Source organism: Myxocyprinus asiaticus, chromosome 36 (genome assembly GCF_019703515.2).
Source record: "Myxocyprinus asiaticus isolate MX2 ecotype Aquarium Trade chromosome 36, UBuf_Myxa_2, whole genome shotgun sequence".
Lineage (NCBI taxonomy): Eukaryota > Metazoa > Chordata > Actinopteri > Cypriniformes > Catostomidae > Myxocyprinus > Myxocyprinus asiaticus.
This window is the reverse complement of record NC_059379.1, coordinates 5174478-5318656: the sequence shown is the minus strand read 5'-3', so window position 1 is coordinate 5318656 and position 144179 is coordinate 5174478. Positions and strand designations below refer to the sequence as shown.

General features: G+C 38.3%; 1 protein-coding gene across 2 annotated transcripts; it reads left to right on the top strand.

Annotated features, from left to right (window-relative positions):
* Positions 1–33377: 33377 nt before the first annotated feature.
* On the top strand, positions 33378–141322 carry LOC127427324 (transcription elongation regulator 1-like protein). Of its 2 annotated transcripts, none has more exons than XM_051674872.1 (14): positions 33378–33640; positions 34327–34653; positions 41674–41820; positions 42605–42785; positions 64211–64390; positions 114162–114287; positions 122462–122544; positions 124067–124155; positions 126122–126273; positions 128497–128569; positions 129353–129464; positions 131312–131401; positions 131598–131716; positions 140118–141322. In XM_051674872.1, the coding sequence occupies exons 2-14, from the start codon at positions 34387–34389 to the stop codon at positions 140272–140274; spliced, it is 1776 nt and encodes a 591-aa protein (XP_051530832.1). In that variant the 5' UTR covers positions 33378–33640; positions 34327–34386; the 3' UTR covers positions 140275–141322. The 2 variants fall into 2 exon arrangements, with proteins under 2 accessions (XP_051530832.1, XP_051530833.1); XM_051674873.1 differs by having other exon boundaries at positions 34262–34653.
* Positions 141323–144179: the final 2857 nt, after the last annotated feature.

Genomic DNA, 144179 nt, shown 5'->3' with positions numbered 1-144179 from the left:
CGCTACTGCAAATGAGCCATCCAATTATAAACAATGTTCATTTCAGTTCTACAAATGCCCCTCTGTGAATTTCATTCAAAACCTAAAATAACCTGATTTCATTACTTCACAAAATGTACATTTATTTGAGTGAGTGGTTTTAGAATTTTAATGAATAATGGACATTTGAGGGACTCATTTAGAGGCAAGCTGAGGCTTTTTAACTTTTAAACATGTTCACAAATATCTATCTGATTTAGATTTTTGGGTCAGTGATGGGACACTTATTTGTTTTTGCCCAGATCTGTTAAGTTATTGAAAAATACATTAAGAAAAAAAAAATAATAATAATCACAAAAAAATAAAAATAAAAAATAAAAAATAAAAAAGTACTTTTTTTCTACTATAAATCTCCACTTTCACTTTCAAAATCTTCTTGGCAATTCACATTACTCTTGCATATCACCAGCTACTGGGCAGGGAGGAGAATTTAAAGTAAAAAGAAGACCTTATATTCATCTGTTTTTCACCCACACCTATAATATTGCTTCTGAAGACATAGTTTTAACCACTGGAGTTACTTTTTTACTTTATGGATTACTTTTATGCTTCCTTCATGTCCTTTTTTGAGCTTCAAAGTTCTGGACACCATTCACTTGCATTGAATGGACCAACAGAGCTGAACAAATCTTCTAAAAAATCTTTGTTTGTGTTCAGCAGAAGAAAGAAATTCATACACATCTGGGATGGCATTAGGGTGAGTAAATGATGAGAAAACTTTCCCTTTAATTAATAAAATGGATAATAAAAAACACTTTACAATAAGGTTCCATTTGTTAACATTAGTTAACATTAGTTAACATGAACTAACAATGAACAATACTTTTACAGCATTTATTTATCTTGGTTAATGTTAATTTCAACATACTAATTTTAAAACCACAATTTATTTGATTTATTTATTTTTTAATTTGTAAATGCACTATGAACTAACATGAACTAAAGGCCTCGATATACTTCCATAGAAGTTCTTCTTCATTCTTCTTAAGGGGTAAAAAAATTTATAAACAGCTGAGCAATGGTATACTGTTTCCGAACATTCACACTCCCGCCAGAACAATGTGGGAGGCATTTAGATATACATTTAAATATGAGGTCACTACATGTAAAACCTTAAAAATGTGTTACCAATGACTTAAATGCCTCATTCTGAGTAGAATTAAGTCATTTTGAGCAAGAAGCTGTTTTAACCACTCGATGATGATTTAAAGTAATATACTGTATATGCAGTAGAAAATGTTTAATTTGTCTTGTTTACATTATGAATTCATGATGCTAATGCGCTAACATAATATGTGCCAGTTACTCTCTGTTATTGCAATTTATTATGACACTGATGCCATTGCAAAGATTAATGTTAATGTGCAGAACAAAGATGATAGAGGCATATCTTACATTAGACAGATGTGTGAATGGCTTTTGCTGCAGATGGCACATGAGAGAATAGGCACTTGAAAGTATTTGAGAAGATTTGATTCCTTTAGAAGACTAAAAAAAAAAAAAAAAAAAAAATCACATGACTTGGTCTAGGAAAATGTCTCTAAGCGAACGTTCGTACAGATGTAGGTACATTTGCACCAGCTTACTAATAACTCTGCACATCAATGTGCTCATGTTGGCTGATTTTGACCCACTGAACAACATAAACAAAATTAGTCATCTGCCTCAATGTAGGTGAAGCTCCAGGTCACACCTACCGATGACGTGACCAATGGCAGTAAGGAGTTTAGCAGCCAATAAGAATTTTTCCTAAATTTTTGCCCCAGTGAGCTGTTACGAACCACCGAAGCAAACACAAAAACACCTTCTTTTTGACCAGATTTTGCTCTAAATGATGCGATTTTGTAGGAAGTATATCAAGACCTTAACAATGGACATTTGTATTTTTATTGTTCAACATTAACAAAGATTAATTAAAAAAATAAAAATATATATTGTTCATTGTTTGTTCATGATACCTAATGCATTAACTAATGTCAACAAATGGAATGTTATTGTAAAGTGTTGACATAAAATTTAATAAACCAATATGTACAAGAAGATTGCATTTCTACAAACTTAAACAAGTGTTTTAAAACTGAAGTGTGCAACTAGAAATCAACCTACAAAAGGCTTACTTATAGTTGTCTCTACTTATTTATAGCTGTCCCAGCTCTAAAAATCTGGGACAGCAGAAAGTATTTTAACAATGAATTGTTACACACTTCAGCTTTAAACTAGCATGTTGTTATTGTTACCAAACTGTTTAGAAAATGTATGCTTTCAAATAAGTGTATTGAAAACATTTTATGGAGTGCATTTCAAATTGTTCACATTAAAGCTCTGCAGGCTTTTGTTTTAGTACTGCATACAAAATGTTCCTACTAACTGACAGAATTACTGAAATAAGATCTCACTATGAATTTAGAAACTGTAATTTAAAAGCTCTTTAATTGAAATCCGTTTGTGCTTACCGAAATTCAAAACACTGCCCCTGTGGCCGAAGCTAGGAGTGTGGGGAAGTCTCAGATTCCGGGTGAAATTTCCAAAAAGTGGCACTAAAAGAGAGTTGTTTTTAGTTGTAAATGATGTAATAAAGTCAGCAGGAAGGCATATTTTAACCATACGCTTTAACCCCAACCCTAAACCCAACCATCAGTGGAGTACAAATGTAATGGGTTAAAGGGCAAATGCAAGCTCAAAATCACACTCTCCATTGTTTATGTGAATACGATTACTTTCTGGTTTCCACAGGACCAGAACCTGCATCTCTGATCTGTGTATCAGTTGGACCACAGGAAAAGGTAAACATATTTGAATTGATGTAAAATGTCTACCACTTGTCAGTAACTCTGCAAAATAGGAGTAATTTCAGGGTATTGGAACATTCAGTAGATACATGTTGATTTCCCGTGTGATCATGTTGGGTTGAAAATAGCAATGAGGCAGAAATGAACAAAGCTCCTGATGTTGCTTATATAGCACCTTTAATTTAAAATAGTGTCAACATTGAAAAATATCCTATAACATCATACAGTATATGCTAAGTCTATGATCTGAAGCTACTATAAAATACTAATCGCCTTTAAGGGGGAAGGGAACATCAACCACAAATAGCAAGCCAGCAGATCCAAGAGGAGCCATAGATTAAAAAAATTGAAGCATCCATTATTTTAGCACAGAAGTGTGAAAGCCATGAATATTCTGTCTTTCCAAGGTTACTTGCCAACAAAGCAGAGATACTTGTACGTAAACAAGTATTTGGATGATAATGTCAGTTGCCAAGCTTTATAAATGATTGAAGTTAAAGCTGTTTTTAAAATTAGCCTTTAGGACAATTAAATACAGTGTTGTTTGTCATCTGGAACATTTTTAAAGGGAGCAGTCTTGTGAAATAGTAAACATTAAGCAAGGTATCCTTTAAGACTCATGTTAGAAGACCTAGGGAGCTGTGAAGAAAATAAAGTGTGCAATTATATCTTTTCTGAACAAAAAGAATCCATTGACAGCTTCAACAAAAACAACAATAGTAGCAAATTCTCACTTTAGCTCTGTTGAGTCTTATTTGATCTGAGTGAAGTTATGAAAGGTTCTCTGCTGTTCTGATGAACATAGTGTAGGAATGTTGAAGAATCTGTCTGTGACATGACTTGCTTTTTCTTTCAAAAGCACTCAAGGTGTTTACTGTCATGACAGCTCAAGGCTGCTATCGAAAGTAAATAAAGACCCTTTATTTGCTTAGAGATTAACTGAGATAAAAAATCTCCTCTAATATAAAACAGCTAGAACTTTGTTTTTGGTAACTGCTTAACTGAATCCTACCAGAGTTTGACTTCAATTTGGCATGTAAATATATGCAGAAGATCATACATTGTCCGGTCGGTTCAGATGCATTTATATTTAATGAAGATGTGTAGCTGATGTGCAAATCTTTAATGCTTTGTATTGCAATATCTGTATCTCTCTGCAGACTCAGATTAGACAAAGATGACCACATTAATTGAAATTAGCCTCCACCACAATAACTCTCAGGTATTAGAATATTTGGTTTAGAATATATGGGTTTTAAAAATGTTTAGACACAATTCCTGATTTTGATGCAATTGTGCAAGAAAAATTTGCTTGGATGGGTAGACAAAAATGTAGACTGATTTGCAATGATTTGAATGGATTAAAAAAAAAAAAAAATATGTATAAAATTAAGAAATTCCTGAGTTTGATGGAATTGTGAGGAAAAACATGGGTTGGCCAAGACTAAATTTGGACTGGTTTGTGATGATTTTGGTGAGTAAAATATATAAAAGTGAAAATGTTCAGTGATCACTTGTATAACTACAATTACTGATAAGTCTTAGCAATTCAGTGCCAAAAATATAATGCACATGAGATTATGTCCATAAAATGTGGGGAAAGTTGATATTTATAATTATTGCAGATCTGCATTGAGTTCAGTGTTTTCATTTTTAGTGATGTGGTGCTGTTTGAGAAATAAAGAATCAGTTTTTTGCAAGTGAGAACAGCACTTTAGCACAAATCTATCTCCGTCTGCATCTTGATATCGACTGTTTGTTCATAGTCTCTCACAAGTTTCATCCACACAAACTTCTGAACCCAACACCAACATGCCATTTTGTTTTGGAAAGGAACAGAATGCTTTAACAAGTTTGCTAAAAAATAGGGCTGGGCATTGATACAGATTTCCCGATTTGATACGATTCCGATTCACAATTCGATATTGATTTATATGGGTATATTTCAGTTATAATGTCCCTTTTGATTGCAAATGAAAGAAATGATCTCCCAGCTAATGCTTTTAATTATACAGGGTATCTTTTAACTAGGTACATTACGAAAATATTAATTTTGCTAATTATATTTTAGTAGTTTTTCATAATTTTGGTCACATTTTGGCTTTTTAAAAATGAACAAATCCATGTATTCAATCAGAAAATAAGATATTATATTTACTTATTTTTTGTTACGTTTATTGTTTAATTGCTGATTCATTTAAACCGATGCTTTTCCTTGATACTTTGCTTATGTGATATTATACTTGTAATCAATTATAATCAGTTATGTAGTCATATTCATATATCCACCTCCATGTACTCACGTATCAATGCACTCAATAATGCTCAAAATGTATGCTGGAATATTAAGTATTTCTCTTTGTATGATATTATATGGGTGTTCGTGTGAACTTGGTGATCTCTAGAGACGTCTGAGTTTGGGTGAGAGACCATCGTGTCTGGATTTATGCTTTATTGTCTAAAGAATGTGGAGCTGGGGCAAGGAGACAAGATGCCTTGACCACTTATGCTTTTCTTGCTGTTTCAGGGATTTACAATACCTAGCTTGCACAAATAATTTAAGTGGTTTTTTTTTTTTTTTTTGGCCTCCAGACTTAACCACGACATTTGCACCTTCATAGGTCAGAATGACATGACCTGACACTTTGACATATTTCTTACTTTTAGCTCAAAATTGTAATCATCATAGAGGACTCTTATTCTTTGTGGAAGCACTTTTGGCACATACTCAGATGGTATATAGACTAATCTCTGCTCTTCTTACTTTCTACATTGACTGAGGCCTCAGTTCAACATCTGCTTTAACTTTTCATTTACTTAGTTCGTTAGACGGGACAATGTACTATCAGTTTTAGGACTTAGTCCACTGGTATATTTTTAGAGTTACTTACTCAATAGATATGAATATTCAAACGTTTCATTTAATTTTTATATAACTGCATTTATTCAATATTCATGTTAACTGATTTCTTTTAATTTATTAATTTTTTTAAAATTAAAGTTGTTATTCCTTCAACAAACCATTGAGTGGAATCATTCCATCTGCTGGATCATCCTGCATCAATTGCATAATTTGTACTTTTGACAATTATTTACTTTGATTTGTTAAACACGTGCTAAAAGCTGGTGTAACAAGTTCTTAGTTCGGGGCAATGGAGGAGTCAGGAGACAATGAAGCAGATTCAAGGTCAGTCCTTTTATTTGGAACCACACAATCAATGGTAACCGTCAATAATAGAGAAAACGTAAATAAATGAAAACACTCTAAACATAAACACAATCTGTCTCTCTCTGGGTACGGACTGTCGTGCTTGACGAACACCCTCTCTGATGCTTCGGCGTCCTTTTAAGCCCTCCTCCACTATCACTACAGATCACTACAGATCTGAACAGAGGGCAAAGGCCCGCCCCAGCAGGTAGTAGCGAAAGGTCAGAACAGCCCACTTAATCGCAAGACACTCCTTCTCGATGGTACTATATTTGGTCTCCCTGATGGAGAGCTTGCGACTAATAAACAGCACTGGCCGTTCCTCCCCCCACCCCCTGAGAAAGCACCGCGCCCAGCCCCCTGTCAGATGCATCAGTCTGCAAAATAAAGGGGAGAGAGAAGTCAGGTGCATGTAAAAGCGGCCCCCCACACAGTGCGGATTTTACCTTAAGGAAGGCCTGTTGGCACGACTCTGTCCACTGGACCAGATCGGGAGCCCCCTTTTTAGTAACGTCAGTCAGCGGGCTGGTGACATCAGAATAACTAGGCACAAACCATCGGTAGTAGCCAGCCACCCCAAAAACTGCCTTACACCCTTTTTGGTCTTGGGTGCCGGACAGGCTGCGATCGCTGCGGTTTTATCAACCTGTGGACACACCTGCCCGTGACCCAAGTGGAACCCCAGATACCTAACTTCCACCCACCCAATTGCACACTTCTTCAGGTTGGCCGTGAGTCCCGCCTGTCTCAGCGTTCTCAGGACAGCCCTCAGATGTTGCATATGATGATGTCGTCCAGATATGCGGCGGCATATGCCGTGTGCGATCTGAGGATCTTGTCCATAAGGCGCTGAAACGTGGCCAGGGCTCCGAACAAACTGAACGGAAGAATCACAGATGTCACAGGTGTTCATCGGTGCATCTGTGCTCGATAAGGTGCTCTATGAGGTTCGTGCGACAGGGTAGGGGTGAAAACACATCCGCGAATTCTGCTTGCAACCTGGCAATCTCTGTAAGCTGCGACAGTGAGAGGTGGTCTCCACAAGGGACGGGGGTGAATAAACTTGATTTGGGAAATACCTCCGGCCCGAGCTCCACCCTCTCCGGAACTACCATCTCCAAGGCTACAAGTACCACCTCCCTCCATGGTTTGAGGAGGTTGAGGTGGTAGATTTGACGTGCCCCTCCCCTATCCGTTCGCCTAACCTCATAATCGAGATCTATGACTCGTCATGTGACCTCAAAGGGTTCTTTCCACTTGGCGAGTAATTTGGAGCTCGAGGTGGGCAGCAATACAAACCCTGTGCAAATTCCCATTGTCAAGTGCCCCTGTCGTACAGCTGACATTGACGGCCCAGGCACCGCCTCACCAGTCATTGTATTGCACGTCACACCCCGCCCCACCATTTTTTAGGACCCATCCACACACATTACCCTCAATAGATTTTTAAAGCTGGGCCAATTGGTTCCCAGAATTAGTGGATGGGTGAGGTGGGGATTAACCGCAGCCTCAACTCTATGCATGTTTCCCCTGAATCGTATCTCAATGGTAGCCACCGGATACTAGTGAATGTCACCATGCACACACCTCACCCTCACCAGTTTATTTTTATTCAATGCCCCGCCTTGCACCAAGTGTTGGTGGATCGAGGTTTGAGAACAACCTGTATCCACCAAAGCATGATGTGTATCCCCTTTTACTCTTACCGGTATCCAATACGCCCCTGCCCGATCGGGGGCAGCCTGTGGAGCATCGGGGATCCAGACCAGTGTCCCCACCTCCATTACCGGGTACTGCTCCTGGCTGTGTCCAGTTACCCTGCAGCTCCAGCAAACCAGCCCAGGTCTTCCTTCCGCACTTGTGGGGGCAGTCTCGCCAACCTGGAGGGGATAGCGAAGGAAGACAGGCGGAGTAGGAGAGACAGACAAGGGGAAGGGTCCTCTGGACCGGGGGCGGGGTCTGGGTGGGCCTACCCACCTCCGCAGAGCCGGAACTGGGAGAGAGTGTGGAGAACGGGGGGGAGGGAACATGAGGCACAGGGGGTGGAGAGAGAGAAGAGAGAGAAGAGAGAGAAGAGCCTGCTTCGCCGCCTCCTGGGAACGCTGCCATGTTGTCCTCTGCCAACTGCACGGCTCCCTCCAATGATGCCGGGCGGTGGCACTGGACCCACTCGGACATGCCTCGGGGAAGTTGGGAGATGAACTGCTCCAGTGTCACCAGATCGACCACTTCTCCGACACCGCGGATTCCCCCCACCAGCAGCCATTTCTAGCAGGCGTCACGGAGCTGCTGCGCAAAAGCGAACGAGTGGCCATCCTTCCCAAAGCTCAACGAGCGGAAGAGTTGCTGACTCTGTTCTGGGGTCTGACCGACCTGTTGCTGGATGGCCTTTTTCAGGTGACTGTAGTCTAGGAGGCTGGCGGCGGGGAGTTGTTGTGCTGCCAGCTGCGCCTCCCCGGAGAGCAGGGGCAACAGCCGGGCCACCCACTGATCGGGAGGCCACCTCCAAACCTCCGCGGTTTTTTCAAAGAGGTCGAGGAAGGCCTCCGGATCATCGTTTGGCCCCATTTTTGTGAGGGCCACCAGTGGGACGGGCTCCGAGGAGGTTGCAGCACCAGCCCCCTCCCTGGTGATCAAGCTCCGAAGCACCTGCCGGTCCTCCGCTTGTGCCTGGAGCAGGACTTGAAAACGTTGTTCCTGCTCCCGGCGTACCTCCATGAGGGCATGGTGTTGTGACTGCTGGATGCTGGTGAGGGTCTTGAAGACTTTGTCCAGCGGTGAGGACTCCAGAACAGCACTCTCCTCCAAAGCCGGGTTCTCGGCACCACTGTAACAAGTTCTAGTTCAGGGCAATGGAGGAGTCAGGAGACAACGAAGCAGGTTCAAGGTCAGTCCTTTTATTTGGAACCACACAATCGACGATAACTGTCAATAATAGAGAAAACGTAAATAAATGAAAACACTCTAAACATAAACACAATCTCTCTCTCTCTGGGTATGGGCTGTCGTGCTTGACGAACACCCTCTCTGATGCTTCAGCGTCCTTTCAAGCCTTCCTCCGCTATCACTATAATGAGAGACAGGTGTTAGAAAGAATTATGAGCCAGGTGACGAGCCTTACCGCTCTCCCTCTCCCGCAGACCGACACATGACCACGCCCCCATACCACAGCCAGTACTGTCTCTTTAACAAAACCAGCATTTCTGTAAAGAGCGTTTGTAAATGAATGCACGTTAAAGAGAGAGACTCTTTATTTAGACTTTATCTCATCTGTGCTATGCATGGGTCACGTGGATCTCGTCTTTGGACACGCATTACATAGAACAACTTTTAACTCTCAACACGCAGTGAAAGGTTCTCGCTACTGAATATGGCACCACAATTTTACAAGTGAAACCTAAACATTTACCAGCTAGTTGCCAAATATATACATTCTAGTTGCATAGTGTGAAATTTGATGGCAAATGTGAGTGATTTCCTCTCATTGTAGTGGAGGGTTGTGCATAGAGTAAAAGATCGATCTTTGGATGCATTGAAAAATCAATATTTTTACCCACCACTATTCAAAAATTTTATTAATCATTACTGACTGTGTTTCTCCTGCTCTACCAATTCAGTTGCGTCTGCGCTTTCATTTTCCATTAGTTGGCAGGGATGCTTACCTCACTGTCATGGTTATAGTTTGCAATAAAGTCAGATTACAATAGAGTTTGTTGGAAAATCATACCAGACTGCTAAAACATCCCAAGACTTGACAAACGCAGATTGAACATGTTCAATCGGTGAAAGCAGACGTCGATGAATGCCAACAAATGCCAAAGGGTGATCACACTGATCTGATAAAACCCAACAACAGTTGGATGTTGGTGTTTGTTGGTATTTGCTGGGGCAGTGAAAATTGGCCTTTAAAACCTACATTTTTGCTCAATTATTTTTACATGGCTCATCGAATGTGTCCTGGCAGTTTCCTGTTGAAATGACCACTAGAGGCACTAAAACAACAATGACTTTTATTCCCTTTCACACAAATGTAGTAAAATTGCAGAATTGTAGATTATCAGTTCAAAAAAGCTTTTCTCCCTGTTCCTCACACAATGCTACTTTGTGAAATATATATATATACTACCGGTCAAAAGTTTTGAAACACTTATTTTTTATTATAATTTATTTATTTATTTATTTATTTTTCCCACATTTTAGAATAATAGTAAAGTCATCAAAACTATGGAATAACATAAATGGAACTATGGGAATTATGTTGTGACTAAACAAAATCTAAAATAAATCAAAACTGTGTTATATTTTAGCATCTTCAAAGTAGTCACCCTTTGCCTAGAATTTGCAGACATGAACTCTTGACATTTTTTCAACTTCTTGAGGTATCACCCTGGGATGCTTTTTAAACAGTATTGAAGGAGTTCCCATCTATGTTGGGCACTTATTGGCTGCTTTTCTTTATTATTTGGTCCAAGTCATCAATTTAAAAAAAAAAACATTTTTTTTTTTTTTAAATTAGCTTTATTTTTATAATGAAATAAATTAATATGTTGGCACAATTATTTTTTGTCTACAAAACTAATTTCAAACATTTAAGCATATGCCTTCAGATCAAAAGATTTTTAAGATCACGAGAAACATTTCAGTCAAGTGTTTCAAAACTTTAGACCGGTAGTGTATATATTACTATGGTGCATGACTTGTAAGGTAATTACATTTGTTTATGTTTGCATTACATTACATACATTGTGCGGTTGCACATTGCATTTTTAAATTCACATTTGCTTTTTTATGTCAGGTTAGGTTTAGGTTTAAAGTTAAGGGTAAGGAGGTCAGTTATGATCATTTAAAACTCAATAAATCATTAACCTTAAAAACACTGAATCTGGCACAAAACATTACATGTTTTTACTGACACTCAGTGGATATTTCACCTCAGAACTGCCAAAATATGTTTAAGGAACCACATAATACAATTTAGCAAAAACGATGCCACAAGCACATTATTTTCCTTTGTGTTGAACAATCATAGGGCTGGTAGACAAACAAAATTGTGCAACCCTGTCCTACTGTTATTGTTACATTGTTCCAGTCGAGTTGTATTGTTTTTGCATCAGATATGCATTAAAAACTCTTTCAGCGGAAACTGAATCTGAAAATATGACTTACCTAACAAATCATGCACACAATGTACTCTTACAACACTCTTATTACTCTTATTACAAAGTTACCAAGGCTCCCAAAATAACTACGTCTGTGTATAAGTTTATAGTTCTCCAGTATCCGGATCCAGTGCTGTATAATTAGTCATCACAGACATGAATTGCACAAGCTCTAAAAATACCTCCATATATGTGTTCCATGAATATGCATCACTATAGAATAAAACCAACATATTATTCCCTTCAGAATCTTGCATTTGAAAGAAAAAAAAAGTAGATATTTTCTAGATTTTCAATGCTGTCTCAGACTTTTGGATCCTCCTGTGTGTTCATCTACCCTTTTCGTCATAATTTCTTTGCTCTTGTCAGTTTGAACATACCGCACTTTGAGTTGCTTCTGAGCTATGTGAAGAATGTCTTGTAAATTGAAAGTAATGTGTGTCATTTGTTGGAAGGCCATTCGTCGATGGTAAGATTAATAATACTGAATACTAATATATGAGGCAAGCTAAACACATTATCATTTTCAGAGAAAATTAAAGCAGTGTCTGTTTAAAAAGTGGGCCACAGGCTCACCAGAAGAACTTTATCGATCTCCAGAGCTGGTTCCCTTCATTCAGCCGAGGAGAGTCATCACAGGCTCATTCTAACCAGGTCTTCTATTGCCTTGATTCTTGGTGCACAGGGATAGAGGGGCACTAAAAACCCAAGCATTTAGTATTCAGCATCAGCAACGTTTGCCTGAAAGAGCAGGCAGTGAAGAATTGAGCTGGAATGGGATTGGATTATTTCAGAAGCATTTTTATAGAAGAGAAATTGAATTTGCCTTGCCCAAGAGCTCATGAGACAGGAAATACAGGCAGTCATCAGCTGAATATATTGCCGTTATTATGCGCTTAGAACAGAGACGGCTAATGGGGTGTTAGTGGCTCCCACGCTGCCAAAGGATGAGAGAAAAATGCACATAGCCAATTATCTCGTTAAACTAGCTTGCTTATTAAAGCAGTACACAGGCAAAACCATGTGTTTGGGGTGCCTGTACAAAACCTGATAATCTGTGATTTCAGTGCATATTTAGATATGGGACTCTCTCCAAAACTTCTTGTTTGTTCTGGTAAATATGTAAGGCAGGACATCATGTTCCAGGTGTATTTTCTCAACTATAACACGCCCTGATTTCATTAAATAAAACAGACAAAAACCTGGTTTGTTACAACTGTTGGCGAGAACATGTCTGAGCTAATAAGTATCAAGGAGTTCTAATATACTTGGAGAGAACAACCTGTCAGAATTCTCATTCATCTTAAGGGCATTTGCTTGGCTGGCACATGCAGTATGCAACCTGGATGCTGCCATATTTGCTTTATAGGCACTCCAGAATCATTGCTTTTGCACAAATCACCAGGTAGCTCAGATTTACAATAAGTTGGTATGTAAAATTCAAACTAAGTGTTTGTACTATTTATAGTTTGTAACTATGTCAGTGCTTAATTTAGTTGCACTATTAGTTCTGAATGAAGACTTTGCTATTATTACAACACATACTTTGAACATACCATGTATTTACACTCAGGCATGCACCTGCACACACATAGCACAAACACACACACACACCTCTGAGCTATTGATGTAGTTTGCACATGCGGAGATCGCACATGCACTGGCTAAAATACTCTGAAATTAGATGTATCCATTCTGCATCTTTTGTGGCATCTCTGACAAAGATGGCCGTTAAAAATTTAGCTAAATTCTCTTCTCTATTGTCCATTTTCTCGAGCTAACTTACTATGGACATTGGATGACTTTCCTGAGGTAAATGTAGCCTACCATTGTATAATTGACATCTTTCTACAGTTAAAACATTGATTCGCTGATTACATTAAAGATGACCATTTCAGCCAACTGCATTGTAGGGTTGCACGGTATACCGGTGCTAAGGTAGTATCGTGATACTACAGCTTCAAAATACTGGCAGTGCCACTGTATTTTTTAAATGGTATACAGTTAATACAATAGCACGTAAGTTATGTTGTATGTGTGGTAGTAAATATTATTTTCGCTAAAACCTTCATTTGAATCAGACCTATATCTGCAATAACATTAAAAATGTAGTTTTTTCGAGTGGCATCCCCTTCACGCAGTGCCCTCTAAGATCGCAAAATGCTGTTTAAAATTTGCCCCTTATATGGTATTGTTTATTTTTCAATGTGTGGTTTTCCCATGCTTCACACACACACACATCTGAATCCCAGCTTCTTAATTTGGCAGTCATATCTCCTAATGGATAATATGGATTTAAATAAAACTTTGGACAGTGAGAAGCTTTTTATAAAAACACAATTCACATAACGAGATTTTGAAATTTTTGGGGTTTGCTTGATGAGACTGGAAAAACCCATCTTCCGTGAATCCTACAAAGATTTCAAGCCAAAGGGGGAAACACCAGCAACCTTATTAAACACCTTCGGACACATCCCACAGCTTCTGCAGAATACACACAGGTCAGTGCCACTTCATTTAACCTAAATGCTTTATCTTAACATTTACAGATTTACCGCTTCTCTGAAAAATGTAACGTTCCACTTGTTTATTTCTTTTTTTAATTACAAATGCATGGTGGCGGTAACTTCGCACTTATTATCAGGGGTGGGTTTCCCAAAAGCATCGCAAGCATTGGCGCCAATGGTCTCTACGATCAACTTAAAGGTGCACTCAGTGATTCCTGAGAAATACTAACACACCCTTCCCTTCAGTGGTCCTTTGGAGGCTCCACCCCCACCAGCTCCAGACACTCACAACTCTCCTGCTACTAAATCTAATGTCATGGTTACTTGTGTAACCTCCATTCCCTGATGGAGGGAACAAGATGTTGTGTTGATGTAGTGACACTAGGGGTCACTCTTGGGAGCCCGGGACACCTCTGGTCTTTGATAAAAGGCCAATGAAAATTGGCGAATGGTATTTGCATGCCACTCTCCCGGACATACGGGTATAAAAGGAGCTGGTATGCAACCACTCATTCAGGTTTTATGCTGAGGAGCCGATATAAGGTCCGGCCATTTCAGTGGGTGGTTCAGCATTGTGGCAGGAGGGACACAACGTTTTGTTCCCTCCATCAGGGAACGGAGGTTACACAAGTAACCATGACATTCCCTATCTGTAACTCACTCAACGTTGTGTCGATGTAGTGACACTAGGGGTCCCTATACGAAATGCCACAACTGGCTGAACTGTGTTACGTGAACTGGCGGTGTGTGGTGGGCAGACTACTGTGTGCCTCATAGTCAGCACACCAGGTCAACACGTAACATCCCCCAATATAGTTATGAGTGTCGAACGGCCCTTTGGGGACAAGTTGACTACCCAAAAGATAGAGACAGGCTAACCCAGTCGTGGCCTCTTTTCCCCTTCTCTTTTTCCACTCCCTAAAAAAGAAGGGGGACTATCCGACTGGGCCGCCAGGTCTACAGATTTGCAGCAAAACAGACAAAGAGCTGCTCAGAGATCCTAAAGCTCTGCATGCGATCCAAATAGATGCGTAAAGCGCACACCGGACACAGCAACAACAGGGCTGGGTCTACCTCCTCCAGCGCTTGCAGGCTCACCACCTGGTCCCTAAAAGGGGTTGTGGGAGCCTTGGGCACATAGCCTGGTCAGGGCCTCAGGATCACATGAGAGTAACCCGGACCGAACTCCAGGCACATTTTGCTGACAGAGAACACTTGCAGCTCTCCTACCCTCTTGATGGAAGTGAGCGCAGTCAGGAGGACAGTCTTCAAGGAGAGTGCCTTAAGCTCAGCTGACTGCAAAGGCTCAAAGGGGGCTCTCTGTAGACCCTGAAGAACTACAGAGAGGTCCCATGAGGGAACGAGGCGCGGTCTGGAGGGATTCAGCCTCCTGGTGCCTCTTAGGAACCTGATGATCAGGTCGTGCTTCCCTAAGGACTCCCTAAGGTGTGCTGCTATGGCGGCAATGTACACCTTCAAGGTGGAAGGGGAAAGCCTCCCTTCCAACCTCTCCTTCAGGAAGGAAAGCACTGATCTGACTGCGCATCTCTGAAGGTCTTCCCGTCGGGAAGAACACCACTTAGCGAACAGACGGCACTTAAAGGCATAGAGGCGCCTCGTAGAGGGGGCCCTAGCCTGAGTGATCGTGTCTACCACCGCAGGGGCCAGACATGGAGATTCCAGAGGTCTGGTCGTGGGTGCCAGATGGTGCCCCGTCCCTGAGAAAGAAGGTCCTTCCTCAGGGGAATTCACCAGGGGGGGCTGTCGCGAGGAGCGTGAGGTCCGAGAACCACGTCTGGGTGGGCCAGTAGGGTGCTACCAGGACGACCTGCTCCTCGTCCTCCCTGACCTTGCACGGGGTCTGTGCAAGTAGGCTCACAGGAGGAAACGCATATTTGCGCAGGCCAGGGGGCCGGCTGTGTGCCAGCGCATCTATGCTGATGGGAGCCTTGGTGAGGTGTACCAGAGCAGGCAGTGTGAGGATTCTTGGGAGGCGAACAGGTCCACCTGTGCCTGTCCGAATTGACTCCAAACCAGCTGGACCGCCTGAGGGTGGAGTCTCCACTCTCCCCTGAGGGTAACCTGCTGTGACAGTGCGTCCACTGTAGTGTTGAGGTTGCCCGGGATATGAGTGGCTCGCAGCGACTTGAAGTGCTGCTGACTCCAGAGGAGGAGACGGCGGGCGAGTTGTGACATACAACGAGAGTGCAGACCGCCTTGGCGGTTGACATATGCTACCGTTGCTGTGTTGTCTATCCGAACTAACAAGTGCTTGCCCTGGATCAATGGCCGAAACCTCCGCAGGGTGAGCAGAATTGCCAACAACTCGAGGCAGTTGATGTGTGAATGCCCACCTCCCTTAACAGGGCAAGGGCAGCCTCTGCAACATTCGTGAAGACACGAGGAGACAGGGACAGGCCAAAAGGGAGGACTTTGTACTGATACGCCTGACCCTCGAATGCAAACCGCAGGAAGGGTCTGTGTCGAGGAAGGATCGAGATGCGGAAGTACGCGTCCTTCAGGTCTACTGCCACGAAACAATCTTGATGCTGGACGCTCGCCAGAATGCGTTTTTGCGTCAGCATCTTGAATGGGAGTCTGTGTAAGGCCCGGTTCAGTACTCGCAGGTCCAAGATTGGCCGCAACCCACCGCCTTTTTTCGGTATGAAAAATGGCGGTGCTCCCTCCAGTGCAGAGGAGGGAGAAGCTGCTGAAATGTGCCGTCAGATCCAGCAGAGGTGAATGAACAGTAGAATTCAGCTCAGTGAGCATGACCATTCGGCTCCGAAGAGAAAATCTGAATGAGTGGTTGCCACACAACGTCGAGTGAGTGACAGATAGGGAACATCACAACAACAGCATATATGGGTTCTGTGAAACATAGCAAAATTTATGTTACCCACCTATCGAGAAGAAAAAGAGCAACTTCTGCATCCGTCTTCAAGCCTTTTACCTCTCGGAGGTCCCTCCACTGCTGAAAAGCCTCACCAAAGTGGACGTGGCCCCTAGCCCTTGACTTATCATAATCCTTCTTTTTTTAGTTTATATTCATCTGATCTTTATCTCTTGGTCTGTTTCTCAGCCATTTGTCCTCCTTGGAGTTTAGAAAGTTCGCATCAGCCAGATTTGCCGTCGCTCTTCTAATTAATTTCCCTGTCGCTCTGTCCCCACCCCCCATCCTGTGCACATGCAAGAACCACCCCCTGTTGCAGATTGGCTGTAGTAGTGTTGTGTGGGTTTTGTCCCATTTACAGAGCCAGGGCTGTGTACAAATACTAGATTTTTTTCAGCCCACCCACAGAACGGACAGCTAGCAGACTGTGAGGAGATATTTGCAGAATTTGACAAAAAGTGTATTGGATTAGAATTACTGAGCGCATCTTTAAGCTTGCGATGCTTTTGGGAAATGCAGACTAGATCGGTTTGGTCACGGTTTTATCACATCTCTGAGCCATGCGATCAAACCGGTGTGTGTGTGATCTGCATTCGTGCTGCTCTTTACCAGGAGAGAGGGGCTGAAGCGGTTGTAATGAGAGGGGCTGAAGCGGTTGTAATGAAAGGGGAAGAAGCGGTTGTAATGAAACAGCTGCTCAAAATAGTCTTTTCAATGTTACATTATCTTTATTGTTTTGTTACCAACATTCAAATAATCACAGAATAATGGAATAAAAGATTAAAGCCGTGTCGTTTGAACTTGCTGTTTTGATGCGGCAAAGTTTTTACATCAAACTAAGAATGTATTAGGTAACAAGTCAGTCCATTTGAGCCTTCTCCTAGTTCAGTTATTTTCACCACTTCCAGAGCAACAAGTGGAATGACTAATTTCTAAGAACGACTATGACAAACTGTGTTAAGAATTAACAAATTATCGTGTGGTATCGTGATCAGGGGCACACATTTAAAAGTGTGGGGGGTTCGCAAAGTCCCAACACTTAGGGTGTGTTCACACTTGGCAGGTTTGGTTAGATTAAAACAAACTCTCGTGCGATTGCTCTGTTAGTGCGGTTCATCCGAACCTTGGTGCGCACCAAACAAGCAGACCGAGACCGCCTGAATAGTGGGTCTCTGTCCGCTTCCAAATGAACTCTGATGCAGTTCGATTGATATATGAACGCAACATGGACCAAAGACGTCTAAACGGACCAAAAACAGGAAGTAATTTGCCTAATACTGACCTCAAGCATACCTGGTTCTTCTCATCAAAGGAGCAATGTTGCCCATTACAGCTCGGTACAGGCGTCGAACCGCCGTCAGCCATCCTTGCAGCATATCTTCTTTTGTGTGTGCAACGGAGGAATTCCTGGCGCTGTTTTGACTCCTTTACACATTTTATTAGCTCTTCGTTTGTTCTCAGCTGGTAAAAATACCACCATATATACATATATAAATCTAACGAGCGCATTTTGTCCAGCAGCCAGCATTGTTTTGGATGTTCGGCCACAAAATATACGTCAAAAAATCTGTCCAATCAGGTTGTGAATTTTTGTTTTGTAGCTTTTGTTTTGTAGCTTTAGGTTCGGTGTTAAAAATGTCAGTGTGAGCTAATACCCCACCGATATATCGGTCGGCCGATATTATCAAGCTGAGCTGACGGTGGCTCTGCAGACAGGGCGGAGTTGAGCGGTGTCTCAGTAAGTTAACTAGTTTGTGAAATACATACTGGAAACTTAATAAACAATGACCCCATCATTTTCCCTTTTCAATATAACTAATATAACATTAACATTGTCCCTGAAAACCATGTCACTCATGTCTGTTTGCTGTTAACCAGCTATAGTTTGTCAGTGCAGTAAGTAATGTAGCAGATTGAAAGGTAAACATCAGAACATCTTTTTGCAGTTCAACAGACAACGATGCGGTGGTGGATTGTGTATGTTGAGTGTTGATTTCATGCTATGTTGTTACCTAGTTGGTGAGACACAATGTTGGAAAGTAAAATAAACAAAGTCCGTCTTTTACTGTCTGTGACAACGAGCTTATAGCTAACTAGCTAAGCATGTAGCAACTTTCATTGTTGTCAGCTGAGTGGAAGCTAATGAGTAAACTTGTATTCACCAAACTGTTTTGTTCAGGATTCACAGTTTGGTACCCCCTTCAACCGAACAATTCCAGTCGTTGCATTTATAAAATGTAATATTTGGAAGTCTGGTTTTCCACCGTTGAAAGTTTCCCCTGAACTTGTATAGCAGAATACGGTGTAACACCGCTGCTTATCTGTTTATCTTGACTCGGCAGTATTAATATAGTCAGCATTTGACTGATACTAAACAGTACTGATGTTTATTTAGCTATTTATTTTATTTTTATTTATTATTTATTTTAATGGTCAGCAATTGACTGATACTAAACAGTACTGATGTTATTTAGCTATTTATTTTATTTTTATTTATTCTTTATTTTAATGGTCAGCATTTGACTGATACTAAACAGTAATACTGATGTTTATTTAGCTATTTGTTTTTATTTTTATTTAATCTTTATTTAAATGGTCAGCAATTCACTAATACTGAACATTCAGTACTGATGTTTATTGTTGTATTTTTATGTATTCTTTATTTTCTCAGTGTTCATTTCTAGAATTTGTTGACAATGTATAATAATAATGTCAAATATTCTTTAATAAAAAAATTTAAGAAAGCAGCCTTCTGAGTACCTTTGCGTAGTCATACTGGTGCAAAATCGGTGAAAAATCCACATAGAAAAGGTCTGTTTTCATTCCAGCTCAAAAATTTAATATATCGGCCACCATATTGATAATCTGTGAATTTTCCCTCTCTAAAATCGGTATCGGTATCAGTCTAAAAAATCCCATATCGGTCAGGCTCTAGTGTGAACCATGATCATTTTCTTTTTTGGTCCGGACCAAGAGGACCAAAAGTACCGTACTAAAAGTGTGAACACACCCTTACAGTGCAGTATTAATATATTACAGTATATATTAATAAGTATGATATAAGTATTATATTAATATATGCATATTATTTACTTAATATTTTTAGTATTTTAAAGATTCAAGTATTGCAAAATAATTGCAAAATTTTGCTAAATTAGCTGCAATAATAAAGAGCATCTTGTGGAGCACTTGCTTCTGTTTCACACGACAATAAAAGACTGATCACAAGCTGGTCCTGAATAAATTATTTAATCAATTACAGTAATGACAATTGTGCATGTGCACAATTATTTTTTTACTCTGTGCTTGTACATTGTGGGATTTAAATGTATCCAAGTGGCTGGAGTGTTTTGACTACATTCACCAAAATACGTTCAGATCCATTTAATGATTCAGAGACAATTTCTGGTGATGACAGAAGGTGGTGACAAATGAGTGTCTTGTGTGAAATGAGTTAGTCACTGAATCACAGATCAAAAGGAAATTATAATCCTTTAAAATTTGTATGTCTACAGACCTAAAAAAAGAGACTTTAGTAAAGGTTTTATGAATTATAAGAACAAAGCAAATAGAATTGTTTTCAGCTGACCATGGTGTAAAACAGTGAAGAGAAATGCTTATTTTATTTAATCTACCACCCAACCAAAACCCAAATCTAACCTTAACCATTAGTAGAGACAAAATGCAATGTTAGGGACAAAAATGCTCATGATTGTTTATACAAACGTGATTACTTCCTCATTTGATTGAGGATTGAACTGTGGTCTCCCATGCAATTGACGCAACGCGCTACCAGTCGAGCCTCGAGGGAAAGTAATTGTTGTTGAGCCGTTCCAAATATGTCAGAGGGGAGATAGGGCATGTTAGTGAGTTGGCGTACTGTTGCCGATCCTGGGGTAACAGAACTTTCGAAACAGCATGCCGATTTCCCGTGTGATCATATTATCTAAGAACACAGCAGATCTATCTTTTTTCCTACAGTTTGTCGACTGCACGCCAACATATATGTAAAAACAGGAGCTGATATTAAAAATAACTTTACATATTTAACAGATCTAGTAATCTGTTTAAATTGGCAAAAACAACCTATCAAACTATTACCTCACAAACATAATGTATAAAGCATAACATAATGAAGACTCATTCACTGATATAAACTCCACTTACAATGTGTGCTTAAAAGAAGTATGGTCCTTTGTTTTTATTTCTGCAGTGCATTTCATGTAATACTGCCAATCAAAAACGATATGCTGATAAATAACTCTCATTTGTGTGTTCCTCATCTCTAGATTATTAATTTAGACCAACATCAATGGCGATATAAAACATGGATAAATGAGCATTGTTGAAAGCAACTTTAGAAATGAATGGAGCCGCATTGATTAGACTGTCTGACTGACAGCCTATTATGTAAGGGTTGTTTTGGCTCATGAAACTCACCTGTGATTGGCTGGCTGGTCGTTCAGTCAGCCCAAAGTAACAAAACGCAAAGAATACTGTATACAAATCCACCATTTGGACTCGTTATGGGTTTAGCTTGGAAAAGTGCGGGGGACAAAAATCACCTTTTTAAAGAGGGCTGCTAAGCCCTTGATCGTAATACAACTTGGTATCGTGATACTTTAGCTGGTATAGTATTGTAAGATATGATTATGGTATGTGACAGCCCTACTACATTGTGTCTTTCAACATCACCACTGATGTATTTATTTATTTATATATATGTATTTTCTTTTCTTGCTATAATCTGTAGTATATAGGAGGTCTGATTGGAGAAGAGACAGATTCTATAGCAGCCTTCACATCTGAATGGACAGCAGCTAAATAGATTTTACACACCTTTTTACGTGCAAAAAAAAAAAAAGAAAACCCCAAATAATCAAAAATCTCGTTTTTTTTTTTTTTTTTTTACCAAATTTAATGTTTTTCCAAAAACAGCATGTTGCAGCTAACAGACTCATTTTGATGGAGCATGTCACATATAATGAATAGTATTTAAATATGTAAATACTTATATTTTTATATTCATATTTTGTAAGTCTACAGCAGATTTACAAACATACAATAATGTTATATAGGCCTTTACAATAGCAAAGTAAATAATAAATAACATAGCCTATGCTAAATGTAAAAAAATAAAAAAATACATCTAAATACAAGACAGCAGGTACAATTCTCGCCACTTATCTGAAGCTGTATGGTGTATGGTGTATTTTCCTCTAGTGTAATATTATCAAAATGCATCATATTTCAGGTGTTGGAGCAATTCACCAACGATGATCACTAACCTTAAATTCAGTATGACAGACATTTTTAGCCAATGTGTTAAACGCTGATACGTGATTAACAGCTATAAATGTTTCTATTAATAATATGAAACTGTATTCTACATTATTTATGAAAAATATCGGTTTGCCCTCATGACAATGGGATTACTTAACTGTTTTTAGCCTATATCTGTGATAAACTCACAGAACATGAGCAAATCTCCATTTCTATGTGAAACCGCACTTGTCACAAACACATGCAGGGGCGGACTGGCCATCGGGAGAACCGGGACTTTCCCCGATGGGCCGGCTGCGAAACGGGGCCGAATGGGCTGCGATAAGCTGAAATGGGCCGCCGCGTTATGCAGAACGGGCCACAAAACGGCACCGCAATATGCTGAAGGGCAGCAGCGATATGCAGAAAAGGTCAGCGACCTTTTGTTTCACATATTTTCGTAAATTCTGCGCCCAAGATAAACTTGTGCAGCTGTTTTCCACTAAGGTGACAGACGATGTCAGTCGCAACAGATGTTTAATTGACGTTTTTATTTGCTCACGTCACTTACATTGTCACTGAGCATCAGAATATCATTCTTACAATACGAATTTAACCATGTATTATGCTGTCAAATGGTGAGTTGATTACTCAAACTCCACTGTCGTTTCTTCCTTGATATAAGACGTCTGCAGAGGCAGAATACGAATGAACAGAGGCAGAGCTGTGTGGCTTTATAATAGATTTGCGAATGCATATGACACGTTTTGAGCGACCACACACCCTCCCTGAGCGAGAGCAGGGAGATTTCATAGAGCAGCGTAGTTTATTTGAGAGCGCGCATTTTGAGCGAGAGCCAAGGACGTCCGCTTGTGAGAGATTTGCGCTGGCACAACCAGTACATGGATGCGCTATCGCATGACATGCATGTTGTACTCTTGGCATTAACAGTATTACAATGCCATAGAGCTATGGTCTATTAAGCTTGACTATGGTCCATTATGCATAGGCGTAACTTGACATTTTAGGCACCCCCGGACTCCCTGCAAGCTCCGCACATGCCATTATGCCAGTAGTTTTAATTTATCTTCACAATACATTTTTTATTGTATTTATGTATCTTTTGATTTTACCTTGTGAAATAATCATCAATCTTAGCGCCTCCCCTGACATGCTTTGGTGCGCGTCTCCCAGTTTGAAAACTGTGGGTCTACAGCAACGAAATGTATACATTTTTAAGTGTGCATTCAGTTTCCAAATACATTTGGGGACACTGTATGCAGTCAGCATTATCAAAGAAGCATTAAGCAGGCTTTTGAGTATGGTTAAAAAAAATCTAGGTCATTTCTACAAAATTAAAACTTTGTTTTATCTTTTGCATGGCAGGTAAAGCGTGCCTGCTTCTTCATACAAAGTGTGACAGAACCTGAGCTAAATGGAAGCTGATTTGATCGGAGGTTTTATGAGACTCGTGGGGCCTGAATCAACTCTGCCAATTCCAGTAACAGACCTCCCTTATGACCACAATCACAGATGTGGCAGGGTCCATAGGGTATCACGGGTAATTGTCAGTGAAATAGACATTGCTGGCTTTAAGATAGAGTAGCCCATGACTTAACTGCGCAAGGTATAGTGAAGAGACAGAACAGAATCTGAAACAAATAATGTATTATTTTTATGACAATAACTAATAAGACTAGTCACTGAACAGGGACATCCATCCATCCATCAATCCATCCATCCATCCATCCATCCATCCATCCATCACTATTAAGACTGATAACTGAACATCCATCCATCCATCCATCACTATTAAGACTGATCACAGAACATCCATCCATCCATCACTATTAAGAGTGATCACTGAACATCCATCCATCCATCCATCCATCACTCTTTAGACTGATCACTGTACATCCTTTCTTCCATCATTCATCCATCACTATTAAGACTGACCACTGAACATCCATCCATCCATCCATCACTCATTCTAAAGGCTAATCACTGAATATCCATTCATCCATCCATCCATCCATCCATCCATCCCAGTATTCACTCAATACAATGTCTAAAGATCAGATGTGTCCACACCATTTTCTATAAACATAATTTCTTTAATCTCTTTTCTGTTTTCTTTACAAAATGTTGTGAATTAAAAAAAGAACATTGACTTGAATCTCACCAAATCATATTTAAATCAGTCACCCAACAGACTCACTAGAAAAACCATGCTGGTTTACCAGCATTTGTTGTGAGTAAAAAGCTTGGTTATGCTTGTCCACCTGATAGAACTAGTCAAAAATCTGCAAGGAAATTCAGCTAAGCAGGTCTTTCTAATCTATCCTGAATGTTTAGAATGGTCATCTGGTCACCCAGCATACACACACACACACACACACACACACACACACACACACACACACACACAGACAGACAGATATGTGTGTACTTGTTGCCCTCTGACTTAAATAATTACACTGAATCATAAGTGTCCCCTCTTTCATTAACGCATGGTCAAAAATCAGCCTTTTTCCCCACTCAAATTAGATGAATTTAACAAATCTGTCTTTTTACAAGGCAAAGGTCTCACCTTCCATTCAGAGTCAAGCACCACTCTGAGATGGACTGGCCTCATAAACAAAAAAGGTAATGTAGTAGTGGAGTTACAGACCAGTATACAAGCAAAAGCACCTGCTTTCCCCACAGTGAGTCCAACTGCAATTTGTTCAAAGTGGCAAGGGATATGGAAAACAGTGGAAGAAGTTATCTGCACAAAACACATTTCCCTAGAACTGTCCTCTTTTTATGTTTAATTGCCCAAAAATGATTCTTTTGCCCACATAAACAAACACTTACTGTTGCAGACATGCTTAGATAATAATCTGTCACGAACACCTGCAAAGCTCCAAGACGTGATAATGAAGCTAGAATTGAGAGTAACATTTGCAACATTTGCAAAGTCACTGTTTATACATGATAAACATTGAAATGGTGTCCTTAGACAAGGTTTAGCCAAAAAAAAGAAAAAAAAAAAAAGAAGAAGAAATTGAAATGAATGAAATATGACTGATATTTGGTGTGAAACTCACAAATACATTGGATAGGTGTTTGGTTACAGTGTGTTGTTTTAAGGTGCCAGATGAGTTGTCAAAAGCATGGAGGGTGAGACGTAGTGCTCCCTAAAGAAATCACTTCCTGTCTGCATGGCACACCAAGCTGCTGTTCAAACACCTGTACTACACTAAACACATTTACCCGCCCCCCACCCCCCCACCCCCAAAAAAAGAAAAAGGCAAATTTTTTATTTTTATTCTGCTTGATTGCAGTTGCTGTTTGACGGATCTGTGCAGGGGCATAGCTAGATTTCAGGGACATCCGGGGCATAGCCCACAGGCCATATTATAAAATAAATATAAGAATCCTTCCTTCCATGACTTAAAAAATGACCACCCTATCTGTCAAATAACAGTTATATTAAGTGCAACACTGACACCTGTTCAGAACTTTATATGAGCAAATGTCAGGCACACAATAAACAAATCTGTGACGAGGAGGAGGGCAGGACCGGGCCATAACTACGCACACCCGGCCCCCAATCGGGCTAATCAGCCGAGGAGAGGGATATGTGCAGCGGAACGTGGCAGTTCAAGAGAGAGAGAGAGCCACATGCAGTGTTCTTGTTAAAATATTATTTTGACTGTTTGGCCCGTTCCTGCCTCCTCCTTTCCCATTTGAACCCTGTTACATTGGTGCCAAAGCCTGGGAAGGAGGAGGGATGCGCTGTCGTGGAGTCCTCGCCACTGCCATCCACCAAAAGGAGCAGCCACGGCCATACACCGGGGGACAGAGGAGTTGCTGCCAGCCGCCTGGATGCGTAGGAACGGCCACCGTCCACGAGGGGAGATGGGGCTCGCTGCCGGCCGCCTGGAGTGGTGGAGCCGCTGCCAGGGGCAGAGTAGTTCCCTATCAGCCGCCAAAACATGAGGGGTGTTCCATCTGCCAGGGGTCGGAGGACTGGCTCCGGTCTGCCCGGGGAGGAGCGGCTGTCATCCGCCAGATGGTGGAGGAGTGATCGAGGACCAGGCAACGGCGTGTCTGGGAACCGGCAAGCAAATTTTTTTTCTCTCTCTCTCTCTCTCTCTCTCTCTCTCTCTCTCTCACCGTCACTCTGCCTTGCCCTTTCCCTCTCCTCTTTTTTTTCTTCCCCTCGTCCCCTTCCCCAGTCCTAGAGAGGCGGGGAAAAGGCTGCAGGCAGGAGGGGCCTGAAGGGCATTAACGTAAATGTAACATCCTGTCTGAAAATCACAGTTCCCTTAACAGAATAGGTGAACACTGCTGAACATGAAACATAATAACTTTGAAAGTGCAGGTGCACTAAGAACTCAATAGACCACTTCAAGTAAACACATGAACACTGTTATAACAGTCCTTGCATTTACTCATCACAAATTTAATCTGCAAGTTCAAGTCTGATAATCCTTCAACCAGTTGGGTGGCTTGTGGTTTCTATCGGGACACATCTGATTGTCCTGTGCTGCCACCGGTTCACTTTCAGCTGTTGTTGCGTCTGTCCCCTGATCTGGAGAATCCAACTTTTGTGGTGTGTCAGGCACTCGAGTGAGGTGAGAAGAGTGCCAGAGCTTTCCATCTGATAAAGCGTACGTGCAAGGGCTTAATTTTACTATTTACCGTGGGACTGGGGAATTTCGGATGTCCCTTAGGAACTTGTGCCTGCTTTCGCACTTTCACCTTGTCCCCAGTCTTGAAGGTAGGCATCCATGCTCACATTTTTGTATAAGAACATTCCTTCATCCTTGACTGTCGATTGGAAACGTGCTGTCGCACAGCAGAATCCCGTGTTGAGCTAGCAGGTGATGGAAAGTTTTGTTCTTATTTTTTGACCATGCATCAGTTCATATGGCGCAATCCTCATCTCAGCATGTGGGGTAGCATTTGTTTGAAGAAACTCCATCACCGTTTCCTTCCACGGTGTAGGATGGCAGTTTGCACACACCATTTAAATCGCTCCACAGCCCCATTCGAAGCAGGGTGGTACACAGAGGCTTTGATGTGAGCAATGCCCTGTTCTTTCAAGAATGCAGCGAGCTCACTGGCAGTTAGTTGCAGCCCGTTGTCCATAACGAGACACTCAGTGTTGCTATAGTGACTGAAGACGCTACTGAGAAAACCAATCACGGTATTCGTTGTAATCGAGGGCTTAAATGCTACTTCTGGCCACTTCAAATAATAGTCAGTAAGGGTAATTGCATACCTACAGTCCCATTTGGCTGTTTCAAACGGGCCCTCTATGTCCAAGGCTACCTTAGTCCAAGGAGCAGCAGGAAGAGGTACTGGCTGTAATGGCGCTGATGCAGTCTTTGCCATGCAATCAGAGTTTTGGAACAGCGTGCAGGCTGAGATGTGTGACTGGACTATGCATCCATTCCCGGAAACCAGTACAATTCATGCAATCTTTGTTTAGTCCTAACTATGCCTTGGTGATTTTGGTATGCCAACATAACTAATGTTTTGCGCAGGGCTATGGGCACCAACAGACAAGACCGCCGAGACACCAAGTTGTCTTGTACACACAGTTCGTTGCACATTTTGAAATATAGTAGCAAGAGAGGATTCAAGAATTATGGTGAAGCAGGCCATCAGTGCTGAATCTGTTTGTACAATGAAGACGATCAGTGCATGATGCAGAGGCACACTCAAACTCCTCCTGGGAATCTTCCATCTGTGCCATGGAAAGCAGTGCAACCAACTCGGGCTCTGAGTCAGGTTCGAGGGCAGCAGTAGTAGTCAATGGCAACTGAGACAGGCAGTCGGCAGTCTGATTTTGTGAGCCGGCTCAATACACTACGTCGTAATTGAAGCATAGCAGATGGGCAGACCATCGTGCGATACACATGCCGGTGAGGGTCTGATGATTTGTACACAATGTAAACCTATGTCCCCACAGAGAGCCTCTTTCTCAAGTGTTGCATATTTCCTCTCTGTGTCAGTTAAGGTTCTCGATGCGAACGTGACTGTGCATTACACCTCATTGGGATGGATCTGCATGAATTCGGTGCCGATGCCATAATCAGAGGCATCAGTAGAAATTATTCATGGCAAGGCAGGGTTGAATAGAGCTAATGCAGTGCTGTCCACTAGCATTTGCTTCACTTCAGCGAAACATTTGTCCACTTCCTTAGTCCACCCTTAGTCTTACAATCAGAGTGGAGGCAAGCATGGAGGGGCTTCACCACCTTTGCGTAATTGAGAATGAACTTATTGTACCATGACAACATCCCTGGGAAGGACTGAAGACTGGCTACATATTTTGGCAAAGGGGCTTGCACAATTGCTTGTACATATTCTGTATTGGGTTCGATGCCTTGCGCTGTGACCAGATGACCCAGGAAGCGCAAACTGGGTTGTCTGAATTGGCACTTTTATCTCATAATTTACATACTCACCCTCATGCCATCCCAGATGTGTATGACTTTCTTTCTTCAGTAGAACACAAACAAAGATTTTTAGGAGAATATGTCAGCTCTGTAGGTCCATACAATGCAAGTTAATGGTGATCAGACCTTTGTATCTCCAAACATCACATAAAGGAAGCATAAAAGTAATCCGTGTGACTTCAGTGTTTAAATCCATTTCTTCAGAAGTGATATAATAGGTGTGGGTGAGAAATGGAACAATACTTAAGTAATTTTTTACTCTAAATCTCAACTTTAAGTTTCACTTTCAGATGTGAAAGTGAAACTAAACAGGCACCACATGTGACTGTCAGCTGTAAAACTGAAAGGGAAAGTGGAGATTTAGAGTAAAAAAGGACATAAATTTTGATCTGTTTCTCACCCACATCTATTATATTGCTCGAGAAGACATGGATTAACCACTGGAGCCTTATGGATTACTTCTATGTTTCCTTTATGTGCTTTTTGGAGCTTCAAAGGTCTGATCACCATTCGCTTGCATTGTATGGACCTACAGAGCTTAGATATTCTTCTAAACATCTTTGTTTGTGTTCTGCTGAAGAAAGAAAGTCATTCACATCTGGGATGGCATGAGGGTGAGCAAAGGATGAGAGAATTTTTGGGTTTGTTATTTAAAGGAATATTACAAAAAGACAGAAGATGGGAAGTGATATTGAGATATCACTGATATTAGAAAAACCTTTGCCTCAAAAACTTAAGAAATGCTTGGAATATTTTTAATGAATTTACATTTTTTATTTTAAGTTAGTAGTGCACACGAGTACATGGCAAAAATAGCAACATCTGCTCAAACCGGAGAGTGAAATTATTTAAAATTCATCCACTCAATTATGATATTGTGATTAAGTATAACTAACTTATATGTGTATGTTAAACATATTAAGACATACAGTACATGACGGAGATGTGAAAATGTACTGCATAGTTTTGAGAACCCCTTGTGGGGTTCAACACATCCCACCCAACATCTTTTGTGTTTCTGTCCTAGAAATCAGAGGATCTTGTCAGCAGAATTAACACTGTCCTAAACAAGAGAAAATGTACAGGTATATACATTTTCAAGTGCCTGAGGCAGCTGTGAAATGAACAAGTTTATTTTTGTGATACAGCAGCACCAGTGGTGAGAATATTCCTGTCCCAGAATCTGGCATGACAACAAACAAGCAGAGCAAAGAGGGAACACCTCTTCCAACTTCCCAGCGAGGTCTAACAGAAGTTTGTGGTTAATCAGAAAGCAAATGTAAATTAGCGGGCTCAGGTACAGTGGTACCCCCGGGCAATGGCTCAGGCAATATGAACAACAAATTCATGACAGCAAATACCTCACCAACTCCACCATGTTCCTGGTCTTATTCTGCACATTCATTCAAACCATTAATTTCATGTTTGTCTTTGTAATCTTTTATCAAAATAACTGACATCACAAATCTCTCTAACTTTTCAACCCCTCCCCTCCAATAACATGGCTTTTTTTTCTAGTATGTTACGTCCACTTTTCACGATCCAACCATTGCTCAAAAAGAAGTCCCGCACTATATATTCTGCATTTTATGTATTTATTTATTTATTTTTCTAGTTAAATATCCTGTTTTACTTGGATATGTCAGATCCGATGTCAGATTATGGAAATGAAATAATTTGCAAATGGCATTTCAAGCTGAGTTTTAAATGGCTATGTGTTTTCAGGTGGACATTCTACTTAAACTATCCATAGTTATGTTCAGTATAAAGACTCCAATACACACACTGCCAGTACCGCTGCTCCCTATACACATATTATGCACTCTGCGTAGGGCACCAACTCCCTAGGGGGGCACCAGAAACTCCACTGACTTTCCTCGCACGATATGTGTTATTCAAGACCCGATAGCAGTCACGGAACACAGAACGCAGAACACAAGCCTTGCAGCTCGCACTACGTCAGATTATCGCCTCGCACCATTGCGCCCGCAACGGCACTGCACACTGCAACGTTCTTCACTCAGAGCTAAAAAGAAGGTTGAAACAGCTGAGCAACTTTATATATATCCGACCAATGGCGGAAAGGGGGAGGGAAACAATGATTTTACAAATTTTTGGATTATCACTTTTGGGTGTACTTTGTATTGTTTAATAAATGCAATAAACATGCAACCATTCTTGTGAATTACTTCTGCTGTGTAATAAAGAATCTTGAATCATAAAAGAGTATTTAAGTGAGTCCAAAAATATAGCAGCTTGACCCTGTAATTAACCTCACCGTGTGTTCTCTGTTAGAGTAATCACGAGCCCAGCTGTGAGGGGCATTTTACACTCCCAAAATCTTTCAATGTCAAGGCAGTATATTTCAGTGCTATTGTGGAAACTTACCAGCCCAGTTCCTCTGGGTGAGATGCCTCTTACAATGGATCATGTCTCTTTCTAATACTATTTAAATATAAATCAACGGCCATGCTGCCAAGCAGCAACAATTTGGATTATCATGCTTGCAGAATCTAAAAAGTAAGACTGGCCTCAGGCATTCGACTTGCTGTCTGAAGGTTTTAACTTATCAGAAATAGTTGGAAAATTCCATTTCTGCATCCAGATTTTCCCTTCAGAGAAATAGCGGTGGCGGATCCAGACAACTCCTACAGCAGACCCCAAAACTGGAATATCACAACCGAACAAACCCAGTTGAATAATCTCAGTTGCCACAGCGCTGGCAAGGCCATATTCTGTGCAATGGACAGCCTTGGGTTTTCAACTTCTTTCCTCAGCCAATCCAGAAGGATGAGTGAATGGGGCAGCACTCCCTAATTACAACCACAGATCCATTTTTAAAAGGACACAAAACTGAGCAGAGAAAAAGCCTTGGGTGTGAGACAAAGACCAATCGCTGTGAAAATCAAGAGTTTTGTTGGACAAAATTAAGAAGTTATGTTGGCCGATGGGTTCCCTCAATTTCCAGTCCAATTGTTGAGTTCTCTGACTTTCGAAGAGTTCTGAAAAAAACTTTTGTGAACCTACTCTGAATATAAATCTTTGTCTACTACATATGTTTTAATGGATTTCCAAATCACTACATGTGAAATGTACTTTGAAAATTGCAAAGAGGCTTAGCAACATTTAATTTGCTGGCAGCATATTTTTAGGCATTTTACTGGTCTCGATACTTAGAGTGTTTTCAATACAGTATTGGACACACTTGACTAAATTTATGTTTCTCATGATCTTCAAAACCTTTTGATTTGAAGGCTTATGCTAACAATTCTTGAAAATGTGTTTATTAGTCTCGATGTATGTATTTCTTTAAAAATAACATTTTTTTGTTGGCTTGTTAAGCCTACAGACTTGTTTTAGGGTTTTTCCACAATCCATAAAGACCAAAATTTCCAATTGTGACTCCTCCTAGAGCTTCCAAGCTACATCCACCAAACTAGGCAAAGACCTTTAGACTGCTCTGACTTAGTGTGCTAGACCTTTCTAACTGAATGTACTTAACGTTTCCCCACAACAGATGATCAAAAATCCCAAGATAGAGCTATCAAAAAATTCAAAGTTCTATGAAGACATGAACGTTTATTTAAAAAAAAAAAAAAAAAACATTGGTATCTCGTTATTATGGTTATTCTGCCATTATGTAAATGAACCATAAAGCTTCTACATTATCCACCCATCCATCCATCTATGGACTTTTCCTTGTGGGCTTTGAACTTGCAACCTTCCAGTCATCAGGCCTGAACCACTGGACTGATATTTAACTACACATGTAGCTTTGCTCATTCCAAGACTTCCCAACCACACTTCAAACCGTAAGTGTTCAGACAGGGTTCTCAAATCCACTTCCACTTCCACTTCCATTTCTTTTTGCACCCTTTTCCCTTTCATTTCAGGACATTCATAGGAGTCAGGGTTGATCCATTCAGAAGCAGATGGTCAGTCGTGGGCAAGAAACTTTGGATAACCTCAGTTTCCTTCTATGGCTGTTCAAACATACCGCCTGGAGGCATAAGAAAAAGTATGATGATTTAATCTTCAACATCACCAGAGGTTTGAGAAAAGAAAAGCAGAGCAAAGAAAAAGAAAGAAAATCCTTGACAAAAAGATGGACTAGTGTTTATTGACAACTGATTAACCCTCACTTTCTGTTGATTTTGTGTTTACTGATTTTATTTGGGGTTCCAGAGAACACAAATTATGTATATGTACAAACAATAATGTCAATTTGAAATGCAACCTCTTATTTACCCTTCAAATGCTTTAATCAAAACCCAATAATTATTATTGAAGCTTTGACACTCTTTTGTATTACAAAGTGGACATGCATATCTTCAGAAATGTAACTGTTATTCAATATACATTGGTAATGCTGTTTGGGCCAATTTGACCCCAGAATAATAATAATAATAATAATAATAATAATAATAATAATAATAATAATAATAATAATAATAATAAAATGAATGTTCATTTTCATGGAGGACGTTTGAAACGTGTTTTCAGGCTGACATTTAATTTATAATTAAATCTCAAGATTATGCCAAGTCATGTAGCGTCAATATGATGCTTCAATGTTAAACATTTATTGAAGCTATTAAAATTGCCTTTGGCTCTCTTAGACCCCAACAGAACGTGAGGGATAAAATAAACTCCTATACAGGTTTCAAACTTAATTTCCATAAAGGTTAAAAAATTAAAACAGATGACACACAAGAGGGCCATATTATCTCATTAGATCATATGAATGAGAGTTGTGCGTCTTTGCGCGCCCTAACGCACTGAGATGATTTGCTCACAGCGGCATCAGATCCCCTCAGAATAGCAAATGCACCCAGTCTGGACTGACAGGACTGAGCAAGAAAAATCGTATCTATTCATCTGCGAGGATTTTTCCACGCATAACAGGCAGAAGTTTCCAAAAACGAGCGGATTGTAATGCGATAAGTGGTGATTTTCGAGATTCTTTAGGATGGGCGTTACACTGCGGAGAAACTGAAGGATCATCAGCTTGACACGTAACATATTTCCCCAAGATTCTCATAGCTCTTGTGAGACAGATGAAGAACCCGCCGTGATATCGCGCACATGGGAAGTGTGATCCACGGTGCGTGAACGGAACACACTCACGGAAATCTGCGTATTCTCTGCGCTTTGGGGCACTTCGGATACATTTTTACAGGATATTCTCCAAAATCTTCATCTGCAACTGTACTTTTATTTTTAACCCATCTGTTTATATGTTGCACTATTTATTTACTTACAGCAAAACACCAAATGAACACCAAATTATGTTAAACTAACGGGATTTTGGAACACCTTATACTGTAGGTGAGTTTATAAGGGATTTTTGCTGTACCTGAAACAACTGCTAAAATAACTTTTTTATTTAAGTTGCACAGCTCTTTTGATGCCTTACTGTACATCCACCTGTTTAATTTCATGCAGCCCATGTAGGTGCTGCAGAATTTGGGAGGGGATTTATTTTTTATCAAAATCTGATTCTCATAAAACCTCAATTTTATGGGAGTGATCTGTTTAGTGCAATGTTATTAATCCTATTTGAAAACATACATGCTATTATAAGACTCCTTATGATGTTATGATGATATTTAAATTCTGTCCATGATGTTCATTTGCAATAACATTTAATGTGCTAAAAATACACAGTAAAAAGTGGTAATATGCAATTAAGGAGCTATTTGCTGCCTGATCTAACCCATAAAATAAGTTAAATGAGTTGTGTTGGTGAAACCTGGTGAATTCATGTTGATTCAGTGATGTTAAATAGTACTTTTGAATCAAGCCAGATTAGATGTTACCACGTTAACATTTTTAGGGTAACGTTTTATTTTCAGTGATACAACTTTAAGGAACTTTGTCATGGTCGGGTATGAGGAAATATTTTGTTGTTCGTATTTTTTATTTATTTATTTATTTATTTTTTGCTAGACCTATGGAATGAATCTGACAGCCTGGGCTGTGCATAAATGTGCAATATCTGTCTGCTTTTCAAGTGTCCAATCCACGGACAGTTTCCACAGTCTCTCCATCGATCCATATAAAATGCAGCAGCGATGATCCCGGTCCAGGGCGTTAAAGCTCAGCCTCAGCTGTGCCACATCAGCGCGGATGCTCCTCCGTGGCTCTGGATGATCCCGTCCACCTCGGGACTGTGTCGGGTTGCATGTGCGCCTCCGGTGCTCATCTCCTCTCGCCCACCACCGGTGATTCAGGCGGTCTCGGGATGGCAGATGTCCTGCGATCCTTTTCTGCCTGTGATGCGCGCGGCTGCTGCTGCGGAACCTGCGAGCATCAGTCAGTTCAGTCTGCCTAGTGTTCAGGTAACAGGACATAATTTATACGTTCCCATGTAAAAGCAATAGCAAAGCCATTGTTCCAAAATGGGACATTTTTAGAGTTTAAAACAGCCATTTTCTATGGGAACAAAATCCCGTCAAAAGTACTGCGGTCACGGATCCAAAAATAATCAGCGTGAATCAAAATAATAAGCATGAATCAAAAAATAATAAGTGCTGAAAAAAATAAAAATAAAAATAAAAAATAAGCACAAAAATTAGATTAAAATAATTAGCGCAGATCAAAAAATAACAAGCATGAATCAAAAATATATAAACACATTTAAAATATGCTGCAAAAAAATAAAAAATAAAATAAAATAAAGCAAAATCATCAGAACTGCAAAAAACAAATAAATAAAATAAAATAAAAGAATTTAAAAAAATCATGTTTTCCTTGGTTATATTACTGTTTTTTGTGCTTTCTGACAATTTTGCTAATATATATATATATATATATATATATATATATATATATATATATATATATATATATTATTATATATAAATATTTATTTTATTTTTATTTATTTATTTATTTATTTTTTTGTACACTTACACTGTATTTTTCTTTGCTTTTGTTTCCAAGTTCTGTGCTTGGTTTTCCAAAACTTGTGAGTAGAGTTTCATGTAAATCAGGGGGCATTTTGGGTCCTTATTGGTCCACTAGTTCTTGATCGACAGCTCCTCCTCTAGCCAGTCACTGGAAGAGGGGAGGAGAGGTCAATCCAACGCAACTCTGACTGCTGCTGCTTAATATTGTATTATTTGTGGTTGATAGATACACTGCTTGTGTCTGTTTTGAGTATTTTCTGCCAGCTTTAGGAAACAATGTGTTATCCGAGTAGGCCATTATCATAGTCTGTTAAAACATGTATTGAGTCAGCTGAATTTAGTTAGCAGAGTCTTTAGTTTAGGCATTATTTAAGACTTCCTTGTTTGTAGGTTATTGGCTGAATATCTAAAAAAAAAACAACAACAAAGAAAACACAAAAAAACAAAAAAAAAACATGGTGTGGTTGGTGTGGATGTTTGATGCATGTTTTTACTAACTGTACCAATGTAGTCGCGAGTTCAGAACCCAACTTGATCTGCTTTTCCATGAAATAAAATCCAGATCCCGACACCAAGGCCTATTACAATACTGATGAATATAGAAATGCTGACATATAATTGGAACATTTTTTATTATTATATCAAAAATCTAAAAGGTGTGCATTATTGCTGACACCTACATGCACACTTTGGAGTTGGTTGTATGCTTGTAAGTAATTTGCTTCATATGTTACTGAAGTTGTATAGTCTATGTTATGGCAATGTTTGTAAATGTTATGGATATGTATGCTCCAATGTTGCCTATATCTTTAGAGATGGTTCCTAAATTTGCAACTATATAAAAATATGCAACAAACATCCACACCAACCCAGCCTTGATTTTTTATTTATTTATTTATTTTTTTATTTTTTTAGATATACAGCAAATAACCTACAAACAAGGAAGTCTTAATGCATAAACTAAAGACTTTGCTAACTAAATTCAGCTGATTCGATACATGTGTTAACGGACTATGATAATGGCCTACTCAGACAACACGCTGTTTCCTAGAGCTGGCAGAAAATACTCAAAACAGACACAAGCAGCACATCTATCAACCACAAATAATATAATATTGAGCAACAGCCATCAGAGCTGCATTGGAGTGATGTCTCCTCCCTTCTACGAATGATTGGCTAGAAGAGGAGCTGTCGATCAAGAACTAGTGGAACAATAGGGACGCAAAATGCCCCCTGATTTACATGAAACTCTACTTGCAAGTTTTGGAAAACCAAGCGCAGAACTTGGAAACAAAAGCAAAGAAAAATACAGCGTAAGCATGCAAAAAAATGAAAATATGAGCAAAATTGTCAGAGCACAAAAACAAAAAACAAAACAAAAAAAACAACAGTAATATAACCAGGGAAAACATGATTTTGTTTGCAATTCTGATGACTTTTGCTTTAATTATTATTATTATTATTATTGTTAGCATATTTTAAATGTGTTTATATATTTTTGGTTCATGCTTGTTCTTTTTTGATCTGCATAAATTATTTTGATCTGCGCTTTTTATTTATTTTTTGCGCTTATTTTTTTTTTTAAATCTGTGCTTATTATTTTGATTCACGCTTATTATTTTTGGATTCGTGACTGCAATACTTTTGACGGGATTTTGATCCCACAATTTTCTGTGTTAATGAATGAATAAATGTATAATCCAGTGGTAAAAAGAAAGCATTTTACACAATTATGCACAAGCTCAGTAAAAATAGGTTTTTAACTAGGATGAGTCTTGTAGTTTTTCCTTGTACTGCTGCCTTTGGTTTGTTCACTAGGGGCATTAAGGCATTATTTTCTAAAAAGCTGCTTTGTCACAGTATTATATGTGAAAAGTGCTGTACAGATACATTGGAGTGAAAAATTGATAACCATATAAGCAACAAGAATAAATTATATTATAATACAAATTGTCAGTGTTGGGAAGATTATACTTCTGAAACGCAGTCTGGTACTGATAACAAATTACACAATGACAATTGAAATCAGCAACCTGTTAAGTATCTAATCTGATTACTTCTGGATTGTTTATTGCAAGTTTTCTTTTTGTTCTAAGTATTAAGTACCAATCACATTACTTTCATCCTTTCATAAAAGGTATAGTTCATTCAAAAATGAAAACTCTCTCATTAATCACTCTCATGCTGTCCTAAACTCATTTGACTTTCTTTCTTTGGTGGAACACAAAGACATTTTAAAGAATGGATGATGTGTTTTTGTCTTTACAATGTAAGTCAATGGGGTTCAAAACTTTCAAGCTCCAAAAAGCACATAAAGGAAGCACTAAAAGTAATCCATTCTGCTAGAGTGGTTTGATCCATGTCTACAGTCGCTTTGGGTGAGAAACAGATCAAAATTTAAGTCCTTATTCACTATAAATCCTGACATCTACCCAATTGGAACATGGTGCAGGTTCATTGGAGATTCTTTGATGCTGCATGTGGTTGCCAGGTAATCAATCCTGTTGTCATTATAGATCAGTAAACATTTTCATGTTAAATTTTCATTTTCTAGTGTTTATCATCAACCTTTTTTATGACAGTACAGTTTAAAAGTATCCCAGAAAAACAGAAAACCGCAAACCTGTCAACACTGTGTCTGGTTTGTGTACAGTTTGTGTCAAGCACATAGACAGTGTGTGAACACAATTTATAGTGAATACAGACTTAAATTTAGGTCTGTTTCTCACCTAAATCACATTTCTTCAGAAGGCATGGATTTAACCACTTGGGTCGTATGGATTACGTCTATGCTGCCTTTATGTGCTTTTTGGAGCTTGAAAGTTTTGGACTCATTTGACTAGCGTTGCATGGACAATAACACCTTATAAAGTATTTAAAGGGGTCATGACATGAGGAATCAAATTTTCCTTGATCTTTTGACATACAAGAAGTCATTGTACTATATATCAATAGACTAAATTTCAGAGCTCAAAACATATTCTTCACTACAAAAAGAGCATTTGTTGAAACCAAGCTGCTAAAACGACTCATTGTCTACTTCCTCCACATTGTGATGTCACACTGTGGAAGACATTTGCATCTGACTGCCTACACAACAACACATCAACACCTACTTTACCTTATCACTTCCATAGCCCCACCCAGCAGCAGTGAGCAGTGAAATGGCATGGAGAGAGCAGGTCAATCAAGAGCAGAGAGACAATCATAACAGTGAGCGTTTACTGTCAAGTCTTAAAGGAGAAACAGCACCAAATCGAGTATTTCTGACAGAGGGTCACAATGAAGGTGGAAAATGATCATATTTTACAAATATATGACTGTTTTTTTTTTGTTTTTTTTTGTGTGTGTGTGCAAAAAACTTTACTAATATTATAAGTGAACCCCAAGGAACATACTAAAATAATAAAAAGGCATGTCATGACCCCTTTAAAAATGCTTTGTTTGTGGCCTACAGAAGAAAGCCATCAAGTCTGATAAGTCATTAGGATATGTAAATGATGAGATTTTTTTTTATTTTATCCGTTACCATGTCCGTGTATTTGTATCTGATGTCAGTTAGTTGCTGAAGTACAAAGTGAGCCTTTTTTTGCAGTTTAGATCCAATAAATGGTCCTTTTGGACTGGGAAGTTTTAGGTTCTGAAAGTTATAGTATTTTTTCATAGTAAAAACTTTCAATTAGTGCATTCCTCATGATATGACCCCTTTTAAGATGTCACCAAACACACTGGATGAAATTAAACTCTCATTAAAGGTAATGATTTGAGACACATTTGCTTTTTGAAATATTGGGCCCTGGTCTTATGGTTAAGGGGATAGTTCACACCAAAATTAATGACTGTATGTCATCAATTACTTAACATCATGCAGTTCCAAACCCATATGACTTACTTTAAAGCTGAAGTGTGCAATTTTTTCTGTTAAAATAATTTCTCCTATCCCAGCTTTATTGCAGACAACTATTAGTAAGCCATTTATATGATAATTTTATCAAAAACTATGAGCACTGTCTTTCTGATCCTTTGAGAATTGCTCTGTTTGTTTTGAGCGACCCACTTAAACCCGTCCCAGCAACATTATTCGACCAATGCCGTGAGTTGGGGGTGGAACTATCTCTTTGTTTGACAAACGTCAAACAAGGGGCATATTTATAAAGCTGTTTTGAAATTTATTTATTTATTTATTTATTTTTATTTTTTTTGCAATTCAGTTTGGTGGCACTAGTTGCGCCAAAATGACATACTTCAGCTTTAAGCAGAATGTTAGCCTTAAATCACCATTCTCTTTCATTGTATGGAAAGAAAAAAAGTGAATGATGACTGAGGCTGTCAGACCCTAACATTCCGCCTCCTTTCGTGTTTCACGGAAGACAGAAAGTCAAGCCGGTTTGGAACAATGAGGGTGAGTAAATGATGATAGAATTTTCAGTTTTGGGTGAACTATTCCTTTAAGATAATTAAAATTTTGAGCATGCACCCCTTCAGACCCACCATTTCACCACTAGAGGCACTGCACTCAGAATGGCCTGCTGTTGCATCCCCCTCACTAACTGAAATTCAGCGTGACATTTAATCCGTGAGCCCAGCTGAGGCATGATCATGACTATTCCACATTCACAGCGACGTAGACCTTGTGCTCTTCACATCATTAAAGTGCCGTTCAGAGGAAGCAGCCTGCATGAACTTACAGTAGTAGTACTGTACTGGAACTAGAGAGAGAGAGAGAGAGAGAGAGAGAGAGAGAGAGAGAGAGAGAGAGAGAGAGAGAGAGCAAGAGGCAGTGGGAGGAAAGAGTTTATTATTTAATCAGAGACTTTGAGTTGCAGACAGCCTTCAGAAGCTTTTGATTGACTGCCACCGCAGAGCGGCATTGAGGCAGAGCTGAGCATGTTAGAATGGGATATTACATTGCACACAGTATCTACAGATAATTCACCCAGCTTTAAAGTCAACATAAAACTGCATTTGCAACCCCTTTCACTGACATAATGTATTTTAAGTGAAACCAAGGAGCTCTATAGAATAATACCTGGAACGAGCAATCCCCATTCAAAAAGAGCATTCCCATTAATCTCAATGGCACATTTGATTTTAATAATCAGGATAAGATTGAAAGTTGCTTCTCTGGAATATGTCAGGTGGTTGGACAGGAGCCAACAGTAAGACCAGGAATGGATATTTAGAAAGTAAAGATGGTGAATTTTGATTTCATGTTCACTGTTTCCAAATAATAATGGTCCAAGTCAGAGCCAAAAAATGGTTTTTAAGTTTTACAAATAATCTTTTACCATCTAGTTCTTTAGAAAGCCATCTATACACTGGTGATTCAAAGAACCCAGATACCCAAACGCAACAATATCCGCAGAATCATGCTCTTTAGTTCTAATCGTGGCTGGAGTAGTACCGAATTTAGAGCAGAAGACAGGCATGGAAGAAATAAAAAGTATATATTTTGTATGACGAATTGTTTATGTTCCTCATTTTGTAAGTTGCTTTGGATAAATGACTAAATGTTGAAGAACTTACAATGCAACATCAAGAACATCTTAAAGAGATAGTTCACCAAAAAAGAAAACTCATCATTTACTCACCTTCATGCCATCCCAGATGTGTATGACTTTCTTTATTCAGCAGAACACAAATGAAGATTTTTAGAAGAATATTTCAGCTCTGTAGGTACTCACAATGCAAGTGAATGGGTACCAAAATCTTGAAGCTCCTAAAAACACATACAGTACAAAGGCAGCATAAAAGTTATCCATACAACTCCAATGGTTATATCCAGTGGTTATATCCATTTCGGTTCGTTCTGAGCAAAAACTGTATTTTTTCACGCCGTTTCAGAAGTTCCACAGCCTCCTTTCCAAAAGATTATCAGTTAGAACAAAATAAAAGAACGGTTAATAATTATTATTTTTTTTTTTAGTCCCTGGTTATATCCATAACTTCAGAAGAGATATGATAGATGTGGGTGAGAAACAGATCAGTATTTAAGTCTAATAATTAATTAAAGTCTAATTTAATTTAATATAAATTGTCCTCCGTGCCCAGTAGGTGGCCGTATGCACGAAGAATGTGGATCACCAAAAACAAATAAAGAAGAATGTGAAAGTGTTGACTGATAGTAAAAGAGGACTTAAATATTGATCTGGTTCTCACCCTGTTTCTCATATCGCTTCTGAAGATATGGATTTAACCACTGGAGTCATATGGATTACTTTTATGCTGACTTTATGGGCATTTATAGCTTCACAATTTTGGTACCCATTCACTTGCATTGTATGGACCTACAGAGCTTCATTTGTGATCAGCAGAGGAAGAAAGTCTGGGATGACATGAGGTGAGTAAATTATAAGATAATTTTCATTTTTGGGTTAATTATTCATTTTAAGAGTCTGCTTATTATGTTAGAGGATGGTCAAATTTGTACCTCTTCTATTTCTGTGCCAGTGGGAGTTGCCATCCAGGCCTCATGTGATGGGTTTCCAGCCCTCTGCAAGTGTGGACCTGCTTCCAGTGTTCCCTCATGTATACCGGACAGTTCTGCCTCCACATTATGGCAAGGGCTGGGTGGAAAAACGTGTGCCTGATTACAAGGTAAAATCAATGCTAAATTGTTGACTTCAGATGAGCAGTATCTGACTATAGGGGAGACTGGGGCTAGTTGTCACACTTTTTTTAATATTTCTCATGGAAGGTTTATTTTTGAAAGTCACTTTCTGAATAGGCACATCCCTTATACCCAAAAAAGCAATGAAACTTTCCAGTAAAACAGTAAAAACTAAAAAACATTTAGAACTTTTGTGACAACTTTCCCCCAAAAGGGTACGTTGCCACAATGGAACCTGCCATTAAATCGCCTATTATAGGCCTTTCGGCAAAATGTTAACAGTAAAACGATTATAAAACACAAACATGTAAAAGGTAACATACATAAATTTCAAACAATTATTTTGGACAGGAAATATTGTAATTATTAAATGTCGTATATTGTAAATATAAAATAATGTAAAGTAACATTTAAAACACATGTGACAACTTTCCCCAATAAAATGTCACAACTTGCCCTGATCTAACTTTTATGGGAATATGTATAATTTATACAGTATATATATATATATATACTCTCTTCCTTACAGCATATGGCTTTGTTGGTGATGAGTTAAAGGCAATATACTGTATGTTTAACCAGTGAACAAATGTTTGTAAAAACCTAATATAATTCACCTCATATAAATTGCAAATGCAGTTCTGGTGTATATTTAATGTGATTTGGAGCACAGAACATCCCATTAGCTCAGGGGCATGTTAGTTTTGTGGGAATCTTTGAGCTTGTCGCTGTTCTCTAACTGCACAGGAATTTTTGTTTTCTCATTTGCAGCTTTATCTAAACAATACATTAGCCCTTGAGACCACCTGGATCAGTCCAGAGGAAATGGGAATTTTCCAACGTCAAGAAAAGCCTTTGCTGAGGACAAATCAAACAGCACTGAGCATATGTAGGCCAGCTGCAGCCTCCAGGAATATCCACACACTGCTTTTGACACCCAGGCGAATTTCAGGTAGGAAGAAGTACCCTTGTGAATTCCAGCTCGCTGTTTGGCTAACATTCATCCGAGTTTATTAAAGCTTATTGTTTTCTATTTTCTCCCTAGACTCTTTCAGAATTAGTTTTGTGTTTAAACAGCTTTTTCCTTTGTAACTTTAATCTTCTTATTTAAGTTGATGTAACAATTTTGGAGGTTTGTCAGCTGAGATGTTGCATTTTTCATAAATGCCGAAACAAGGCTGTCACGGTGTGTGGGAGCTGAGGTGGTCTGATTTGTGCGAATGAAATGAAACTGAAATGACTCAAATTTCAGCTCATTTTCATTCATGATTTGGTGTAATCAATTTGAGTGTGCAGTGAGGACTGCTTAAGAGAATGCAATGAAGAGTCATAATGAGTGTGCACTGAAAACATGCTGGCCGAAATGTTGTTGAGTGCGGGGGGGGGTCGCTGTACTTTTCTGCATATCGTGGCCCCCTTCGGCATATTGCTGTGCCATTTTGCAGCCCTCTTCAGACAGTTGCGGCCCGTTCGGCATAACGCAGTGGCCCGTTTCAGCTTATCACTGCAAGATCGGCCCCATTTTGTGGCCGGCCCACTGAGAAAAGTCCCGGTTCTTCCAATGGCCAGTCCGCCCCTGCCTAAATCTAACCATCAGTGGAGTAAAAAATTATTTCTATAGCAAAAATGCAAACTCTGAATCACAACCACCAGTGTTTATGTGAATGTGATTACTTCCTTGCTTGCTCGCACATCATGCTATTAGAAGCATTTGTGTGAAATGTGTTCACGCTGGAATTGCTGCAAAAATGTCTGATATGGGATGGCACTTGGTAATTTGGCTGAATGGGTTTGATTGCAGGGGACATGAACTTTCGGAAGATACATGTTGATTTTCCGTGTAATCCTTTTTATAAAATTAATAGGATTAATAGAATTGATACAATTCCAAACAAACCAGAAGCCAACATAATTAAATTAAGAGCTAAAGTTAAGGAACTGATTGAGAGTTAGCTGCATGAGGGCATCACCTTAAAGTTTAGAATTTTTTGAAATTATGATATAATCACACTGATTTCTGTAATTTTATCAAATGGGATGGAATGTTTATAGTAAGACAAACCAACCAATGCCACAAAGAAATCACAGGATCCATCAGAAATACATCACATCATAGGTTTCCTGTTGCTGTTTCTGCTAATGCTGGTCTGTGTTTGTAGCCTGCTTAGCATTGCTTATCTTTCTATTTTCAGCATTTAACATTTAATCTCTCCCATTGTTTAGCATGCATTGTTTTTTCCACTTTTAACACGATACAAATACATGCATTTTACCACGCACACCCACCTTTCTACTTTTATCACGGTTAAACTGTGTGCTTCACCGCACGCATTTTTTACATGGATCATTGCATCAAACTCAAACAACTGGTGATCAGGAACCAAAAAGCGGCGGTCTCCCCACCCCTGCATGCCCAGCTGTGGCACAAATCCGCCCCCGATGTGACGGTCTCCACGGGTCATGAGGACAAGCCTCTTCCTCCCCCGTCCCAGGCTGTTCCGGGGGTGGTCACAAGGAGCCAGGTAAGTGCTTTGATGTCCCTGAACTCAGCACGGCCATGGCACGACATGGCACCTCAGGCTCCGCCCCGCTGCGAGGCCCCACCCGCCGCTACGTCCGACGAGACTGTCCCCTTGGTCCCCCTCGCCCGGAGCTTGGACAAGTGGCTTGCGCTTTTCAACCCGTCGCGATGGCTGGTCCGGACCGTCCGACTCGGCTACGCGATTCAGTTCACCAGGTGTCCACCCAGGTTCAGCGGCGTCCACTTCACCTCGGTGAAGGGCGAGAACGGTGCTACCTTGCACGCGGAAATCACTACCCTCCTACGGAAGGATGCGATAGAGCCTGTCCCTCCGGCCGAGATGAAGAAGGGGTTTTACAGCCCCTACATCATTGTACCGAAGAAAGGCGGTGGGTTGCAGCCAATCTTGGACCTGCGAGTACTGAACCAGGCTTTACAGAGACTCCCGTTCAAGATGCTGATGCAAAAACGCATTCTAGCAAGCGTCCGGCATCAAGATTGGTTTGTGGCGGTAGACCTGAAGGATGCGTACTTCTACGTCTCGATTCTACCTCGACACAGACCCTTCCTGTGGTTTGCCTTGGAGGGTCGGGCGTATCAGTACAAGGTCCTCCCTTTCGGCCTGTCCTTGTCCATTGGTTTTGGCCATTGATCCAGGGCAAGCATGTGTTAGTTTGGACAGACAACACAGCAATGGTGGCATACATCAACCATCAAGGCAGTTTACGCTCCCGTTGTATGTCACAACTCGCCCGCCGTCTCCTCCTCTAGATTCAGCAGCACCTCAAGTCGCTGCGAGCCACTCACATCCTGGGCGACCTCAAAACTGCAGCAGATGCACTGTCATGACAAGTTACCCTCAGGGGAGAGTGAAGACTCCACCCTCAGGTGGTCCAGCTGATTTGGAGTCGATTCGGGCAGGCACAGGTAGACCTGTTCGCTTCCTGAGAATCCTCCCACTGCCTGCTCTGGTACGCCCTGACTGAGGCACCTCTCTGTATAGATGCACTGGCACACAGCTGGCCTCCTGGACTACGCAAATATGCGTTTCCCCCAGTGAGCCTACTTGCTCAGACCCTGTGCAGGGTCAGGGAGTATGAGGAGCAGGTCATCCTGGTAGCACCCTACTGGCCCACCCAGACATGGTTCTCGGACCTCACGCTCCTTGCGACAGCCCCCCCAACCCCCCCCAGCAAATTCCCCTGAGGAAGGACCTTCTTTCTCAGAGATGGGGCACCATCTGGCACCCACGACCAGACCTCTGGAATCTCCATGTCTGGCCCCTGGACGGGACATGGAAGACTTAAGTGGCCTACCACCCACGGTGGTAGACACGATCACTCAGGCTAGGGCCCCCTCTACGAGGTGCCTGTATGCCTTGAAGTGGTGTCTGTTCGCTAAGTGGTATTCTTCCTGACGCAAAGACCCCAGAGATGCGCAGTCGGGTCGGTGCTTTCCTTCCTGCAGGAGAGGTTGGAAGTGTGGCTGTCCCCCTCCACCTTGAAGGTGTATGTAGCTGCTATAGCGGCACACCATGACACAGTGGACGGTAAGTCCTTTGGGAAGCACGACCTGATCATCAGGTTCCTGAGAGATGCCAGGAGGTTGAATCCCTCCATACCGCACCTCATTCCCTCATGGGACCTCTCTTTAGTTCTTCAGGGTCTATGGGGAGCCCCCTTTGAGCCTTAGCAGTCAGCTGAGCTTAAGGCACTCTCTTTAAAGTCTGCCCTCCTGACTGCGCTCACTTCCATCATGAGGGTAGGAGACCTGCAAGCGTTTCCTGTCAGCAAAACATGCTTGGAATGTGGTCCAGCCTACTCTGACGTGATCCTGAGACCCCGACCCGGCTATGTGCCCAAGGTTCCCACGACCCCATTTAGGGATCAGGTGTTGAACCTGCAAGCAATGCCCCAGGAGGAGGCAGACCCAGCCCTGATGTTGCTGTGTCTGGTGCACACTTTACACATCTATTTGGATCGCACGCAGAGCTTTAGAGTCTCTGAGCAGCTCTTTCTCTGCTTTGGTGGACAGCAGAAAGGAAGCGCTGTCTCCAAGCAGAGGATCGCCCACTGGGTCATTGATGCCATAGCAATGGCCTATCACACTCAGGATGTGCCGCCCCCGGCAGGGCTATGAGCCCATTCTACCAGGAGTGTGGCGGCCTCCTGGGCCTTGACCAGTGGCGCCTCTCTAACAGACATTTGCAGAGCAGCAGGTTGGGCAATACCCAACACCTTTGTGAGGTTCTACAATCTCCGGGTGGAGCCAGTTTCGTCCCGTGTAGTGGCAGGCACAAGCAGGTAAGTCCGGGACAGCTGGCCGGGTGTATTGCTTGTGCATAGTGCCTTTCACCTCCCCTGAGCTGAAGACGTGCACTGTTGACTCCCAGTAGTGTTCACAAACTGTGTTCCCTGGATGACTTCCTCCGAGCCCTGTGGCAGACGAGTTTGTGAAGAAACTCGCTGCCAGCTCAGTACATGTGCTAACTAAGCCCTGTACTGGTGTAGGTGCTCCGCATGTGTTGGTTCCCCATAGGTAACCCCATGCGATGTATATCTTCCGCTAATTCGTTTCCCTGTTGGTAAACTGCGTCTTCCTTGAGCAGAGGCCCCTCTGCCCCAGTCACCATATTTGTAGAAACTCCTCCCCCGTAGGTTAGGACCTACCATGGGACTTCTCCACATGACATATTTCCGACAAGGCTCGGCAAGACCATGTGACGTATTTCCACTCAAAATGTCTTCCCCTTGGGAGTGACCCCCCCCCGACGTAGACCTGGTGGCCCCAGTTGGTTAACAAATTTCATTCTTTTTTGGGGGGGAAGAGAAAAAAAGAGGATAAGAGGCCATGACTGGTCTAGCCTATCTCTATCTTTTGGGCAGTCGACTTGTTTCCGAAGGGCCGTTCGACACTCATAACAGCACTGGGTGAGGTTACGTGTCAGCCTGGTGCGCTGGCTACAAGGCACACAGTGGTCTGCCCATCACACACCGCCAGTTCACGTAACACAGTTCAGCTAGTTGTGGTGTTTTGTATAGGGACCCCTAGTGTCACTACATCAACACAACATCGAGTGAGTGACAGATAAGGAACGTCCTGGTTACTTTCGTAACCTCTGTTCCCTGATGGAGGGAACGAGACTTTGTGTCCCTCCTGCCACAACGCTGGACTACCCGCTGAAATGGCCGGAACTTTGTCTCGGCTCCTCAGCATAAAACCTGAATGAGTGATTGCATACCAGCTCCTTTTATACCCATATATTCGGGGGAGTGGTATGCAAATACCACTCGCCAATTTTCATTGGCCTTTTTTCAAGGACCACAGGTGTTTCAGGCTCCCAAGAGTGACCCCTAGTGTCACTACATCAACACAACGTCTCATTCCCTCCATCAGGGAACAGAGGTTATGAAAGTAACCAGGACATTAATCATGGCATCACCTCATGTTATCGCTACTCGCACCACATGTAATATGTTTACTATAGCTTTTTCCGTTAGCAGTGAGGGATTTACATGTGATAAATGTAAAGAATTAGTCAAGCTGACAGAGAAGATAAATAAGTTAGAGACACGCATCCGAAAACTAGTGGAGGTTTGTGAGAAAGAGAATCCGGTAGATACTGTTTCATATGCGGGTAGTACGGTGAGCAAACACACACACTTTGGTTCTGGCTGTAGAGCCCCCGCAGCAGGGTGTTTGGGTGATGTCTCGGCAGCATACTCGTAGGGCAAAGCGACACCACTCTGCCGTTCCTGTTAGGATTTCCAATCTATTCTCCCCACTCAGTGATGCACCAATTGAAAACCATGTTGATAGCGCCCTTGATATTGGTGACTCTATTGTAAGGAACGTGGAAATAGAGACTCCAGCCACTATTGTTAAATGCATTTTGGGTACCAGAGCGCCTGACATCACATCAAATTTACAAGTGCTGGTTAATGATAAATGTAGATTTTCTAAGATTGTTATTCATGTCAGTATTAACGATGTCTGGCTTTGCCAGTCGGAGATCACTAAAGATAATGTTAAAGAGGTGTGTGAACTTGCAAAAATGATGTCAGACACTGTAATATGCTCTGGCCCCCTCCCTGCTCGCTGTGGTGATGAGGTTTATAGTAGATTAGTGTCACTGAATCGCTGGACGTCTGAGTGGTGTCCAGGGAATCGCATAGGATTCATAGACAATTGGAAGAGTTTTTGGGGAAGACCTGACATGCTAAAGAGAGATGGGCTCCATCCCTCCAGGGAAGGTGCCGCTCTCCTCTCTAGTAATATGGCTCATAGCCTTAATATTAGTCACTTAGCATTTGACTAACTGGGGTCAGGAAGGTAAGGAATAAGACAAACTGGCTATTCCGAATGTTTGTTAGCTGCCTTGAGATGTTACACAGGTTACATAAACTACAAAACACAGAGAATGAATCATCTATATATCACATAGAGACTAAGTCTATTCCCCGAAATACCATACACAAAACCCTCATTAAGTCATTTAGAAAAAAACTGATTGATGTCAAACTTAAAAAAATAAAAATAAAAAAAGGAAGATAAACACCATATAAAGTAGGGGTGTAACGATCCATCGATCCAATAACCAACGATCCAAAGTTATCGATACAACAAGTCAGTGGCGGGCCGTGCATTAAAAGTCTAGGCCTTCAGTGTGATTCATGCCATTAAGAAGACACAGTTTCACAAAGAATAAGACACCCTATGCCTTTGGGCATCGTACATTATGTCGCAGATATCTAAAAATACCAATTGACATTTTAAAAACACGTCCACGCACAAAAGCCAGAACTCGAAACAACACTTAATGCACAAGCAAGCCTAAATTTAACTGCAGCATGACTGTTTTGTGAAACAGATGTTCATTTTTCATATAAATCTACCAAGGAGGTCTATAATACCTGGAAAAATCTATCTAATAAAATTTGCGATTTAAATGTTGCTCGCAATAAATTTCGTTTAGTCAGGGTACATGGTTATGCTGTGTTACATTCAAGTTGGATGTGGGATATTCCTACTTGATATCTCCGACTATAAATGCATTCCATTCCCCGATATTCAGAAGATGACATTTAAGGAAACAAAACTGCAATGCTCCCGTTAGCTTATCAGGGGTTTGACTCTCATTAGAGATGTCTCCTAGAAACCCAACTGATAAACAATGCTGCAGCGCTAGCATTTGTGCTTCAGGTGTACGATTATTAAAAGAGATTATAATGTTTTATACACCTGTTTCTGCAGGCATTTGTTAAACAAGCTTTAATATCATGTAATGTGGAAACAAACTAATTTATCGATATTACTTAATAAAGTGAACGTTTATCACTTACTTTGTATATCTCCGAGTGTCGACATTTTTGTGTGAAATCGGAGTTGAGAATTTCTGCACGAGCCTACAAGTTGTAATTCTGACTTCAAGATGCAGTCCATTGCACTTTTCCTAGTAGGAAGTTGTAAAATTCGACTTTCCAAGTTGACTGGAACGCAGCACTACTTTTCAAAACTTGATCCGACACTGAATGCTCAAGCAGCCAAATTTACACTTAGAAAACTCCTGATGTTGCTACAACAATGCAAAAAGCACTTACCAATTTACTTGAAGTTAAAATCAGTCCTCCTTTCCTGTTTAATAAATTAAGCAATCACACGGTCATGCAGAACATCTCGTGTTTTTAAATCCATAAGGATCTCTTTATCAATGGTGATAGCGGCAGTAATGACAGTCGACTCGTCAGCAAGATCTCACGCTCGCTTTCAAATTACGTCACTTAAAGCATGACTGCGTCACTCAAGGCCAGCTACCAAGAACAAATAAATCAATCTGATTGGCTGATGAATATGACAATCTGACTTTAGTTGCCCATTCATTTGTACTGTTGAGGGATTCTGTGGAAATTCTGAAGGCCTAACGGGGTGTAGCTATGACTCACGCACTGCTTCGGGCATGTGATTTGTGAAACAGTTGTCACACTTTGCTTGTAAGCATCAAGGAATAAATTCTGACTGGATAAACTTTTAGTTTTTCTCTATTTGTTTGTAGATTAATTAAAAGTGGAAAGCGATTAAAAATACATAAACAAAAAGGTGATTGAGAATGAAAGGATGAAAAATATTTATTTATTTGGCATGTTAGGCCAGCAGAGAAGGCTTTGCTGAGAATTTGCCACTGCAACATGTAAATATCAAAATAGAATTTATTTTAATACTCTCATGTTAGCCACATCTGTATGCATTTCTGTCAGGTGATGAAGCAACTTATTACATTCATTTCACTTTCTGAGCGCTAAATATGCTTTTCATGTGGGACAAGGATGTGCGAATGGTCTGTGAAGCCAAATTGCACTCTGCTATCTGTGCACGCGCATCAACCGAGCTTCCTGAAATGCGAGCTCCAGACCAGTGACAGGATCAGTGCGAGCACGTCAACCGGGCGCTCCTTAAAATGCGAGCTCTCGTGACAAACGCAGAGCAGCTCACATGCGCAATTAATGTCCTAATTATCCTAAGGGCATGTCCTAAGAAACTTTAAACTGGCAGTTATCAAAACGCTTATCAAGAAACCACAGCTTGATCCAGGAGAATTGACTGATTATAGATCAATTTCAAATCTCCCATTTATGTCAAAAATACTAGAAAAGGTAGTGTCCTCCCAACTATGTTAATTTTTACAGAGAAATGGTATATATGAAGAATTTCAGTCAAGATTTAGGCTCCATCATTGTACAGAGACTGCACTTATCAGAGTTACAAATGACTTGCTCTTATCAACTGATCACAGCTGCATTTCTCTTCTAGTGCTCTTAGATCTTAGTGCTGCCTTCGACACCATAGATCATGATATTCTCTTGGATAGGCTTGAGAATTATGTTGGCATTTGTGGACAGGCATTAGCTTGGTTTAGGTCCTATTTCTCTGACCGCTACCCTTTGTCTGTTTAAATGAGGAACTGTCAGATAAAATTAAAGTATGGAGTGCCATAGAGATCAGTTTTAGGGCCTCTGCTTTTCTCCCTATATATGTTCCCCTTAGGAGACATTATCAGGAACCATGGAATTAGTTTTCACTGTTATGCCGACAATACCTTATATTATATGTATAAATTATATCAAAGTGAGTGGATGGCTAGAAATTTTCTTCTAGTCAATTCCGATAAAACAGAGGTACTATTTATTGGAACAGAAACCTAAAAAAATAAGATGCTAAAATATAATCTGACTCTTGATGGATGTACTGTAATGTCAACTTCTACTGCAAAGAATTTAGGTGTTATATCTGATAGCAATCTAAACTTTGTAATACAAATTTCCACTATTTGTAGAACTGCATTCTTCCACCTCATATATATTGCCAAGTTACGACACATGCTATCTGTTTCTGATGCCGAAAAACTAATGAATGCGTTCATAACCTCAAGACTAGATTATTGTAATGCATTACTAGGTGGATGTCCTGCAGGTTTAATAAATAAACTTCAGTTGGTTCAAAATGCTGCAGCTAGAGTGCTAACTAGAACCATGAAATATGATCATATCAACCCCATTTTATCGGCGTTACATTGGCTAACTTTTAAGTTTCGTATCAGTTTAAAAATTCTCTTAATTACAAATCTTTGAATGGTCTAGCTCCGCAGTACTTAAGGGACCTTCTATCACACTATAATCCATCATGCTCACTACAATCGCAAAACTATGGCCTGTTAACAATACAGAGAATATCAAAATCCACAAAAGGAGAGAGATCATTTTCATATTTGGCTCCTAAACTATGGAATAGTCTTCCTAGCAGTGTCCGGAACTCAGACACACTCCCTCAGTTTAAGTCTAGACTAAAAACTTATCTATTCAGCCAGGCATACACCTAATTTATCCATCAAATCATAGTTATGCTGCTTTCGTTAGGTCTGCCGGAACCGGAAAAACTTCTCTAATTCTTTAACCCTGTTTTAAAGTGAATGACATCTACGCTAATTTTATTCTATTTCTTTCAATCGGTGGAGTGTTGCAGTGATGGTTTTCTTTCTGCAAGTTTCTCCCATCTCCACATTTGATCTCTGGAGTTCAATCAGAGTGACCATCGTGTTCTTGGTCACCTCTCTTACCAAGGCCCTTCTCTCCTGATTGCTCAGTTTGGCTGGGTGGCCAGGTCTAGGAAGAGTTCTGGTTGTTCCAAACTTCTTCCATTTAATAATTATGGAAGCCACTGTGCTCTTGATAACCTTCAATGCAGCCGAAATATATTTGTAGCCTTCCCCAGATCTGTGCCTCGATACAATCCTGTCTCTGAGCTCTGCAGGCAGTTCCTTTGACCTCATGGCTTGGGTTTTGCTCTGATATGCATTTTCAGCTGTGAGACCTCATATAGACAGGTGTGTGCTTTTCCAAATCATGTCTAATCAGTTGAATTTGCCACAGGTGGACTCCAATCAAAGTGTAGAAACATCTCAAAGATGATCCAGAGAAATGGGATGCACCTGAGCTAAATTATCATAGCAAAGGATCTGTTAATGTGATAGTTCAGTTTTTCTTTTTAATGCATTTGCAAAGTTATCAAAAATATGTTATTTGCTGTCATTATGGGGTATGGAGTGTTGATTGATGTACAAAAAAATTAAATAAAGCATTTTAGCATAAGGCTGCAACAACAAAATGTGAAAAAAATGAAGGGGTCTGAATACTTTATGAGATTATGAAACGTCGACCAAATTTAAAGGACATTTTCATCAAAAAACAAACATTAAGGCCAAATAAATAAATATATTAGAATCAACACTGAATGAAAATATAGATGCAGATCAGTTTTTGTGGCTAATTTGTTTAGATGTATCCTGAGCATTTAGTTTAGTTTTAGTTTAGATTTGAAGCTAAACACATTATTATTATTATTATTATTATTATTATTATTATTATTATTATTATGTTGTAGCATGCCATGAAGTTCACATACCTGTATGAAAGCACCACCAAATATAAGAAAAACTTTAATATTTTATGAAATGAAAATTTCATGAACTGAGAAGGCATTTCAGTTCATTTGGGAAGAGGAAAACACCAGCATCATGGAGCTGGTCAATGAGTGTGTTTACGGGCACAGCAATACACTGATAACCACAGAAAATGAGCTTAATGAAAAAGTCAGACATTGCAAGAAATACATGTTACATACGATGTGAAATCATTTAGTTATTCCCTACTTTTGACATGAAATCGCGAACAGCCATGCGCACAAAATTTACATTGGATGTAAGCCGGTAAGAACATTGGTAAATGTGTTTACATTTTTGCTTAAACCATTTATGACCTTACCCCGATAAAAGAAAACCATTTAAGCCATTTACATGATTTTAACACATCAGCTTATGCATAATCGGTGTAGCATTGTGGATGTAAATGTGCTCTCTGATGATGCAACACAAAGCTATCTTTGAACATTCAAAGCATGCTATTTATTATTAATAAAAAAAAAAAAAAATCTCTTCTGTCTGTTCCCTCTCTGTTTTCTTTCATTCACTGCCTGAGAAATTATAAGTTAAGTTAATCTTAGATCCTGACAATTACTAAATCTACTTGATCTACTTGAACTTTGATGAGCTTAGCTGAACCTAAGTTCAAAATGGATCAAACCATTTTGGAATGCACCTCAGCGATCGTTATATACCCTAAGCACAACAATGCGCTTGGGAAAACCTTCAAACTTCAGAAGTCAACTTCAGCTGTGTTTGGGAATCAGCTCTTGCTTGAGTGGTATTGAAAGACTCAAAAGTTGTACTTTCAAAGTCATTCTCATGTGCTTGAACCATTGATGAGTGTTAGCAGAGGCAGTAATTGGCGCCAGAGGGTGTGCAGCGTTCTCAGTATCGGAGACTGTGAATAAGTCCAAATAAGTGTCCACACAGTCACACTTTCTTCCCACATGAAAATTATCAACGTCTGCAAACACATCGGCACAGGTCAGCAGCAGTGTAAGAGCTTTCCCCTCAGGTAACAGCTAACTTTATTAGCAGTGCGACACATTCTCAGGATAAATTGGAGCGGCGCTCAGCAACTGCCTTTGTGAAAACAAGATGTCGTGTAGTTGGAGTCACTTTGGTGTTTTTTTTTTTTTTCTTCATTCAGAGTGCTAATGTCTGTCATATCGTGCTATTTTCTCAATGTTTTTCCCTTATTAAAAAGTTTTACACCTAAAGAAATTAATAGTACTTTCGTTAAAATGTTTTAAAGGAATAGTTCACCTAAAAATGCAAATTCTGTCATTATTTACATATTCTGTCATAATGTAAAAATACTCACACTTCCTCTAATGTCCAAAAGGAGTATTTATTTATTTATTTTTTTTTTTTTGAAAAGCAGCAATAATGATTCATTTTGTTCTTCTGCAAATTTGCAACATCAAAGAGATAAATGCAAACACATGACCACCAATTTGACATTTACAAAACAATAATGCCAGTTGCGTGTTTATTGACTGATTTATTACTGGTTGTGTTCTTTGCATGTATTTAACCCTTTATATCCACCTTTACACTGCACAGTGAGTATGTATGTGCACTGGTATTTCCTTCAGAAAATGGAAATTTAGTTTAAATTGTATTTATTTAATTCAATATTCTCTCTCTCTCTCTCTCTCTCTCTCTCTCTCTCTCTCTCTCTCTCTTTTTTTTTTTTTTTTTTTTTTTGCCTAAGACATGAAAAAAAATAAAAATAATAATAATTAAAGAAAGAAAAAAATAATACTGTATGTTGAGAATATGATTGGTAATGGTACAAGCCAGAAACATAGAACATACAATTGTTGCTTAATGAAAACACAGCAAATCAATGGCTGAAGCAAATAATTTCCTGAGATTCATGCATTCATCTGCTATCCAGTGCAGAATCAGCCTTTAACCATGTGCTTACAAGTCCAGCATTAATAGTCTGTGTTCTACAATGTTTATGTCTAACAAAATGATACTGGAAATATGTTCTGTACAAAATGGAAGTTGTAATAGCACAGATATATGTTCCCTTGTTCATTGCAGTTTATCCCCCAGAGCCATTAATTTCTTGCCCTAGAATAGACCCATCCCTATTCTGTGGTGAGCTACGTATTGATCCAAATGCTGTTCTTGCCTTTTGTCATGATATTCTATGCTGATTTAATAGTCAAATTCTTTTTTTTTTAATTTTATTTATTTTTATTTTTTTTATCCTTTCTGATTCATGTCAATGTGAAAATCAAAAAGTATTGTTATAAGGTTAGGGTGAGTACAACACTGTGATGTTTCTGTGGGATATTTTAACCTCTGTGTCAAAGGAAATGTTAAAACAACACAGTTGATAAAACTGTTAAAAGCTTAAAAGGAAAGAATGGAAACAAAGGGACTTTAATAACATATAGAGTAAGAAGATATTAGATTGAGAAGATTAGCATTATATTTCCTTATATTGCTGTTATTAGATCAATAGTCAACATTAATAAAAACATTTATAAAAAATAAAACATGCAGCTTGGAATTTATTTATTTATTTATTTTTTTTTTTAATTTTTTTTTTTTTGGGCAGTTTTGTGCATTTTGCGCAACATACCCTGAATATCCAGCGGCCCCAAAACGTTTTTCAGCACTAAAGCCACACAATAAATGTAAATAATACACGGAGAGAGTTGGGAATTGATCCTTGAATGCATCCTTGTGCTAAAAAAGCAAGACGCAGCTCCACGAACAAAACAGAATGCAAGTTTTTAACAATTGAAGTTATTTTTAATTTTACACAGCTTCTAAAAAATGCAGCGCACCTGCTTGATACACTGTAAGATGTGGCGCAACAGTCAAAGACTTCCTCATGTTTACATTTGAAAACAATTGAAAAACAGTGTGAATGGATGCAAAAACACATTCTGTGTAAACCATTGTGCCATGGCTGAATTTAAAGGAATTGTTATAGGTAATTTTCTGAGGTGCAATCAGATTTTTGTTTCATATTGTCAAATGCCCTCCTCGCACAGTTAGCTAAATGTTAATTACTTCTTACAGGTATAGTTCCACCCCAAACTCAAGCCATTAGTTGAGCCAGTGTTGTGTCTGGTTATTAATCAAGATGAAATACAAAGTCTGTCTTTAATCATTTAATCAACACAATGCAATTTTCATGTCCATATTGGTGCTCAGGATTTCTTTCTCAGCATATTTTTACTGTCCAAGGTTAGCAATCAGTCCAAATTGTCCAGCACTCCATGAATATCAGTTAAGATGAGGGAACATTTCCTCCAAAAGTGTGTTTTTTTGGTGACTAAAGTAGTACAGGTTTTTAATTTAGCTTGTTTAGGGCAAGGCATTTATCATCTAAGATGTCCTTTCTGAGGGCCTCCCTGAGAACGGCTCCTTCAACTGTTTGCATTGTGTGAGGTTCTAAACTGTGGTTTCTATGCCAAAAAGGCATTTTTACTCCAACACACTATTCCTCTGCTTCACAGACCTGCTCCAAAATCTAATTTTTCATCTTCATGAATTTTAGTCCACCTTATTGACAGGACCTAATGGGACGTGAAAAGTCACTCTGGTTGCCTTGTCAAGAAATACACAGTTTCTGGAAGATAGAGTTTAAAAGTTGAGCCGGCAATTTAGAAGTGTGCATTGAAGCGTTTGTTAAAGGAGCGTGCCCTGTATTGAGTGGATCACACTGAAGATCTCATGGGAACTTTAATGAAGCCTTTAAACACCTCCACATGGAACCATTCATACTTCCATTTCCAGCAACATAAATGTTTACATTAATGAATGGAAATATGAAAAAATTGATTTATTTAATTGGAGTTAAATACTTATGTATATCAATAAGTCCGGAACAGCACATCAAAGTGTGTGAGGAAAGAATAGTAAAGGAAAGAAAAGAAAAATAAATGGAAAGGAAAGGAAAGGAAAGGAAAGGAAAGGAAAGGAAAGGAAAGGAAAGAGGAAAGGAAAATGAAAAAGTAAAGATAAGGACAGGAAAGGAAAGAGGAAAGGAAAAGACAAAAGGAAACACAAGGAAAGGAAAAAAAAGAAAGCTAAGGTAAAAAGATGCGTAATGGAAAGTAAAGGAAAAACAGGAAGGAAAGGACATAGGAAATTAAAGGAAAGGGAAAAGGAAAAGAAAAAGGAAAGGGAAAGGAAAAGGCAAAGGCAAAGGAAAAACGTAAAGAGAAGGAAATCAAAAAGGAAAGAAAGAAAAGGAAAAAAGAAATATGAAAGAGAAAGGAAAGGACAGGACAGGAAAAGAAAATAGATGTGTAAAACAAGGAAATAGGAATGAAAATGACATGAGTAAGGAAAGGGAAAACAAAAAGGAAAGGAAAGAAAAAAGGAAAAGAAAGGCAAGGGAAGGAAGAGGAAAAGGGAAAAGAAAAAGGAGAGGAAAAGGGAAAATGAAAGGAAAGAAGGGAGGAAAAGGAAATTAAATGTTAAAGGACATGGAAAGAAAAAAGATAGGGAAAAGGGAATGACAAGAGAAAGGATGGGAAAAACAGAAAGGAAAGGAAAGGAAAGGAAAGGAAAGGAAAGGAAAGGAAAGGAAAGGAAAGGAGAGGAAAAATAAAGGAAAGGAAATGAGAGGAAAGGAGGAAAAGAAATGGAAGTAATGATAAGAAAGTAAAGTTTTCTTATATATTCAAGTTCTAAATATACTTAGGTAGATATTACTGTAACTCTAGTGCAGTGCAACAGCACAGTTTTCCAGCATTCTAAAGTCATTACAAATTCAGTTTACTTTAGCTGTGCTAGAAAGATCTACAGCAATGCATCAATCTAACTAAAGTGCTCACAGCCTCACACTCTCTAACATATGGCTTGAGCTTGTTCAAACGGGAAGACTTTCCCACATTTGAAATTGATCTGTCTGACACACTTTCAGGGCAGACTATGTGTGAATAATAATTATTCACTGTGAAATTCCAGACTTTTATTTGTGTATCCCAGTGTGCAAATTATACAATGACTTTCAGAGAGGTATTTTGCTCTAAAGGTAATTTTCGTGTTCATCTCAAGCAACAAACTGAATTAAATTTTTAAAATTCTTTTTTTTTTATTTATTTATTTTTTATTTTATTTTATTTATTGTGTGATATGTAAATCTATAATACAAATATAAATAATGACAGTACTTACATATTAGCAATGTTCTGTCCGGTACTGATGATGTAATCATGGCCTATGGTGCTGATGAAATGTGTTCCATCAGAACTAGTTTTTAGCTCAATCGTAGATTACTTTGAAAAGCCTCTTTTGATTTAAAGCTGACGTCGATCCCCTTTTACAACAAAGGTAGTCAGCATTGTTACCCAGCCTTTGTGTTAGATGTAGAGCACAGGAAGAGAGAACCCATTATTCAGCACAAAACAAATTTCCAGGGAGAGGGCCTGAAGTAGTTTATAATGCAGGTAAATGAGGAGACAGTGGGGGAGACAGGTACAGCTCTGTTCCAAAACATAGTGAGCTGCCTTGCTGTCTACTGCCTACATACGATATAAGGCAGCATCCTGACTAAAATGCAATGTCAAAAGTGACTGATTACAATAGAGTTTCCCATTAGCATAATGCTGATGCATAAAGTGCTTAGCACACACAATTATTCTGTAAAATAGTTCATGCTTAATTTGGTTTAGACATTTCTTTTGCTTTGTCCATCATCTTAAATCATTTTTTCCCCCACTATGCTCACTGGACTCAAAATGGTATTGTGTTAGTTGCCATGAAAGACAAAACTGGCTGTAGAAGAAGACAGTTAATGCAAATATCCGCAACAGTGCCCCATGTGGCAATGCTGAGAATTTAACATACAGTATTTGCGTTACATAATGTATTGCAGGCTTTGCAGAGTTTTTTGGTGAGATGAAGTCTTGAGTCATAGCAGTAACCTTTTAAAAGCTCATTTCAGGGCACCATCTAAGGATCACATGACCAACCAAATATTACTTGCTTAATCTCAGTATCCGTAACTGCCCTGTTATTTAAAATTTTTACGCATTAATTAAATTAATCATGGCTGACTGTGATTAGTGAGTTTCTACAATGGCATTTTTAACTGAAAGCTACTGTTTGAAAAACATTGCATTCACACCATGAGTCAGTGTAAGTCCAAGAGAACAAAAAAAAAAAATACAATAAAAAAATAATTAGCGCACTGTAACAGGGTAAAAGGGAAGGACGAGGCGAGATCCGGCTTGACAATATAAATAATAAATGAATGATTAACTTAAAGCAAAAGACATACAACACAAACGCATACAGGGCAGCTGCCTGTAGCTCTCTTTCTGCCGAACTGCCGCTTCCAGCTGCCTTTATCCCTCTCCTTGATTAGCCTGAATAGGGGCCAGGTGTGTATCATCACGGACCGGCCTCGCCCTCCTCCTTGCCACATGCACCTTAAAAAGCCTTTTTGTTAATAGACTTTATTGTTTTAGCCTGAAACATCTAGACTTTTAATATTGAAGTATGAATAATGATAAAAAGTATTTTTTAAAGTATGAAAAAGCATGATAAAAATGCAAATTATTGCATGTTTAAAGCTATGATAATCTAAACAAAGAGTGAAATAAATAGAAACTATTTCAATATGTAATGTGTAAAAATTCTTTCTAAACATTTTCCCGAAAAGTACAACTGTCGCACAGCTGTGGCGTCATTTCCACCACACCAAAATTTTTTTGCCCCAAATATATATATATATATATATATATATATATATATATATATATATATATATATATATATATATATACACTATATGGCCAAAAGTTTGTGGACACCATATGTGCTTGATGAACATTTGATTTCAAAACCTTAGGCATCAATTTCCCCCTTTGCTGTAATAACAGCTTCCACTCTTTTGGGAAGGCTTTCCACTCTACTGTATGTAGTATCATGGCTGCAGGGATTTGCTCTCATTCAGACACAAGGCTATCAGTGAGGTCAGGAACTGATGTTGGTCGATGGGGCCTGACTTACAGTTGCTGTTCCAGTTCACCCCAAAAGTGATCAGTGGGGTTCAGGTCTGGGCTTTGTGCAGGCCAGTCAATTTCTTTCCACGCCAGACACAGTAAACCATTTCTTTATGGACCTCACTTTCTTCACAGGGGCATTGTCATGCTGGAACAGAAAAGGGCTATCCCCAAACAGTTGCCACAAATTTGGAAGCACACAAAGCCATTATATAAAGAAACATTAAGATATTTCTTTACTGGATTTAATGGAGTAACCAAATTCGTTAATTAGAAGGGGGTGTCCACAAACTTTTGGCCATATAGTGTGTGTGTGTGTATATATATATATATATATATATACTTTTCAAAAGTAAGTGTACTTGTTTATCAAGTTAAGAAAAGTGTCAGTGAAGAGCATACTTGAGATGAATAAAAAAAACAAAATCAAGATAAATATCACTTATGCACAGAATAATTATTGAGCATCATTTCCAGTCAGGTTTAATTTGGACAAATTACAGTATGTGCAAAATATTATTTAATTGTGTGTACTTAAAAATTACCTATGAAATTAGCCTAAGCAAGACAAAGGAGTCGGACATTTTATCTCAAAAATGTAATTTCCATCACCGTCATTTCCACCTCAGAATTATATTAAACACAATACAGAATAAAACTCTGTTGGGAATTTTCATGACTTTCAGAAAAAAGTGAAAATAAAAATGACAATAATGTACATACACCACTGAGTATTGTTAGTAGACCAATTAAATAAAATAGTATGCGTGTGAAAATGTATTAACAGTATTTTACTGTCTTGAAATTCACAGGGCTAAAAGTGCCTGAAGTTGAGGAACACCCAATTGTGGGCAAAAGTTTCATAAATCCAATCACTTGCCCTTTCAGCACCACCGCAGGATGGACAGCTCCAAAGTGCTTAAGGAGATGTCTCATTTAAAAACAAACAAAACAAACACTGGCTCAGGTTCAGATGTAACTTGTGAATGCATAAATTGCAAGGACTTGATTTAGACAGGTTTGGGGATGCATCTTAGCAGCACAGCAATAATTGCTTCCCCATGGACAAGAGAATGGCCTCACTGCTGCAGCTATTGGCCACAGTAGTATTTATAATGTTTCCTTCTCTTTATAAAACCTGTCAAGTGGTGACAAGAGAAAGAAGAATGTTTTATAAATACATCACTAGTGCTTTTTTCAAGAGTGTGTTACTTTTGGAGACTTACCCATGTTGAAGTCATGTGACATGCTGCTGCTCAAGAGAAGCCCTTGGTGGATGTATAATTCAAGAAATCTATTTCATGTAATGTCCGCGGAGAGTGCTTCCTGATAAAAGATGTATTGTTTACACGATCAATGCGCCTGCCACAGCATCTCCAACAGCTTGGTGTTTAAGTGAAGCTGTTACACTTACATTTATCATCACTCTCAAGCTATGTTAGTAGGTTAGTTAAACATTACAGTACAAGGTTAAATCCCGAGTCCCCATACCCTTTGCTTCTTCTGTCAGATGACAGATCATAGAGCCGTTTTGTCATGATGTCAATTTGCTGGCCAACCCAGAAGCAAATTCACAATGGGTTACCTATGGAACAGTAGTGCCATGGTACCTTTTGGGCCATGCAGCTTCAACACTGACGTTTGAGGTATGATTGTGTGTAATATATATTGTTGAACAAAACATAAAAGTCTCAACAAGCCATGTTAATCATAGACCTAATTGTACTAATGAATTGAAAACTGCTACTCTAAAAACATATTGGAAATTCCCAAGGGAACCCATGGCTCAAAAATGCTCTTCCAGGTTTTATGACTACAAACTGAACAGCTCTATTCTGCATAAACGTTCATGTCATATAGTTGCTGTACTGGAGCAGCTCCATATGATATATTCCCCGGTGGCCTGATTTCAGTCAGTACATGTGCATGATAACTGTTCTGCTTGGCTGTGATCCGCCCACTCACTGCCATTAGATAAAGTGTTTGAGCTGCTCAGTATGGAGGAAACACCCGCCTGCTAACTCCAAAGATCTCTTCAAGGTTTCACTAAATAGCATTTCCCTCACTCAGGGGCGGCAGGCTCTGAAAGCAATGGAAATGATATGTGCATATGTCTCATACAGAATTCTGATATATGGTAATACATGTGAAACACATATATAATATCTATTGTATGTTCATGTACTGTATGGCTTTCACTGGTATGAAAATATATCACATACCTGTACATATATCCAACAGATATAGATATAACAGACCCATTTTTAAATGGGTCACTGATAAATAAGGTTGTCCGAGGTGATAAAAATGTGAATTATTTAAAAAAATCTAGTTTAAAACATGTGTCAAGTTCGTAGAAATGTTACCTTTGTGTCCATGGTTTCATATATCTTTGAAAAAAAAAAAAAAAAAAGAAAAGAAAACATATCGAATTTTCATAAGAAAAATAATAATAATAATAATAATAATAATTTCAAATCGTCCCTCCTTTTTTTTTTTTAAAAAAAAAAGCAAAAATTGAGGTTACAGTGAGGCACTTACAATGGAAGTGAATGGGGACCAAGGATTAAACAGAAATGTGAAGCTTATAATTTTATAAAAGCACTTACATTAATTCTTCTGTTAAAACTCGAGTACTGTTTGAGCTGTAAAGTTGATTAAATTGTAATTTGTACAGTCATTTTAGGGTTTCAGGGTTTTATGACATTACATCGTCATGGTAACGAAGTTGTAAAATGGCTAACTTTTCACAGAAAAGGTTTTTATGTGATTTTATCACACTAAAATCATGTTAACACACATGTCCTTTACTGTATGTCCTGTGGCTATACTTTTGAAACTGAGAGTATTTTAACATTCAAAAATTGGCCCCCATGCACTTCCATTGTAAGTGCCTCACTGTAACCACAAATATTTGCTTTTTTAAAGAAAAGGAAGAATGAGTCGAAATTAATTTGTGTGGTAAACAACATTATGCCACAAATTCTGTCAATTGAGCTTAACTTGTATTGAACTCGAAACATTCCTGTAATATTATTTCAAGTTACACTGTTTAAAAGGAACTGAATAACAGTATTGACTAAGCTACTCTATTGTGTTTTGGGCAGTTACAGAATTTGGCTTGATCACTCATTCACATATAAAGTAGTAGAAACTAGAGTGTATATTTATGTGTGTGGGAGTGTGTCTGTGTGCAAATATGACAAGGAAGCGTAACACTCTGTTGAACAAAGGCAAAAACCTGTGAAAGCATGTTTGGCAGCAAATTAAACCCAAGAACAAAGCCACGCCTAAGCATGGCATCCATTGGGCAGAATGCACATATGTTCAGCTCTCTACTAATGCACAAGAGTCTGAGAATCTGTGTTTTTATCACTTTTTGCAGTTATTTCTATTCTACACATGCAACAGTGTAGATTTTAAGTCAACATGAAATCAAAAATGTACCTTATTTACTTGCATACAGTAATTAAAGCATGGTAGCCTACTGGTCTTATTGTGAATGATTCATTAAAGCACATTATTCAAAAAAGTTGTCTTTGTAATCTCTCATCAAATATACATTGTTTATTCTGTTTCACTCAGAAATGCATCACATTATGGAAGTAAAATTGGTTGTGAGTGCCATTTCATGTTGACTTCTCATGTTGTTGGTGTGAAATCATATGTAGGCAGAGTAAACATGGTCAAATTATTAAAGCCATAATACTTGGTGAGATCTCAAAACCTCAGGCCTTTAAATAGATTATTTCCTCTCTTGGTAACTGCTTGTTGAGGAGAGAATTCCGCACAGGCATGTTACTGAATTTATCCGGACCATTTTCTATCTCAGTTCAAGCGCAACCTTCAAAATACACAACCCTAACCCTAATCTATCTATCTGTCTAATCCAGGCTGTCCCATGGCCATCAAGCGAGTAGGAAGTTCTAAACGGATTGCGCTTACAGCAGCAGCAGCTATGATGGCGATGGAGTCTGACGTGACACAGGGACCATCTGTCTCTTCGGCTCAGCCTCTCCAACTTCTCTCGCTCTCACCCATCAAACTCCCGTTTCTGATGGCACCTCGCACAGGTAAGAATTCCTCTCAAAAAGCTTTAGTGTCCTTGTGCTCAGTGAAAAATATTGATCCATATCCCCAGAGGTCAACCATCAAAAGCCACACATGTCCCACAGGATCCTCTCTGAACTGTTCATCTGGCTATGTACAAACCCAACTTTCTAGTCTTTACCAGACTATGCAAGTAACTCTCCATATGGCTTAGGTTAAAAACAACCTGCTTTGTGTTGTTTTGTCTGACCCACTTGATGTGATTCTAGGCTTCATAATAAGGACCAGCTTGCTTACAAAGCTTCTGATGTCCTAATTGGTGAATTGTAATTGCAAATGCCTTTGGTTATGCAAATGCCACCAATTTTTTCTTTCTCATTTATCAGAGATAGTCTTTCTAATGTTTTTCTTTTGCTTTCAACTCAGCATGCTTGAAAAGAGAGGTTTGCAAAAACTAGCACAACATTATGAAAAATTTCAGTCACAAAAAGGGTGTGATAATATTTTTGTCCTGAATCCAGAGTACATTTAAGTCTAGTGTGCAGCTTCAGAAAGCGTCATATCACAATTTACTTAATGGGATATTTCACCCAAAAATCTAAATTCTATCATTATTTGCGCACCCTCATGATATCCCAGGTGTGTATGACTTTCTTTCTTCACCACTACACATTTGAAGAAAAATAGAAAAATATTTTAGCTCAGTAGGTCCTTAAAATGCAACTGAATGGAGATTTCTCTTTTGAAGCTCCAAAAATCACAGACAGTCAGCATAAACGTCAAAATTCAGTTTACGTCAGCAGGAGAAGGTCCACCACCATTAACCTTCTCTGGTTCTGTTAAGCGCATCACCAGTATCATTGGTGAAACTTCTCAGGTAGGCTACATTATGATGGTTACAGTGTTATACTTCCCATGCAACTGGAAGAATCCTCAGAGAAATCAGTATAATGCCTGAAGAGGATCTTTCACTAAAATGTTGTAAACCAATAAAGATTGGCAAACTACAACATTGTGCAGACTTTTTCTATTTTTTATACAGACGTATTGTTAATGCACCTGCCTGTGACATGGGATTAGCATTGACCAAATGTTATCACCTGAACTCAATTTTTCGATGCCTATGCTGAATTATTATTATATTTTTTTAAATTATTTTTTTAGTTTACCTCTTTCAAAATGTAGTCATGGGAGTTTGTCTGAAAGAATACAAAACCTTTTGATGTCATGCGCACAATTTACACCTGGTCAGGGGCAGGTGTAAATTTTGTTGGTACCAGCTAACATTTCGAAAATACGAAAACTTTCATGAATGTGTGAATTTACATCAGAATGGCTTTACAAACGATTTACACAAAAATTTGTTCCACTCGTGTTTCATGAATGAGGCCCAATGTGTGTTTAAAGCAGAAATCTAAATAAAACATAAACATAATGTGAGTTGTTATTTGGTCATAAAAAGTATGGGGGAAAAAGTATTTTCACTTAGATTTTTGAAAGATTTCATTTAAATTTACAGATTCTATGCTTTGAAACTTAAACATAATGTTCCACAAACATTGTTTTTTTTTTTTTTTTTTTTTTTTGTAGTAAACGTGTTATTTTTTTAAACTAATTAAAAGGTAGTATTTTCCTAATATTTGTAAAAAAAAAAAAAAAAAAAAAAAATATATATATATATAATGTATATATTTGCAACTAAAATGTACATTTCTCAGATTTGTACTTTAGTATTGATCGTTGGCTGTACTTTTCAAACGTGTTTATTGTAATGTTTTTGACTGGCCCAATTCACCTCCATTGTAAGTGCCTTAACCATTATGCCACAAATGCTGTCGATTAAAATTACCTTATACTGTATTGAACTCGGAACATTCCTTTAATTTAGGTGCGGTTTTTAGTAAGTTTTACTAACCTTACTGCAACCAAAATGCAACACTGTGAAACATTTTGTGCTTGTGGGGAATTTACCTTGACACCTAAGAAACAACCTACAGTGCACAGCTGCGCATATGATTTGAGAGGAAATTTTGGGACTTGTAAGGTTGTTGGTTTGGACTTCCCCAAGCAATTACAAGAAATGTTGCTGGTTGAGCACCCATATTATTGCTGAGTTTGTTTTGGTGTTGCTCTTGGTGTGGTGTTCCATTTATTTTTTTTATTTTTTTGTCAGAGAAGTAAGACTTTCACTTTGCTGAAGTGGATGGGTTTAAATCAAGGGTCAGTGCGTAATGACTGAATCAAAAAGAGAAGAACCATGGTCGTTTATTTGGGGAAACTGACAGAGCGAATCCCTTATATTTTCCCTTCTCACTCTCTTTCTCTGCCCTCATGCATATTGATTAACTGTTTCCATCCTGTTGTGTTCAGTGAACACATTCAGTTCCTCTTGCAGGTTGGTTGCCTGGGGTAAAAAAACAGTGTGTGTGCATCAGTGTGTACATGCATCTTTGTGCAGATCTATATATTTTATGAGAAAATGTATGTATTTTTCACTGCCAATCTTGTATGTGGGTGTGAAGGATGAATTCTGTGTTGTGAATCAATAGCAATGCAGCTGCCATTGCCAGCATGCCCCATATGGAACCCTCCCCTGGAATTATTTCCTTTTAGCCAGTCCTCAAAAGCAACATTAAAGCAAGCAGGCCAGCAAAACCCAAAGGGCTTTTAATTTAACTCTAACGATGTATGTGCATGTTTGTTTGATGGTGTGGTAACTGGATCGCTCTTCATCTGGCCCATAGAGTATCGGCCCACTGCAATTGAGGCAGTAATTTATTCTGATTGTAATCTTAAAACAGGGAACATTTGTGGCACAGTTTGAGTAAGGCAAGATAACAGATGAGTAAAGTGTGCTGCCTTGCTGTCTTCTGGCTACACAGGCAGCTGCCTTCTAACTAAGGGGTTGTTCAGACCGAAATGCATTCTTATGCTAAAAAAGCTAGATGTAGTGCAACGAATGGAACAGAACGCAAGTGTCTCGAGATACATTTTTAAAAGTCAACATTCTTTTTAACCTGACATGGCATCTAAATAATGTGGCGCTCCTGCGTGGGATGCTGAAAAAACAGTGATACAAACAGTGGAATGGTAAAAAAATGTCATTCTATATATCAGTTGAAAAATAGTGCAGGTGGACACAAAACATTGTCAGTTTGATAAAATCCCATAACCTTATCAGTGTAAAGTTATTTCCAATATGACTTTGTTGCCATGACATCGCAACACTTTTGAAACAATGTGTATTTTAAAGTTTATGAATTATGGATTTAGGGACAAGTCAAAATATTTTTTTTTGTGGTATTCAACATTATGCTACAAATGTTGTCGAATGAGCTTAACTTTATTGAACCTGGAACATTCCTTTAAAATGCTGCCTACGTACACACCTCACTAGGTTTACAAACAGTGCCATTAAAGAGATTTGCAGATGCATAAGTCTGGCAGTTTTAATGGATGCATCTTTTTGAAAGCAGATCTTTACATTATATGAGTGTAACATTATGTGGCACATGAGTTCACTGTCTCTTGTTTGGGTTTCTCATGCTCTCTGTAAGGTGGCAGAACTGTGGGAAGCCCTTTCATGCCAATAGAGTCAGCTTTAAAGCTCCCTTTAAATGCCTGAATTACAGTCCTACATGTGTGTTGAGAGATTAGGTAATGCCTTGAATATGATTGGAAGACGCCATTGTCGCCAAATCATTTTTCCCCCTGCAAATAAATGATAAAGAAATATAAAATATTTACTTTAAATGTATCTGACATTCACCAGTGCATTTGTGTATGTATATTTGTGCTTGTATTTGTGCGCGTGTATTGTGACATTTCAAAACAGCATGTGCTCTATATAATGCTGACATTAATACAATAATTATGTAAAAATCTGGAAAAACAATATATAATGTTTCACAATAAAAATAAAAAAAAAATCTTTTTTTTTCTTTCTTTTTTTTTCTTCTGGAAATTCAATAAAAACAATGGTTTATACAGTTTATGAATTATTGCACAACACTTTAATTCTGTTCTAATTTGGCAAGTTGCGACGTTGCTCGGCAATTGTGCCTAAAAAACACCTTAAAGGAACAGTTCACCACGAAAATTATGTTGTTCCAAACCCGTTTGGCCTTCTTTCATTTTTCAATACATTGAAAGTAAATAGTGACTAACTAACATTCCGTCTAACTTCTTTTGTGTTCCACAGAAGAAAGAAAAGTCTTACGGGTTTGGAACGATGCGGGAGTGAATACATAATGACAGAATTTAAATTTTTGGGTTACCTCTCAAATATATCTACCATGGTATAAATGGTGAAGCAAAATATCTACCGGATGACACATTTTTATCATTGTACTGTGTGACGAGGAGGAGGGCGTGGCCGGGCCGTGTGGGTGCGTGGCCAGTGCTGAGTCAGTTGATCAGCGGGAGAGCGAGATTAAGGGGGGCCGGAGATGCCAGTTGGAGAGAGAGAGAAAGAGAGACACACGTGGCCACTGTATGTGTGTGCGTCTTTGTTTTATGTTGTTTTAAGTTGAATTTATGTCATTAAATTTATGTTAACTGTTCTGCCGGTTCCTTGCCCATCCTTTACCCGTTGCACAATGTAAATACAGTACCATCATTTTGAACCAGATGGCTCACATAATTTAAAATAAGGAAGGCAATCTCCATACTTGATTATGCATGTTTGTGTCATATGTAAGTGTTTGTCTATTTATGTTGAGATGTTGCGCATTAAGATGAACCAGTGCGATTCTGTACATTGCCCTGCCAAAATCACAAAGCTCACTGTGTCTCGATGCCTTTATGGATATGGGAGTAGTTTTTGGCTCACATTAAAGATGTTTTTCTACTCGTTACTAACACATCAACAAACTCAGTAAACTTGTCTTGTTAATACTCTGTGTAAGTGGCTTTGCTGCTCTGTAATGTTCTGCTATATAAGAAAAATAAACTTAATTCAAAGGGAAAACAAGTTTGTTTTTCCTTACCCCATTTACAGATTTTTTTCTTTTCTTGTTTTAAGCATAAAGTTCACTAAATTTCATAAGATGACTGAAAACAAGACTCGATATCTTGTCATTTTGCTTAGTAAATATATCTTGTTTTAAGAATGTTCACATGTTTTTTTTTTTTTTACTGGGAAACAAGACAAAAATACTGATTAAGAAAATTATTTTTTTGCAGTGGAAAAGTGACATTTTACCACATCATTAAAGTACAAATCACTTTACAAAGTAGAAATCAAATGATTATGATCAATAGAATATAACTAGATATGTGGATAAAGTTTTGAGTCGAGAGTTTGAGAGTTTGCTTTTACAAGGTGAAACGCACCAAAGATTAAAGGCCAAAATTTAAACAAGCTAGGCTGTGGAATGAGGGGACAATTATGCAAATTCCATTATGTTAGATAACAGCAGTATTAGTAGGTCACGATTTACATAAGGAGTCTCTTCACTGCTTGGGAATAGAGATAACATGTTGGGGATTAATTTGGACTTTTCTCAAAACTCTGATTAACATGTTCTCTGATAAATGGTAAATCTTCACAGAGAGAGAGAGAAAGGGAATGTCCATATTCCTCCCATGAGAAGTTCCGCTAATTTTCCCAATCAGAAACATATCTCGGTGCAATAGTGGACCGGTTACAATTTAAAAAGGTGTTTAACTAATTGAAAAGGATTTCCTTTAAGGGTGAGACTTTTACTGGTGGGCCAGTTAACTTATAGGCTGATTAATACAGTATATAGGGATGGGAATCGTAAGAAGTTTAACCAATCCGGTGCCAAATCCGCTTCCACTTAATGATTCTTACTTTTAAAGAAGAAATGTTTGGAAATAAGAAATGCTATTTTTTTTTTTTACATTTACTGCCCACAGCAGTAAAGGCATAAATGCAATCCAATAATTAGTGCTTTTGTAACTATTGTTTATTAAATAAAATTCTAAACAACAACAAAACAATAGTGCTAACGTATTTTTTATTCATTATTATTTTTTTTTAACCCCAGTTATGCTGGGATAGGAGCAAGTATTTAACCTTCAGATGCATGTATATTTAAATCAAAAATGGGGAAAAATATCTTATTTTTTTCTTTTTTACTTCAGAGCAAGAATATAAACATTTTCAAAAATACAATCAGTCCACCCAAAAAGAAGTTAAATTAGTACATTTTCCAAATTTACTTGCTGCATAACTTTAACTGCTGTGTTGAATTTATGTTCATGTTGAATTTACATATACAATGACATGTAAATAGCACAGCCATTTAGAATGATGGAAAAGGTTCATATGTAAAAATCTATGATGATTTGTAACATCACATCCTTGAATGGTTAAAAATGTATTTTGATACCATGCCAGAGGGATACAACTAAATATAAAACAACACTTACCATGTTAAGGTATCATGATGACCCTAATATACACAATAAATTAGCCAAATAATCGAAATTCATCCAAATCATGCAGAAAGTTTCTAGAGGAGGAAAACTGCTCATCTACACTACATGTGCAACCAAATTCAAATTGACCATCCTAAGAGTCATTAGTGAGTCTTAGTTAGTCCAGTGTGAGTGGGTAATATTAATGAAAGCTGTGCTAGAGACCTCTCCACTTTAATCATCTCCAGCACTCTCATAACTCTCTGATGACCTTTACAATCAGTTAAAGCTTTAAGACTGACCTGATCACTGTGGACACGAGTAGTACATGATATCCATGAGTCCATGAGGTGGGAGAGCCCAGAACTCATTTGTGGTTAGTGCACCAAATACTCGCAATCCGATTGGAAGCTTTACAACACTTGGGCTGTCTAACAAGCTTAGTATCAGGAATGGACTGGGACTAAAAACAGCAGATGAACTTATGTCAGTATAAGACAAACTATTGCTTGCTGCAGTATCTAGTTCATTTACGGTGCTGTCAAAAATTCTAAGACGACATTGGAAATCTAGGATTGAAAACTGCCACCCAAGAATGTTGTTTTCCGACAGTTATTGACAATGTGAGCAGTCATCACCAGATTAAAATGAGTCGAGGTGTAAATAGCACATCTGAATGTGCATCAGTTAACGGTTCACTGCAAATAACAGATCTGTCGCTCTGTCTTAATTTCTGTGCTCTGGCATCAAACGCACATGGCTACATTACCTGTGATTTGCTTTTAAACAAGTGCACACTGCACTGGCATCAGTTGTGGCCAGTCTACCCACAGTGCCTCTCTCATTTCAGAGCCTTTCATGATTTATTAATAATTAAAGACTAAATAGCATAGCTAATTTCACTGAAAATATGATTGAGTTGAAAAGCACGGACACAGACGGATAGAGTATTGAACTGACCACACAAATAAAGGATTTTCATTTTTTGCAACATGGGTTGGAACACTAATTATGGATGCTGTGGTTTGTCATCCTGGATGTTCTATTAAAAGCCAGCATGTGATGCAAACACCTTTCAGAAGTAAGAGCAAAATTATGCCGCTGAGCCTTTGTTATATGCAATCTCCATCATTAACTGCATTTGGCATGCCAAGCAAAGGAGAGCCCATTTATAACCTTCTTATTCTTATTCTATGGCAGTGCCTGCATTGTGAAAAGACTGGTTAGTATGCCTACCACTACTGTGTCGAGATATGGAAGAACTAGTTAATAAGTGGTGTAATCAGAGCTCTTCTACCAAGGGCAGCCTACAAGGTTAGCAACAAAATGCACAATGCTGCAGTTTATGGGCGGTAGGCTATAATGATGAGGAGACCAGAGGCCTTTTTTTATTTTATTTTATTTTTTATTTTTTTTGGATGTCTATGGAGATGCTTCAGTGTGCTGAATAAACTGCTTTTGTGAGGAAACAGCTCATCACTTAAAGGGACAGTTCACCCCAAAATTAAAATTCTCTCATCATTTACTCAACTCATCCCATATGCGTATGATCTGCAGAACACAAACAAAGATTTTTGAAGAATAACTCAATTCTGTAAGCACCTAATAAAGTTTTTTCATAAGTTAGTGTACTTTTTAACCAGGTCAACAAAAGTGTCAGTGAAGAGCATGTTTGAGATGAAATATGAGACAAGTGATGTTTGAAGAAAAAAAAAGAAAAGAAAAATCAAGGTAAATATTACTGGTAAATAGAGTTGTTTTTTTTTTTTTTTTTTTTTTGCCACCATTTCTAATCAAGCTGTAATTATTTAATTGTATGTATTTAGGAAACATACGTATGTAAATGGTTAGCTATGAAATTAGCCTCAACAAGAAAAAGGAGTCAGCCTTTTTATTTCAAAAACGTTAAAAATATAATTTCCATCACTGTCGTTTCCACCATGGAATTTCATTTAAGACAATACAGAATTTTAGATGTGGTGTAAATAACACTGTGGTGGGAATTTCCATGCACTTCAAAAAGGACAAAAATGACATAAATCTGCTGTGATGCATGTACTATACCTACACTGCTGTATATTGTTAGTTTGTTACTTTGTAGAAGTCCACATTGCTAAAAGTGCCTGAAGTTGAATATACCTAATATACAATTAATTTAAAGTACAAACCATTTTTGCTCCATTTTCAGCCAAAACAACTAATTTATATTATATACAGTACATAATTATTGTTTATGTAATTTATAATTATATAAACACGATTATGACAAAAATCATAATTGACGATTACCTCACTTGATATTGTAATTGCAATTAATTTAGATTCATAGAATTTTAAATAACCTTGTGCGACCCCGCGTCCACATGTGTAGATGTTGTATTTTGGCTTCACTATTAACGCATAATTTAAATTAATTAAAGCTGGCTGAATACTGTTCACAAGAATCTACACTGTCATTTAAGGGTTAAACTTATGGCGCACATCGTCACGTGACACAACAGTATGACTTTGATTTCCAGGAAGTGCTCCGATGGGTAAAAAAGTGCCTCTGGTAAGAAACCTCTATATGTTTTTTGATTGAAACCTGTTTGATGGTAAAGAGTAGTGTCTCTAGTTTCATTTGATATGCTGCTTTAAAAAAATCCATTCATTTTTCTTGCGTCAGCACGGTAATAAAGATGCAGTCCACATATGTGGAAAATGGGACCATTTTCCCTCAAAAGTTGTTTAACATGTTTGACATAAAAAACATGTTAATTGTTTTGAATAATTTTCAACTGTAACACATCTGTGGGTCATTTTGCTTCATTTTAATATAAATGTTGTTATATTTTATTTTGTTATCACTATATAATACAGTTCTATTCATTAGCATGAGTAATTCCATCTCTATATATTCACTGTGCATTTTCACAGTGAGAATAAATGTATTCATGCAAAAGCTGAAAACATGTTGCTTTCAGATGCTTTATATGGAGTTAGGATGAAAATAAGGTGTATTTCTAACTGTTCTGAGACCAGTGCAGACAGACAGCACACTGAAGGTTAAATCATTCACTGAAAATGGAGCAAGGGAGCAAGGGTGCATCCTATAGCTTTCTATGCAGCTAAGTACATTTACTCCTATTTCCGACCAAAAGTTTCAGTTTCAGGCTGCAGATGATGTTTGGACCACTCAACATTTTTGGCAGACATGGAAAATGATAATCAGTACATAAATTCAGAACTGTTTAATGCAAAATGTTATTTTAACATGGTTGGCAGTGATTTGATGATGCTGGCCATTACTTTTAATCAGAATTATTTATTCAGATTTATAGAAAATCAGCTGTAATGTCTGTAACATCTCTAAAACATGAATTATTACTATGAATAATAGTATTATTATTATGAATTATACTCCTGGACACATAATAAAATGCTCAACTTCACTTTAGCCCTCATAGCAGCACAAAAAACAAAAACAAAGCTCTGATTGAAATGATAACTAAATTATACACAGAAGCGAGCAATGAATCTGTCTGTGATTGGCTACTTTGTTCAACTACTGCACAACTACTGATTAAATAGAAAATAAAAGAACACTTTGACACAACACGAGTAGACCTACAAGGACTGCAATAAATGGAACTTTTCACAATCATTTGTGGCAGCTGCAATTGTAATCTTGATTACTTATTTCATTAATTGTGCAGCCCTACTATGTTGTGATATGAAATTAAACTAGGCTTTGTCCTTGACATCATGCCCAATGATCTGTTATTTTCTAAACACAGCACCAGATTGTCCTCCAACAGGGCTGATAATTACCATTTTCTCAGTAGGGAATATTTTATTGTTTAATTGACAATTTGAAAAAGCCCTCCTGTAGATCACCGGGACATTGATTCACACATCGTCATGCTGAACAGTTGAAGACTTTGCGGATTTAATGTGTGCAATCCAGTTTCCCCATTGCACCAAGAATTACTCCCCAACTCTCCAAAATCAATTTAGCCTGTCAAGTTCTCCAACTCTCTAAGCCGAAAATAAAACTCTTATCACTTTTCTGTTTCTAACGTCTCCCTTTTTTAGTGTGAGGTCATATCATATCTGGACAGATGCCCTCATAATTCCTAAAATTTCTAAAACTCATGAAGTATCTTATCGAATGGACAGAGAAAGACAGCTATTACCAATGCCTCCTGGACTGCTCAAAGAGTTCTGAAGTCTTCTTTAAGACTTATGAAAAGGGTCACTCTTTTACTCTGTCCCTTTGTAAGCAGACACATTAAAATTCCCTTTCAAATTTTTTATCTTGCAAAGATGGGGGACATGTGTCAAATCTTCAAGCTGTGCTTCTGATTTGTTGTCACAGTAGATGAGGGTCTAATCTCTGTAGGTTATGTCGTAATATCTGCCTTAAGTTTAGCTTCTTTCTCAGGTTACGCAGTGCAATGTTACTCAAGTATGCATAAGTGCTGTTATGCCATTATGTACTGGAGCCTTTATTACATGATGACTTTGATAGTTTTTTTGCAGTTCAAGTTTATAATAATTATGTTGCCAACAGTGTCAGTGCTATGAGGAGGCCTCAGGGGGCCGTGCCCCCTCACTTTGACCACTGAAAGCTAAAATGTAATATTTGACCAAACTATTATTTTCTTTCCCATGTGTTTTCTGTTCAGTGCCCACAATATCCAACTCCATAATTACATTAATAAATTGAATTATTCTCCATATTCAGGCAAATTCACAGATTGCGCCCATTGTCCGTTCCTCTCGCAACCTCTCATTTAAAAAAAAAAAGAATTGAGGGGGGCCTGGGTAGCTCAGCAAGTGAAGACGCTGACTACCACACCTGGATTCGCAAGTTTGAATCCAGGGCATGCTGAGTGTCTCCAGTCAGGCTTCCTAAGCAACCATTTGGCCCGGTTGCTAGGGTGGGTAGAGTCACGTTGGGTTAACCTCCCGTTGTCGCTATAATGTGGTTCTCGCTCTCGGTGGGGCATGTGGTGAGTTGTGCGTGGATGCCGCGGAGAATAGAGTGATCCTCCACACGCGCTAGGTCTCCGCGGTAACACGCTCAACAAGCCACGTGATAAAATGCGCGGATTGATTGTCTCAGACGCGGAAGCAACTGTGATTCGTCCTTCGCCACCCGGATTTAGAGTCACTTTGCCACCACGAGGACTTAGAGCGCATTGGGAATTGAGCATGCCAAAATGGGGAGAAAAGTGGAGAAAATAAAAAAACAATTATTGTGACATTGCAGGTAGCTATATTTTTCCATGCAGTTCCCTGTGCAATTCCGTTTGGTGGTGCTTTAGGTTTAAGTTTCCTGAGCTATGAAAGAGCACCATCTAGGCAATATATTTTTCCTCTGGTGGAATTACATATATGCAACCTATTTCTTTGAAAAATGCCTCCATACTTTATATTTGTGCTGTTTATATTGTCTGTATTATGGGCTTTCTTCCAGAGTGTTATTCATTCTAAAGGCAGAACCCTGAGTAAAAACTGTCTGGCAGAGAAAGAGGTGGAGTTAATAACATGTGTTATATTCTGGAACGTACCTTTATCGTTACATAATGTGTATGTCATAGTCTATTGTAGTGGTGCGGTAGATTATTTTATTTCAATACAGCACCATAAAACACCACTGTGATCGAGTAGAGGGATGACAAAGTGTCGAATAATGTATTAAATGATTGCAGTGTTTTAGAATGATTTGACATCTGTGGCTTTGGCTGCTCTGAGTCCGTTTTCACTGTGTGCTGATGGTAAACCTTGCTTATTAAAGGCAGTTAAACAACATGTATAATCCGATTAGGATAATTTAAATCAGGCTGGTTTTATTTCACATCATTAGCTTTGACCCTCACTCCGGTTCTGTGCAATTAAGTGAGGAGCTGAAGGCAGACTAATTATATTAATTTAATTATGTAATATGTCATCATTATTATATTTTAATGTATGTTTCAGTGTACTTGACAAGTCGCTTGGTTACACAGACTGTGACAGACAGTATTATTGGTGTGGTGATGCTTTGCCTGCTGAAAGCACTAGCTTTAGTAAGACTATCTGAAGTACTACTCATTACTGTAATAAAACCATGGTTAATTTGTATCAAAATCATGGTTTCCATCAAAAATGTGGTTCCTACAGTCATGGTTACTACAAGATTAATATAGTAAAACCATGGTTAATTTTCATAAGGTTTAAACAAATACAGTGACAGCATTACATTAAACATACATTCATACTTAATGTACACTAATAAAACTAGAAAACACTCTATTTTACATAACTGAGATTAAATAAAGTGATGAACATCAGCAATTAACTAAATATTTCCCTTTTATGCTGCACAGGGCTCAAGTTAATAATTTATGTTAACTAGTTAATTTACATTAACCATCCGAAAGAAAGATCTGACTCACTAAAATGAATCCCAATGCTAAATATTAGGGTTTTATTTTTAATGGCTCATTTGCATGAACTGTCCGAAAGAATCGATTAACTTAAATTATCTGTTTTTCCCAGCGCTACACATGAGAGAGAATGGTTTAGCTGTGCGTATTTGATTACTCCTTCGGTTTCATTGCTGCGTTCATAATACAATCTGACAAATGATTACTTTGCTAAATTCTGTTTGACGTCAGAGTTCGGTTCTTTCGGTTGGTGCACAGTTATTATTTTGAACCAGCACTCATTGGTCGTATAAAATTCAATCTTTTAAAACACTGTCCATTAAATCCCCTTTTAATACTCTTATTTTTAGGTTTCTGAAGTTATTCCATGAATAGCAATGCACTCAATCGCAGGCGATTTCATCCCATGAGTCAGTTTGCCATTTTTATTTGCTCTGATTTTAGCAGCTATTTTAACTCACTCTTCTGAATGGAGAAGCCAGTGATGACACGCAGGTATCCTCTGATGTTTAATTCACAGTGCAGTCAAGCACGAAGTGCTGAGAATGTACTCCTTTTCAATTCTGTGCAGCTGCCAAATGTATCGCATTGGGTCTGTATTTTTGCCATGCCTATTGTAACTCTCTGAAGAACTTGTGAAGACTTGCAACCTTATGAAAAGATGTTCAACAGACATGCACAAAAACAGCTGTATTACTTTTATCTGTGCGTTATGATCAAATTGATCTGTCCAACAAAGGTCTATCCTGAGCCAGTGCATACAGCAAGTTGTTCTCCAGGAACAGGCTACATTTTCCCATGAGTAGCATCATTGGCATTCTTTGTGACAGTTCATGTAAATCAGGGGTGTCCGAACTACGCACCACGGGCCATTTAAAATTTCTTGAGGCCCGCATCAGAGCAGTCGGCGGGCCGCAAGTAATTTTATGAATAGAACAGAATTTGACCCGCTATTGAGAAATGAAATGAAATTCATATTCTGAACACTGGATGTCGCTATAACGTACAGCCACATTTTACAGTACACCATCTTCACTCACACTAGTGAAGTCTCTTTAGCAGCCACCAGCTTCATCCATCTGAAGAGATCAGTAGTTTGGAATCCTCCAGATTTCGGCAGATGAAGCGCCACACAAAAAGAATGATGCTTTTGTGAAAGGATTGCTATCAGGTTAGATACTTTGCTCATGCACTCGATCTCGATAAAATGTCCCGATACCATGCTCATACAACTGAGTAGAAATTCTGTTGTGCAGAGTAATGATTAAAGAATAAAGAGTAATGAATCTCTCCTTAAACACTTCATAGCAGGAAAATTTAATTTATTCTAATTATTGTGATGCATCCCAAAACTGCTCAATAGCTGCTCTATGTGCTTTGCAGTGACACTGAATGACCGTCAAAAAATAAAAATACAAAATCAAAGGGCACAGAAAGTAACAATTATTTCAACGATGCGGCCCACGACATGCGTTTTTTTGTTTTGTTTTGTTTTTGGACGATTTATGAAAATTAACTAGTTCACATTTATGATTCCCTGATTAACTTGAACTCCTTTTTTTTTTTTCATGTACAGTAAATTGAACCAGCTAAAATTAAGGCTTCCCTTATATTTAGAGTTGGGAACTCTGATTCATTTAAGAGAATCGATTCTGTCGGATGGTTCACATAGTAAATTATTCACTTATTTACTTACAATAATCACAGCCTTGAAGGAACTTTGCTTTGTTTTATGTAAACTAAGGTTTACTATGGTTAATCTATGGTTACTTCAAAACCATGGTTAATTTTCGTAAGGGAGTGTCACCCTAATTAAATACAAACCTAAATATCAGGTGATATTGGATTTTTTCCTTTTCTGAGAACTCGAGCTGCATATGATTGCTGTGGGAACTAATATATTCACGCAATGCGAACAGTAGCTGCCAACTGTCTAAGCCCGTATGGCAAGCATATAGCGGCACACAAGCGAGCTAAAACTTCTGAAGGAATTATGAATTTACTTCTGTTCCAACAGAGAGAATCTGGGAAGCAGGAGTCAATCCCTTGTCCAGATTATAAAATCTAACAAATGTTTGTGGAGAGGACCACCCTGCCGCCATATATATATCCTCTAAGGATGCACCTCTAGCCAGAGCCCATGAGGATGCCATGTTCCTCGTTGAATGAGCTCGAATACCCGAAGGCGAAGGTAAACTGTGCACTTCGTAAGCACTCGAAATTGCATCAATAAGCCAATGAGATAGTCTTTGCTTGGACACCGAAACACCTCTGTGGTGGCCACCAACACACACAGACAACTGCTCTGACTTACGCCACTGGCTAGTATGGTCAACATAAACTCGCTGTGCCCAAACTGGGCATAGCATATGTAACCTTTCATGCTCCTCTGACTCAAATGTGGAAGGAGAGAAAGCCTGTAAAACGACGTAGAAATAACCTTGGGCAAATAGCCCAAACAAGATCTTAACACGAGCTTTGAATACCCTGGCACAAAGTCCATACACAAAGGATTGACCGACAGGGCATGCAAATCGCCGACTCTCTTAAATGATGCCAATGCCACTAGCAGTGCCTTCTTGAGAGTAAAAACTTATCAGTAACTTTTGTCAAGGGCTCGAATGGAGCACCAGAGGGCGGCTCTAAAACAGAAGTTAAATCCCATAAAGGAAAGCGGACGGGACGAAAAGGTCTAAGCCTGCGTATCCCGCTCATAAAGAGAGAGACAAGAGAATGTATACAGACAGAGACTCCATTGAAGCGCATGTTCAGCCACTATAGCTGCAACATAGACTTTAAGCATTACTTGGACAACCCCGGCCGAAACACAAGGAGTGCCCCCTTGAGGGCCATACCCATAACTTCCACAAGTCTGGCTGGGTTTGCCAGATGCTGCCACATGCCTGAGACAACATGTTCGCTCTGACTGGAATCTCCCAAGGTGTCTTTTAAAGGAGAGAGACCAGAGTCGAAAATGATACTTGAGATGACCAATACGGCACCACTAACAGAAGCCGAACCCGATCCCCTTAAACCCTCTGCAGAACTGCGTGCATCAGACTGATTGGTGGAAACACGTAAGGACGCACACTCGGCCACTGATGCACCAGCCCATCAATACCCTGTGGTGCCAGGGGCGAGAGAGAAACTTCCACTTCTCCTCCTTCACCGAATCTCCTCCAGATTTGTTCCATAATCTGAGGATGTAATGTCCACTCTCCGGGTGTCAGACCCTGTCTGGACAGGAGATCCACCCACAAGTTCAACTGGCTCGGAACATTTACGGCTCGTAGAGACAGTACATTGTCCCATGCCCACAGAAGAATGTGATGTGCCAACCTCAGCATGGCATGAGAGCGAACCCTCCCTGGCGATTGATGTAGGACACCACTGTCCTGTTGTCTGACTTGATGAGGACATGGCTGTCCTGAATCTCCAGAAGGAAAAACCTTAATGCCAGCAGTAACAAGAGCATCTCCAGTCAGTTTATGTGCCAATATTTCCGCTGGCCCATCCAGACTCCATAGGCTGGCAACTTTCGTGTACAGCGCCCCAACTCGTGGAGGTGGCATCTGTTGTTATCACCTTGTGGTGACACACCTGTCCCAATGGAAAGCCCGACAAGAAGGTGGGTCTGTTTCCATGGCAGCAGAGTTTGGCAGCACCCACTCATCACTCTGAAGGGACGAAGCACATGCGTCAGAGTTCATCCAACACTGAAAAGGTTTTGCATGCAACATGCCCAGGGGAATGACAGCAGATGCCATGATCATGAGCCCCAAAAGCTTATGAAATGTTCTTGCAGGGAGAACATGTCCCACTCTGAACAGCGCTAGACAATGGCGTAATGACAGAATGCAAGCTGGAGACAGGCATGCATGCATCTCCTGCGAGTCCAGCTCCACTTCTAGAAACAGAGTCTGTTGCCTTGGCAACAGGACACTGCTCTTGTCTAGGTTTACATGCAGCCCTAAATTGCTCAAATGGCTGAGAACGACATCTCGATGTCTCTGCATGAGCTAACACCAACCAATCATCGAGATAATTCAAAACACGGATGCGCAATGATGCAACAAGGCCCGCCATATTCTGACCAACAGCACGAGCAGTGTGTTTGGTAGCTCTCAGCGCCAAATCAGAAGACCTGCATAGTTCCATGACAGCCTCAGCATCCAGCCCAGCTCCTCATCTAAATCCCTCATAAAATGGGCTTGGTAGGCTTGCAAAACTGCCAGCGTGTGCAAAGCTGAAACCGCTTGACCCGAAGCCAGGTAGGCCTTATTCAACAAGGACGAATTCATCCTGCACGGCTTTGAGGGAAGAGTAGGGCTCGACTTCCATGTGGCCAACGAAGAAGGAGAGAGATGGGCCGCCAGCATCTCCTCCATCGCCGGGACCGAAGTATATCCATGGTCGGAAGCTCGACACACAAAACTCCAAGACCGATTGGTTTGTAATCCTGGCTGAGTAAGGTTGATCCCAAGACTTTAAAATCTCCCGATGGAGATCCAGGGAAAAAGGGAGCAGCCTATGAGGCATAGTTGGATTCACAATGGATTTACGATCCTCCGACTACATTTAATCTGGCCAGTCCAGGTGCAGTTTCTCCACTGCACGTGTAATAACCTCCAGCAACTCTGTATAAGTTACTGAGGGCCTAGAAATCCAACCACTAGGAGGCAAGGCATCAGCCTGGCTGCTGGCGAAATTCTCAGAATCTGTCGCCACCGTTGACATGGCGTCTTCGTCCTCAGCGCCGAAGGAATCCGCTATGTGGGCCTCAGGGCTAGGATGCAAATGCATGCTTGTAAACTCCATGGGAGAACGTCGAGCCGAATCTGGGGAGAGTGACAGAGAGAACCGAAGGTCGGCCTGCTGCTCAGCTCCCATCTCCTCGGCGTCCGCGCCAGCCTCCAGCAGACACGCGGCCAACATGAGCACGTGGCTTGACTGAATCCCTTCCAAAGGAGGCAAGCCTTTTGCGGAGCCTCCTGACATTCATCAAATCACACTGCAGGCTTATCCGAACCCTCCAACGTGGCCTCCGCTTGGCGAAACCCCAGACAAGAAATACACATGTTGTTGGAATCCTCACCGATGATGAACTGCATACACGGAGGTAAGCACTTAATAAAATCCATCCTGTGTTGCCACTCAAAAGGTAGAAATAATAATCCTCACTTCGACTCGAGTCGCTAGTACAACACGGGCCATACGAGATTGTGCACTGAAGAACAGAAAATCTGACTCGCTTGGCGCAAAAGCGAGCACCTTTATGGAGCCTGTGACATAGCTCCCTAGGCGCCATCAGCCAATAAATTGGCGTGATTGTATAAGGGCTCCAGACCACGTGACACTCGGACGGTGTCCCACAGCGATCATACGCAGTTTCTCCGAAAGGGAATCCATTTTTATGAGCCCTCTTTATTATGATAAAATAATATGCTGTACGATAAGCATATATTCTAAGGGCTATGTAAATTTATGAGCAGAACTATATCTAGTGCTGAACCCATGCTAACCCCAGCACACATGTATCAGTCAGGATGTCCTGATTTCTATCTCTCCTCTGTAAGTAGCTCTTTAGTTAGCCACGTGAGTGACAGCCCTTCTCTGAAGCAACTGCTGTTTATAGACATCTGCTGGGAAGAGCTTGCATTTTTGTTCCAACTTAGTGTGAATAAAAGTATGGGAGAAAGGGAAGGAGAAACAAAGCAATGAAAAGATTGTTTCTACTGATAATTCTTGCATGACGTCCATTTAAGTGAATGAAAAGAGCATGTTGGGTCATGCTGCAGAAACCTCTCCCAGGTGCATTATGAAAAGGTCATCTTAGATCTGTGTTTGTGTGATTGGGAAACAACCTGACTGACCTTTTGCTTGCTGTCTTGTTTCTATGTCTGTGCTTGCATGAATACCTGGATTTTATTTATTTAGTTTTGGTCAGTGCAACTAATATGCGCACACCTACATACAGTATGTACTTTCCATACAACAACAGTTCATAGTGACCACAGCTTTCAAGCTCCAAAAAAGACCAAAAAACACAATAAAAGCCCTAACATACTTAATACAAAATTAAAGAATGAACAAATTTGATGTTATTTAGAGTTTTTTGTAACAGCTCACCAGCGCGAACTTTCAGGAAAACTTTGTACCAGCTGCAAAACACCTTCTTATTGCCATTGGTCCACATCATCGGTAGGTGTGGACTGGAACTTGGTCAACATGAACATACTGGCATACAGAGTTATTAGCAAAGTGGTGCAAACGTTGTGCTCAAATGTCTGCATACTCTGGCAGAATTTGTGAAATTTTGGCATTGATTTTGAAAATATTACTGATCATGCAAAAAACTGTCTTTTATTTAAGGATAGTGATCATTTGAAGCCATTTATTATCACATAGTTGTTTGGCTCCTTTTTAAATCATAATGGTAACATAAATCACCCAGATGGCCCTGATCAAAAGTTTACATTTACCCTTGAATGTTTGGCCTTGTTACAGACACACAAGGTGACACACACAGGTTTAAATGACAATTAAAGGTTAATTTCCCACACCTGAGGCTTTTTAAATTGCAATTAGTGTCTGTGTATAAATAGTCAGTGAGTTTGTTAGCTCTCACGTGGATGCACTGAGCAGGCTAGATACTGAGCCATGGGGAGCAGAAAAGAACTGTCAAAAGACATGCGTAGCAAGATAATGGAACTTTATAAAGATGGAAAAGGATATAAAAAGATATCCAAAGCCTTGAAAATGCCAGTCAGTACTGTTCAATCACTTATTAAGAAGTGGAAAATTCGGGGATCTCTTGATACCAAGCCAAGGTCAGGTAGACCAAGAAAGATTTCGGCCACAACTGCCAGAAGAATTGTTCGGGATACAAAGACAAACCCACAGGTAACCTCAGGAGAAATACAGGCTGCTCTGGAGAAAGATGGTGTGGTTGTTTCAAGGAGCACAATACGACGATACTTGAGCAAAAATGGTCGAGTTGCATGGTCGAGTTGCGAGAAAGAAGCCTTTACTGTGCCAATGCCACAGAAAAGCCCAGTTACAATATGCCCGACAACACCTTGACACGTCTCGCAGCTTCTGGCACACTGTAATTTGGAGTGACGAGACCAAAATAGAGTTTATGGTCACAACCATAAGTGCTATGTTTGGAGAGGGGTCAACAAGTATTGTGCTCCTTGAAACAACCACACCGTCTTTTTCCAGAGCAGCCTGTATTTCTCCTGAGGTTACCTGTGGGTTTTTCTTTGTATCCTGAACACTTCTTCTGGCAGTTGTGGCTGAAATCTTTCTTAGTCTACCTGACCTTGGCTTGGTCTCAAGAGGTCCCAGAATTTTCCACTTCTTAATAAGTGATTGAACAGTACTGACTGGCATTTTCAAGGCTTTGGATATCTTTTTATATCCTTTTCTATCTTTATAAAGTTCCATTACCTTGTTACGCAGGTGTTTTGACAGTTCTTTTCTACTTCCCATGGCTCAGTATCTAGCCTGCTCAGTGCATCCACGTGAGAGCTAACAAACTCATTGACTATACACAGACACTAATTGCAATTTAAAAAGCCACATGTGTGTGAAATTAACCTTTAATTGCAATTTACACCTGTGTGTGTGTCACCTTGTGTGTCTGTAACAAGGCCAAACATTCAAGGGTATGTAAACTTTTGATCAGGGCCTTTTGGGTGATTTATGTTACCATTATGATTTAAAAAGGAGCCAAACAACTATGTGATAATAAATGGCTTCATATGATCACTATCCTTAAATAAAAGACAGTTTTTTTGCATGATCAGTAATATTTTCAAAATCAATGCCAAAATTTCACAATTTCTGCCAGGGTATGCAAACATTTGAGCACAACTGTAGGTACGTTTGCATCACCTTGCTAATAACTCTGTATGCCAGTGTGTTCATGCTGACCAAGCTCCAGTCCACACCTACCGATGATGTGGACCAATGGCAGTAAGAAGGTGTTTTGCAGCTGGTACAAAGTTTTCCTGAAAGTTCGCGCTGGTGAGCTTTTACAAAAAACTCCAGATTTTGTTCTAAATAACATCAAATTTGTTCATTCTCTAATTTTGTATTAAGTATGTTAGGGCTTTTATGGTGTTTATCCTTAAATAAATGACATTTTGCATGATCAGTCCTATTTTCAAAATCAATGCCAAAATTTCAAAATATCTGCCAGTGTATGCAAACTTTTGAGCACAACTGTACATCTGTTTGATTGTTTGCATAGAGACATTTTCCAAGAATATGTCCGATATGCATCTCTTATCATTCTATTGTGTGCTATTCTATTTGGACGGTGTTTGAATGTTCGCAACAGTATACCATTGCTCAGCTGTTTCAAACTTGTTTTTGACTCTGAGCGAAGAACAAAGAAGAACTTATCCGTGAGTGTGCCAGGGCCTTAAGACTAGGGCTGGGCGATTAAATGACCTCGATATTTATCACAATAAAAAAATCCATGATATCTATGATAAGCTTTTGAGTAAATTTCAATATTTATGTTCTATATCTAGACGATCAGGTGTATGTCACTAAAAACGCAAGCAGTTTGGCTTTCTCAGACTGTAAGAAATTGTTAATGTTAGCTGCCTTGCTTACATTAAGGCTTCGCCGGTCACCGCGGCCCAGACCCTGGATTGATCCCATCCGGACTGCAAGACATCATGATGATGGTTGCACCCTCTCATCTTCTCTAGTGAGTAGTGTGACAAAACAACAGTGCTGTGTACACTAGCTCTGATCTTTCTGCGCTGTATTCTTGAATGTTTTTCTCTAGCACCGAACACAATTCATTTATGCCCTGTCCCTCTCCGCACGCGTTGCCTCTTTTCCCCCACATGTGAGTTGACACGAGGCGCCGCATAAGTTAACGTGGTTCCAGAGCGCCTTTAGACCATAACGTTTTCCCTTCTAAATGTAGCTTTATTAATCAGTATGTTATGAGCTTTTAATAATAAACAAATAGATTTCTGTTCTAATTTTGTGAAAACTGATGAGATGTCATCATCTCTGGCATGGATGGCAAGAAAAAAACAATAAAATGACTAGTTGGTAGCCTAGACTTTCTCACTTTAATGAAAATATAAAAATGGTCCATTTAGATTTTTACTTTCTCTAAAATGTCTCTCAGGGGGTACCCCTGAACCCCCATACAGAACAATTCCTCAGTCACAAGGGCTTCTGTGCCCCCATACTTGGATATCTGAATGTAAAGAAATATAAAAATATATAATTTGAATGTAAAAATGATCAAACAAATACCGGACTGCTGTCATTATGCTTCAAAACGAACAGATGATCTTTTAACATTCATTTCCAACAGCACTCGAATGATAAACTCTGTAAAATATTTTGGTAGAAGATCCCTCAGACCCCACTGCTTTGGCTGTCTCTGAGCCCCAAGTGCAGTTTTGTAGAGACTATTTTGACTGTTTAGGATTTTTTTTAATTATTATCATTTTTTTTTCTTCTACCAACTTGGAAATTGTGAAGGTATATTGTGATTATTATCAATATCGAATGATTTGAAAAAGAATATTGTAATAATATTTTTAGCCATATCGCCCAGCTCTACTTAAGACAACCATAAAAGTATTCTAGCTCCATATGACTTGTGTTCTGACAAGTCTTCCCTATACACCAACCCTGTTTTGTTTTTAACCAAACCTCAGTGCTCTCAAACTTCTGTATGGACTTCAACCAAAACCACCACACAAACACCAACAGGTTCTCTTATTGGTTTTGTTAGTGCTACAGTAGATCAAACCCTTGGCCATCTGAGCCTGGTCCTGCATTTCTCAGTCAAACACGGTCTGATAGCCCCTCTTTAAGCCAAACGAAGATGGGTAGCTGTCACGAGAACGACAATGCCAGCTATTTGACCATAACAGAGTGTGAATTATTAAAAGGTTGGTTTAAGGTCAGGCTGGACTGGGCATAAGGGCTTACTGTTATATTTAATAGGGCCATTGCATTATATTGTTGAATATTGCAGAGCATGAGTTTTCCATCTAAGTGTTGCGAGCCTTGTTTTGTTTTTTATTTATTTATTTTTATAATGGTTGCTGTGCTACTGTACTACTTCTTCTAGAAATACAGTATGCATTGTATGCATGGAACACCCTACTACACCCTATGGATAAATATGCTGCATACTCTACAAAAAGAGAACAATGCGTGAAATACTGCATTCACAATGCAATGCGCTTGACTTGACCATCCATTTCTTGTGTGATGAATCATCCAGAGACTATATATATATATATATATATATATATATATATATATATATATATATATATATATATATATATAAATGTCAAACATGATTTTTAACCGCAGTTTATTTATTTTTGTCTTATTATATGATCAGACATAATGAGTTCATGTGACTACTACTGTATGTAGCATAAAACTGTTTCAAACATTTAGGCTTTCATACTGCCTACAGTTTCACATTTACCTTATATATACATATATATATATATATATATATATATATATATATATATATATATATATATAGTGTGTGTGTGTGTGTGTGTGTGTGTGTGTGTGTGTGTGAGCAGGTTTAAGTGGTTTACGAGGACTTTTTTTTTAGGTTACAAACTGGTAATTACAAGGGTATTATGCTATAAATGTGGTTTATGAGGACATTTCTAGTGTCCCCATAATTTAAATAGCTTAAAAAACATACTAAACGATGTTTTATTGAAAATGTAAAAATACAGAATGTTTTTTGTGAGGGTTAGTTTTAGGGGATAGAATCTATAGTTCGTACAGTATAAAAATCATTATGTCTATGGAGAGTCCTTATAATGATAGCTGCACCAACATATGTGTCTGTGTGTTTTTTTTTTTTTTTTTCGTTTTTTTCTTAAACTTAGGGCACTTTTAACACTGTGGACTAACAACAATATATGCATCCAGAAGATGTCAGTTTTTTGGAAATTCATGACAATTTCTACCAGTGTCATTTCCACCACATGTCAGGCCACGTCCATCTTTCCTACATCTCATCCTGTTTATCAGAATTATGGATTCTTTACTTTTCCATCAACAGAGTTTCTCACCAAAATGGAATAAAACTTTATAGCACTCTTCTGTACACCGCTGGTAAATTATTAAATATATTGTAAAATGTTTTTAGATGCAGTCGGCAGAAGTGTGGGGCTTTAATGGCAAATGCATCGCCACATGTGGGAACGAACCTCCAGAGCTCTGCTACAGCCCTTGAATCTGATTATAAAATTTTAATTGCGCTGAACCAAACATCTTTATCATGCCATTGTTTGTTTAGATGGGAAACTGATTACTAGCGGCGGTCTAAATGTTGGAAAATTAGTGGGCGCAAGGGGGGCATACACGGCACTCCAAATATTGAAGATGTGCTTGGAGTTTTCATTGGAGAGAGTTCAGGAATCTCACTCATTTTTCATGTCATTATATTCATACAATGGAGTGTTACTTCCCAGAGAGCAGAACTTATTCTGTATCATTGCATTCTCTACACAGCAGAGTGTAAATAGCTCCTCAGTATCTCTAGAGGTAGGAGGCAGCAATGAAGGGCAATAGTGTTGAGTAGGATTTTTGAAGAGTGCAGAGCTTTTGGAGATGATGAATCAAAGTGAAGGACTCTTCTTAAAGGTGAAGAGTGTAATTTCTGCACCACTAACATCACCAAACTATCTTTCTAAATGTTTTTTTAACACTTTACAGGAAGGTTTTATTCATTGAGTAAGTGATAATCTACTGTCAGCTGGTTATTACCACAAAATAAACCCCAACAGGATGGTCAGGATGCGGATCTAAGGGGTCTTGTATCACCCCGAAGGGGTTTATTTTGCGTTAATGACCAGCTGACTACCAGACTAGACTACAGAGTCTCCAGAAACTGCTGAATTCATCCTCCAGTCTAACTGCTCATTATCACACTTAATACACGACAACTTGCCAAATAAATACATAAATAGACATAAAATATTGATTTGAATTTAATCTTGGTTAATGTACCAAAATACAATTTGTTCATTGTTTGCTCATGTCCGTTCATATTACACTAACTAATGTCAATGTAAAACATGTAAATGTATATGTAAAAATTACCATTAACCAAGATTAAAAAAACATAATTAAGAATAGTTAACATTAATATTTTTAAAACTAACATGGTGTCAAAAAAATGCCTCGCTCCAGTGCGTGATGCTGAAAAAACAGCCTGGTCAAAGACGTCTGTCCAAGTTGAGCACATATTTACATAGAAACACCACTGAAAAACAGCGTAGATGCATGTAAAAACACATCTTGTGTGAACGGCCCCTAAGACATTTTCTTTCTTTCTTTTTTTGCATATACCAATGAAATATACACAATAAGATCAGACAGATGCAGTAAAATGTGAACGGGCATGGCACAGTTAATTGCTAGAAAACTAAAAATATTCCCTTTGAAACAATGTGGACGCCTGTCAGGTGGCAGTCTGCCTGAAAATGACAGGCAATTAAGACAGTTAGTCAAATGTTTCTCAGAGCAGAGAGCTATCTAGATTATAAACTTCTGGGTGAGAAGTGTGTTTTTTCAGACTGATTTGAGATATCACATTTCTGGAATGGATAAGGATCCTCTTTGAGTGAAAAGCCATTCGAAAGGCAGATACTAGCTTGAAGTTCAGAAACGCTGCCAGGAACACATGAAATCCTTTAAAGAGCGACAGAGAGAGATGGTGATAGAAAAAGGTTGAGAGCGGACAGATTTGAATAATTTTGTTATTGTGAGGGAGATTCTAAAATTTGCTCTGAAGTGAAGGCAAAGTGACACTGAATTGCAAAGACTGCCAAAGCCTTTTTCTTTTTTAGAGGTAAAAGTCAAAGCACTTTGACCGAGTAGGACAAAGACAGAACTATATCACAGCTGCGCTCTTCTATATTTCAAACGGATATGTGCTAAAATATCTGATCCTTTATGCAACGGCTCTCTTAAGAAGACAAATGAGTGGAGATTAATGAAATGTCGCTGCATGATGTCCAGAATTGATGCAACTATTTGACACTCATGTCATGGTTTTATTCATCCCCTCTCCAGGCTCTTTTCAAATGGAAATGTGCATGTATCTGTTTCGACTTCTCTCTTTCACCTATAACAATGGCGTCCTTTGCATGAGAGTGACAAGAATTAATCTTCCCATTTCAGCCATCAATATGACAGTCTAACTAACTCAAACAAACATAAATCCATGAAACCTAACCCACAACGCTCTCCAGAAGGCAGCCGCTAGCAAATGTCAGCCGAGAAACCCAAATGCCTATTAGTTATTCTAGCGCATCTGACAAAACACTTTTGTTTCAAGCACAAATTAACACACTTGAGGCAGTTACTTCAGTAATTGGATTAAGCTAGAATGATTGAATAAGGTTTGTTAGGCCAGGACCAAAATGAAAACATTTAGTCAAAACAGTGCTCCGGACTTGGGGCTGAGAGACTCTTTTAGCAGCTACGAAAGTTAGCTCAAATTTGCTAGTACTGACATGCGTCTCCTGTGACTACACACATCCCTTTACATATATGCTTTCCAAAATTTGTTTTCTTTAAAGACGTTCATGGCTGGGATATTTTTAATTTATTTTAATTGTATTTTTTTGCATTTTAGGTGAGTATGCACTCCTTTGCTGTTGCTGAGGACGCAGTAGAATGAACGCTATAATTGCTATATAATCACGTTAATTTCTGACAACTAAATGTGGTTTGAGTGATTGGATTACAAATCTTTTTGGACCCTATTTACCCTATATTGTGCACTGTCCATTTGTGAATGGATCACATGAGTTGTTAATGCTTGATGTAAATGGGGCCTAAGTGACAAATCGGTTTGCGGTTAACTGAGTTTTTCGTCAGTTTAAAGCATATTCTAGGCATATTCTAAAGTAGCAACCTTTTACTTTAGCTAATTTTGTTCACTCTGATGCTCTAGCACTGCTTGAAAAGCTAGTGAGTTGCCTGGCTACCTACATAGGAAGCTGCCTTGTAAGGGCCCATTCACACATGAAGCATTGACATTATAAAACACAGTTTTCTTGAGATGTGCTTTTAACAGGTGAACTATTTTTAACTTGACTTGCGGTGTTAATGGCACAAGATGCGGAAAAAGCAGTGAGATGCACCACAATGGTCAAAAGTTTCCATCTAGCGAGAACGCATGCTGTGTGAACAGCCTCTAAAGCAGCATCTTAACTGAAATAGAACCTTGTAAGTGACTGAGGAGAGAAGTGAAAAGGAGACTTGAGTCACTATTGATTCTGATACAGTTTTATGTGAGTATGACAAATATTGGGTACAACAGTACATTTTCAATTATTATTGAACTATTTATAACAATACTTTTCAGTATTCAGCTTTTAATTAAATTATACACAATATAAATAATAATTAATATTAAAATTACACCTAACATTATTATATATAATAATATATTTAGTATAATAGTATATTTATAACAAACATTTATCTCACCTCTTCCAACATCTTGGATGAGCTCACATTAATGCATTAAGATTGCATTTTCCGCAAAAGGTACATGTGATTCTGCCTAGCTAACAAGGTGCTGCTTATCTTTTCAAATAGCCTTCGTTCGGTCAGTGGCTATAATGCCTCAAAATGCTGTGAAAGTAGACAGATCACTAGGTTTTGTAACAGAGTCCTTGTCTTACAGTGTAGTGACTAAGAACCGTCAACTTCTGTTCCCTCATAGCACTGGTATTTTTCTCCAGGGATCTGCAGCAGAATGAGGTTCCTGCTTCATTTTTAATGAACCCAGGCTCAGAGTTGCACTCGTATACTCTCAAAATGAACCCAGTTTCTCTCGTAACTCTTGAATACTCCCACATTTATACCAGCATTCTCTTGCTCTTTCTCTCTCTCTATTTCTCTTGACATTACTCTCCACCCTGACACTTCATACATAATATTAGACCTAATTTTCACACAGTCTCTCCATTTACTGTATGGTGCCTTTCTGTTTCTCAAGCTCCTTATCAGCCAATTTCTTCTCATCCTTGCTGAAAAAAATAAATACAAATAATAAATCAGCCTAAATTGGTAATCTGGTCTTCCAGCCTGGTCATGCTGGTTATACTGGTCTGTTTAGATGGTTTTAGAAGGGTTTCTGGGAACTTTTCAGCTGATTGGTTTCGGAGACACCAGCTTGACCAGCCTGGGAAACCATCTACACCGACTTAAAAACACCTAATGTAAAACTTAGGCAGGTTTAAGCGGTTTTATTATTATTATTATTATTATTATTATTATTATTATTATTATTATTATTTGCGCAAGGTTCCTCTTATCTACTTCCTCTGCATGTTTTCTTTTCCTTTTTTTTCATGTCACAAGCCTTGTTTGTCCTTTTGAGCTTTTAAAAGTCTTCTAAAGCTAAATTGGTTTTCTGTGCCCCCCCCCCCCCATATTCCAGCTTTAAAGTAAAAGAGTTAACATGCAGAAGGTGGGTTTTTCACAAACTTATGTCTGTAATTGTTTCTATGTTAAACGTTCAGCATGCACCCACACTGTTGAAGAGAAAATCATATTTGTACAATGTACTTGACATTTGTGCAAATGATTCTATATTACAGCCAACAGTGCATGTCACCACAAACATCACACGCCCATGTACAGTTTATTTTCATTAGACGCTATATTTATAGGCTTCACTGATTCGTATTCTGAAAGCACCCAGCTAGTCTTGCTTAGCCTGACTTTGATTATCGGCATAAAGTCTTGTCCCTTCCTGGTCTTAGAAACATGATACTGTACCTACATTTTTGCTAAATTATTCTTACATGAATTGTATATATTGTGACAGTTTCCTGCTGAAATGACCACTACAGGCGCTACAACAACAATGAATTTTATTCCCTTTCACACAAATCATGAGGACAATTACTATAAGTTCTTAAAGATTATCAGGTCAAAAACACTTGTCACTCTCTTCCTCACATAATGCTATCTGTTACATCTAAACACTTTTACTATAGTGCATGAAGGAGATACATTTTAATGTTTGCATTACATAACAACTAAATTTACAAGCTTGTTCAAGTGCAATCAAATTGCACGGTAGCTCACCCGATACAGCGTTGCATTTGCGATGCAAAGGATGACACGTGATATGTCTTTGGCAGTCTCCGCAAACAGTTGTACAGAAAACAAAGTAAAAAAGCAGAAAATGTGTATAGAAAGTGAATAGAATTTCTGTCTGTCCAAAAAGGTATAATTATATATATATATATGTATAAAGATACATTAAATTGTCAGACAAAACTGTCAGACGATATGTCATGCTGAACTTTAGTACTTTGGCGGATGTAGAGTATAATTAAAAACAAACTAACCAACATACATCATGATGGCACCGCGGATGGCCGCCTTGGTGTGGAGCGCTCCTACTGTTTTGTTGTTTTTGTTTGTTTGTCCTGTGTTTAGTAATCTTTTTCCAGTCAGTTTTACCAGAGACGAACTGCTAAACATTCAACAGCTTATACCAGACAGTCTTTTCCCGGTTTTTGAATATTCAGACATTTTGCTGGACATTTTAGTCGGAGGCGCGGCTGTGTTGTTTAAATGCGCTAGGAGACGCAGGCGAGGGAGATGAGCCGGTGCGCTGTTCAAACTCCGTCAGCGCGAGCATTCATCTTGCGAATCTCCGCTCTCTTCCTAACAAAACGGACGTATAACATCTCCTCACCTGCACAAACAAGGACTTTTCAACCTCTGCTGCCTTGTGCTTTACAGAAACCTGGCTAAGTGAAGCCATTCCGGACAGCACGTTACATCTGCCGGGCTTTAAGCTATTCAGAGCGGATCGCATCGCGGAGTTAACAGGGAAAACGAGAGGCAGTGGAACATGCTTTTACATCAATGAAAGTTGGTGTACAGATGTAACAACTTTAAAGAGGTTGTGCTGTCCTAATTTGGAAGCGCTCTTTATTAACTGTAAGCCTTTCTACTCGCCACGGGAGTTTTCCTCGTTTATTCTGGTGAGTGTGTATATCATGCCAAAAGCGTGTGTGAACACAGCGCTGCAACAGCTGGATGATCAAATCACAGACATGGAACAAAAGTTCCCAGAATCAGTTATTATTATTCTTGGGGATTTTAACAAAGCAAATCTCACACGTGAACTGCCCAAATACAAACAGCACATTACATGCCCCATCAGAGACAGGAACATACTGGATCATTGCTACACAACAATAAAGGATGCATATCGCTCTGTCCCTAGAACAGCTTTGGGACTCTCTGATCACTGTCTGGTTCATCTTCTTCCAACCTACAGGCAGAAATTAAAATCAACCAAGCCAGTAGTAAGGACTGTAAAGAGATGGACCAATGAAGCAGAGCGGGAACTACAAGCCTGCTTTGATTTCACGGATTGGAGTGTTTTTGAGGCTGCAGCCACAGACCTGGACGAGCTCACAGATACTGGTACATCATATATCAGTTTCTATGAGGATATGTGCATTCCTACTAGGACTTATTTAAAGTTCAACAATGACAAACCGTGGTTTACAACAGAGCTCAGGCAGCTTCGTCAGGCCAAAGAGGATGCTTACAGGGGTGAGGATAAAGTCTTGTACAATTAGGCCAGGAACACACTGAACAAGGAAATCAGAGTGGCTAAAAGAAGATACTCTGAGAAGCTGAAAAACAAGTTTTCAGCTAACGACCCTGCATCAGTGTGGAGGGGCATGAAACAACTTACAAATTACAGGACTCCTACCCCCAACCCTGTAGGGAACCAACAACTGGCTGACGACCTGAATGTGTTCTACTGCAGATTTGAAAGGCCCAATCTCACACCCCACACCCACTCTGAACTTCACTTCACACAAACACCAACACCTCCTGCAACTCCCCTCACTCCCCCCTCCTGCTACTCAACCTGCACTTAAGGTCTGTGAAGATGATGTGAGCCGCGTCTTTCGGAAACAAAAGACGAGGAAAGCTTCAGGCCCAGATGGGGTCTCACCAGCGTGTCTTCGATCCTGTGCTAACCAGCTGGCCCCCATCTTCACACAGATCTTCAATAGATCACTGGAGCAGTGTGAAATTCCATGCTGCTTCAAATGCTCAATCATTATTCCTGTCCCAAAGAAACCAAAAATCACAGGACTTAATGACTACAGACCTGTCGCCCTGACGTCTGTGGTCATGAAATCATTTGAGAGACTGGTGTTGGCCCACCTGAAGAACATCACTGGACCCTTTCTAGATCCCCTTCAATTTGTTTATTGAGCAAATAGGTCTGTGGATGATGCAGTCAACATGGGATTGCATCATATCCTGCAACATCTGGACAGACCAGGGACATATGCAAGGATCCTTTTTGTGGACTTCAGTTTGGCTTTAAACACCATCATCCCAGCTATACTCCAGAATAAATGACACAAACTCTTTGTTCCTATGTCTATCTGTCAGCGGATTACCAGCTTCCTGACGGACAGGCAGCAGCTTGTGAGACAGGGGAAACTCACTTCCAGCACCTGTACACTTCCAGCACCTGGTGCCATCCAGGGATGTGTGCTCTCCACACTACTCATCTCCCTCTACACCAATGACTGCATCGCCAAGGACCCCTCTGTCAAGCTTCTGAAGTTTGCAGATGACACCACTGTCATCGGCCTCATCCGAGATGATGATGAGTCTGCATACAGAAGGGAGGTTGAACAGTTGGCTGTCTGGTGCAGTCAAAACAACCTCGAGCTGAACACGCTCAAAACAGTGGAGATGATTGTGGACTTTAGGAGAAACACCCCAACACTGACCCCCCTCTCCATTCTAAACAGCACTGTGGCAGCAGTGGAGTCATTCAGGTTCCTGGGCACTACCATCCCCCAGGACCTGAAGTGGGAGACACACATTGCCCAGCAGAGGTTGTACTTCCTTCGCCAGCTGAGGAAGTTCAACCTGCCACAGGCGCTGCTGATACAGTTCTACTCAGCAGTCATTGAGTCTGTCCTCTGCACTTCAATAACTGTCTGGTTTGGTTCAGCTTTGAAATCAGACATCAGAGGACTACAGAGGACAGTTTGGACTGCTGAGAGGATTATTGGTTGCCCCCTGCCCCCCCTTCAAGAACTATACACTTCCAGAGTGAGGAAAAAGGCTGGAAAAATCACTTTGGACCCCACTCACCCTGCCCATTACCTTTTTGACCTGTTGCCCTCTGGCCAACGCTTCAGAGCTCTGAGCACCAGAACCGTCAGGCACAGGAACAGTTTTTTCCCTCAGGCTATCCATCTGATGAACAGTTAAATAGCCCCATTGAGCAATAATTATGTGCAATACACAGTTTAGTCTTTTTTATATTTATCCAACACATCCAACCTCTTCTGCCACTTCATTCCTCTGAAAAAAAAAAAAAAAAAAAAAACATTTGCACTGTACATAACAGATTTGTATTTGCACTGAACATAACGGAATACAGATTTGTATTAGATTGCACTACATATGTGTATGTATGTATGTGTGTGTGTGTCTGTGTGTGTATGTACGTATGTGTATAACTATTTTTTATTTTTTATTATTATCTGTGTCTTGCTGCTGTTTTTGTATTGTTTTTGTATTGTTGTACACTGGAAGCTCCTGTCACCAAGACAAATTCCTTGTATGCGTAAGCATACTTGGCAATAAAGCTGATTCTGATTCTGATTCTGAAACAAATACGAAAGCATTTGAGAAATATATTTTTCTGTTTCAATTGCTGTGGAGTGTGCAAGGCTGTGAAATCCATGGTGGTGGATGAAAGGTGGTTATTTATTGTTTCATGATGTGGATAAAATATTATTTTAATGTTGGTCTTCATTCTAAGTGTCCCACAAAGCATTTTAATTGTTTTTTTGTTTTTGTTTTTTTCTCTTCTCCTTCTGTCTATTATGCACGTAAGCCCTCTCTGTAGTACACTTGCTTTTTTCTTTCTTGATGTGTAAGTGTGAGTTCATGTGTAAGTGTCAGGCATGTTAATTTAAACTCCAGGCAGGCCGAGCACTGAGGCAAAGTAATTAGGCCTTCAGAGATGTCAATTAGGCCTTTAGAGAAATCAAGACTTTAGGCTGAGCCTTTCACCTGGTCATTGGTCGAAACAGGCTGGGTGTAAAGCAACCCTTTCAATATGTGTCAAGTAGCCTCAAAGAGGCATTTATGTGTCAAGCTAAATTGATTTGCTGATGGTGACTGTGCGTCCGTAAAGAAAGGCTTTACAACATGAGAACAGATTTAAAGGAATTGTTCACCCAAAAAGTGCATTCTGTCATTTACTCAACCTATTTTCATTACAAACCTGCATGCTGTTCCTTTTTCAGTGGAACACAAATTTTGAGAAATCGTTTTGCAGCTCTTTTCCATACAACTGTAGTACATAGTGACTACAGCTGTGAAGCATAAAAAAACACTATTAAAATAACATAAAAGTAGTCCACACGACTTCCAACACTCTATTCCATGTCTTCTGAAGCCATATGATAGTTTTGTGTGAGGAAAAATCATTGAAAAAAAGAAAAGTAATTGATGCTGTTTTCACAGGAAAAGAATGGAATTTGAGAGATATAGTCGAGGGGAAGGTTTTCCTTGAATAACGACTAACATTTCGGTCAGTGGCTCTTATAACTTCAGAATTCTTGGAATATATAGCGCACAGATCAGATGGACTAATTGTATAGTGTTTGGTCATTTATAGATGTGGTCATTTTATCAAAAAGACTCTTCAAAATATCTTATGTTGCGTTCCACAAATAAATAAATAAATAAAAAATGTTTTAATTAAATAGCAGCAAACATGTTGGGAATGACATGAGGATAAGTAAGTTTGTTTTGGGTGAGCTTTTCCTTTAAAAGCCTGCCATTATTACAAAAATGCCTTTAAAAAGTTTTATTGATGTTCAGTTTGACCACAAAAGTCTTTGCGCTCTGTTGAATAATTGTCGTTTGTGTCCTGGGGCCATTATTGCATCATAATTACAAAAAATCGTTCAATACTCTCAGAATGCCTCCTCCATGGGTGTTTGGGTTAAATCGTTGTTTTCCTTCAAACTGAAGCAACTGTTTATGGGCCCTTATCAGCATTCCAGCAGAAAGCTGCCTATAGGAGGAAATTAATGAACATATCAGAAAGAGCTTTGGCATGTTTATGGATCTGACTATCTGACAGATGGAGCAGAGGTAGACTTTTAGGGATTCAGGGAGGCTAATGTTGGATGGATTGGGCTTATCCTACCAGCAAACAGGAAAAGTTTAAGAAAAAATCTTCCTGTTTCCTGTTTCAATATAACATACGTCAAAACAGGGAAGGACCTGCATTCGACAAGCTACAGTATATTAAGGAGACTTTAAGTTTTTAATTATGACCTGTCACTGTGTTAAAAGCAGCATGTACATGTCTTGAAAACATTAGCGAAAACAGATAAAGAAAGTGTATGCCCTGCATTGCTATTTCTAGTATCTTGAAAGGAGAGTGTTTATTTTCTTGACGTCAACCTTGCAAAGTGTTGCATCACGAAAGTGTCCTGATCGCAGTCTGTTTGATTTAATTTTCCACCAACCATATTCTAGACACTCGGTACCTCTGCCTTAGTCTTTGTTCGTACTTAATTTGAGAGGAAATAGTGTTTAGAATCAAAGCAATAACGTCAATACTAACCCAGTAGTGTGGTCCTCTGTGCCCATTGCTAAATGACTCAGGCTTGTGAAATTTTCAGCAAAGACTCAAATCTTTGTAGAATCGGGAACTACCCCACAGTATCTCATGACATCCAGTTCACGCTGATAAACGCAACAGAGCAACGTGTTTAAAGTGGCAAGTTGCCTTTGTTATTTTACATTCTCAAGTCAAACGCACTAAAAGTTGTGTAGTCGTTTTTGAAGTTGGAGGCATCATTTTAGAAACTCTTTTGAAGATGAAAAAACTCTGAAGTTTAGTTTTTCTCTCACACGAGAAAAAAAGAGCGTGAGATTCCATTGGATTATTATTTATTTTCAGTATTGTTGCCTCTGTTCTCTTAAACTTGTGTTGATATTTTTCTTTCTTTCTACCTTCATTTAGAGTTCCAACTTTGATCAAACATGAGCCAGTCAGTTTGAAAGCACTTTTTAAAGGAAACTGGTTTCACATTGGCTTCTAAAGCACCATAACTACATGTCTAATAATCTAGAACAAATTTTGATCTTTAGTAAACTTTAGACATAACCAAGAAAATTGGGGAGACCGTGGCTTGTTGTCACACTGTTTACTCCAGTGAATATTACTTAGGGTAGATTTGTATTTTATTTATTTATTTATTTTTTTAAGTCAATTTCTATACATCCCTTGAATTATTGGCAACAAAAAAGCTATGAACTCTGTTTTTGCCCATGAAAAAAGATACAGTATTGAACACACGTTGGCCTTTTGTGAAAACATGCCCCAATTGTATGTATGCCAGTTTGATTTGATTATGTTCACTTGTTTACCCAAGAGCTATAGCAAAATTACTATATAACGATAGTGAAAATGTATTTTGGAGGGTAGAATTCACAAAAAAAAAAAAAAAAAGTTTGACCTACTTGTTTAAATCCAACATAAAAAAAATAAAGAAATAAATAAAAAGCTCTGCAAGAGAAAATACGCCTTGCAAAATTGGACTTTTAACTCAAAATGTTACCATTACTGAGATATAGCCCTATAGATAGATAGATACAATATATTCCTGTGGGACAACTAGCCCCGGTCTCTTCTATTTAATGACTACAGTGCTGATTTCTCTATAAAAAAATAAATAAATAAAAAAATATGGAATCATCAGTTGAAAAAAATAACATTTATGAATTAATTTTATTCTTTTAACCAACCGCCAATCTGCACACATGTAATTGTATGATATCACAGGAAGTGAATGATCTTTCTACACTGCCTTCAAAAACTGACCAAATGCAGGCATCATAGTAGACAGGAAGTTACGCAAACTATGGATCTGGACATGCTTTGATGACTTCCGACCTCCATATACTGCGAGAAGGCATTATTTGTGTTTCCACATAACTGAGTTCACTTGAAAATGAGGAACAAATGTGGTTGGAGCTTGTTGTGTTTTTTGGAGTGCATGTATTACACGTAAACTCTGCAAGAATGTAAATCTCTAGCTAAAAATTCAAAGTGACCTTTAAAAAATGAGATGTTCTTCACATATAGCTGACATTTTAATATAATTGACTGACTTCACTCTTTTTATCTCACTTGACCTGGTATCTTCAAGGGACAAGAGTACATTCCACATGCTAATATCCTGAACTCAAATTAAATCCAAAATAATTAGTAAAGCAAACAGAACATATTACATAATGAAGACAAATCATAACAAAGAAATTACCTTTTATGCAGCTTGCAATCTAGTCGATTTGAAATGACCATAATTATTTGCTGGCCAACCACATGGTTATACTGGTCCACCAGCTAGACCAACAACAAACCAGCACTAACCATCTTAAACCAGCTTGGACTAATCATACCTTGACCAGAGACTACAGTATTTAGCAGAGACAGGTCAATTCTATTAAAATGAATGGAAGAAATTGGAACGCCCAACGGTCAATGGATTAGAATGGAAGTCCCTCCTTACAGGTAAAAGAGCCAGTCACCTTTTAGATACAGACATCGCTTGTCAATCAACTCGAGAACGTGCATGCACATTAGCTATAAAAGCTGGGAAGATCTCATTTTTTATTGTAATCTAAAGGTAAAGAATCACAATTTATGATACCACTGTAGTCAGAATTTACTGCTGATTTGAAATATGTTCTTTGATCGAAATCTTGACCAACCGTTTTGGAGATTTCGGTCTTTCTCCATTCAAATAGATAGGAGCTTCACTGGATGCAGCTTGCTTCCATTGAAAATAGCTGCCCAGGAGCATTCCAAAGATGGCCACTGAGTGACCTGACTTGTTAAAAAGACTTTGTCATGGTTTATTTAAATAAGGCAAACACTGACCCACCAACTAGTGGACATTTGTGGACAGTTAGTTGACAAATTACATTGAGTAGCTGTGCAAGCTCTATCGACACCAATGAGTACTGAAAATGTAGAAATAACACGCTCCATCCATGTTTCAATTGTACCTCTTTGCCTCTCTCGACACAACAAATTAGGAAACAATCAGGGATTACATGCTATGCTTCGCCTCAGATGTCTGGTTAAACTCATTGTTCTGGGATTCCCAGAAGTTAAAACCTCTTTACTAACAAAGAGGACTGGAGATCGTTGTGGGAGTTGCATACCCAACTGTGTGCATTGTGGAATGTAACTGCTGCAGAGAGATACTGTTTTGGGAAGGTTGTTCAGAGGTTGGCATTGATGGCTTCCTACTCTTCCCATCAATCCAACTGTGTTCTCTATTCAAAAAACTGTATATTGTTGTCCTCAACAAAGAAACTATTGTGCTTTACATTTTATCCTATTGGTTTGACGTTTCTGCTAGATATAGTGTCTGTTCCAACCAAGGCCCAATCTGAGTAGCTGCAGATTATTTAAGTGTTTGTTTAAGCATTTAGCTTCCTTTTCTGCACAATCTGAGCTGGTCTGACCATTATTGGCCCAAAGGAAAAATGTTCTCATGACTCTTAACTTGTGTTCTAGTGGGTGATTAAAGCAGACTCAAACAGTAGGTATCGATTTGTGTTTTCTGCAGACTTTGATGTCCAGTAGACTACCCTCTTTTATGTACTGTAAACTAAAAGCCAATTTGTTGTCTTGTACATCTTCCCATATGAACTTCATGTACCTGTCAATTTGTTTAAAGGCTTCTGTGTAGGTTTTGTGATCTGAACCCAGGTATCATCCATCTCTCTGAACCAATACAATTATAATGCAACGATGATTCTAAAGCACAAGACCAAGCAGAAAAGCAGTTGATTTGTACTGATTTGTTTTTATTTATTTTGTATTATTATTCATTTCTAAATTCAGATTCAACAATTAATTTGTGGCATCACTTAAAAATGTTCACTAAAGTCCCTGTGTAGCATTATTCATTTAAAATAGTAATAATAATTATTATAATAATACATTTAGTTATTTTTGTTTTAATTTTTTTTTTTTTTTTTTTTTTTTTATTGTTAACCAAGGTTTTTGTTATTAATTGTGGTTATAATATAAATTATTAAATATTGTTTCTTATGATAATTTAGAGAGAAACAGTGTAGAAACTACATTTGTACTGCATTTACTTCTTGCACTAATCTAATCTAATTTAATCTAATCTAGAATCTAATTTGCTACAATAACTGGTTAAAATGATGGTTCCTCTGATTGAAATATATATACAACAGTTAGTTCCGGTCCTCGAATCTGATTGGACGAGAGACGTTCCATGAGCACTGATGGTCTAACACCATCAGCACTCGGACGCTTCACTGTGAGTATTACTCCGCTTGTGTTTGTGCCGTTCTAAACTAAAGTGTAAGAGCAGTGCATATGTGCTAAGAGCTACTGTATGTGTCTCTTTTTACATGTATTGTTTTTTTAGTGTTTTTTTAGTGTTTTAGTGATCATTTTTTTACATTACATATTTTAGCCAGCAGGTGGTGGCAAAAGATCATTTTTGTGTGTAATATGAGCCAGTTAGGTGACGTGAAGTGAATCCACGTCAGCCAGTGTTTACATAGAACAGCTCTACATGATCGCTTGTATTACTACTACACTACTAAAGCTAGGAAATAGCTTACCTCTTACCGGACTTTCCACATTGGAGAGGACGTGCTGTTTAAAATGACGGAGGAGATTGCGGTTTCTATAGTGAAAGACTTTTATGCACTGGCTTCCTTGAAATAGAGAGAAATACCCCCGCTTGGACGGCTATTTTTCTACTGAGAAAGCTGATCTTCAGAAAGCTGACAGCATCTCTGCTTGGGTGTGGCAACAGGTGATCGCACACGCTCCATCTCTCTGTCTCTCTCTCTCTCTCTCTCTACACACACACACACACACACACACACACACGCACACACACACACACACACACACACACCCACACACCCACATCCATCCTTTTTTATCCAATAACTTGTTAGAAACAGCACAAGCTGTGATATTGTTTCTGAAGTGACATTTTTGTATTACTAATGGAGGCTTAGATGCATCATTTGGTTTGAACCAGCAACGGCAGATTCTGATCCGTCGCATAAGAAAGTAGTTCCATGTACAAATGTGTTTCTATGACCGTACTCAGTTTTTCTTATTTTTTTTTTTAATTGACTTGTTCATTGAACTGTTGTATATAAGCAATATCACACTTGCAATCATGCTATATGGCCCTAAACCAGCACTGCTGTGATTACCTACGGCACTCGGCCTGCGGCCGAATCACAGCAGTGTTGATGTAGGGCCATATCGCACTCTTGCGAGTGTGATATTGCTTAAATATATTATGCCATTTCAAAGCAATTACATATCGTAAATGTTCAGATATATGTGACATATTTTCAAAAGGCTGAAAAATATTTATATAGAGAGATTTTTGTTATGTCATCCAGCCCTAGTTCACACTGACTAAATTCTGTTATGCTTAAAGTTCCACATTTTCTCCAGCTCTGTTGATGTTTACATTCCAGCTGATCTGTTCTTTTCTAAATGAATGTCATGCGTCTGAGGCCTTTTGTTTACCTGGTCTTTAGACGAATCTGTTGGGGGGATTAGTAAGGCCAGGGGTGGCCAACCTCACACGACAGATCTGATTGGTCTCCCACAAGGCGCTACTAAGGCTTGACATCCTTCAAAAACAGAGCTCGGCAGATATTCAGAGGGCATAACTCTACAATGCTTGTGTGTGTATGAGTGGCGATTGGATTGATGGATGGATGGATGGATGGATGTGTGTATGAGTGGCGATTGGATGGATGGATGGATGGATGGATGGATGTGTGAATGAGTGGCGAATGGATGGATGGATGGATGGAATCTACGATACAAATACAAAATAGTTGTAAAAATATAGTTCTAGCATTTGCCAATTATTTTCATTATAAATTATTATACTTTTTTGTTGTAGTTTGAGAAGCAGCTTTTAGCAGGCACCAAAATAACTTTAAATAAGATCTGAGTGTACATTTTAGCCATTTATAAGTGACATCTTTCTGCTTCCCCACTTTTTAAATATACAGCACAAGCTGGCACCGGTGCACACGTGTGCAACAAGAAGGAAGGGTTTGCAATTTTGTGATTGTATGAAACAGTATTTCAATCAGTTTTCCCAAATATAAAAATAAGATTGATTAAAGTGAAACTTTTTGGTAAAATTACAGGGAAAGATATTGAACACATACTGCATGCCACAGTGTTTCTACAGTAAGTGCTGCAATACCGAAGATGTGAAATTGTGTTGTCATTTTTATCTGACAGGTCAGTATTACAAACAGAAATTCATCTTTGAACTTTTGGAGTGGACCTCCATCCCATGACAGCCTAAAAGGTGGAAAGAGCCTCACTTTTGGCCTCATGACAAACAAGATATTTTAAAACAGCTATTACCTGTTCCTTAAACTGCAGATATTGACAAGTCTAAAAGTCTGAAACCATTAGTGAAAAATGCCTCTTTTTTGCATTCTCTTCTGATGTATTACAACATATTTTATCAGCATAACAATATAGGTGAAAAGTTTAGTTTAAAATTGTACATGAATTTCAGAATTTATTAGTATGCGGTATCCTTTTTGCACTAGAAATTGTGCAGAATCTTTAATAGGACTCTTTGCGCAAAATGCTCCAAAATCGTATGATTTATTTCTTTATTTTTCCAGGTTTAAATAAATAAAATTAAAAAATTAAAACATTAAAAATTAAAAAAATACTTGATTTTCAATGTGGTTTCAGACTTTTAGACCCAAATAGGTTGCACCTCCACTACGCCTTTGGGTCTTTCAAACTTTGGATAGTTAAACAAGAGCACAAATATCAGAAGCCATTAAAGCAAATAAGTCTTCTGAAGCTGCATCTGATATCGTATATCAATTTCATGGATATTATAACTGGAATTAGTTTTGGCAACAATAATGAATGCAATAATACTTCACAGTGATATGCATTATCCAGATCAAAGGATCATAGGCTGATGTTGTAAAATATATTATTTTTTTTTATTTTTTTTTAGTGGGCCTAGACCCAGATAACTTAAATCTCCTAAGCATTAAAAACCAACCCACACTGGGCTTTTCATAATTATTCCCAGAATTAATTAAAGGAAGAGTTTAAGTACAGCTTTTAACATTCAATTCATCTCTCGCCCTTGAGCCACTCTGTTTAGTTCACAAGAGGGAGTTCTTGAATCCTCCACAAAGGAATCGTTCGGTTCACTTTTGGTGATCGAAAACAGACTGCTTCATAAGGCCAACAGGAGTCTTCTAAGTTTAAACGCTCGCAATTCTTGGCAGATGCACCACACGTCTTTGCTGATTGATTCTGATGCGTATTTGATGTGCTGTGGGACTCAACTAGGTCACATTTTATTCCTTTGTTACTTTGATACGGGAAGTTTTGGCAGAGTGAGGTTTTAAATGGAAGAGAGAGGCATGTCATGCTCACAAACTCAGTTTGTCATTAAAAAATGACTTGCAAATGGATTATCAAATGCACATAAAAAATAAAAAATAAATAAAACAGGTTCAAAGTAGTAGCTTTAATTTTCTCCCAGCATGTAAAATAATTGTGCATTACATGTAAATTATAGAGCTATTTTTAGTTAGCTGCTGTACTTCGTGGTGGTTATCTTGTGTAAAAGAGCTGGTGGTGTGATAAAAGGTCCATAAAAAATGACAAACTGCTGCTGGCTATCAATGAAAACAATCAGAAGTTACTGAGGCATGTCTGATGGTAAGGCCAGTCTCAGTGGGCACATTCGATAAGAGCTTCATTCAAGGGTCAGCAGTAAGATTATAATGAAGAGCCTGTTCTGCTTCCCAAATACATAAACAGTTTTTTACTCTCTTGGTCACATGGGCATGACATGAATTTTAAATTGATATAAATGAGTGTTTTACACAGTGGATTGGCACAGTTTATTGGAAATAATAATAAAAAAATAATATATATATATATATATATATATATATATATATATATATATATATATATATATATATATATATATATATATAAAACTCTGTTTAGGGGGGTCAGGGGTCTGTTCACAAATAGACTATGCAAATTTTATGAAATAGGGTTAGGGTTAGGGTTAACCCTAATCCTAAACACAAACCTGTGTGTAATGCATAGGTTCACATGATTTGAAGCTGGTGTCACTACACCCTCAGCATGATTTGCTAAACGCTTTTCACACAAAATGCCATTTAGACAGTCCTTCACAGCACACATCAGAACACCAGTACTTATTCTCCTTTTGAAGGTATATTTTGTAGGATGTGTAATTCTGAGGCTCCTGGGCTCAGACAGTTGAAATAAGGGGTGCAGATTTGTACAAAAATAAAAAATACATAAATAAAAATGTTATTACAGTTTTATTAAGCTTATTTCAAATGAATAATTATAATTTAGGTACAGTGACAATTTTGTTTAAAACACTTTATTCCTGAGAGCAAGTTAGTACCACATATATTTATTTATTTATTTATTTATTTATTTTAAAGTCTGTACTCCGAAACTATATTTGTCCTATAATATGTCATAGCTCAGATATTGATTTTCTCCTCCTGAATAATCAGGTGTTTACCATAATGTCAGCCAAAGGGAAGATTTGTTTTTCAACAAACACTTTGCCACTAACTATGAATAGTAGACAGACTTTTAACTCATGATTATGCTGCCTTCTGAAATACCTTCTTTTGGCCAGATTCAAAGACAGCATCCCATGTATCCTTCATGGAGAAGGCAATCATAAAATGCATTGTGACAAACTCAAAAATGTCAGTTATAAATATAATCACAGCATATAAAAATAGTGCTAAAGATAGTTCCGTTCAATCTAAATAAAAAAAATAAAAAAATAAAAAAAAAATAACAAAATTGTGTGTGCTTATTAGAGAAATGCAGCCTGACCTCATGAAACTGATGTGACTGTTGCTGCATTTAACAAAATTATTTTGCATGGTTCATGACACATTTCGTGGCAGTTCTGAGGTCAGATTTTCTCACAAACAAGTTACTGCTCTATATTAACTTGATTGTGCTTGAATAAACTTGTAAATGTAGTTTATATAATGCAAATGTTAACATGTATCATCTCACAAGTCATGTGCTATAGTAAAAGTGTTCTGATTTCATAAGATAGCATTGTGTAATAATTTTTAAGGCATGATTTTCAATTTCGTTATTCATTTATACTGCACAATGTGGATTTTACGACATCACACCATAATTTTCCATTTTCCTTTACAGCATAATTTTCTTTAAAGCTGCTTTAAAATGCACTATAGGCTACAAATGAAAATGACTTCACTTAAGGAACAGAGTGAAAAGTAAGTACAGACTATATAAACTAGACTAGGCTGTTTTCGCCTAGTGTTCATTTCACCAGAAAACGTGGCATGCTATGTACATAGAGCCACGTAAATGTTTTTTGCAAAAATGTAGGCATAGTAATGTCCTTCTATGAGACCAGGTGGATTATTGCACTGTTAGGTTAGTATCACACTAATACTAAACTCTATAAAAATCAAATGTGAGTAGAGTTTCTTGTTTGCTTGATTGTTTGAGCCACTGTGTTTCAGCCTATGTAGAGTGTCACTTGTATGTAACCTATGAGGTTCCATTTCAGTTAGGATGCTGCCTATGTATATATAGGAATAAGCAGCAAATCAGCTTACTAGGTTTTGGAACAGAGCCCAAGTTTAGCTAGAATGTCACTGTTTTATCAAAAACATGATGCTGTAATGCATTCTCAAACTGTTCTACCAAAACATCTGACTCAGAATAACGGACAGCTAGCAACATGATAAACATTCTAGACCTTAAACATTAACCACACCTCATGTCACATAAAAAGGTCTTTGTCCCTCAACCTTAGCAGCCATTTGTCATGTCCAGCTCATTCCAGAAGCTTGCACTGTCTGTCTGATGCCTTTATAACAACAGATTACAGATTATGTTGTCCTGTCACCCTCTGTGCCATCAGTGTTGACACCACAACACATCAGACTCTCTTAACTGTAATATCTACAGCGTGACCAGTTTCATTTCATTTTTTTTTTTTTTTTTTTTCTATTTCAGCTTAGGGTGATGACAGGTTTACACAAGATGCTTATAAGCCTTTGCAAGCAATATTATCCTTTTCTCACAAAGTATTGCAGCATTAGGAAAGTAGTGTTTAAAGACATTCTCAGTGCTGACATATAGTATCTCCTGTTGAAACAGGAAGTTTGGGCTGTACAAATCAAAGGTCTCAACCCTTTAGCTTATAAATCGTGAACATTTTCACTAAAATACTAATCTTAAATTTACTTGCTTCCTTCTTCTTAAATTACAACCTGCACTTTTTTTCTTAAAATTAATAAGCCAACTGTTAAGGAAAATCAAGTTAAATGAGAAGTAGTGACAGAAATTATTAAATGGATGGAAGTTAAATGCATGGAAATAATAATAATTAAAAAAAAAAAAAAACTCTTACTGGAGCTTTAGTTACATCACAACCATGAACCATGATTTGCTACTTGCTAGTCAGTTGCAGATGGTATATCTGCTTAATTTGTTAACTTTTAGCAATACACTAGTAGTACGCACATAATTTCTTTTTTTTTTTTTTTTTTTTTTTTTTTCTAGTAAGACCTTTGATATTAGGGCAAAAATCGTATTCTTGATAATAATTTTTGTATCGTTTTCCTGTAAAAATATCTAAAAATCCTTAATACAAGATCAGTTAGATTTATCTTATTTTAGAAACAACACTGCATAAGATATTTCGGTTTTTCAGATAATTTATTTTTAACATGTGTATTTTGTCTTACTGTACTGGCAGAGTTTTTATAGTCAAAATAAGTGAAAAAATCTACCAGTGCTGAAGAAGTAATCCAAAGTATTTAGAATACGTTACTGACCTTGAGTAATCTAATGGAATACGTTACAAATTACATTTTACAGCATGTATTCTGTAATCTGTAGTGGAATTCAAAAGTTGACATTTCAAAAGTAACCCTCCCAACCCTGCCGATCAGCCACAACATTAAAACCACATGCCTAATATCGTGCAGGTCCCCCTCATGCCGCCAAAACAGCTCTGACCCGTCGAGGCATGGACTCCACAAGACCTCTGAAGGTGTCCTGTGGTATCTGACACCAAAATGTTAGCAGCAGATCCTTTAAGTCCTGTAAGCTGCGAGTTGGGGCCTCCATGGATCGGACTTGTTGGTCCAGCACGTCCCACCCCTCTTTGTCATGTTCCTCAAACCATTCCTGAACAATTTTTGCAGTGTGGCAGGGCGGATTATCCTGCTGAAAGAGGCCACTGCCATCAGTGAATACTGTTGCCATGAAGGGATGTAAGTGGTCTGCAACAATCTTTAGGTAGGTGGTACGTGTCAAAGTAACATCCACATGAATGCCAGGATCCAAGGTTTCCCAGCAGAACATTGCCCAGAGTATCACACTGCCTCCGCCGGCCTGACTTCTTCCCATGGTGCATCCTGCTGCCATCTCTTCCCCAGGTAAATGACGCACACACACCCGGCCGTCCACATGATCTAAAAGAAAATGTGATTCATCAGACCAGGCCACCTTCTTCCATTGCTCCATGGTCCAGTTCTGATGCTCACGTGCCCATTGTAGGCACTTTCGGTAGTGGACAGGGGTCAGCATGGGCACTCTGACAGGTCTGCAGCTACGCAGCCCCATACGCAGCAAGCTGCAATGCATTGCGTGTTCTGACACCTTTCTATCATGGCCAGCATCAAGTTTTTCAGCAATCTGTGATACAGTAGCTCTTCTGTGGGATCGGACCAGACGGGCTAGCCTTCGCTCACCACGTGCATCTGTGAGCCTTGGGTGCCCATGACCCTGTCGCCGGTTCACTGGTTGTCCTTCCTTGGACCACTTTTGGTAGGTACCAACCACTGCATACCGGGAACGGCCCACGAGACCTGCCGTTTAGGAGATGCTCTGACCCAGCCATCACAATTTGGCCCTTGTCAAAGCTTGCCCATTTTTCCTGCTTCCAACACATGAAATTCAAGAACTGACTGTTCACTTGCTGCCTAAAATATACCACCCCTTGACAGGTGCCATTGTAACCTGTCAGTGGTTTTAATGTTGTGGCTGATCAGTGTATGTAGGACAAGCAGATAATTCAAGATTGATAAGAGATATGTAGTAAAGTCAACCTTTATTTATAGAGCACATTTAAAAACAACAGAAGTTGACCCGAAGTGCTTTACAGATCAAACAAATAAATATACAATAACAGAGTTTTATATATATATATATATATATATATATATATATATATATATATATATATATATTTCTTTAAATACAGCATTGTATATTTACCTATTTCAACCTATTCAATGACCTATTCAAAAGAATAAAATATGTTTTCAAAGAAGATTTAAAAAGGGCTTATAAAGAAGCTGACCTCACATGGAAAGGGAGACTGTTCCAGAGATTAGGACCTACCACAGAAAATGCACGGTCGCCCTTAGATCTATAGCGACAATGAGGAACCCTCAAAAGAAGTTGATCAGAAGACCTGAGCGCTCTAGTGGGGGAGTGAAGAGAAGGTCACTGATATATTGGGGCACAAACAAATATGTGTTTGTGTTTGCTTGTTGATATCTCCAACCTCTGATCTCCTGTTCGATTGTCACCAGAGCTGTCTCCTAGCAAGCAAAATGACATACGATGTTGCAAATCTATTATGTTTTACAGTGTACATTTATACAAATACAGTATAATTTACAGTATTTTGAACACCTGTCTCTGCAGATGTTGAGTTTTAATATCATGTAATGTTGGAGCTTTGACTCAATGAGGGATATTATTTAATAAAAGTGAATGTTTATCATTAACTTTGTACTGCTCCCTGGGTGCCAACATGTTAGCGTGACAACATGCACCTGGATCTCGGCGAAATCAGTTTTCATGTTGAAAGTCTGACCTCAAGGGGCATCCCACTGCACTTTTCCTAGTAGGAAGTTGAAATTGAATGCAGCATTAGGCCATGTCCACACTATGTTTATATTTGAAAACACATTAATTTTACAAGTTTACTCCTCTCATCCACACTTGATCTGCATTTTCCTCCACCAAAAACTGAGACTTTGGAAAACGGGCTCCATAACCGCATAGTATGAAAAACTATGATGCTAGAAAACATTCAAACTTAAATGGATTAGTGTTGACTTGGCCTAAGAGTAGGATGGTTTTATGCAATTCTGAATTTAGCCATTTACTTTGTGGGTTGGGCTTCCTGTTTCCTGTTTATGTTTCCTGAGTTCCACAATAGGTTAACAAACTTAAAGGTAATTTGTGTTTCATAGTTTCAGCTTTCCCATTTTGATAAGTAAGCATTTTTTGGGTTGATTCCCATGAAATCTGTGAACATTGTGGCTCTGTGGTGCTATCAAAACATTCATCTGTTGTTTGAGCATCTTTAACTAGCCCAACATAGCAACACTGGCTCAACCAATTACATAAATTTGAGGCGGGACTATGAATTTGGCCAACCAATGGAAGACAGTGTTTGGGAAGCCTGCTTGTAAAACCCAACCCAAACCTTAACCTAAAGATAATGTCTAACCCCTTACCAAACCCTAAACCTTAACAATGATTTTAATAGGAAAATAACTTTTGTGAAAACATTGAGGTTTGGAACGAGATGAGGGAAGCATATTACAGGTTATTGACTTACAGCACATTAGTCATTCATTTTGCATAAATAAATGGAATGAATAAGCATATTTGTTCACAGACGTTTCCTTTTCACAGAAGTTTCCTTTATTAAAATAAAGTGCTAGAGAGGAGGCTTTAGCTAAAAATTGATGCACTGCCATATAAGGCGTTCCAATATCTCCCAATCATTTAAATACAAGTGGTACATAACAGTCTCTGATGATACCTTACAACTTCATCACCTCATACGAATAATTACAACTTGTCTTATGACTATGTTAGAAAAGTCATTATTTTTGCAGCTCACATTTAAATACAGCCTTTTTTTAATAGACTCTGTTGTGTGCATTTCTCCCTTATGTGTTGATTTAGAGTAAATTCAAAATCATTTTCTTTCTTTAAAGGGAGAATTTGGATTTTGATTGCATTTTAAAATTCTGACCCATGACATGAAAAAAAAAAATATTATCAGTTTTTAATTAAAATGTATATTATTTATTTTAAACTGGTTTGGTTTTGTTTTTCTTAACTTAAAAGGGAAGCTTGTTTTAACAATCCAGTAAGCTTGATAACTATAACCATTTTTGGAAGCAGAACATCACAAATGCTTAAAAATGCATCTGCTTTCTGCGTTAGTGGAAATGGCACATACATATTCACCCTGAAAATCCGTCAGCCCCTCTGGAGTTGTGCAATGCCCAGCCCAGAGCTAAAGCCAAATGTAATTAACCTTTACTAACATGCCACATCTGTCGAGTAGAATTCGGACACTAGAAAATTAAAGGTTAAATATGGCCCGGTTGACGAGAATGAGCTGGAAGCTTCATCCAACATTCTCAGTGTTTAACTAGTGCAAAAAACCTTTGATTGAAGCTTTAGTGAGTTTAAATATAGAGTGTAAAATGAAAAGCTGTTGTGCTTCTCAATGATAAAAGCCAGATTTGTAAACCCATGCCTGATAAGCATCTGTGTAACACTCTGGGGAGTTATATTACTGATTTGTTGTCCTGTAGGTTTATTTGTTATTAGGGATTTGGGATTTGCCTTATTGACTCATGGAAAACAGATAGCCAGACTGATTTTGTACGCCATAATGTTTGTGTATTTTGCAGTAATGTGTCCTTGGCAATATCTCTCAAATAGCATTACTTCTCACAATTGGTCACAGTTGATAGGAGAAAGAACATGGTTCAATGTGATCCCTGCTCATACTAGCTTAAAGTGGTCGTGTTGGCTTTTTTGGCCAACAAGATCGAAAACTAGGGTCAGGATTGTCAACTAGTTGTCCATGATTAGTCCACTAGCTTATCTAGATGATTTATATTTACCTTTAAATGTAACAGCTCCCTCCAACTGTTTTTGAATGCTGGAATGTATCTGGCCTCATTTCATGAAAATTACATGACTGTGGCAACATATTTGCTAAATGTCATTACGTGGTTCATTACACTTATCGTGGCAGATCCTAGCTGAAATGGCTACTGTGTGGTGCTAAAGGAGAGTTAACAATGCGAGATCAGGTTAAACATACCATATGTGAACACCCCCTAAGAAACACATCTGATCTGTGTCTTTTGAGCTTAAAGGGATAGTTCCCCCAAAAATGAAAAATTCTGTCATTATTTTATCACTCTCATGTCGTTTCAAACCAGTATGACTTTCTCTCTTCCATGGAACACAAAAGGCAGTATGTTCGTCTCAGTCTCCATTCACTTCATTGCATCATTTTTGCAATCAATGAAAGTGTGGTGATTGGTGACTGAGGCTGCCATTCCTAACATCTAATTTTTTTCTTCTATAGAAGAAAGTCATATGGGTTTGGAATGAATAAATGATCGCACAGTCTTCATTTTTGGATGAACTACCCCTTTGAGACTAGTCGACAAATCATTCAGAAAATCACTAACTGAAACCAGGTCCACCATCTGTTAATCAACCATCCAGACCAGTTTGGACCAGCTAATGACCATAAATGACCAGGTTGGACCAGTTAGAAACCATATAAAACCAGCTACCACCTAAAGCTGGTTTAAGTTGAATTTCTATAATTCTCTCTCTTACTCTGTCTTTGTGGTTCATGCATAGTAAAGCCTACTTCCATGTTCTCTTTGTGACATACAGGAACACGGAGCAGCTGGGAGGGTTTACTGGGGCCTGTACTACCCTCTCAAATCACTGCGGTAACATCACTGACTGCTCCTGGAGTGACCCTACTTACTGGAAATTGGAGGGAGCAAAGAGCAGCAGGTGAGATAATACATAAGCTTCACAAAACGCTACATTTGTCACATTGCATTGCAAAGAAAGCAATGAAGCTGAGGGAGTATTCAAGCATGCTCAACTTAACCGTCCCCTCTCTCTCTCTCATATGTAGCGCTGTAAAAAAATACATACAAATAAATAAATCCCTTATGAATCGGTTATTTCAGAAAGTTCATGTAAATGAACCAGTTAAAATAAACAGTGAGTGGGTTCTTTCAGCCAGTTCATGTAAATTAACTAGTTCACATAAATGATTCACTGATTCATTTGAGCCACGCACAGACTTAAAGGGACTTTGCCTTTTTTTTAAGCAAAATATTTTGTGTAATGCTGCAATTAAATATATAACTCAGGAGATATTATTTCATTCTGCAATCAGAACTGATTTACGAAACAAGTGAGAACCAATGATGTTTAGTTTCAACGACGTGAAACCGTTTTGAATCTGAACACAAATGCAAATGAAATAGCAGAGCTTTCACTGAGGGAAAGATTACCAGTGAAAAACAACTTAAATTTGTCCTGTTCCTCACACAAAGCTATCATATAGCTTCAGAAGACTTGACTTACAGTGCACAAGTCATATGAGTACACAGGTCATCCTACTTGTTTGGTGCTTTTACAGTATCTTTTTTGGAGCTGTCACTGTGTGAAACAGAGGCACATAAAGATTTTTCAAAATGTCACCTTTCCTGTTCCCAAAAAAAAAAAAAAAAAGAAGTTGATTTAGAATGACATGAGTCTGAGTAAATAATTACATACTTTTCATTTTTGGGTGAACTATTTTGGCATTATCACTGATATGGTCGACAGGGGTAATTGAGAGAAACTGTTGGTATTACATTTCCAATTATTTTCAATGCATCAACAATACAATGGGGTCATCGCAACCAGCTCACTTTATAGGTCTTACCTCCTGTATCCTCTGTGAAACAATTGCTCATTCCAGTCACGGGAACAGAGCATAGCTGGACCTTTATGGCTTCTCTGGGTTCTCAAATTGGCTCCCTCCTTCATCTGTGTTTCATCGATTTAAGCCCATGACACATTGGAAGGGCATGACAGTAAAGACCATCGTCCATGAACTGCCCCCTCCACTACACCAGTCGATACACTGATATGCCCTGCCCTACCCATGGCTGTCAGCTTGATTATGCCAATGCTCTCCCATCTTCAGCCTAAGACACCTTGATAATACCTCTGCCTGCTTTCTAATATCAGCGACCAGCCTCTTCCACACTACACCTTTGATGTCAAGCAACCCTAAAGCACTCCAGGGTGATTTTCCTGGGAAGCCTCTGCAGCCAACCTCAACTGGTAGATTCCAGGGCTTCCATCCCCTCTGTTAGCTCTCCAGGATGAGAGATTGATATTTCTGCAGCTTTTGCTTATGTGCCTCTTCAATCCTGTCTTCCCAGGGTACTGTCAGCTCAATGAGGATTACCTGCTTTGTGCCATGTGACCAGAGGATGATATCTGGCCAAAGGATTGTGTTGGCAATCTCCTCTGAAAATTTGAGCTGCCTTCTGAGGTCTGTCCGCATCTTCCCTGTGCTAACCCTTCCACAGTACTCTACTCTCCTGGCATGAGGAAGTTTATTAAATGGGGACCAATTGCTTTTTGCTTCTGTTTTGTCCTCCTCCTCGCCTGCTCCAGTCCACCTGCCAAATAGGCTAGCACCTGGTCATGCCTCCACCAGAACCTCCCTTTTAATATGCTATGTAATTGTAATTGTAATTGTAATTTATTGTATTTTAAAAAACTGATATATCCAACTCGAAATACTGATTGGAAAAGATGCGTTCAAAGCCATTGTAAAATACAGATAGATGTACAACTGTGACTACAAATTCTACATGAATGCTATGTTGCTATTTTTCTTGGTAATCGTAAAAAGTCTACAGTTCAGCAAGTAAGCTATTATATTGCCAGGGGGTTGTATATTATGTTATTTTCTTCTGTGGAACACAAGAGGAGAAATTTGAGGACTGTTACAGCTGTTCTTTTTCCACACAATTAAGTGAATGGTGACAGGTGCTAGTGTAACAGGAGCCAGCTGGTACGTGATAGCTGTGAGGTATGTGTAAACCTCACTCCCCTGGCCTCAAGAGGTGCACTAGCGATTGACGCTAGAGGCTGTAGCCTTTAGCCTCCTCGTTAGCGCGCCCCCCTCCCATACCGGCTGAAGCCGGTTCGAATTCTGCTCGGAGTGGATCAAGCAGGACCGGTTACACTAACATTTTGCCTGACATCTCCTTTTGTGTTCCACAGAAGAAAGTCTTATGGGGTTTGGAACAACACAAGGGTGATTAAATAATTAAATAATTTTCATTTTTGGATGAACTATCCCTTTACTAACACATGTAACTATTAAAGGTGCACTCAGTAATTCTAATCCAATACACTTTTTGTCAAATTCTGCAAATATCTCCTCACAGTCTGCTAGCTGTCTGTTCTGTGGGTGGGCTGAAAAAAAATCTAGTATTTGTACACAGCCCTGGCTCTGTAAATGGGACAAAAACAAAGTGGATCAGACCGATCCACACAACACTACTCCAGCCAATCTGCAACTGGGGGTGGTACTTGCGTGTGCACAGGATGGGGGGTGGGGGCAGAGCAAGAGGGAAATTCATTAGAAGAGCGACGGCAAATTTGGCAGATGCCAACTTTCTAAACTCGAAGGAGGACAAATAGCTGAGAAACAGACCAACAGAAAAGGTCAGATGAATATAAACTAAAAACAAGGATTATGATCCGAAGTCGAGGACTAGGAGCCGTGTCAACATTGGCGAGGCTTTTCAGCGGTGGAGAGACCTCCGAGAGGTAAAAGGAATGAATTTCCATACATGAACTTGGGGGGCAGAGCTTCCAAAGGAGCACTGAATGGAGGGGTGTGTTTGTTTTGGCAGTTGAGTTTGAATATCAGCAGTGTTTCTCAGGAATCACTGAGTGCACCTTTAAGAAGACATCGGTTTCCTGTATTATATTGATGTTGCTAACATTTTTCTTCCTGTTGTGCCTAAGAACACCTCTTAACCATAGTAAAATCACTGTAATGCATGTCTCTGATATATGTAAGGGCCCATTCACACTGAACAGGTTTTTGAGTTCATTTGTGCTACTTTTCCCGATGTTTTTCTATGTATACATGCAATACTTGCCGCTGTTTCAGTGGTGTTTTCTACACAGTCTGATGACACTTCGTAATAATTAGTTTGACATGGTAAAATCGTACAATATCGTACAACTTTTCTTGACTTTTATTCACATGCACACCAACCAATCAACAAAGACAATATAATTAAATCGATATAATACACAGATCAAATGTTTTCTAGCCAAACTATCCAACACTTTCTTTTGATAAAGGAAATGTCAGTGATAAAAATGTGTCTCCTTACAAACAAACATGTTTTCTTCCGTGGTATACAACAATGATTTGATTTTCCTATTAAAATCATGATTAGGTTTGGGTTTGGGTACGTTATTAAACTTTATGGTTTAGGTTTGGGGTTTGGGTTAGTGGTTAAACTTTTGACAAGTTGTCAGAACGCTACTTCAAAACCCTGCTGTTTGTCTTTATTCTATGCTACACAACAGTAGACGCCATATGTTTTGTACAAGCCAGTTTGTATGATTTCGGCATCTTGTACTATTCTTACGACTTGTCATAAGATCAGGTTGGCCGTTTTTTTGACTGTTGCGTCACGTCTCACTAGTTTTTTTTTTTTTTAATGTCTTGTACAAGAGTGCAGCATTTTTAGATGCCTTGTCAGGTTAAAAAAAAAAAAAAAAAAAAAAAAGAACGTCAACGTTTAAAAGGGCCTCTTGAGATACCTGTGTTCTGTTATATTCATTGAACTATGTCAAGCTTTTTTAGAGCAAGAACTCATTTGGTCTGAATGTGCCTTAAATCTGTTGTCCAGCAATGTTCAGTCAACATCTGGTTTCTGTCCTCTTTCATCATAAATCTTTCTGCATTCTTCATGGCACAGTGCATGTTTTGGACAGGGGCCTCCTGTTTATCACAGCTTAAACAGCTTATGATTCAATTAGACGCAGGCAGTCGGTAGCCACAGACATATTCTTCTTCTGAGTGGATGCGTGCCATGAAGGTGTCTCTGCTGACAGAAATGGATGAATGTTTTGTGTAGGCGTGGATGAGAGGTTTCCCCATCAATGCTTCCAGGGTTTAGATGATGACTGATATAAATCAAACAGAATCTTCATTCAGCCTTTATTGCAAAGCAGTTGGCTGTTGTAATACAAAGAGATGCTATGGGGCCAGAACAGTTTCATACTGTTTTCATGCAAGTTTAATCGGGATTTGTCAGCTCTGAATGTTTCATAAACAATCCATTACTATAGTTCATGCCTTTTTTTTTTTTTTTCTTTATAGATATGCAAAATGATTTCTGTTCTTAAAGCGGCTGTTCTGTGTAACGAATATTTTAAAGGAATAGTGCACCAGAAATGCAAATTTTGTCATCATTTACTAACCCTCATGTATGCTGTGACTTTTTAGGGGTTTGGAACTATGTGAGAGTGAGAAAATAATTTCAGAATTGTCATTTCTTTGGGGTGAACTATTCCTTTAAGACATCACAGAGTCATCACGTTCTCTTGCTGGCTTATGACATTATTTGTTTACGTGCCTTGCACTTTATTCTTCAAATTGTAGAATCAAGCTTTAGCAATCAGTAACTGTCATAGACATGGCGTCACACCTCACAGAAAAGAGGTATTTTTTCCTGACATTTCTTTGTTGTTTTATCATAAGCAGCTGAATTCAGTATGCAGCTTTGGTTTGAGTTTAATTGAATTCAGAAGCAAAAGATCAAGCAGCACATTTGATTTCCACTCCACCTTACGCTTGCCACATCTAATTTTACTGCTTTCCACTGCAGATAAAGTGAAAATTAATTTAGGCCCGACTCAGCTTGAGTTTGTCCAAAATAACTACAGAAAATGAAAATAGTGTGTATAATGCTTTCAACTATATAGTGAGTGTGTTGATTGATTTGCCTGCCAGCTGTTCAGTGGCTGTTATAATCAGGTTTTACTCTTATCAATTTCTGTTCAGAATCTTTTGCAATCTCTTTTGATAATTTCGTCATGTTGCTTGGAAAGTGTAATAGGGTTTTTCTTATGCCTTATTGATTTTTTGAATGTTCTCAATGTCAATATTCATGAATAGCAAATAGCATTTGATTGTTTGCAGTGTCTCATATTGTATATATTGGATTCCACAACAGATCTGATTAGTATATGGAGCAAATGTCTATTTGGAATTCTTGACATTTATTTACTATTGCATACCCTTGTGTTGTTCAAACTCATATGATTTCTTAATCCATGGAAAACAAAAGCAGGCTGAATGTCAAATACTCTCTACAGTAATTTGATCTAACATTTAATAACTTTTACAATGCTGCACATTGATGTAGTAAGGAGAATCCCTGAAATTATCACATTTATTTTGAGCCAAAATACTTATTTGTAATGTGTTTTTAGATTTGTTCAAGGTGATTTAATCTTAAGTTTTGTAATATCTCTCCAATAAGTGAAAGGATAGTATATGAGACAAAAAGCTCCCTTTTCGCTGGGGCTAAAACACACTGTTTTTCTTAAGTGGGGAGAATAGATTTGTTATTAAGAACGTTTAAAGTGGGTTCACATTGACTGATCCAATCACAATGTATATTCACTCATTTATTTAATTCTTGATGTTATGAAATGCCAAATGGGACAGAAATTAACATGAAATTGTGCACCCTTTTTTGAATGGGTTTTTTTTTTTTTTTTTGAATAAGCATAATTGTAATTTATTACTTTAAAAAGTATCTTGTAGTATAACTGCTCCTTCATCTGCATTATCGCTATGACCCTCCCGAGAGCCTTTTACCCCGAGTGTGGGCTCCAATTTTTTTCTTCTTCTTTAAATAATAATAATAATAATAATAATAATAATAATCAAAATAATCAAAACAACTTTATTTATTTTCACACAAATTATATTGCTCCATAAATAATCAATACAAATACATTACCTTTTTTCAATTATGATACAATTTGAGACAAGAAAAAGAGTACATTTCCCTTAGCCCTATTGTGCCATATTTATTTATATTAGAAGACTGAAGGAGATTTTTTTTTATTTTTTATTTTTTAATACGTTTGACTTTTTTTACGTCGAACACAAAATGAGGCAGAATACCCAAGCTGCTCTTTATTATACAATGAAAGCAAATGAGTATTGGCAGTAGCGGTTTTAACCACCACGCAAACCACACAATTGCATGGGGCCCCGAACATCAGGGGGGCCCCTGCCCTGGTAGGAAAGCTCAGCAAAAACTGCTCGAGGGGTGACATGTAGTTCTGTGTACACGCTCGAATATGCTGTTGTCAACGCTTACAGAGCGGTTCACGTTAGAGGTCTGACGGGTTCGGGTCAGTTTTTCAAATAGGACTTTTTGTTTGGGTTTGTAATTTATGAAAAAATATACAGGCCTTCTGAACTTGTTTCACCCAAGCGCTCTTAGTCACAGATGCGCAAATGGATGAGTTAGGGGCTGTTCACACTAACATGTTTTTGTGTGCGTCTGCTCTGTTTTCCCATTGTTTTTCTATGTAAACACACCCTGGACAAACGTCCTTGACTGCTGCACCATGTCTCGCTGTTTCTTCAGTATGTCATGCAGGACCGGCACATTTTTAGACACTGTGTCAAGTTAAAAAGAACTTCAGGGTCTCAAAAATGCATGTAGAAACACCTGTGTTCTGTTTCATTCATTGTGCTGCGTCTAGATTGTTTTTAGCGCAGATGTCATAAAGATTTAACGTTCTGAACAAGTTCAGGTTGCAGAGAGGTGACTGTTACAATGTTTAACATTATTCCAGATTATTCTGCACCAAGCAAAGTTTCAGCACTTGATAAACGGCAATGTTTTTTTTTTTTTCCTTCTGCTCTAGTGTGCTGAGGGGCCGCCGTGCCTTGTATGTTTACTGTTACTGTTACGAATATTGCCTACGATGCTTACATAAAATACAGCCTTTTGCAACATGGTGAACAATACACTGCAGCATTAGAATATAAGCTCCAGGTGAAAGTAAAGTAAATAAGATTACTATTGTATATAACAAATCCTCAGAGTAATATTAATAATACTGTATCATACTATATTATAATGAAAAATTGGAAAACAATGAATAATTGTAGGGTTATAATAATAATAATAACAAATGAATTCTAAAATGTTAGTGAGTGAAGTAGCAGGTTTTGCACACCCTGTTCATATATATATATATATATATATATATATATATATATATATATATATATATATATATATATATATATATAACACGTTTTACATGTTTTGTAAAAATGTATGTAGGTATTTTTTTTTTTTTTTATCATTGTATTGTGGAAAAAAAATGGAAACCATACATTATCTTAAACTAGAATTTTACTTAATTAAACGTTTTGAATGTACTTGGCTACACCGTCTGATAGGATGAATTTAAAATTCTGATTAAAAATCAATTTTATGTAATTTTTTAAGCAAGATTTTCCAAAATGGGGCCCCGGGTTGGTCGGTTGCTTGGGGCCTCAGAGATCATAAACCCGCCCCTGAGTATTGGCACTCACATACCATAAATTAAGTCTATTTTACTTGTGGACTATATTCCAATTCTTCCAAGTCTCCACATCTAATGTAAGAGCTTTGTGTGAGAAACTGACCACAAGTTTTTCACAAATGTGAATGAGATTTGAGAGCTAATGTGAATGGGGACATCAGTGAATACCAATTTAAATATATAATAGTGAATAAAAATAGTGAATTATAGAGTGAATAACAACTTAAGAAATCTGTGAATAACAACTTAAACAACTTATGGTTTCAGAGTCTTGGAATATACAGCATGAGTTGTATCGACTTGTCTAAATTCATTTTCATCGTATGGAAAAGAGCAACTTAGACATCTATTAAGCATTTAATTTTGTGTTCCATTAAAGTCATACGGGTTTGGAATGTAAAGATGACAGTTGCACTATTCCTTCAGCTAAATTTGCAATTAATGTTTGCAAATTGTTTGTTTTGTGTATTTGAAAGCTGCAATACTGAGCATTTCATCTCTGTCCTCCTTGTCCTCAGATAAGATAATGGAAATAAAGAAGCCTTCCTGCACGGATACCTTAGTGCTCCACACCGATCCAAATCCAGAGGCTAAAGCTGAGGTTTGTTATGATTTCCTGTCTGTCTCATTAGCAAAATTTGATTCTTAAATCTGTATTATAGGCAACAGCAGCATAATTGGCATTCCATCTCAGTTCATTTGTTGCCAGACCTTGGTCTTTAAGAAAATTGGTTCTGATTATCTTAGAGGGTGAAAAATATTGAACTGATTGTTGGAAAAGGACACACTACGGGCGGAATCAATTTTGGAGTCCAGTTACGATTGCGTTAATAATTGCTTTTGTTGGAGTGCAGTGTACCACAATGTCCCATAGCTGACATGCTTCAAAATCTTCTAAGCTGGATTAATTAGCAAAATTCACTCAGAACAGTAATTCATTTGAACGTAAAGAGTGAACAGGGCTGCTTGCCAACAATATGTGGGAATTGGTAATATGCATCATTTGGTCATGCAGGGACCAATTGTTTGGTTTCTGAGGCTGAATGCACTCTAGACTATTTATCATTTGATGATCAACACTATATTTTACTATTAGCCTTGTAACCCACGTTTGGGGTGAGATAATTGAGACTCATTTTTGACTGCATGTTTATAGAGGGGAAATAACACAGAAAGCTCTGTCTCAAAACCTGTCTTCTGCTATAGAAGCACCCTAACTGAAATGGAACTTCATAAGGCAGTGATCTGAAACATTCTACATGAGCAGCAACGTTGGCCGTCATAGAAATAGCACTCATAATGTGAAGAACATGGAAAACTGCACGCACAATAGCAATTCCAATAGAGTTTGTCATTTGCATATGCTGCCAGGAAACAATGAAATATTTTATTAAACATAAAAATACAGGGCACACAAATATTGGGTAATATATTAATTTATTAGAACAATTTTTGTCAATAACTTTCAGAACATTATGAAATATAGAGGTGATAAAAATGTTACATATTTTTAACATATTAATATATATATATATATATATATATATATATATATATATATATATATATATATATATATATATATATATGTATATATATATGTATATATATATACACACACACATTTTTGAGTCACAAATATCAAGATATTTTCTCAGGGTTACTCCATTTGGCCTGAACAAAAAATTCAAATAAATTTTATTAAATCAAAATAATGTCATAAATATGTCAATACAATATATATATATATATATATTTTTTTTTTTGACAAATATTCATAAGTTTAAAAGAAAACATTTACTGCTTATTGTTTACAGAAATAATAATAAAAGATTATTCAAATTTTTTTCAAGAATTTCAGCTTTTAATTATTATTATTATTATTATTATTATTATTATACATTCATGTAATTGTTTTGTTTGAACTGCTTTTTTAAAGTATTTCTGAATAACTTAATTGATCCAGACAAAAATGAGTGTCACCTCACTGACCAGGTATATATATATATATATATTATACTGTATATATCATTTTCGCACCCTTGTTGTTTAGAGGCTTAGTTTAATATCCTGGTTAAAACAAAATCCTCTCTATTTTTGTTTGTATGTGGGTTTATGTCCAGGATGGACCATTTAAAGTCAACATGGACGAGGACAGCTCACTCAAAGACAAGCGACCAGTTGCATCCACACCTGTACCTGGATCACCATGGTACTGCTTTGTTTGCAAATAAATAATTGCGCTCCTCCCTTTCAATCTGATGCATCTTTATTGCTAATAAATGACTGCCTACATGCAAGATAAAAAACAATCAATTGTGCTCTCGCAGTTCTCTCTGTGACAGCCTACACTTTAAAATGCAACTTTTGTATGTGCATGCCGTATATGAGTGTTTTTCTACTGTTTTAGAATGCTTAAATAGACATTTTGTTCCATAAAGGTGTTTGTTTTATCTCCACTCATTCCGATATGAATGTCAGAGGCTATATCGCCATTTTATGGATGCATGCAGCTTTCTAATTGAGTGTTTGATGACAATAATATATGGTGGAATAAAATACAGCAGTGCACAACAAACCTCCAGTGCTTACCAGATGCAATAAGACCCAACTACAAACCTGCATTATGACCATGTGTTATGCAAGGCTGTTATTTTTCTTGGCCAAAGCAGTGTGGATTTCCCTTCCATGCATGCAAACAAACACATAACACATTTTTTTTCAGCGTAGCAGGTGTCATGGCTTATCACGTTCAGCTTTTGTGGATTCCCTGTTAAGTATTTGCATTAAACGTGTTTGATGACAGCATCTTCGGGGACTCTGTTGAATCGCAGACATAAGAGCTGTTATATGATTATACACTTTGGATGAGATTCATATATTTGAAACAGCCTAAAGAGCCATTCAGAGCATATAGTTATTGGCTTTAAAGCTCATTACAATGCTTTCAAGGCAGCGCTGTATTGATATTTCTCAGTATTAAACTTCTGCTAATTATTTGGTCTTGTTAAATGTACAGATACCCATCAAACTTTTACAAATATGCTTCATATTTATTTTTGGGTTTTATAAACATAATGCTTTGTAAGAAACTTCATTGGTAAGAAAATCCCCCATTGACGTTTCACCATTCAATAAAGCGTAACATCCTTAGCTCTGAGATTGTTAATTAATGGGATAAATGCTTTCTATTGAAGCCATCTGTCTGTGTTATTTAACAGCTGAATTTGTGATGAAGAACTACACGTCCCATGATCCTGAAGAGAAATCATTCACCAATCAGAGAATTGTGAATGTGGCATTTCATTTTCTGAGAACTAAAATACAGTTACAACATCCGCGCCAAACACTGAAAAGCTTACGTATCTATGTTGCTTTGGTGTGTAACTTTTTTGGACTCTTAATAATATCCTGGAAAATTGTTTCTATGGATATTGTGTGCAAGCTGTTTGTTTCCTAGGATTTATTCAGAACTAAAACCTAAGCTTATCCAAAACTTTAACACTTTTATTATGCTTCATTGCAAGCACTTTCCTTTACAATGCAAATCCCATTTTTTAGTTATTGTTTCATAGAGAAATATGGAGGTTGCATGGATGTGATTTAAAAAATTCTGCAATATTATAGAAGGGACATATGAAGCATGGGACTAGTGCCGACCATCTGTCTGCACTATGAATAACTGCATACGAGCGGAGTGTATTCTTCGTTTAAAATATATTTTAATATCATTGGGTCAGTTCTGTGGTATAGGAAGGCACTATCGATCTCGCTGATGTGATGGGAGTAGCAAAATGAAATGTCAGAATTAGTTTGTCATGGTTGGCATGAGGTTGAATCAGATTACCTCACAGACTATTGCTGAATCCATGAATACTTTATCTGGCATGCATGAGGCCTAAATTTTAACTATAAGGTAGATACTGTATATCCAGTGCAGAACTTCTTTGATTAAGGACTCAAAATTAAAATGTATGTACTAACAGGGTACTTTCAAATTGTACTTGCAGATCTCGTCTCTGTCATTCTTAGCAGTCTGGCTCAATTTGGTCTCACTGTGGGTGATTATTGGATTCCCCAGTCACCTTGTAAGAATACCACAAAGAGGCAGCTGGGTTGTGTCTTTGTTTGTGTTTGAGTGAATTAAAGTATGCTAGTTTCTTTTCTCTTCTCTCTAGGTGTGTAGTGTGGACAGGAGATGACAGGGTCTTTTTCTTCAACCCCACAATGCATCTGTCAGTATGGGAGAAACCAGTGGATCTGAAAGACCGTGGAGACCTCAACAGAATTATTGAAGATCCGCCACACAAACGGAAAAAAGACTCTTCAGGTGAGAGTCGCTGTTGTGATTCTCTGATGTCTTTGGAGGCTCTTTTTGCTTTGATGTTTGGCGCTCATCTTATACACCTATTCCTTAAATGGATAATTCAACCAAAAATGAAAATTCTGTCATCATTTACTCAACCTGATCTTGTTCCTAACCCGTACAACATATTTCTTTAGTTCTTTATTTCTTCTCCACCCAACGGCAGTGGATAGTGACTCCACTTTTAAGCTTCAAAAAGGCTGCAAAGGTGCCATGAAAGTAGTCCATGTAAATTGTGTGTCATTTTCCAAGTCATCTAAATGCATATGACATATTTTGGTGAGGAATAACCTGAAATTTAAGGCTACATCTACAGTTTTGGTTTCAAAATGTATTTATTTTGCATCATTTGCGTCTCTCATTTTCTTCACTGAAAACAGAGCATTTACAAAACACTCTCCATAACCATGTTATCATTTACTTTAGTAAATGATAACAGATTAGTGTGAATGTGGCCTAAGTAATGAGAAAGCGTTCAGAGATGCTCGTTCACGTCAACATGACCACTCGGGATGTCGGCATGTTGTTTCCGAGAGTTCCACTAAACTAGGATTGGCCACATTATTCCGATTCAGTGACAAGTGGCATCTCCTATCAGAACTTTTTGCATTGGATCGAGTGCATTTACCTTTCCATTTGGAGTGACCGGAAGCATGTTGCATCAGCAGCATGGGAGACCAGGTTTGGATGCTGTGTTGAAACCAAGAAGTAATCGCTTGCACATAATAAGAGCACAATTTGAAGGTTGCACTTTCCCATCTAACATTACATTTTTTCTCCACTTATGGTTAGGTTTAGGTTTGGGGTTTGGGTTGGGGGGTACAGTTTATAAAATATTAATTTAATTTCTGTATTACAGCCTGTACAGCTGAAAACTCACTTCACAACTCACTTTTGGCGCCCCTCCATAGACATTATACCCGGGAAATGGAGCTCACATGTGCCCATACGACCATCAACACTTACCGATTTGGCCACTGGGGGCAGTGTTTCACATTTCACAGAGCACAGACAGATTTTAGCTAAAGTCAGCATACTGTTTACAATTTAACTGTGAGATCAGTCTGTTCACGTTGGCTTGTGTGTTGTTTAGCTCTGCAGCAGAGACAGCTCAAGCTCTTGCATGAACCTTTGTGTTCTTTCTGAAGCTTAAAAGCAGACTTTTTTGAGGGGGAAAGGGGGGCTTAAAAAAATAAAATAAAATAAATAAAAAAACTGGTCGTGAGACCGCTATTGTTCTGTAAACTATTTATAAAAGCTAAACATTGATTAGTCAGCTAGTAGTATGAGTGATCGTGCAAGACTTACTGTAGACTCAAGAAATAAAGTTAAGATTAATTCACCTAACACCCTGATTGAGTTCACGTTATGGTATTCAGGGTCACATTCAGTGTAAAAGTGATGAACTTGACCTGAAAGTTTAATCCTTACAGTGCGATAATGATGCTCAAGCAAAAGTTTAATACACCCGCAAACTACAGAACTGTCGTTCTCGTGGATTAACAAAAAGCTCTAATCCAATGAGGCGGTTCAGCAAATATTGAATTAGGTCTGGATCTTGTCTGGTAGTTATTAAATGGTTGGCTTGAATTCCCAGAAGGCTTTTCAGCTTTATTGATTTAGTTTTATTGTTGTTTCATGGAGATTATCTATTGATGACCTTAATCTTTTTGACATCTTCAATTCAAATATGACCGTTCGAGTAAATTAGCTCTTTTTTTGCAACCTGGCATGTTTGATATGAGCTTACTGATAGACAGAAGCTGAAACAGCTGGAGTTCATACAATTTATTCATTATCTGTATGCCAAAACAATGGTTGGATATTTTAGTGTTTTTACAATTATAAATTGTTTTGTGTTCCAGAATTGTTTCACTCATTAAATTTTGCAGAACAGTCTTTAAACAAGCTATAGTAGGCTTTTTAATTGCGGGTTACCATTGTGACAACTTGCCCCCATATACTGTTATATGTTTAAAGACTAATTTGTTATAAAAACTCTAAATTTATCCTTTGCCATTATGGTGGAAATGTTCCAAAGTGTTTGTTTTTTTGTTTGTTTTTTTCAAGATTTAACGTGTTCCTGTAAAGAAATTGAAATTGAAGTGTGACATCTAGCCCCGGTCTCCACTACATACAAATCTCATTTGGATGAATTAATGGGAAGCTTTCTCGTTCCATCAACAGATGACGGCTCAAATTTTCCCTATGCTGATGATGAAGATGAGGAGGAGGAAGATCGTAATTCCAAACGGAACAAGTAAGTGAGGCTGAGCCATGCATAAAGACGACAACAAATCTATTCAGAAAGTAGCAAGAGTCTGCTTTAATTGAAAAGAGAGACCCAGACAGACATGTTATCGGTGCTGGGGAGTAAAAGCGTCTCACTCAGAATCTGACCACTGGATTTACAAAAAATTATTTTACTTTTAAAGAGACACATGGCAAAAACATTACTGTGCAATGTAAACTCTGCCTTCCAAAAGTTAATATCCTGTCCACATCTATGGAGGTGTCCTTGCATGTTTTCTTAACTTTACATTGCATATCTAACCAACCATTCAGTGTGAAGTATTTACATGTTTCCACTGATCATGGTATAAATCATGCCGTAATCTACGCCCCTGTGTATGTTGATGAATTATTCTTATCAGTTAAAATGTTTTTTGCATTTCATGACCTTTTAAGTACCTTTTCATTTTACTCATTAACAGACAAATAGTGAGTGAAAAAAAAAAAAAATCAAATCAGTTCTCATTTTTTGATTCATGAATTAAGTTCTTACATTATTATAATGTGTTGTTATTATTAGGAAATATCAGACCATTGGATGGCATGATTGACCAATCAGAATAGAGTATTTCAGAGAGCTGTGCAATATGACTAGTTAATTGTATGACCAAAATCAAAGTACTGAATAATCTTAAAATACTGTATATTAAAAAGAATACACCTTTCTCTTTTGTATCCTCAACTTGTGGACCTTATCTCTTGAGATTTTACCACAAAGCATTTCGAACTGTTGTATTTTTTCTCAATAAAGACAGGGGCACCCTGAGTGTGAACTGAGTGAAGGAAAAAATGGAGCATCTCAGATGGTTTTACCGCTCGAGCTCCGGATCACACACTTCAGAGACATGCTTTTAGAAAGAGGGGTAAGAACTTCAAGTCCATGAGATTAACGAAACTTCAAGATTTTGGAGGGCTAAAAGGATAGTTCATCCAACAATGAAAAGTGTGTCATCATTACCTTGATGTAGTTCCAAACCTATATGACTTACTTTTTTCCATGGAACACAAAAGGATGTGTTACACAATGTTAGCTTCAGTCACCATTCACTTTCATTGTGTCTTTTTTTTTCCCATCAAACAAGATGCAATGGAAGTGAATGATGACTGAAGCTAACATTTTTCATAACATTTGTGTTTCACGGAAGAAAGACAGTCATTGGGGTTAATTGATGACACAATTAAAATTGTTGGTTTCACAAACCTGTCCAAACATCTCTGGGTCAATTTTCAGCCTAAAATAAAAAAAAAAAAAAAAGAAAATGCATTTTGTATAAAGAAAATGAACACTGTTTTAAGAAGAAGAAGAAAAAAAATATATATAACAGTTATTTGCATGACTATTAATGATCATTCATAGTACTGTAATGCCAAAAATAAATAAATAAATAAATAAATAAACAAAAAAAATTTTGAATTAAGTATTTATACATCATGGTTGTATTTTTGCTGCCTTTCATTTGTACTGATTTAAATTAACAAATAATAATAATTGTATTACTGTTTTTACTGTAGTACAGTTCAGAGAATCACTATTGAAAATAATGGAAAATACAACAAAACTTCATATAAATTAAAAAAACGAAAAAATAAACTTTCCAGATATACGGTAATGAGAACTAGTGGGGGAAATGTGCCACTGCTGATTGCCGGATCTGTATGTATTGCAAAGCAGACCATCTGTGTGCTCAAATGTGTCTTTGACCCTCATTTTGTTTATATTTGTATCATATTGTGCATTTAGTTGTAAATAAACTACCAAAAAAAAAATAAAATAAATTCTCTTTAGTCTCTAAACTTTAGTCTCTTCACATACATTTGTTTTGTTTCCTCACAGTGGCATTCCACATTGATAGCCCCAATAGGGGGTGGGCCATTATCACCCTAGGTGTGAAGTACATCAATATTCATGACCATTGACACTCCCTCACATACATCCTTTCTAAAACAAAAGGTGCCATGCAAAAGAAAAATCAATGTAGTTTTTTTTTTCTTTTTTTTTATGTGAATGAATGGACAGGATGATTTTCACAACATGTTGTAAAAAAGACTCTGGCCTCCAAAATCCAGCACTGAAAAGTCTTGTGAAAAACTGTTTTGTATGTGTTTTATGGCTCTATATCAGTGTTGTTCTTATTATATATATATATTTACTAACCAAGTTTAAACTTGATTTTCTCAAAAATCAAATGTGAACATACATGTTGCTCACATATTATTGTAACACAATTTGTGCTGAATACAGTGTAATAAGACTTCTGCTATTAATATGGTGTAAATAGCTGAAATATGCACAAATGTCAGGGCATGTCAAAACATCTCCAGGATCCAAAAATTACCTCGACTCCAGAGGGTTAACTATTGACTTAGACTAGGTATGTGTTGACATATTTAATTAATGACCTCAGATAGTAATGTGTGCCAGCCATATTTGGCTAAGGCTAAGTCGTACCACCTGAGCAAACAGCACTTTCAGGAAAAAAACTGGCATGTCTGCAAAACTGATCAATTGAAATGTTTCACAAAGCGAGAGACGCAAGTTGATTGGCTACTTGGTTACATATCAATGGACCAATCAGCTAACACCATGCTAGATGATTGGCTTAACATGTCACATGAGAGTAAGCTGATTGGCTAACAGATAACAAGCTCAAAGACCTATGGGCTTGCACCACATAGAGTTTCATGCCTGAACTTCATTTGTCTTGAACAGGTATCTGCATTCTCCACCTGGGAGAAAGAATTACACAAAATTGTATTTGATCCACGTTACCTACTGCTGAGTCCAGAAGAACGTAAACAGGTAAGGCACAAAGTTTCACGTCCTCTCACATCAGCCTTTATAAACGTAAAGCATTAATAAAACTTCAAACATGATTAAAGTTGTATTATTTATGCACCAATAGCATCATCATACAAAATACAAACAGAATAAAAAAAAATAACCAGACTTGACTCAGATGTCTAAAAATGGTCACATTTTTCCCCTTTGTCCACAGATTTTTGATCAGTTTGTCAAAGCGAGAATGAACGAAGAGTACAAAGAGAAAAAGTGCAAACTCCAGCACGCAAAAGAAGAATACAGAAAACTGCTAGAGGAATCAAAAATCACATCCAGGTGAGTTTGCATGCAGTTTGAAATTTAGATGAAGTATGATGCGCTAAGTCTGTCTGTCTGTCTGTCTTTCTGTCTATCTATTTTTACTTTTTTTGTTGAAACATTAAAAGCACAAATTGAGACATTTTGCTTAGCTTAAATGTCTTACAAACAACAACCACATTGCAACACTCTAAAACCACTTATAACATTTTAGCAACCACATAGTAACTAGGGTTGCCAACTTTTTACCAGCCAAATATGGGGCTTTATTTTTTTTTAAGGGGGCTCCTGCTCGAGACGATGCACAACGGTTAGAGATCCACCTAGATCTTGTTTGCATAAAAAAAACTATTAAAAATCAGCAAGAAACAGTGTTCGTTGCGAATGGCCCCTGAAATATATATATAATTGTTTTAAAATATTGCCTTAGTCTTTCTTTACTGTTGCCGGATGGTCCAGACACAGAGACTACAAGAGTGCAAATTGAATGAAATCACAGATGCATTTTATTGTGCTACTCCAAACCCAAATCAATAATTACCAGAGGGAAAAAATGTGCTACACAATACGGGACTTTTAATTATAAAGAAGGCCCAAATACACATGGGACTCTTATTTTGACATGTCTGCCCTCCCAGTTGTGAGCTCACTGACGGATGATTAGTTGAGAGAGTGAATCTGATTATAACCGCTAACCTGAGCTCCTGAGTCCAAACCCTCAGTTCTTTTCGGGTGATTCTTGAAAAAGACTCGTTTCAAAAGAGTCATTTGTTCACGACTCTCTCACGCTGGATTTGTTGTTGCATGTGGTGCAGCGAGCTCATCAGAAACAGAACAAGTGAAAAGTGGTGCGAGACACACTTGTGCGCGCTCTAAAAATATATTCAGTAACTCACAAGATATCTGACAAAACCGCATATGAACGCACAAAACCTGACTGTTGCCAAAGGTGATTAGATTTTAAATTATTGTCATAATCAATTACATTTGGTCGCATTTGCAACCATTTTAGTCACAGCCTGGAGCCCTGCGCTTAAAATTAAAACCATATTAATACAATGACCTGGAAGAACCAAAATTCTATCAATCTTCACTTTTCATAAACACTACTTTTTACCAAAATAACAAAGTTGCAATTAATGAAGAAAGACAATATTTTCTGTCAAGCATTTTCTTCCCGATTATTAAGCTTAAGTCTTTTCCATTTTTAATGCTCCGTAAACCGGCTTTCCGTTTAAAATTGGGGTCATCAGTTTGTAGACACAATATGACTTGTGTTAAAAATTGTATATATCACTGTAAAAAATAAATAAAATAATAATAATAATTTGGCCTTCTAGGGCCACTGTCTTAATACAAGTCTTAGAGGTGTTTTAAGCAACCATACATTATGGATTATTTTGGGAGAGAAAATGCTTAACATGAAAATACTGTATTTATCCTTGTATTGCATTGTCATTGTTTTTGCAATAAATAGTGTTTCTCACAAGAGAAATGTAAGAAAATCACAGTTACTGAACCTGTACTGTACTGTGCTTTTGTACTAAAAGTGTTTTTGTTTTTTTTCTCACCATCATTTAACCTTTCTTCCAGAACCAGCACTAACATTTGCAATGCAATGTCATGATGAATAGGTTTGTTTACTTTTGTTTTGGAATCACAATGGTGATAAACAATTATCATGCACTTGATTGCTATATGTTTAATAAAACACTCCTGCTTCTGATAGTAAACATGTTGGAAAAACATGCGCTGATTGTCATTTTCATCTTTTCCCTGTCAAGTGTGGTGTCCATGTAACATTGCAACCGCCTATATCTCACACAACTAAAGGGATAGTTCACCCAAAAAATTTTAATTCTCTAATGATTTACTCACCCTCCTGGCATCCCAGATGTGTATGATTTTCTTTCTTCTGCAGAACACGAATTAAGACTTTTAGAAGAATATTTCAGCTCTGTTGGTCCATACAATGCAAGTCAATGGGTGCCAACATTTTAAAAACTACAAAATCCACATAAAGGGAGCTTAAAAGTAATCCATGTGTTCAGACATGATATGATATGTGTGGGTGAGAAACAGATAAATATTTAAGTCATTTTAATTTTTATTTTCATAAATTCTCCTTCCTGCCCAGTAGGGGGCAATATGCACGAAGAATGTGCATCACCAAAAACAAAAGGAGAACGTGAAAGAAAAAGGACTTAAATATTGATCTGTTTCTCACCCATACCTATCATATCGCTTCAGAAGATATGGATTTAACCGCCAGTGTCGTCTGGAGTAGTTTTATGTTGCCATTATGTGGATTTTGGAGCATAAACATTTTGGCACCCATTCATTACATTGTATGGGCCCACAGGTCTGAGAAATTCTTCTAAAAATCTTTGTTTGTGTTCAGCAGAAGAAAGAAAGACATACATGGGATGGCATTAGGGTGAGTAAATGATGAGAGAATTTTCATTTTTGTATGAACTAACCCTTTAAGTAAAAGATCTGTTTCAGGTTTTTGTTTCCTCTCGGTTTGTGAAACATTCTCAACAGTTTTGGTGTGAGACACTAAAATAAGGGACAAACGGCGTCCCATATGGAATTCATCTGGAAGGCAATTTTGTTCCCTTAAATATGGGGCAACTTCATATTATATGGGGAGGTTGCCAACCCTAGCAACACAACCACATAGCAGCACTCTAAAAACCACCCAGAACAAATGCAACCAACCACATAGCAACACACTAAAAACCACCCCAAAGCATCCACACAACATCACACTAAAAACCATTCATTCAGAACACCTTAGCAACCACATAGCCACACTATAAAAACCACTCGGAACACTCTAGCAACCGCATAGTAACACTCTAAAAACCACTCAGAACACCTTAGCAACCACACAACAACACATTCAAAACCACTCAGAATACCTTAGCAACCACATAGCAACACTCTATAAACCACTCAAAACGCCCTAGCAACCACATAGCAACACTCTAAAAACCACTCAGGACACCTTAGCAACCACATAGGCTTTGTTCACACTGCAGGAAAAATTAGATTTTTCCTCAAATCCGATTGTTTTGAGTGACTGTTCAACCTTCAAGTTATATGTGTCCAGATCAGATTTTTTCTGTTCAGACTACAGTCGCTTTTGCTATCACTTCCACATTAGTTGTCATGGTAATGCAGCAAACTTGCATATATTCACCATGCATGAGATTTTAGTAGTGGTCAACCGATATGGGTTTTTTAATGGCCGATGCCGATATCCAAAGAGCAGGGTGGCTGATACAATGCCGATATATCACACAGTTTAATATAGTAAATAACAAACATAAAATTGCTAAAAAAATAAATAAAATAAAAAAAACTCTTATTTAGCACTATATTTACTCAATTTCACACAAAACTTAAAAACGGTAAAACATAATCTAAAAATAGTAGATAGCATTTTCTTCTGATTTCTGTTTTGTCATTGAATTTTTGTAATTTATTTGCATATATATTAATATATTAGGAAGAAGGAAATAACAGTACACACAGTAGTCCAACAACCAAGGATGACATGTCAACATTAGCAATCACATTTACTCATAGCACACATGAAGTGCTTTTACTTTGAAGTTGCACCAGAAATTATTTAGCAGAGACAGGCCACTTCTATTAAAATGAATGGGAAAAATTAGAATGCCCAACTGCAGCCAATGGTCAACGGATGTAGATAGGAAGTCCCGCCTTACAGGTAAAAGAGCCAGTCGTCTTTTAGATACAGACATCGCCTATCAATCAACTGACTTCACTTCACTTTTGTTGTTACACAACAATATACACAAGTGCAATAGTGGGTGAAAGTCTTGGGTGCATTTCTGAGCAACATAGCAGTCATGACAGTGATGAGACATAGATGAGACATATACCAATTTACAATAAACAGATTTACACATCACAATTTACATATCTAATATACACATAATTACACAACACAACACAATATACACATAATAATATACAATATACAGTATACAATACACACAATATAGAATATTGTACAATATACAATACACACAATATAGAATACACATTATACAATAAAAATAGTATATATAAAATATACAGTAGGTTGTATTGTACTGTATTGACATTCAGGCTGTCGTTTGCTCCAGTTTGAGAATGCTCTGGTACATTGTGTTATTAAGCATAATCTGAGGTAAAGAAGAACCATTTAGGATACCAGTGTTGTCAGATTTTATTGCTGATTTGAAATATGTTCTTTGATCGTAATTTTGACCAACAGTTTTGGAGATTTCGGTCTTTCTCCATTCAAGTAGATAGGAGCTGCACTGTCATGACTGGAAATAGCCTCCCGAGAGCGTTTCAAACGTGGCAAACAGTGGACTGACTTGCTAGAGGACTTTGGTTGCACTCACATGCTCGTGCGGATCCAGCGAGCAGCAGCAACCTCCTGACAGTTTAAACAGCCTGGATTGCCTGCTTGGATTGTGACCACTGATCATCACGATTTGTGAATCAGAGGAACTTTTGATTGTGAAGTTTTGATTCTGGTTGATAGAATATGCACTTCAGAGGAAGATATTAGATGAGCACTCGACGAGAAGAAAACGTTGGATTTTGATGAGGTTCGTGAATTACATATGTTTGATCGAGATATCTGCATATTTGCAAATGGTATATAATAGAAGTTTTATTGATATTTGCCTTTTATCATTAGAAAACAAAGTTAAAGTTGACAGGAAACTGCTGAGGAGAGGCTGATAGAATTGGTGCTTTAGAGGTAAATAAATGAGCACTCCACAGGATGCTGGATCTGCTCAAGTTGTAAGATTGGTTTATTACATTTGTTTAAACGAGATATGTGCAGATTTGCAGATGGTATATAAGTTTTATTGATATCTTCCTTTTTATCATTAGACAAGACAGTTAAAATTTACAGGGAACTGTTGAGGAGAGAGAGGGAGAATGAAACAGGTGAGTACTTTAGCATTATGAGCTCAAATGTGTCTGCAGCGGCTCTGATATGCGGACCGTTTAAATGAGACTGTTGCACACCGGTCTATTACTGTAGTAACACGATGCACGTAACAGCAAAATGAACCGTGACTGGTCGTTTATATGTCTCAGTCGCTTCACATGCAAGCAGGCAATTTTTGGCGCCCTCAAGAAAAAATCATCCAAACAGGAAAATGTATCGCCAATGCTGATAATTAAACAAAGTCAGAATATTGCCCGATTCATCGGCCTCGGCGATATATCGGTTGACCGCTAGATTTTATCTCTGGATGTTTTACCATTGATTACTGCTTTTCATGATGGCAGTATCCAAATATAAACATTCTTCACAGACAATGGCTCAAAAATAGGAGAGGTGGCATATGCAATGTTTGCTGCTGCTAGTTCTGTTGCTGCCCGTTTTAGCTGGGACATCCTGTATTTTGGCCGAAATTACGAGGTCTCATACGGAACGCCTTTTATCTTGGGGTCCTGTATTTTAGCAGAGAGCGAAACATCCCCCATTGAAGGCTTTGTGTCCCGTATTAAATCATTAAATGGTCGGACGGTGAGACAAGGACCTGCGTCCTGTGATGAAATGCTCAAAATACTCAAGCGTCCCACATTCGCGTGACATTCAATACTTTATCGCAAATGTTAGTTACAAAAGAATGATGATAGGCATAACTTTGGGCAGATGTGTGAATGGCTTTTGGCTGCAGAAACATGAGTAAATGGGCACTGGAGTATTTAAGAGTAGATTAAAAACACATGACAAGGTCTTTGAAAATGTCTCTATGCGAACAATCGCTCAGATGTAAGTTTGCACCAGTTCACTAATAACTCGCCAGTGTGTTCATGTTGACTGACTGAACAATGTAAACAGAGTTAGCTGTCTGCCTCAAAGTAGGTGGAGCTCCAGGTCACGACTACAGATGGCAGTAAGAAGTGTTATGAACCACCTATACGAATGCAAAAACACCTTTGTTTTGGCCAGATTTGTTCTAAATGATGTCACACTTTCATTCTTCGATTTCTTAGGAAGTGTGCAGGGGCCTTAACACTTACATCCAAATCACAAAAAGCCACAGTCATCCAATACATCTAACGATATCCAAATTAACTGAATCATTTACTGTAGAATGAGTGATTGTGAGACAAGGTTGTGAATGAAAAGCCTTTGTTTTAGGAAACAGAGCAGCCACTTTCATGTTTATTTGGCGAGAGTGCTCTGATGCAGTACAAGAGAGCAGAGAATGCATTGCTTGTGCAGTAGATACATGTATTTTCACCTGTACTACTCTAAAATTGTAACCCACAAATGAGAAGACCATGCAAAATTGTGCTGCATCCTCAAGGTCTCTATTGTTCTACTGAGATGGCTTTTAAGTCAAGCCATGAAAACAACTGTAATCAAACCTAATTTTTGAGTTCATATCCTGCACAAAACAGTTGTGGATTGAACCACTTTTAATCATCATGCTGAAACCAGCCTAAAGTGGTTTGCTAGTCTTAGCTGGTTTATGCTGGTCTACACTGAAAAATAAATAAATAAATAATAATAATAATATTAATCAGTATTTTTCTCTTGTTTCCACAAATAAATAAATAAAAATCTAAACCTACTCAAGGTGGTTTACTGGTCTTAACTGGTTTAGGCTGGCCTAAGCTGGTCTACACTGAAAAGCAAAATCCTTGCTGTTCTCATTTTCCACTAAAAATGTCTAAATATCCTTAAAACAAGATTTACTTGAGAACCAAAATAAGAGAGTTTAACACAATGTAGAGATGTTCAAGCTTAAAACAAGAAAAATGTTTTACTTACATTTAAAAGAGAGAGGTTTTTTTTTTTCTTACCCAACTGGCATTTTTTTTTTCAAGCATAAACCTCACTATTTTATTTACTTATTCATTTATTATTATTATTATTTGCTTCTCCAGTAAATGTGTCTTCTTTAAAGGATGTTTAGATATTTTTACTGGAAAATGATGACAGAAATGCGGAGTAAATTTATTATTTTTTTTTCCTCCCACACTGACCAGCTGACAAGTTCCCAAAACCCCTCTAAGACTGTCAAAACTAGGGATGGGCATTTTTGCCATTTTGTCTACTAGAGAACTCAGACTAATTATTCGAGTACTCGAGGGGCAATGACATGTATATAACTGTTTATATAATAACATGTCTGACAAACGTATATGGCTGCTGCATTGTGTCTTTTTGTTCCAGTGTATCCTCTATTCATTATTATAGGCTGTTATAAAATAATCTGTTACAAAATGTACAAAAGATTGCATAATCAAAATGTAATGTATCATATTTTGTCATTATGTGAAGAATCACTGCCCAACCCAATGAAAGAATGTGCACAACGTGCGTCTGTCTGTTCTTCCTTCAGGTTACCATAGTAATCCTAGTAAGCGTGCACTATTTTTTTATTTTTTTTAGTGACTGTCTGAACCGTCTATTTTCAAATCGCGGATGACTTAACAGGAGATACCATAACCATTGCGTTTTTAATATGCGTGTTAAATTGAAGTTCAGTTTTGAAGACGCTGCATTCTGTTCCATTTAGCTGCACTCTGTCTAGCTGTTTGGAACACTCGCAGCACGTTGAGTCCACTGCCACACACCTGGTGTGTGTGTGACTCCCCAAATGTTCGCTCCTGTGGGGAAAGCCGCGATGCTCCATATTGTTGTTGCTGTGATGATTCATGAAGCATTTCATTAAACTCGGAGAGTTGGAATTTCCACCTTTCAACTGGGAAAAGTGCAACAGAATGACACTTTATGTCAGACTTATAACTTGGAAACTCATGCGGAAATCTTCAACTCCCATTTGTCGAGATGCAGGTGTGTGTTACATCACGCAAACATGTCGGCACCCAGGGCAGGGATAAATAATATCCTTTTAATAACTTTTAATAAATAATATCCATTAACTAGTCAAAGTTATAATAAAACGTGTTTAGGAAACGTTTTGTAGAGACAGGTGTTCAAAACACAGTTAATTACACTCTCTTCTGATTATCGTAACGATAGCATTGCAGCATCGTATATCAGTTTGGTTGCTATGAGACATCTCTGACAATCAATGTACCCCTCAAAATCACAACGTAATCAATCTCAAAATTAAAAATAAGCTCCCTCTTTGACACATTTGTGTTTAGTTGTCAGGTAATTGTCACTGAATTTCGAATTAAGTGAAAAGTAGCGTTATGCTTGATCATCATTGATCATTGTTTTCATGATCGACCATTGTTGCCACATACGAGAACCTGAGTACTCATGCCCATCCCTAGTCAAAACCTACCCACCTAACCAGATACATTTTAGGCTAGTTTAAGCTGTTTTTCAGCAGAGTAATAACCCCAAGGAACTCATATTTTTTTTTTTTTCTGTTCTCCTTCATAGGTCAACATTTAAAGAGTTTTCAGATAAGTACGGAAAAGATCCACGATTCAAACAAGTTCCGAAGAGGAAAGACCAGGAGTTGTTTTTTACCCAGTTCATCAGCACCTTGAAAAAACGTGACAAAGAAAACAGAATGCGGCTAAGAAAGATGAGATAAGGGTTTGTAGACAGGGAAATGAACTCTGCAGAGTACTGTGAAGGGATTACCTGAGAATGTTCATTACATTGTCAGGAACAGTGTATACAGTGATACCATCTGTCCATATGTCTGACCAAACAACAAAGGATGAAACCAACAGCAGTGTTGTTTGCTTTTCAATGACTGATTTGCAAACCAGCTCAGTCTGGTTCAGTCAAATGGGCGTATTAATGGGTAAGTGGTTTGCTAATGAACTCTTTGTATCTGAGTATGTTTCATATTGAAGCACTTTATCTCTAGTTTGAGTTTAACAAGTTGTCTGAATCGCAACGCTGAACATGAATACAGAGTTGGACTGAACAGAAGTACACAAAACTACATAAAGCCATTTACCTGTGCACGCAGGTAGAACATGTTATATATTCCTGTATATATTATATAAATAATTGTAAAATAAATGTTGATTTGCCTGGCGCTGTGACCTAAAAGTGACTGTAGAAGTAAAAAACTTTTTGTCTAATGAGTATGTTCAAGTAAGACTGATTCTCCACTGCATCTGTGAGAATCAAGAAGTGGTGTTGTGTATTGATAGATTTTTTTTTTTCTTTTTATGTTGTCAAACGGTTTGTTGTAATTCAGTTTGTTACGATATTGTAGAATTAAAGTGATAAGTTTGTCACTGCTTCAAAAAGTTGTACATGAATTTCCATTAAAAGGCGGAGTGAGTGGATTCTATTTACTGTATCAAAAACTGGGAAATGTAATTGAAAGAGTATTGTTTAGATGTTGGTTCATGCATTCAATTCATGTAGCTTTTTGTAATTAATTGGTTTATTTAACTTATTCCTGAAGAAATGCAATTCCATGGTGTTTTCAGTCAGTTCAAGCAATACACAAAAATGCCATATTGTTACCATGTAACAAATACTTTGTTCTGTTCAATCCCAATTTCTTTTCCCTTTCTGTATGTAATGTTTACTGTAATACCACAATCAGAGCTTTAAAACTACAAAAAGATTGTTGATTTGATTATTATTATTATTTGATTTGTTTGATAGTCAAATAAAATTCATACATTACAGAAAAATAAATATGGATGAAAAATTATCTCTGAACCACAAACAACAGGATAACAATGCTTAAACATAACCACTCGTTAAATGCATAGATATTGATAGGGACAATCTTCATTAAATGATCTGCTTTCCTCATTGTTCTGTTAGCTGACACGATTAGGTTCATTTGTGTTCCTAGATGGATTAGATTAAATTAGAATTGAATTTGACAAATTCATATTGATGCATTGTTAATCCATCTACAGTGTAAACTCAGACAATACAAGCCACATCGCTGCTAATAGATAGATAGATAGATAGATAGACAAAATCCAGTTCCCATTAAAATATTATCAATCATCAATACATAGAGTAAATAAGTCATGTTATTCCCTCCCAAATCTAAGCAACTGCCCTATGATAAAATCCCCTGTAAACATCCACCTTTAATAAACAAGTGAATTATGTTCTTGTTGCTTGAGTTGAGTAGTTTATGATCTCTTCCAGCAACACGTACATTTGAGCCATTTACCAAACACTGAGAATGTGGTTATTGGCATTGAGGCCCAGTACTCGTTTAGAGGGTGAAGGCGCAGGAGTGTGCTCTCATTACTGGTGATGCTGTGTTCCCTTTGTGCCTCACACAGGCTGACTGAACCATGTCACTGGTGAGGAAAAGTCAACAGCCATTCTCCATCAGTGTCACTTCAATGAAACACAGCTATAAATAAGTATGGGTACAGCAGACAGTGTGCTGGCAAACTGTTTTGTGGGGGAGTAAACTCCATTATGCCTCCACAGGACATCCATACTCTGGCTTCATTCCAAGCTTGCGCCTACTCCTATCTATTATTGAAACTACAGGTGACTCAGGCTTTAAAGTACACAGTAAAAATATGGTGAGAAAGCCAGGCCCAGGGTGAAGGGGTGGAGATCACTATACCTGTACTGAGTGTAAGGGCATCAGTGTGGATGGTTGAGACCATCTGTAAACAAAAAGTTTTTGTGGAACTCTATGTGGAACACATTGTACAATGTACATCTCATTAAATGGGTCTATTTAAAAAACGTAGGTTCTTAATGTGGCAGTCGATTCTATTTTGATCAGTGTTACTGTAAAATTGGCCCACTTTCTCCTGTTGCAGTTTCATATAAGCCTTTTGTTGGTGGACTACCCCGAAAGGTTTGAACACTGTGGCTTTATGGTAAAACCAAAACATTGCTCTGTTTTTTTGAGCATCCTGACATTTGATCAACGAATGGCATGAGTATGAGGCTGGACTATCAGTTTCTCCAACCACTGATAATCTTAAGCATGTTCATAAAACCTTTTTGTGCTGGATTTTAAGTCATATCACACTTTTAGTGCCTTGTAGACTTTGAGTTGCTAATTTAAAAGGGTGGACAGCAATTAGCAATCAAGTACTTAATTGGTGAGTAGCACTTTAGTGGCAGCCCTCCTCGTGAGAAGACCTAACTCGGATAAAGATGAGCAAGTCCACTGAGCAAGGACACTGACAAGGCTCACTACGCTAAGTTTTTCTTTCTCTTTCTTTCTTTCTTTCATCTTACACTTTTTCTACTTCCCTATCATTCTTGTAAAATGTGCTTTCAGTATATTTCTTTTTTTTTTTTTTCATTCTAGGTGGAAATCCACATACACAGCATCGTAGATAACACACCACCCAGTACCTAAGGCTGCTTGGTACTGCCTTACCACAGTCCCTTTCTCTCGGTTGGACTGTGGAACTGCTGTCAACAAAGCTGACTTCATCCCTGCCTTCAAAATCAGTCAAAACTCAATATTTCTGCTTCCAACCGAGATATGGGTTGGCGAAGACAAAACGGTGACCCACTAAGCCCCCTCAACCGACTTTTCTTTCATCCACACCCTTTGCTTGACAGGCCGTGGTGGAGGAACTGGTTTGCTAATTTTCAACACCTGGAAATACACTCCACTCTCATCTCTCTGCAATAACACATTGTGAAAGGGAAAATTAGGAAGTGGGAACCAGTTTACACACTTTAGTGTTGTTTATTGCCACTTCTAAGCATACACACAAACAGAATAAACTCAACCGCTCAAACTTCAACATAAAGGAATGCTATCACTCCTAAACACCGGTACCTCTTTCTCTTCATCTGCGGCTCTGGCTGCTTTTTATCTCTCTCCAGCTCTCACTGCAACACAAAACAGCTGTTAGAGATCATTTCCCTAGGTGTCAATCCTTACCACTTTCCTCACCCGGTCTCACTCTCCACAGAACGTCGCTCGACCACGCCCCCATCTCCACACGCATCTTTTGAATATCATACCATTACTATGACTAAGCCTACTATAATTCACTTTGTGATTATCTAATCGCTATCCTGGTCAATGAGGCAACTTCATCAAAGAACTAGACATGCTGATGTCCTCCGTTCCTGAGGACTGCACTCTGCTGGTGGTCTTTGGGAACTTCAACATCCACCTAGACAAACCGAAAGCGGTTGACTTCTTAGCTCTTCTGCCCTAATTTGACCTTACATTAATGCACACCCATGCAACACACAGACCAGGAAAACAACTAGACATCGTCCTCACCCTTAATTGTATCACTAGTAATCTTCTTGTTAGTCCTCTACATATCTCTGACCACTTCTTCATCCAGTTCTCTGTTACTCTCCTTCCTTCCTTACTACTCACTCTCTGGTCTCCTTCTGCCATAACCCTCCATCCAGATTCCCCCCAACTTTTTTTACATTCTCTTCTCTCTAACCTCCCCCACCATCTTCCACTACTTTTCTGATGACTTTGCCAGTTTTTTCACTGGCAAGTGGCGACAATCAGCAGCCAGTTCTCTACACCACACACCCACAACCAATCTA

Bases quoted from the DNA above. Each gene is read 5' to 3' on its own strand.
- LOC127427324 (XM_051674872.1), top strand. From the start codon at position 34,387: ATGATCCCGGTCCAGGGCGTTAAAGCTCAGCCTCAGCTGTGCCACATC. The intron at 124,156-126,121 runs GTACTGCTTTGT...TCTTCTCTCTAG, and splicing joins CCTGTACCTGGATCACCATG to GTGTGTAGTGTGGACAGGAG. The intron at 128,570-129,352 runs GTAAGTGAGGCT...TTCTCAATAAAG, and splicing joins CGTAATTCCAAACGGAACAA to ACAGGGGCACCCTGAGTGTG.